Consider the following 139431-nt stretch of genomic DNA (forward strand, 5'->3'; position numbering starts at 1 on the left):
ACATAGTGTTCAACAAATTTTATTAGGTGTTTGTCGACAACAAAGGCCACCCCATTACATCCATTTTTGACAGATACTGTGTAGTCAATTGTATCAAAATGACTGGCCTCTTTTCAATGTGTTTCAGAAATGCCACAAACTGATATATTCTCATGATTAAGTTCTCTTTCTATTGTGTACAGTTTTCCAGTCTGTAAAAGGCCTCTCTTGTTCCAAGTACTTAAGAATAAATTTTTCCTTAGTTGTAATTTTAAATTTCTTCCAGATGCATATTTTGCCTGTGGAGCCTGGTTGCCTACATCCACACACCCAATAACCCATTTTACACTAAACAACCTGGAATCAGTTTGGTTCCAGTTGCTGACTGGATTGCCATGTATAACATCGATATCATCATTGTTCATCATCATAATAATAATCTCATGGGAAAATAATCAGGCAGTTTCCCATTGCCTGCCTGATCCTTATGTTGGAGGTGGATCCATAACTAATGGAATCCTTAGAGACAAAAGAAGTGCGATTGCCTCTACCAGCCAATCGCAAAACATTGAGAACAGATTGTGGTTTCTAGTTTTGGTCTATCCCGGGTATTTTATTCCCCCGGTACCATCCATAAATGGAAGGCATTCCCTAATCTGCCATCTGGAGGCATTTGACAGAGACTAGCAACCCCATGCAAGATTTGCTTATATATTATACAGAATCATAATAACCTGTGTATATAAATATTTGAAATGAAAAAGTACTGTAATCCATTTTAAATTACACTCCTTCACTAAAGAAAAAAAGTAGTGCAATTCTGTGTGTTTGTATATTACTGCAAAATTTGGCAAACTGCTGTCTCCAATAGGTATGTAAATGATTAATTTGTATGCAATGCAACCACAACTAATATCACCAGAGTTTCTTAAAATCACAATTTCAGTATCTTACAAAGACTCTCAGAGGCTCATTATATTCAAAATTTGGTATACAGTCAAATGTGTCTAAATCAGACTCAGTCACCTCCAAAATATTGTTCCAGTTTGAACAAGTTTCAAATATCTATAGTGGATTTTGTCTACATCAGAAATCAAAACTCTATAAAACAGAATCAGTTTTAATTTCAAGTATTAAACTTATTTTCTTGATTTTAATGCATAATATGTAACAAATAATTATTTAAATAATATAATTATTCAAAATCTCAAACAATTAATCTGATTAAGGGCTTTTTTCCTTCTAGTTTTCTAATCAATCACTTAAAATTAAGCCTTTACAAGTATACACTGAGCAGCAAAAGTGAAGGCTAGCTTGCTGTATCAGTTTGACAATATTTTTTTTTATACATTGCTGACTTGTATACTGAACTTGCTGACAAATGACATATTGTCTAAAGGTTAATTTACACTATCAGACAAGAAATCACATGACACAGATTGGCAAACATATGACAAATTATCATTTTATTGAATTTAAATTGTCATATTCATATAAAAATGATTCAAAGAAGTGACTAACAGATGAGGAAATGTCATGATTGATTCTGAGAAAGCATCAGTTGACACTGTCTCAGGTCAGAAGTTGACATATCCTGACTTCTGATGAGATTGTTGTTAGGCTTTTTTTAATTTTCACATAATAGTATCTGCATTTAAGAACTGATTGTCTGTCGATCCATTTTAAACGTGTGTTATAAGGAAGTTATTAGTTCTATTGGCATCCTCATCTTATCATCCTGAGACAAAAACACAACATTAAAGAGGACCCAACAGGATGCCATTTCTTCCAGTTGTATTATTCTGGCTCTACAAAAAGCTTGATCAAAGGGAGTTTGTTCAGAAATGTTCTTCATGCTTTAAGCAGACTGACATGGTAATCAGATGGTATCTGTTCAGCTGTGAGTATAGAACAGGCATGGCCAACATATGGCCCACGGACCGGATCCAGCCCGCTTAATGAATTTATGCAGCCCACAATTAATTTTTCAATATTAGCTACTTAACTTCCAATAATTGGTCAAATGGATGATTTGCGATACTTCATTTTAAAAAAAAAATTCCATTGTAGAGATTTACAACTTTTGTATTTGTCTGTTATAATTTTTTTTAAATATTTTGCTTGTACATTTCTTCGCATTGTAAAATGACATCGCGCATGTGTCAGGAACTTCTCTTCAGACAAACCTGACCTGCCGCCCAGGTCAACACATTTATACTTAACATGATTTAATTTTAATATTTTGTTCACTCCGTGAAAAAATTTTTCTTTCTAATTCGGCCCAGGGGCAAAAACTGTTGGCCACCCCTGAACTAGACCATATGTCTCCACTAAAGTATATCCTTAGGGTACTATTCAGTCTACAAATAAGTAGTAAAAACAAAATTTTAGTGCTTAAAGAGTTAAAAAAGATCAATTGCAAATAAAATAACTTATAAGTTATAACTTACATCTAAATACCAACAACTGCCAAATCATATCGGGCTATTTACAGCTATTACATAAATTATAAACCAATTTGGCACTAGAAGTAGACGTTAGGCACCATCTCATATTAACTTTAATAATTATAATTTAAATAATTTAGACCTGCTGGAAGAAAAAATCGTAGTGACAGTGGGCCAATAGAGAGCAGGGTGCACGATCCTTGCCATAATGCAGTTTGCGCGTCAATTTTCGTACATGCGTTAATCAAGCCGAATATTCGGCCATTTGGACATACTCCTGGCCGAATATTTGGTATTTGGCCTGAGGCTAAATATACTATTTGTTACATCACTAGTTTTTTTATTTAACATTTTTTAATTTTAATATTTTGTTCGGCCTGTGAAAAAAGTTTTCTTTCCAATTCAGTTCGGAGACAAAAACTGTTGGCCACACCTGGTATAGAACATGGAATCAGATATGTTGTGCTCTTTTTAATGTCAAATCCAAAAGTTTTAAGTTCTTATATCATCTAAAATATAACTATGAAATAAAAGATGTGAAATAGTAATGGTGTTATCTCCATCAACTTTTTCTTTTCCCCTGTTATCAACTGTCATCAGCCTGTTATAATCCTAGATTAATATATTGATTAATATATAGCAGTGGTGGCCAACTTTTGTGTACATAAGATCTACTTTTTATCGTAAAAATGTGTCGCGATCGACTTGTTGTCATAGGCATAGTCTAAGTGGGGAGGGGGAAGTGTGAAATACATATATGTTTATACACTGTTTCAGTACGAAGAGCACTCACTGCTTATGAGTCGAGTCATAACTGCATGCATACAGTTGCGTTCAGTTACAAATATAATACATTAAGTCAAGACAACGCTAGCGATCGACCAAAATTGGCTTGGCGATCGACCGGTCGATCGCGATCGACTTGTTGGCCACCCCTGATATATAGATATCAATTCTATTCTTGCTTTAGTAAAGATAATTATATTCAATTCATTTAATGACTAAGTGAATTCCTCCTATTCTGTAAGAGAGTACAAACAAAAGAAAAATAATCATAATTGAATTAACATACAGTAATATAACTGTATTTAACTTGTTTTGTAAAACCTGTAAATTTTAACATTAGATGTAAGAAAATGATGATAAATTACTTCAATTAGTAGATAAACTTATGAAAGTATATTTGAAAGAGAAGGATTAATTCTGATCCAATTTACTAAAGATAACTTTAAAAAATCCACACATTGAAATACAGTTTTGCTTAACCATTTATAGCAGTTTGTCTGGAAGAAATCTAGATCCAGAATATTTCTTCCTAGTTCTTGGATTTATTTACATTTTAGTGAGGTGAAAAAGTGAATCAGTTTTTCTACCAAAAAAAAATCTCAGGATAAAGTGATTTTTGATATTTATAAGAAAGGTTAATTTTGTTTAAATCTAATTTGTAACAAAATTTAGATTGCATTATGGGGAAGGTTATACTGATGAAAATAGTTGGCTTTGTTTAAACTGAAAGAGTATTGGATTTAACATGAGTCAATTTTGTTGAGATCAAGTTTTAAAGACTAGTAAATCCATATTACACACCCAAACTCCAACATACAACATATAGTTTGTTGACTTATTGGACTCAGTAGTTCTTAAATCAGAAACCATGTATGATGATAAAAATGCTTTATTTTGGGTCATTGCAGTTTTTCAATTGGCTGTCTGCCATTAAGGAATATTTTCATTTTGAATATAAATGTCATATAACACAGAATTTAGGTCTGTTGTACAGAGAACATCTGTATGTTAATTATAATTTGATAAGTATGAAAATAATATTAAAATTACACATTGTGTTATGTGATCAAAAGAATAGTTTATAAATAAATTGACAAAATAAATTGGCTTGAATAAGGTTGTCTATATTTACTTTTTCAAAAACTGGTTATATGTAATGAAAACCCATATAAACCATTAAATAATGTTCCTTTTACTAGTTTTGACTGTACAATAGTCTCCCAGAAACTTAACTTTTGATCACTCAATATTCTGTAAAGCTTTTCATGTCATCCAAAAAAAGAAATATTGTAATTTAATTTTATCTTTATAAGTTAACCCTAGGATCAAATAAGTTATTTTTCTTCACTGGAGAAACTTGATAATAGCATCAATTCCATATGTTAAGAAAGAATCTCTCTTTTTTCAAGGTGCCACTGCAAAGTGTCAAAATGTGAATGTCACTATTGATATATAGTTAATGCATTTGTAAATTTGCACACAATACCTTTACAAAAATTCCACTGTTTAGACTAGCATCATTGCTGTGCTGCAAAACTTTTCATTTTCCTTCTTGGTCTACATTAAGTCAAGTTTGAGAGACTACTGTGTTTGTGTTTTTTCATTACCAAATACATATAAAAAAAAATAAATAAATAATCTAGAATTTCAAAATAATGTTGGCATATGCCAGTATAAAGACAATCAGTTAAGAAATTTAGTTTGATGATGATAATTTGTTAAGGATACAACTCATTAGCATCATTATTTTTAGTTATCAGTATATATGTTATGGACAAAGTGATTAATTGGGCATTATGAATAATGACCAAAAAGGGCAGGCAGTGTAATAAATATTGATTAATTTATCAAATTGACCCGTCATTATGAATACTGCTATCACCTAGTCGGGCAAAGTGATGATAATAAGTTGCGGAATGATCATCCAACATACGCTAGCTAATCGGCACTCAGTTGCGTGTAGCAGTATTCATAATAACCGGTCAATTTGATAAATTATTGAAATTTATTACAATGCTTGATTTTGTTTGTCATTATTCGTAATGCCCGTATTAATCACTTTGTCCATAACATATATATGTTATTTTTATAAAACAAAAAAATTTAACCATCATATAAATTCCATAATTTTTCACACTAAGTTTTTGATATTTGTATTGAAAGTTCCTTTTTCATACAAAATTGAATAAATTCTAGGATATTTCAAGCATTTACAAGGAAATGCTAATGTTCCAGATGTAGTATCTTTTTCATCTCTGTCATCATGACAGCACTACATGAAACACTGCATCATTATAGCATCTACTGTCTGAAGGCTGTACATTCTTGAATCATTTACTCTTCTGCCTTTTTAATTCATTCCTATTCTATTAGAATATGAATATTTGACTGTATATTTGTCAATCATATTATAACGGTAGACCTCGGTCTAACCTCAGGGTCTTACTATTTGAATACTGCTGAAAATATAATCTTTGTGCTATGCAGCTTGATTCTGAAAACCAAGGATAGAGAATCCAGAGAGGCAAAAGTATTTTGAAACTGTCTTTGCTTTTATCTAAATTTTATTGATATAAAGAACTAGGGTCACTATCTTCACTTATTTCACAATGTCTCTAGAACAAAGTTTTCACTTTGTTCAAAAATCAGAAATGGTTATCTTAAGTTGTTTTCTGTAACAACTTAAGATAAAATGCTCAGAAATGGTTAATCAAAAGCTTTTAGTTTATGTGGGAAAAAACAATCTTTATATGACTGAATAAAGTAACAATATAATGTGAAGCTAAATTGGCCAAAAATAGCCTAATTTTTCTTTTTCTCCTTTCTAATCATGTTTAATTTTCTCAAAAATTGGAAAAAAATTCCAAGCATTGTCCCAACCTTTTTGAGTAAGTCTGGATCATGGAAAATTTTTTGTTTCAAATATTGGATTCTCTATTAAAAATGATTACAACTTATATCTAGTTACACTGTAGAATCTACAGTGTAGAATAACAAAACAGTCACATGTTCCTTAGCATTCTTTCCACTTATACATGTATTTGTCTTACTTGACTGTAAGGCTCCAGATATATGAGGAAGGGCTTGGAAAAAAAGTCCAGATTTGTCACAAATGTGTTTTAACTGAAAAATTATAGTGAATACACAGTAACCTTGTTTTTTATTCATCCACTTTGTTTATTTCAGTGGATTCTCCAGTAATAATGTTCTTCCTGATATGTTTTTTGAAGATTTTCAACTATATAAATGATATGGCCAGATTTTTATCAAGCTACAATATGACTAATTAATTAATTAAATATCACTTTGAACTAGAGGTTGGCAATTAAGCAGCCATCTCATGTTAAATGTAATAATTAGAAATAAATAACTTTAGTTTGAACAAAGTATTTGAAACTTGGTGTCATTTTGATCATTGAAATATTCCATGCTGCTTTTTATGTACATCAAAAAATATATATTTATTTAAAACTTTTTTAGCTCCAATTGAACCGTCTTTAATGGCTCATTAGGATGGTGGTTAAAACATTTTATTTTGTTTGATTTGTATAAACTGAAGATACCTTAACAGAAGCCAGAAATGTTTTTTAAATAAATACATGTATTTTTTAATTCAGAATATTCTGGTCTGGAGCAGGACTCAAATGCCTCAACTCCTGCTTACTGTGCAGATGTGTTACCAGTTATACTATCCAGACCTCCATCCTATCTTTGTTTCCAGACCAATTAATGTAGGTATAACCATACTAATTATTTACTGTGCTGATTGGAGATGACTGTGTCTGTGTCCCTCCTCGGTATGCATTTGATTAGTACATTTATCAGGTTGGTTTCAACTGTCCGTTGGATGTTTTGATATGAGATTCAGACATTCTGCAAATTGAAACACTTTAAAGTTCAAGTTCATTTGTCATTTTCAAAAACACAAGTTAAAGCAGTTGCTGTTGTTTACCATTATTTGTGTTCTATTTTTCCAGATTGTCATGTACTATACATCCCAAATCTTGCAAAACAGATTGCAACGTAACCATTTCCAGTGAGAAACTGGAATATTATGGTATGGGCTAAACCAGATGGCCATCTACTTGTGACCATCTACTGTAGATGGTCACAAGTAGATGGCCATATTTGGAAAATTCTGAATATAATCTTTGTTTTGCACATTCCAATTATCCTGCCAGATTCAACAGAGTTCTTTAAGAGTAGATTAACAAACTAGGTATAAGAACATCATAAATATTTGAAAATCTAATCAAGAAAGTAGTTGCTTCTCTATTGAATCATTGGCAAGGTGTCATTAGCTATCAGATTTAGTATGTGTATTATTTAGAGGAGGAACCACTGAAGCACTGGTTGCAGTACATTTTATTGGTGTTATTTTGATATTCTCTGATATTTCATTGTATCATCATAAAATTGTCTACAGTTTTGCATGAAATGCTTCTTAGACAATGTTGAGAGCTCTGTGATCTGTTTGAGTGATGATAGACTTTTTATGTTTTATGATAGACTTTCTGCTTCAAATAGAAAAAGAGCAGTCTTTACTTGCTGTCAGTCTGGAATCATTTGTATAAATTGAAACTTGAATGTTTTTATTAATGCAGTTGCAACTAGGTCACCCTTCTTTGAGCTGGAGATGAATGGTAGTTAATTTTGTACTTGAATTCCAGAACGTTGACATTGCTGGTGTTAATGATAACATCAATGTTGGTCCAATAATTGAAAGCTAATAATAAGGAAGTTTACTGACCAAAATGTGAAGTGCACTTGATGAGGCTATGTCATAGGCTGCTGTTAGGAGTAAAGTTTTTGTGTGATACTAATAATAGTTATTGTTCCTTCTCTTGACAATTTTCTAGTCAGAATAATAATCATTATTAATAAAAAATGTGTAAAGTACTATTTTAATTTACAACGATTATCGACTCTACCGTGTCGAAACAATCGTTAACCTCCGGGTACTTTACTCGGATTCGCGTAATGCCATCCGAACTTCAGCAAAATCCAAAACCGACAAAAACCGAGGCAATTATTTCCATATGAATCAATGTAAATCCAATTAATTTATTCTAGACACCCCAAAATACAGTAATACCTCTGTTTTTGTTGACTTTGGTTATTGTCGGTTTCAGTTTTCGTCAATTTTTTTGCGAAAAATTTGCCTTGGTTTTTGTCGATTGCTTCAGATTTCATGGCATGCTCAAGTGACCTCGCTGCTAATTTTGCGAAAACAAAGCACGACCCACGCGTTTTCTGGCACAGTGTGACATTATTTCTTGTTGTGTGAACATTACCCTGCGACAGCCCACCATTGGTCAATGGTTCCATTCCCTGAACACTGGGAGTTCAGTCGTGGGTTTGTGCTTGCCAGAGTGGGCTGGCCACATAGTTTTCTGGTTTTCTCCACATCTGTAATGTCAGAATAGGGGCCATTTACCCTTAAATGAATTTCCTAGAAGGCATTATTCCCCTCGATACAATCATCATAAACGCATACAACTACTATTACATGACAATTAAGTCACACTTTACCACCAGGCGATATAGGCTAGACGCTCATGTCCAACTAGTTTTTACAAGACAAGACATTACCCCGCGTGTCTAGCCGAACAATTCCATTGCTTTCATCTTAATGCTAATTATCTTATCTTTAATCTTAATGCTTTTATCTTTATGCTAATTAGGCTTTTATGTTAATTTCTTATCGCTTTTAGTATTTAACGCTATATTAATTCTCTATAAAATGTGTTTTTGGTATGTATTTTGGAGTGTCTAGAACCACGATACTCAACCTGTGGCCCGCGGGCCACATGCGGCTCGCTGAGCTTTTGTGAGCGGCCTGGACGTGACCTGTAAATAATGCAGTCAAAATATAAATTTTGTTTTCGGCAAAAAATAGATTCGGTCACTTCGCCCACACTGCTAAGTCCCTTTTATCCTTTCTGTAAAAAAATGTGCTCAAATTTTACATTGTTCACATCAACGTATCTGCATGAAACGTCATACTCAAAAATGAAATATTCAAAGAACATAATATATAGAAATTGGCTTACTGATTCACACCTGCATGCCATTTTACGAGTAGCATGCAGCAGTTACAAGTCTAATTTAAATGAAATTGTTGATATTGCAAACATTTTTTCACAGTCACACTAAATTTCTAGGGTGAGAGAGAAATTATCTAAGTTTTTTTATTATAATCGTTATGTTGTGGCCTGCGTGTAATAGCTATCATGTGTATGTGGCCTGAGAAAAAAAAAAGGTTGAGTAACACTGGTCTAGAATGAACTAATTGGATTTACATTGATTCATATGGAAATAATTGCCTCAGTTTTCGTCAGTTTTGGATTTCGCCAATTGTTTTCAGATGGATTATCGATAAAAACCAAGGTATCACTGTACATACCAAAAACACATTTTATAGAGAATTAATATAGCGTTAAATACCAAAAGCAATAAGAAATTAACATAATTAGCATAAAGATAAAAGCATTAAGATTAAAGATAAGATAATTAGCATTAAGATGAAAGCAATGGAATTGTTCGGCTAGACACGCGGGGTAATGTCTTGTCTTGTAGAAGCTAGTTGGACATGAGCTTCTAGCCTATATTGCCCCGTGGTAAAGTGTGACGTAATTGTCATGTAATAGTAGTTGTATGCGTTTATGATGGTTGTATCGAGGGAAATAATGCCTTCCAGAAAATTTGTTTAAAGGTAATTGGCCCCTATTCAGGCGTTACAGATGTGGAGAAAACTCAGAAAACTTCACATGGCCAGCCTGCTCTGACAAAGCGTGAACCCATGACCGAACTCCCAGTGTTCAGGGAACGGAACTGTTGGCCAATGGTGGGCCATCGCAGGGTAATGTTCACACAGTGAGAAATAAGGCCACACTGTGCCGGAAAATACATGGATCACCCTTTGTTTTCGCAAAATTAGCAGCGAGGTCACTTGAGCATGCCAATGAAATCCAAGGCAATTGATGAAAACCGAGACAAATTTTTCATGAAAAAAAATTGATGAAAACTGAAGTATTATTGTGAATAAAAGATTGACATTTTGAGTTAAAATTTCTTTCTCAAATAGTTTAAAAGTTTTTATTTCTTGTTTGATTATTTTGTCATTCATATTGAATCAGATTGGACATTATGATAAAATTAGCAATGTGTTATTGCAAATTAAATTAAAAACTAAAATTTTTAAATTCTTACTTTAATTTGCATTAACTGCATTAATCTCTAAATAGCTCTATCAGTAGTCTAATTTTATTTATTTGTGTAGAAATGTTTTGAAGAACTTTTACATTATTGCTTTTTCAAAATCTACAACTCTATTTGGTAGTAGTTCTTTTTACCTCTGTATCCTTACTGTTTTACATTTGTGTTTCTATATTGTCTACTTGGGCTTCATCTGTACTCTTTGTGTGTTTCAGACTTTAAGGGCCCCTCTTCAACAGGTTTACAACATTCTATAACAATTGTATAAAATCTTTTTAAAACAATGATATTACATCTGACGACAATATTTAAGATAAGATAAAATTACTTATATTTTCTTTATTGTCCAATATTAACTAATACCAAGAACATAAAGTATCCAAAAAACAGAGCGTAACATTCCTATCTTAATGTTTTTTAATTTATGCCTTTGCTCTCTTTGCTAATCAGAAACTACACCAGTATAATTTCTATCTATTTGGTAGGTTCAATTTTGAAATTAAAGATCTCATATAAAGAATAAGCATCTCTTTTTCTATTGATCATCTCTCTCCATGAACATACAAACTGAATTCATGTAACAAAAAAGTCTGACTTACCTATATACTATTTCAAAAATTGCCACAGAATTTAATATTTTTAATAATTTCATTTTATAACATTGCATTAAAAAATTGCATGTTTTATTTCTGCTGTAAATGGTGCATCACTGTCTTGATCAAACATCTTTTTGAATGTTTAAAAATTGGAATGCGGCAATGTTTGTGTAATAGGACCTTTTTTTTTTTTTTAGTTTTTTAGTTTTTGTTGAAGATCGATGAATTGTGGCTGAAACATTTGACTCATAAATTTGTTACTTGTTGTTTGATGGAAGTTGCATTTAGGTGTTATTTATTTGTACATACTATTTATAGATATTTTATTAATGGTATGGATTTAAAGTAACTGCATTTTGATATTAAGAAAAATTTGTCATTTTGGTAAAAGAAGATATTATTATTATTACTACTATAAATATAAGTAAAAGAAATTTGTACTATTAAAAAATGAAATATATTTTATTTTTAAAAATTTTACAGGTATAAGTGTATAAAGTAACATTAATATAAATGGAATCTTGTCAATTCTAGTCATATAATCCCAATACATTTCTGATATAATTTTAATAGAAATTTTTCCATTAAAATTAGAAATCATTAATATAATTTAACTTTATATATTTTCCACCTACTGTTTATATACAAAATTAAACAAGTTATTTATTTTTCAGTTATTTGCTGTAGTAGTTTTTGGATGTATTGCTTCAGAAGGATGGTTAGAAGATAAATGTCTTTTTAATGATGACATCCATGCTTGTAACTTTGGAGTAGGTATTGGTGTAATTGCCTTCCTTGCAAGTATTGCATTCCTGGTTACAGAGGCCTTGTTTGAGAGCTTCTCAAGTGTTAAGATTCGTCGCCGTGCTGTGATGGCTGATATGGGATTTTCTGGTAATTATGTTAATGTGATTAATTAAATTAGGAAAAACATAAATAGATTTTTAAAAAAGAGAAACTTCTTGATATTAATTATTTTATAATTTGAACCAATATTTTGAATATTTTTAATGAAAACAAATATTTTAAAATATTAGCTCTTTAGTTTTATATTCAAATTTATCTACTTATTAGTCTATTACATATAGAAATGTATTTTATATGTATGAATAAAAATAAATAAAATTTTCTCTATAAATAAGTAAAAATATTCAGTCTCATAGTAGTTCTCAAAGAAAAAAGTGAGCTTGGTTCTAAAAATCAAAAATCTAATTTTAAATCTTTTTGTACGTTTGTATTCCATTTTTAGGAAATACTTTATACTGTATTCCAGTTAATTTTAACTGTTATCATCACATCAGCAGCTATACCCACTTATTATTGTTGGCAGGGTTATACCACATTTTTTCTGCTTTATACTCTCCATTAAATATTTAATCTTAGAATTTTTGTTTCTCTATTAGGTGTTAATCAGATGACCATGCAGTAAGGAGTCAACCTACCACTATTGAGAATTTAATTGAAGGGAACACAAAACATGAAAGATTTGTTTTGTTATTCCTTCAACCCCTCTAATAGTTTTTGAATTCCTCTAATGGAAGCAGATATACTTCCAGCCAGTGAGTCAGTTTATAGTTAAATTTCAATCTATGTATACAATTTTTTTTTCTGAAGAGAACAAATATTTCCAATACCAGGGAGAGATGTTTTGGTGGCAATAATATACTAATACAGTAATACCCCGAACTTACGTGATAGGTGGAACCAAGCGATAACCGCGTAAGTCGGGGTAATTTCGCATATAAATACATACAAATTATTTTTAATTGGAGCTGGAGACTAAAGAAAACAATAATTTAGAAAAAAAACATTTAATAAAATCTTAGATAATACATATGTATAACAAATTATATTATTTAACTTTCTTAAATTAAAATTTACAAAATAAAAATATAGTTGAATATAATATGCTGACTTAAAAATTTCAGCATTTTGGGCTTTTCTATGGTTTGTTGGATTCTGCTATCTTTGTGATGCATGGAGAAAATCTTCAATGCCAAAGGGTGGTTTTGGAGTAAATAATATTCGAGCAAGTATTGCATTCAGTTTCTTTTCCATCTTCACATGGGTAAGTTTAAATAATTTTGAAATTTTATTAGACTATATATGTGTAGAAGCCTAATTACCATACCAAATAATTATAAATTTTATTTATACTTGTATTTGTTAATTTGTTACTTGTAGTTAATACTGCTGAGAAAAATTTATCAATAGTGATTCTGCATTTTATATTCATTTTTAATTTTTTTATTTTTTATGAGCAGAATTCTATAATTTAATAATAATTAACATCAATAAATCCATTATCATCAAACATTTTTCATTACTATGGAACTTCTTGTTTTCCTTTATATCGATAACTGTTAGCATAAAGAAATTTTATATACAAAAATTAAACTAATAAAATATATAAGATGCCAAGTACTAATAATAAAAGATAAGTCACACAACTGTCTATCAACATTATAGAAAAATATGTTTAATTCACAAGTACTTTTGACAGTATATAACTGTCCTCTTCAGTCAAAATGGAGAGTAGAACACTGTAAATCTAGAGATAGAACACTTTCAAATTGTTTCTCATGCACAAGCTTGGACCATAAATTACAAATAAAATTACAAAAATTATATAATAAAAAAAAATCCATTTTTATTGCACCAATGTTGCCATGCAACTCTCCACACTTGATCTACCAGAACTGTGGATAGCACTATTTAATCTTCTAAAATTGTAAGTTGCATAGTTTATGATAGAACATTGCAATATCAATGGCATTCTGGCATATTTGTTTTTGTTTAATTTGTTGTTAATTATTTATTTGTATATTAATTATGTTATTTTTATTAGTAATAGTCATTGTATATCGTACTTATTTTCATAATAACATATAATTTTTGTAATTTTATATTTGTAATTTATGTTTCATGCTATAAACGTTGCGAAAAGTTTACTGAGTTCAGCGTTATATCCACGTTTGCTTGTTGCAAGTTCGATTCCCCACTTGCTATCCGCTACCCGTGCTTGTATCTACGCTATGTAGACGACATCTTAGTAGCGTGGGATGACACAGAGGAGGCTTTTCTTACCTTTAAGCAACATCTCTCAAGCGTATACCCTTCTATTAATTTTACCTGGGAGAAAGAGAACGACGATGCAGTTACGTTCTTAGACCTGCGTATACGTAAGTCCTCGGAAGGTCTACAGTTTTCGGTACACCACAAGGCCAACATAGCTCCGTATATCATCCCAGCAGAGGCCTTTCAGCCTTCTCAATATGTCAACGCAGCCATCGCCTCCCTCATAAGAAGGGCATTTTTGCTTTCCTCTACGCAGGAGCTGGCCAATATCGAGTTAGATAACATCAGTTTGGCAGTACGCATGGCTGGCTTCTCGCATGCAAAATTTACACATGTGCTCAGTAGGGTAAAGAAATTGTTGTTTCCAAGCACCACGCTAAGGAGCAAGAGGGAGGTTTCGGTGATGCAAGCATCGTTGCCATACCTTGGACCCCTCTCTATACGTATCTGCAGAATATTTAGGAAGTGCAACCTGGTACTGCCATTAGCTCCACTTCCAAACTTGCGCAAGCTTCTGTGTAACGACAGAGACAAGCTCTCCACGCTTGAGAAATCGGGGGTCTATGCTGTTCCACTGGAAAATCTAGCAACGGGAATAAGAACACGATACATCGGGGCCACCACCAGAATGCTTGTCAGCCACCTCGCCGAGCACCAGGACGATGTGGTGAGGGGTAGGCACACCACAGAGCTAGCAAAAAAGGCTCTTGAACAGGGTTTCAATCCGCTATGGTCGCAAGCACATATGCTCAAGTGCTGTAATGATAGAAAAACAGTTTTCATCTGGGAATCCCTCCTTACCACCACGTTAGAAGCATGCAACACTCCCACTCTTGAGCTGCCCAATATTTGGGTCACGTTATTCAAGCATTTAAACGCGCTTTAGCGTTATCTAATATACGATTAGCGTAAGCGCGGGTCTGCGCATGCGCGGCCTCGCTAGTCGTGGAGCTAGATGTTCGATCGGCTTTCGAATGTTTTTGAATTTTTGATTTACGTTTGTAACGGCTTTGGTAAAGCTTTATGCATTCCATTCTGCATCGGTTTTGTTTCCTTTTAAAGTTTTTCGGCAAATTTATGAACTCGCCTGAAGACGACGACAGTAAGGTTCATCGAAAGTACTTGCGACAAGCAAACGTGGATATAACGCTGAACTCAGTGAACTTTTCGCAACGTTTATACGGTCTTTGGCATGAATATTGTCGTACCGACATGTTTCATGCTCCTGAAAAAGAAATAATTTGGAAGTGTTCTCTCTAGATTTCTAGCATTATGTTCTCCATTTTGTCTGAAGAGGACAGTTATATACTGTCTAAAGTATATACTGAAACATATTTTTCTGTAACATTGAGACAGTTCTGTGACCTACCTTTTATTAAAAACTAAATTTTGATTATCTCTGAATATTTTGTATTGGATTTAGTGTTGCATTCAAATTCTTAAAATAGTTAAAGAATTTCCTATTTATAGTTAGAAATATATTAGGATGTCAGCTAAAGTATACTTTCCAACAAGTCCTCTGTACTTTTTGCAAACTTTTGATTCTTTTATTGTTGCCTTTTTGTGTAATATATTGAATTCTTTTTCACTGCATAATAATTCTATTAAAGTATAATTATAATAAGTAATCCAATTTTACTATCCATTCCTGATGTTGAAATCATTCTCTCTCTCTTTCCACCTTGTCATTCTCTCTCTCTAACTAAATATTTAACTTGTTCATTACACATCATCACATTCAAATTTTATCAGTTACCTCATTTCAAATTACAGTAATCTCTTGAACAAATAATAATGTTTGGATTTGATCATGCTCTTTCAAGTTTTCTGTTGTTTTAAAGCATTTTACAAAACTATGAACACTTTTCTGTCATTATTGAAAGTGAAAAATAATGAAATAGGATGTTCTCTTTAAAGTTTGGTTTTATTGCAAATCCACTCCCAGAGACCAAACTCTACCTCAAGGTCCTTGAGAGGGGGCAGATCTGATCTCTGTAGAAAAAAAAATTTTTTTGAAAGAAAAAATGCTATTTACACATTGAGTAATCAACAACAGTCAAGAGATTATTTAATAAAATTAATAATAATGATAACCTTTTTTGGAATTTAGAGCTATATCAAACACAATGGCTAGTAATAAATATATATATACACAAGCAATCGGTTCTTAGTTATCCTTCTCCTAGCAGCACTAGACAGATCTCTCCTTGACATTGCCTTGTCCCATCCATCTATTTACATCTGCTGGTTTAGTGATGTTACAACTGTCACCTACCTCATTTACATATTCATCATACAGCTAGAATTTATGTACAGTTCAGTAAGACCCCGCTTAATGCTGCCTTGCTTAATGCTGATTTGATATAACGTAGTCTGCTTGAAGACTAAAAAGAAAGGTCAGAATTTACATTGATTTAAATTATTGCGGCATTTCATTGATTTGTATATAATACGATTATTTACGAACACAATCCAATCAGAAAAAGGTGCACTTTCTTTAAATACGTTTTTTTGGTGCAATTTTGGAAAAAATATAACATTATGAATGTTATAGACAATATCAGCTTCGTTTGGCAAGAATTAATTGATAAATGCACGAACAAAGTGTGGAAGAAGTTATGACTGAAGGTATCCAAGAATTCTCAAAAAGAAGAGTCTATCGCTGTATTGTTAGGGTAAGTAAAGTCAACCTAATCCATACAGCAGGACTAGGAGATGTAGACGAGCAGGATATTGAGGAGTTACTGCAAGTTACTGTGAGAGCCTTACCAACGATGATCTTCAAGAACTGGCAGAACAAGGAATTCATGTAGAACTGGAAAATAGAGATTTTGAAAACGGAGAACTCAAAGAACTTGCTACAGATTTCCTTAGGAAAAGTTTGGTAACGATGACTGAATTTGTTGATTAAATTGTATCGAATGATCCATATTTTGAAAGGAGTGCAAAAGCAAGACGAGGCATTTTGGATGCGATCTCCCACTACTGAGATTTGCTTAAGGAAAGAAAAAAGTGACAAATGAAATTTCACAACTTTATTACAAAAAAAAAAGTGCCCACAAGTGGCCAAGTGATCTTTGTACCCTGAACACTGGGAGTTCGGTCATGGGTTCATGCCTCACTCAGACAGGCTGGCCACGGGGAATTTTCCAGGTTTCTTCCATATCTGTAATGCCTAAAAAGGGGCTACTTTCCCTTAAAAAGACCTACTGAAGGCATCCCCTCTAGGCAGATTGCCCAAGTGTTGCATTGCCATAACTTAACAAACAAACAACTTTATTGCAAAAAACAATAATTTTAGAAAAGTCATGACCTTTGTCACAAAAAATGAACTTTACATTTCTGTGTGCATATGATTGTGTTATTTAACATATATTATTATACAAATTAATATAAAAATAACTTTAAAGTAAAATTTGTTTATTTTTGGTTGTGTGTTCCCCTGTCCCTGTTTACTCTGTTAAAATGATCTCGTTTAATGCTGTTTCATTTAGCGCTTTGTCATCTAGGAACGCATCCCCCGCATTAAGTGGGGTCTTACTGTATTTCCTGCTGGCAGTGACTCTAGTTCTGATATTTCTGTAATACTTATTTCATTAATAAATAAAATAGATCTATGTTACATTTCTGTTTCAGCTTAAAGTTGTTATCTTTGTTTCTGGAAGTTGATGTCACATGGCTTATGGTATCCAGAGACAAATGGCAAAATTCCCGTAAGGCTGGTGGCATCTGAGAAATGGCAAATTTCAGGTTTAACCTGAATTCCTTCCAAAAAATTGAAGTTCTTTGCATCAAGATAATTTTGCAAACTGAAATAAATGATCTCATGGTTTGGGAAAATGGGAATGTATCATTTTTTGCCAGCCAAGTTCCTCCAGTATTTTAGAGGTGATAATGTCTGTCCATGCTCAGCTCTTATCTTGATGTGGCTAGTGCTGGATGCTTTTCTCACAAGGCTTTCATCAAACAGTCAAATTGTTGACAGTAAACTTCAACTGTGATGATTTCATTTCTTTCTAGTAGCTCAGAATATATCACACCTTTTATTTCAGTAAACATCGAGCAATGTATTCATTGGATGAAGGTTATCCTTTGACTGATGTACGGCTTTATCTCCAAGACTGAGCTACTGATGAGAATGTTTAATATTCTTATATTGTATCCATTTTTACTTTTCCAGCTCTATTATATATAACAGAGGGCAGTCAGTCAAAAATGACTCCCCTTAGGATTCTTACATTTTTGGACTCTGGACCTTGAAACATCGAGAATGCAAAAAAAATGTGGGGGTTTTTTATCTTTATGTATGTATGCATGTTTGTTTGCATGTGTGAGGTGGCACAATTTTTGTTCACCCTCGTTGAATCTTAATAACTCCTGTGTTTTTTGTCAAAAATTTTGAAACTTTGAGAGGAGATTTTTGTACTAGGGGGATTTATGCTATTAAATTTTTGTGGTTAAAGGTTGATGGGATGGGGAGATAAAGGGGATTGTGTGTCATATCTTGAGTAGAGTCAGACTTAATGATGTTTTATTTGTTATTAGCATCTAAATTTTTTATAAAACCCATTCTTATCCTCAAAATTAAACTTTTTGCCATTTTATAATAATTAAAAATATAAAAAAAATTTTAATAAAATATCATAACAGATAGTACCACATGTAGTTTTAAATGTTACCAGGAAAGTTAAGCAACTCATTGCTGGCTTTTTCATTACAATAATGATTTGATACAAAAACAGAGCTTAGAGATCAGGAGAGTACAATGAAATGCACATGTGGTGATAAAGTTGTTCTGGTGATAGGTCATGCAACACCCATTTTCCCAACTTCTGCCCTTTTCTCAGCTGTTTCAAATGTCGATGGATGGTCATATAACTTACGTCCTGTTCTTGTAGTGTTGTGGAGGGTTTATTTTCTACCAGTGTTTACAGGGCCTCTATATCAAAATCAGAGAGAGCTGCATGGTATGCTTGTTATCTTTCAAATTAATGTCACCATTTTCAAAACTTTGCAAACCATCTCAACACATCTGTTCACGCAAAATAGCATTTCTATAGACACTTCAAATAATTCTAGCTGATTCACTTGAATATGTTTATCACTTCCATCTTTGATATAGCAAAAAAACAAAATTGGAGCAATGTACACATTTCAAAATTTGCATTGTTCATTCCACTATGAATAAAACTATATATCACATTATGCACTAATCGTGCAAGACTTTTTTATAAAATGTGTTCAAACTTGTTGCTGTGCTGTTCAGACAGAATTTGTTACAACCTGATGATTATCTCCTTGTCCATTGAAAACTCTCCACATGCATTATAGCTGGACAGTGTCCCAGATGAGTTTTCACTTCTTTTTAGTTGTAGGTGTGACTAAACAACTCCTTGTCCAATGATTTTGTTGGTTAAGGATGAGTATAAATCATACAGAGAGGTCTGAGGAAAAACTTCAATGATTATCCATGCATTTTCATCCTTTGCTGCTCCACTATTTTGCAGGAACATCATCCAAACAGGCAGTTGCAATCTTGACCATCAAGTACTGGGTACTTGGTACATGTTGAAATGTTCCTCCAGGTCCTGTATAAACTATGTAACATTAAAATCAGACCTACCATTGAAACAGATTGTTGACAGTGGTATAGATCAGTGTTTCTCAAACTTTTTGGACCGCGACCCCCCTTCTGCACTTAAAAATTTCAAAGGACCCCCGAAGAATGAGTATGTGTCGAAAAACATCCCGGAGGGAGGGCTCGTATTTAAATATTTATATTCTTTTTATTATTTATATGTGCAATTTATTTAAGTAAAAATTATTTTATACAGTTTTTATTTCTATTATTTCTAAACATAAATCCATAGTAAATTTATAAAATATTTGAAAAAAATTGATCTAGAATCAATTTTTCAGCGACCCCCCCCCCCAAATATTTTTTACGACCCCCACTTTGAGAATCACTGGTATAGATAGTCCTGCACAAGGTGCTTGTGCAGGACTACCCTTGTTTGAGCACCAGTAGGTATAAATAGATGGATGAGAAATGGCAATATCAAGAATTTTGTCTAGTGCTACTATGGAGAAGGATAACTAAAGATTGATTGTTCTTCTGTATATATTAATTTTTCCCATATGCCATTTTGAAATTTTTTTGATTTTCTTAACCATTGAATTTTTGATTATTAATACATTGTTAAATTTATTACTAGGGTATTGTTTGATAATCTTTGTTGGAATAATCTTGAACATTTCTATAAACCTACAAGATGCTTATTTACAGGTGGTGCCAACTTAGAAACATAGAATAGGCTTATTGGATGTGTTCAAAATTTGTCAAAAAATTTTTAAAATTAAGTTAAAATTATATTTAAAAACTCAAATAAAGAGAGTTCTGTGATTTAAAAAAAACATACAAAAAGCTGAATTGGTTACAGTATTAAAAATCCATTTTAAGGATCACATGCTAAAATTTTTTTTAATAGGTAACAAAAGTAATGACTAATTGGATATTGATTAAAATTTATTATTCAATACCACACATAAGTAAAATGAATTACACTTCATGCCTATGTTCAACTAAGTAAAATAAATACACTTAAGTGTTGTGGGGTTACTGACTGCAGTGGGGCTACTGAAAGTACTAGCATAAAGGTGCTTGCTAGTACTTTCAGTAGCCTAAAGCTACCATCTCTAGGCAAATATCAAATACAGATATTTTTCAAATGATTAGTTTTCGAACAGACTTATGAAAATAAGTGGTGCACATGGATGGAATATGGAAATTGAATTTAAAATAAAAGATGTAAACATGTTCTAAAATGTGAAAAGCATTATGAATGTTATTATATTCCCAATTATAATAAATAAGCAATTGAGTGAATGGTATGAACATTCAATAAAAGAGAAATTTGAATTGTAAATTAAATTGCTTGAATGAAGTTATCCACAATTGTGGAATTTCAAGGGTTGGTGTGTTGCACGGTGTTATGGTGGCAATGTATAGGTTCTCCCATTTGAACAATTCTTTACAATTGTTGCACCATTTAAGTAATTTGGTTTGGGCCCAGAGGGGAAGATAATCTTGGTCAAGCACTTTTTTAGCTAATTTGGTTGATGGTCTATTGTTTTTAATGTCCTCCTGGTGTTCTAGGATGCAGAGCTTAGCATTCTAGTAGTGGCCCCTATGTAGCTTGTTTTCTCTCCTGAGTGTTTTAATGGGATTTGATACACACCAGATTTTTCACTCAAATTAAGAATATCTCTGTCATCGCACAATAGTCTTCTTAGTGTTGGTTGTGGGGTTACAAATAATATAAAACCATTCTTTCTAAAAAGATGTGTTATTTTTAGTTTCTCTTTGTTACTAAGAAAGGACTGTAGAAACAACCTGTCTTTGACATGATTTTGGAGAAAGTGAAACTTAGACAGAGAATAACCAGCATTTTGCATTGCCATGGTGATAAGTTGCAATTCTTCATTGACCAGTGCTTGGGTGGAATAATGCCACAACACTTAAGTGTATTTATTTTAGTTAGTAAAATGAAAATATTAACAGTCATTCACTCATTAATCATTAAAGCAAAATTGTTATTTATGAAATATATGGGATTTTATATTTAAAATATAAGATAACTTGTTCAATTTGGAACATGAATAAAATAAAAGCTTGTCTGTTTTTAAAAAATTATCAGTTTTAGTAAAAATAAGCCTTTTCTTATATATTTTATTTGGCTGCAATTTGAAAAAATTGTAGACCTATAAATTTCCACTATTATATGTCTTTCCTTAATCTCAAGAATGAAGTTAAATTGATGAAATCCAAAACTAGATATGAAAAGATTAGGAGAAGGAGGCCCCAATCAACTATATACAAACTTTTGATGCAAACCAGAAGTCACATTATTTCTATTCAAAAATTTTCTCCTGTAAGGAGTTAGATAGATGACAACATGACTGTTGCTTACAGGAAAGGTATTATGTACAGGGGAAGACACTACTAATTTGAGGTGGAGAGCATATATAGTGGATTCTCAATCTATCATTCCCGTATCAATTGTTTTCCTGCATCTATTGGTTGTTTTCTGCAGTCCCAAATAAGGATCCATAATGTTCTACTAAATATTTGGAAAGTTTTATTTTTACATTGTTCAAGTTAAGAAATTTTATTATTAAAGCTGTCAATGTTTTGTTGAACATTCTACAAAATAAATAGTTTTCAAAAATTTCTTTTTTATTGTTTAAAAACTTCAAATTTATTAAACTGACTTCTTGAAAAAGGCTGTTGTGTATATGTTTTTTTTTTTTTTTATTTTTAAAATATGTATTAAGATTGGAGCCAGATCGTATAATTTTTACATAAATTTATATCATTATATTTAAATTAATAATTTTCAGTTCTTTGCCTAAATTCTATTAAGAGTTTTAACACGGAATTTTAGTTCTATAATATTTATCTGTCAGCATTAATGATTTGTTGTAATGAGTTTTGGATGTTTATTTTCTTTCAAGAGTTTATTGTGTTATGTAAAAAGAAGTTGTATATTACAAATTTTAAAATTATCAAAAGAACATTTTATATTTATGAAATGAAAAAATGAATATTAGAAGTGTTAGGTGTATTTGCTCTTTAGAGAAATTTAATGCCAAAATATGATTTACAACTGATTTAATATGTCATTGAAACTTATGAAACAAGAATTGGTAGTATTATTTGTGTGTTTCAGTGTTCTCCTTGAGTGAAAGTTTTGGTGGTCAGATTGCAAAGTTAGCTGATTTGCTGTTGCAAATTTCATTATGGATCTCAGTTAATGACAGTAAAACAGTATTCCTAATATAATACTCAATAGGAAACTTTTCTATCTATTTTTTGGTTATCTTTGGAAATATTTATCTTGTCAATCAACCAATAAAACCAGCTTGGGGACAACATTTGTGTTGTAAATGATAGTAAAATCATGATATTTGATATCATGTAAAAAGACAGATTGAATAGAGAACATATGCAATGTGCTTTATTCTTCTCAGCTGAACTTTTTGTAAATTTTAAAGTAGGATCTTACAAATTATCAAACTGATTTGAGAAGTTAAAAACAATTTGAAACTAAGTAGATGATGTCTAATATAGCTGTTCATAGTTATATCTAATTTTATGCTTGCTTTAACAGTATTGTTTACATGAACCATGTGTTAGGTGTACTTGTTTTCTTTCAAAAGTTTTGATCTCATTAAAACTGATTGCTTCCATATGATTTTTTTTTCTGATTTTATTATGAATACAACAAATATTACAATAACTTCATTAAAATTGTGATGTATTAATTCCAGTTGAATTTCAGAGTTTTGCAGGATCTTATTTTAAATTTTACATAAAGTACAAGTGTCATTTTATTTATTTTATACTTGATTTATATATAAATTCTTTGTATTTATAAGTAAAAGAATAACAATTTTTATTTTATTTAAAAAATTTATATGACCAAATATTCCTACAGGCTGCCTGCTCTTTCTTTGCTTTTCAACGTTATCGACAGGGTGCCGATTCAGCCTTTGCCCCGTCATATGAAGCAGAGCCACATGAAGTTCCTGGTGGCGTACCTTATACAACTTATCCAGAAGGACCAGAAATGAATGAGGCATATCACGAACCCCCATTCTCTGGTGGTCAGATAGAAAAAATGCAGACAGGTGCTCCTAATTTCCAACAACCCGCTTATTAAATGTAGGAGACACCTAAGTTAATGTAGGTGGCTACAGATAGCAAATGATATCTTTTATGTAACAGTTAATATATGGAGTGAAGTTATTTGTGGTATATGTGATGATTTTCAGAAGTTGAAGTTTACACTTGTGCTCGAAATTATATTCTGGAATGAAATCAATTTTTCGGGTAAAAGAATAAATGCGTTTTTCTGTTAAAGCAAACAGTATGCCCATTATCAAAGATATTAGCTATAAATTTCGTAACTGAATTGTTTATGCATTACAAAAGAGATTGGATTTCTATGTCATTTAAAAAATGCATTTTACTAAATATCAAAAGAGAAAATTACGTAACATATATTGTAAATTAGGGGATTAAGTATTGCAAATAGGCAAGATTTATTAGGTCATTAATAGGTAATGCTTTTTGTGTGACGATTATTGCCATGCTGGAATATGGACTAAAATGTCAATTCTCATTGTAAATACATCCATTACACGTTACATGTCAGCAAATATTAATCCTAATATCTTTTCACTTGTGAATATCTGCAATTAAAAATTGTTAAGGAGAAAATATATTGTATATTAGAATGATCAAATGTTTAAGAGTTCGTACGCATTTATTTCCCCTATGTGGTTGAAGTCAAAGATCGAAAATTATATATTGAGAAACGATTATTTTTATTATAGATATTGTTAAGTTAAAAATTTTTTTATAAAAGGTTAGTGAAATGTTTACTTCATTATAGAATTAAGTTTTTTTCCTCCTGTCTCGTGTGATAATTTGTTAAAAATCTGAGATAAATGTTTAGATATAGTTTGTTTTATCAAATGCACATTTAATCAGTATTATAGTTTTTATTTGGTATTATTTCATAGTCACTAGAACTGTGAATTTATAAAAATTTCTCACATAATGACTTCTACTATTTTTTGCATTTATTTATTTATTTTTATTTATGTTTAGAACTAGCTCTTTTATGAATTTGTTTAATAGTTGATATTTACATTTTATTTAGTTAAATTATTAATATAAAATTATTTTTTTCACAACTTTTTTTACTTTAAAAATTCTAGTTATTGCTTTTCAAATTGTGAGTTATGTTTGATACGGGTGAAAAACTAAATGGTTCTTATTGTCAAATACACAATATTATATTGTGTACTTGAGTGTTATGTCTTATTCAAGTGTAGAAACTATAATGGATTTTTCAACATTTTGGCCAATTGTATTTCACAATTTTCTATATGATGTATTTATTATCAGCTTTTAACATTTAAAAATTATAGGAAGATTAATTGATCTTTATTTTCTTTCATTACTTTACAGTTACTTTAGAAATATTTTTTTCATTAATCATCATTGACATTAAGAATATAGCATGTGACAGTCATCTTCCCAAGGCATCATGCTTGATTCTTGTGAGTTTGAAATATTATTTCCAGTTAGTTCTTAAATTATTCTGAGAGCAATAAGTTTCCCTTGTTACCAGTGAACCCATTTTACAATTTATCAAGGAATGCTATAGTTGTTCTGACAGCCTTTGCTGAGTTCAGTATAGAATCGGCATGTTTCATTGAAGTCCAAAATTATGTTAAAATTATCAGATTGTACAAATGATCTAGATATGTTGTAACCAGTTGAAAATGTTCTCTCTTTATTCACATAGTGATGTACAAAGTATAATAGGTAAATTTGTAGTTGATGTTGAAAATCACATCTGACAGAATAACAAAAAGAAAAATAAGTGGTTGCCGGAAAGTTTAATCATTGTAAGATTTTGAAGCCTCATATATGTATAGATTTGGAGGCCACATTTCTTTAGTCATGTATTGTACTTAATCTTCTGTGATGTATGAATACTAGTCAGAAATAAATGTGATCTATATAGTAAAAGTTGTATATATTTTGTTCTTTTTATATAATGTTATACTAAACAAGATATTTTAATATGGGTGAAGTTAATTTTATATTTTTCATTTTAAAAACTTTCAAATTAAAAACACTTCTGTTAAAACTATTCATAAATTCTCCATTAATTTATAATCTGGCTTCATTTCATTAATAGCATGTCTTTCAATTACTTTCACTAAAATCCCCAAAAAATCAAATTTATCATCATTCAGTACATTTTTTTGAAAATTTAAATCATATGCTATTGTTGTTACTTTACACAAATCTTAGAACAATACTTAAACTTTTGGGAGCTTCCTCCTTTTGTAAACAGTATTATCTGAATCCATGCTCTATAAATGAGGAATAGGCAATACAAAAACTTCAAAACTAATATGTCTTAACATATATTTACACTGCTGGCCATTATAAATGCTACACCAGGAAGGAAAGCAAATAGCAGAATCATATGTATTGTACACATACAGTATAATGTGAGGAAGACATGATTAATTTGACAGGTAATTTTGAGGTACAGAGCAGGTAGAAATCAGTACCCAGAGCAGCTGCCTCTAACAGCAATAACAGCTGTAATCCAGCTGGGTATCTAGTCTTGGAGTTTGGATGGCAGATACAGCATTCCATGAGGCTTCAACTCTATGTCAGAGTTCATCTATTGTACTGGCAAGTGGTGGCCAATGTTCCCTCTAATTTTTTTTGTAGATGAGTGGAACATATACTTCTGAGCAAAAAAAAATTTCTGAGCATATATATATATATAAATATAAAATCTTATTTTTTCCTATAAAAATTAAAATAATTAATTATAAAGTAGAGATTAAAATTTATTTTAAAACATACTTCCATACAAAATATTATCTTTTGTCAATAATTTAATGTATTTAATCGAAATATGCATAGCAATAATCATGTTGCAGACAGAGTGAGAAATAAGTAAACAACAATTAAAATCAGTGTGCATGCTTGCCTGCGTGGCAACAATTTGAGCAGTGTGCAGCCGCGCAGCTTAGAGGGAACATTGGTGGTGGCATGTCAGTTTCTCAGCAATCATCGACTAGACATTCTCAATTGGTGACAAATCTGAAGAAGGTGCTGCCCAGGGCAACAGTCAAACACCATCTGTATTCAGGAAGGTCAGGACAGCATGGGCAACATGCAGTTGTATGTGGTCCTGTTTGAAAGGTAGCGTGATGGAGGCCTGAAAGATCCCTATCTTTCAGGCCTCCATCGCGCTACCGTATCCAACATATCAGGCACAGCAATGGATGGGCCTTAACCAGTGCCGTAACTAGGATTTTGGACACCTATGGCCAAGAATAAAAATGGCGCCTTTTTAATTTTTGTTATTAAATAAAAATAAAAATGGTGGTTTATTTCTGAAATATATGTTCGTAGAAATTACAGATAATAAATACTATATAAATATAATTATAGAAGTTTTTTTGTGTTATTAATTTCGAATACATATTATTCTTTCTCGTTGGCACCTTTATTAAATCGGCGCCTATGGCGGGAGCCATGTTGGCCATACCCTAGTTACGGCTCTGGCCTTAACACACCAGAAATGTAACGGTGGCTATGTGTACCCAATAGCACCCCCATACCATCACTCCAGGTGCTGGGCTGCATGACTTTGACCAATGCAAACTGGTAATGATTGTTTCCCTCAGTGTCTCCACACACAGATATGGCCATATCTGTGTGTGGACTGGGCTTCATCTGAAAAGATGACGTGACACCACTGCTGTGTTCATATTGAATGCACTATTGTAGGCGTATATGTATTATATGTTAGGTATCTCTTGATTAATGCTATTAATTGATCCCTCATTGGTATTGCGTTAATCAAATATAGTGGTATCTGGGTATTCGACCGAATAATCACCTACTAGAATAAATTTTTGGTTAATGACAAATATTTTTATTCTAATTTTGTCATCCGTAGATAAAATATTTTGTGATAAAATGAGTAATCTAATTTAAAAATAAAATGAAACTTTAGAGCTACCTACCTTCGTCAGACAAAATGATACTGGAACCAGGTTTTTTTTTATTCACTTAATGCGGAACACAAGTTAGTAGCGAGGTTGAGGCCGAAGTTCTAAACGCAAAAACGTGTACGTCGGACGTTCAGCGCCGCTTTTCTGCAAGCCTAGAAGTTTGGAATGACGAGCATGATTCCACTGATTTTCCAAACACCATTGTCAAACTTCTAGGCTTACAGGAAAGCGGTGCTGAACGTCCGACGTACACGTTTTCGCGTTTAGAACTTCGGCCTCAACTTCGCTAGTGACACACTAAGATTTGTTGCAAGTTCATCGTTGAATTCATCTATTTTTAACAATTTCTTCCTGATATTTCTCTTTGTCAACAGCTTTTGGGTGCCTGTATGTTTTGTATCTTTTAGTCCAAAACTTCCTGAACGAAACTTTCAAAACCACATTTCACATCCCCAACGTTTGGGATCATCATCCCCGTATGCACTAAAGTATTTTATTTATTTATTTTTATTTATTTTTTTTTTTTTACTGTTTGTATAGCGTTATGTCCTCTACGAAATTTGAAAAGTATACAATATGCCTGATAGGCATTTTATCTACAGACATTTCGATTTGATTTTACACAAGCAAAAATGTGAAATGTTTTAAAATAAGCTTCCAAACAAAGGATACAATATTACATTAGCAGTAATGTGTTAAATTTTACAACTATCGTAATTAAACTACGGATCTATATAGGAATCATCCTCAGCAGGAAAATAGCAAATTCATCAACATCTTATTTGCCGGGAAAAACATAGCTGTTAAATAGGCTGTTAAAGCCGTGTTAATTAAAACTTCTGCCGCGTATATAAAGAGATTGTCGCAATTAATTTTGCGCGTTGAGCGAGGGATACCTGTAATTTCTTTTATAAACATATAATTTTTTTTTATGTCTTTAAGAATACTACAGCTTTGAAACTTACACTTCTAGCATGTACATAATTTCGATCTTATTACGTTATAATCTTATGAAAACGAGAATTTTTCTGTGAGAATTTTCGGTTTGAGCAATTTTCTATGACAGCGGAGTTTTTATTATGCGCGATTTTCGTGAATGCTTTTTTCTGATTAGGGCTTATGGTTTATTAACCAATTATAGAACAGAAAGCTATTATTGTGTCAAAAGCTTGTCGAGAAAAGAAAAAACGCGGACCTGCTGTTCAATATAAATTAAATGTAAATGTACTGATACCGTAACATCTCTGCGATAACCATTATTAAAAATAAAAAGCCGAAATAAAAATAGTGCTTCCAACATTATAAACTCGTTTTAAAAAATTGTGAGTTTTTTCATAGGCGTACTTTGCGGAATAAATCCTAATTTTGCCCACGCTCTGATATTTCTACACGCGGAAGTAAGGTAATACAGTAAAACCTTGTTTAGCGCTTCCTCTATTATCGCTGATTCGATATATCGCGGTCTGCCTTAAAAAAAAAGGCTCAAAATTTACGTTTATTCAAATTATCGCTGCATTTCATTGATTCGTATATAATAACATTATTTCCGAACACGAACCAATCAGCAAAAGGTGGCAATTCGTCGTAGTGCTGTACTTTCCCTAAATCTATGTTTGTTTGGTGCACTTTTGAAAAAAAAATATAACATCGTGCATGCCATAAATAATACCGACTTCGCTTGGAAAGAATTAATTGATAAATGCACGAATAGAGTGTGGAAGAAGGTATGGCCGGAGGTTTCCAAGGATTCTCAACGAGAAAAGCCTATCGTTAACCAAATTGTCAATCTAATCGATACAGCAGGACTAGGAGATGTAGACGAGCAGGATATTGAGGAGTTACTGCAGGTTTCTGACGAGAGCCTTACCAACGACGATCTTCAAGAATTGGCAGAACAAGGAATTATGTAGAACTGGAAAATAGAGATTTTGAAAATGAAGAACCCAAAAAATTTCTCTACAGATTTCCTTAGGAAAAGTTTGGTAACGATAACCGAAATTGTTGATCAAATTGTAGCGAGCGATCCAGATTTTGAAAGGAGTGCAAAAGCAAAACCAGGCGTTTTGGATGCGATCTCCCGCTACTGAGATTTGCTTATGGAAAGAAAAAAGCGATAAATGACACTAGACAAGTTCATCGCAAAAAAATCAAGAATTTCAGAAGAGCCAGGACTTTCAGCACAAAAATGAACTGTGTGCATATGTTTATTTGTTACGTAACATATATTATTATGCAAATTAATATAAAAATAACTTAAAATTATAGTAAAATTTGTTTATTTTTGGTCGCGTATTCCCCTTTACCTATTTACTGAATTAAAATGACCTCGTTTAACGCTGTTTCATTTAGCGCTTTGTCGACTTTGTCGCTAGCGCTAAACGAGATTTTACTGCACAATAAATGTAAAGGTTGAGATTTATGTCTCGAGTACATTTTGCATAATTTTATGGACTTTTCTTTTAAAGTTCAAACCACTGTATTTGGGAAAAAAATCTGCTCTTAAACTTTCCTCATGGAGGAAAGTTTAAGAGCAGATTTGAGTATATGACTTCGACTTCCCCGTTTGAATGTTACTGCTCTGATATTCTGAGAACTCCAAGCTATTGCCCTTTTAAGGAGATTACGTTAAAGTCAATTCCTAACAGATAATAGTAACCGCAATCTCTGTATGAATAACAAAAGAAATAGATTTCCACAAGTAAGGTCAAGTTAGACTGGAATGTGTTTCCGGTCATGACATATAGAGGGCGTTAGTTCAAATCGTCTGCTTATATGTAGATAGGTTAGTTTCGTGGTGACAGGTGATTAAAAAATTTAATCACATGTATTTTCGTTAGAGTATTTGATGTAAAATAATCGGCGACTGTTACAGTCACGTGTTCTGTTAGCGATATACAAATAAACATGATTTGAACTTTGGACCGAAGCCGCAGGATCAAGTTACAATGATGCGAAATTCATATCAACAGGTTGGATTTTTTACTATTTATTTTAAATGTAATTTTAATGTTAAGTAGAAAAACTTTAACACTTAGCAGCTTATCATGTGTATGTATGTATGTAAGTGCAAATGTACTGTAGCCTATATATATATATACAGTACAGTACATAGCACACATACACACGTGCAAATATGTATATGCATTTAGATAGAAAATTTTCTTATTAGCAATTAAAATTTTCATTTTTATGAGCGGAAATTACAGAAATTGCTATTATGTATATTATATTTCTGTGAAATTTTTCATTGATATTAATGAATAAATACATAAATATATAAACTTCTCAATGGGGAACTGCAATATTAATGTGTAATGTCCTCCAGCCAAAATCTACATGCCTGCAAGGTCTGTCTGGTCACTCAAAAAAATCCAGTTACAAATGATCAAATATCTTTATCTTTTCTTTCCAGAAAAAACATGACACACATTTTGAATCGAAGTGTAGTTAATTTCTCTCCAGTTATACTAATGTGGGTGATATCGGACAATAAAATGATAGAACATTACAATTTTGCAGGTCTTAGTTTCAGTTCTATAATCACAGGAATTATTAGCAGTTTTATACAATCCACAACAATTAAAACATTACTACATCTCAATAGGTAAACAATGTAATGAAAACAGACAAGTACAAAATTACAATACCTAATGAACTACAGGTATATCTCACCTTATGTCGGTAATTGGTTCCAGGAGAGGCGACTTAAGTCGAATTTACTTGTCTCTGAATTTAGTTGTCACTAGGCTAAACCACAAATAACCATTCCCAGTTCTGTATTTTATTTATTAATGCATTTTTAATAATATATGGTTAATAAGAATCTATTTTAAGCTTACAAACAAATTACTTTTTTTCTGTACTATATTAAAAACTAAAATTTATCTAAATTTACAAATACATGTACAGTACGTACATACTTGTAAATGTACATGTTTACAATTTGGCAATGTTTGCAGTACATCGTGGACTCTTTATTTGTTAATTTGGTTTGCTCTAAGACATTATAAAATAAAATGATTTTGTAAGGTTAAATAACAAACACAGTTATTAAAATTATTTTGTGATAGTAAAAAATAAACTAATTTACATGAAATTTACCAATAATGACTGCTAAATAAGACGACAACACAGAGTCACAGACGTTTTCATATTTCGTTCTCTAGGATTTATGATGTATAGTATTAACATTTACTGTAAATGTACGTATTTTAATATGATTTTATATACTTTTATTCTTATTTATTGTATAGTAACATGATTTTATGTGCTTCTAATACTTTTCTAGTGTTATTACAGCTTCAATATTTGTGGCAGACAGACATAAAGTCAAATAAAATGATTTAAACTTGACTTTTATTTTTTAAATATATATATATATATAGTTTTTTTTTGACAAACGACGTATAATCAAGAACGACTTAACTTGAAACAACATAACCCGAGGTATATGTGTATTATAAAAATCTTAGAGTTTGGCTTATAGAGGATATTACATATAAATACATAAATATATATAAAACTAAAACAACATTGATCGAAAGTATGAAAATAGCTATAACTTAGTGCAAGTGCAATAACTTCATAATTAGATAGAAATTACTTTTAGGAGATTTGTTTATACACATATATTGCACCCCGGCAAGAAAAGTGACATAACTCAAAGACCTTATATATATTTAACTGATAATACTTCACATTCGACAAGAGCAGAGCTACAGATCCATAATTACTATACTACAGAATATAATAGAATTTACTGCTATAATTTATACTTACCTGAAATTTAAAAGCAGTTTATACTAAAAGTTTTATAGTATTCTTTAATTAGATTTTTCTCAAATACTGCATTTTTGAGTTGTGTCACCTTTCTTGCCAGGGTGCAATATACACAACTTACTAAGAGTAACTTCTATACATAATTAATACCTTCAATATTAATTATGTATAGAATTAATACCTTCAATATCTAAATGCAATAATTGAATATACTAGAAAACTGACACTAAAAAATATAAAATGATCTAATGGGTTATGATAATGACTGTGAAAATGGGTAAAGAATTTTGAGTGCTAGAATACATAGTCAACTGAAATGAATATCTTGAACAAATTAATAGAATATGACATGACTGTAATCATTTTATCAGAAACAAAGATCAAAGTAATTAAGAGAAAAATTTTTTGGAATAATTTAAAAAACAATAAATAGACAAAATTAGTGACTGAATTATGTTAAAAAAATTTTATGAAATAAGAGGAGGTTTACAGAAGACGTTTTGCAAGTGATAACTGCTTTTTTTAGTTTAATATCATATGCATTATTATTATTAAGTTATTATAAGAACTTGTATCTGAATTTATGAAATCTGGGACATACTGAAATTTCAAGAAGGAAAGAAATTCTTAGAAATGATATGAATACTAAAGCAAAACAAGAAATAATTAATAAATTATTGAGAGTTTTGAAAAATATGGAAAAAATGATAGTGAGAAATTTATGATCTGTTTGAATGACTCAACATGAAAATTACAGATACTTTCTTTAAACATGTAAACCAAAAATTCAGCTAAAATTAAATGTATGAAATAAACTGAAGTGCCAAAAAAATTAGTTACATACCTAATAATGCATAGCTCCTCCCTGAGCTTGAATAAAAGCAGCTACACAACATGTTATAGACTGTACGAGTTGTTGCACAGATATTTCAGTTCAAACATATTCCAGGCTCTCCATAATTCAGTTGCATTTGTTGGATAGTTCTTCAAGACATCAAGTGATGTTTGCATAGTGTCCAATAAATGCTGTAAGGTGGTCAAGGAGGTAACTGAAAATCTGTTAAGTGTTTTTCAAACCATTCTTATGTCACCCATGCCCTGTGGGGAGTGGCATTATCATGCTGGTACAAACCATCACTATTGAGGAACATAGCAAGCATAAAGGGGTGCAAAACATCTGCCACAAGATTAGTGTACATTGCACCTGTCAAAGTCACCTGCAATCTCATCATTGGTCCCTGTTCATACCAATAGAATGCATTCCAAACCAGGACAGAGCTGCCACCAGCTTGCACAACACCTGGCTAACACAATGGATCCGTGGCTTCATGTGGTTGTTGCCATACACAAACACAACCATCAGCTCAAAAGACCTGAAAACAAGATTAATCTGATCACACAACACAGTGCCAGTCATCCACTGTCCAATTTCAATGTTCTCTGTCACAGGTGAGACACATTACCTGAAGCCTGGGTATTAGTAGTGTACCTGAGTGAGTTGATTTCTACAAAACCCCAAGGAATGCAGTACAGCACATTGATTGATGGGTTCAGCAATGCTTATATTGAAGTCTGATGTGATTTGGTACAGAGTTGCCCTTTGTTACATGGTTACTAATCTGGTTAGTTGTTGGCAGTCATGTTCTTGCATCAGTGTAGGCACTCACACTGTACACATGCTACTGATGTTGTCCGAAATTTAAGAATTTTCGATAAACCCTTGAAACTGTTGCTTGAGAAAATTTTAGAGCATTGGCCACCTCGTTGATAGTGACTCATTCTTCTTGCTCCAACGATCTGTCCATGATAAAATGGTGATAAATCTTTTAGATGACCAATTTCTACTCTAACAAAGCTCACATATAACTGATAAGTGTCATACCTTTGGCATCACATGCAAATGTTCTGGCTCAAAGCATTTCCTGTGGATAGAAGGTAACAACATTGCATATGCTGTTGTCTTTAATTTTTTGGCACTTCAGTTTATTTCATGGTACAGTATGGCAAAAATGGTTTTTTTGCCAATAAAACTAATAAACTAAACCAACTATAAAAAATATCTGTAATTCATCATCACTGATGTATTATTTCATCAAAAGAAAATGGTTTCATCATCATCTTTTATTTATTTACATGAAGTAGGTAAACAAAGAAACAATAACACAAAAACTAATGAGCACCTTGACTTCGGTTCTACCAAACGCTCCTTAAATACCCGTATAGGGAACACCAAGCGGATATCTGACATGGGTACTACTGCCCTTACTACATATGCATCTGATCCCGAAGTCAAGGAGCAGTTTGGTAAAGTTGCAGTCATCGTCAACACACTCTGCCAGGAACACCTTAGGTGGCTAGAAACCATAGTTATCTATAGAGCTGGCCAGGTAGCCACGTGCGTCAACCAAAAGGAGGAGCTGAGTCTATCACTGGCCTGGCAGTCCCTATTAGATGCTGACCTGCAGCTACCTCCTCCAGCACACGACTGCGCATGTCAGGCAGGACTGATTTCGTCAAAATGACATTTGATCCCATCAAATTCCATGCACTCTGTTCAGAAGCATTCCTAAGCTAGTTGACCTGAAGAAGAACTACATGCTAGTTCAAAAACATTTGTCACCTGCTGTTATCTTATATGTGTTACATGCCGGTAACAGGTTTAAGAAAGAAAATGTACATACTTTTCCATTAGCAATAGAGTCATGCTGGTCATCTATCTAACTCCTTTCTGGGGAAAACTTTTAAATTGAAATAATGTGACTTCCAACTTGCACCAGGAGTTCATATGTAGTTAATTGGGACTCATACCCTTAATCTTTCCATATCTAGTCTAAGCTTTTATCTATCTAACTCTGTTCTTGAGATTAAGAAAAGATGGACAAATGGACGACTGGAAATTTATAGGTCTACAATTTTTTCAAATTTCAGTCCAACAAAATAAATTATAAATAAAATTAAATAATAACAGATGAAATAAATATAATTAAAAATAAATATGAATGATTTAAAAAAATTAAAATATAAAACAACTACTTCAGCAATCCTTCTCTATGCTTCTTTAAACATGGAACCTATCAACAAAAGCTGTCAATAGCTTTGTCACATTATGTTGAAGGAGAATCTTTGGATACTTCTGACATGACAAAATCAGCAATGAAAAAATTCTCTGAGAATATAATCAAGTACATTTTACATTTCTGGTCTGGCAAAACTAACTTTTAAATGGCTTGAACATCATCTGAAGCATCCTGAGATCCTCATATTCAAGCCTTAATTCTTTATGAACCAGAAGTAGGAAAGAGAGGAAGAGGAACGAACCAGGAAACAATTTAGACTTTACATAAGTGAGCTAATTTCAACAGATATACTCTCTATCCCAAAATGACCTAATTTTCCTGGGAAGGGGCACACAATCATGTTTTGATCTTATAACTCGTCTGTAAATAAAACAGTTTACTTCTTATCAGTGAGCATAAAATTGCTGGAGAGAATGAATCATACAGGAACAAGTCTGTCAATCAAGATAGCCAAGGAGGTAACTGAAAATCTGAAAAGTCTTTATTGATTTCTGAGGAAACCAATAAAAGCTTATATTTCCATCTTAACTGTGTTCCTGTATGATTTGTTCTCTGAAGCAATTTTATGCATTTTATGCAATTATACTCATAACAATTATGAGAAAAAAAGGCAATCCAATTCTGTTAAATTGTAAAGTATGAGTTGTTAGAGGTGTAGAGGATGGATTGACTTAATATTTGCTGAATATGTAACAAACAATAACAGCAAAAGAATAATAGTAGAACAGATGAATCTATGAATTACATTATATTATATAAAGTTATTAAAAAAGAATATTAAAATGTTATTTTACATACAATTTGATTAAACTTATAGTTAGTCTCAGATTTTACATTTGAATAACTAGCAGAATAACTTTCAAAAATATGAAAAACAAATGTATTATCAAACTGGATAATATAATCACAAGAAACCAAAATCTTTACAATCCAGCAAAAGAAGCAGTACACCTTGTATAACTCCAGCAACAATGTATTTAATCAACCAAAATGTTTTCAACCTACTGCCATAGGTCTTCAGTTGGAACATCAAATGTAAATGAAAAAAAAAGATCAAAAGGAACAGTCAAAAAAATATTAAATGCAATGGAAATAATTTGAATTAAAAAGAATGGGAAGAATGTTCTAAATCAATAAAACATTCAAATACAAGATGGTATAAAAAATAATTATTTTTGCCTTTACAAAAATGCATAAGCCAGGAATGCAAATATGTCTGGTAGTTGAGAAATGTTCCTCACCCATGTTCTTATTCGAGAAGCAACTTGTCACGTTTTACAGCAATATAGCCTTATATTATCCGTTTACTATCAGCAATTTGTTACAGTTGCTGACCATAAACATTTCATTGGTTGATGAGATGTATAGGACCATTTATTAAGCTATTATTGTTTCTGTGCTATTAGTGATTTCCTTCTCACCAATGTGGAAGTTGCCCATATGAATTGCCAACACATTCTGGAACTTGCCCGTCTTGTGTGTTGCATATCATTTTTCACCTTTTGACAACACCACCTTTATACAAGGAAAAGGCATTTCCATGGGACAGTCCCTCCTCAGTGATCTTATGCAAGTTAGTCATCTGTTGTTTAGAAAAGGAGATACTGCCATAGTTCCTACATCCCATCATGAAGTATGCTAGGTATGTCAATTATGTTTTTAATTTATATTGTGATGCCAAAACCAGATCTGCATCTGTTTCTTATGGTCTTTATTATAATCCATATAAGTAGTATTGTCACCCGTCCAGTTTTCACTCAGACAGTCCGGTTTTTAATTCATTGTCCTGGTTAACAATTAATTTTGTCGGGGATTTCAGAGAAATTGTGAAATTATGACGAAACAAAGTACTAACAAATATTTTTATAAATTTACTTTAATTTAACAGCGAAAGACTTCACACTCTCACCGAAAGTTAATTCGCCATCTTACGCTGATGTATGTTGCAACCTGTCAACCTTTTTTTTCTTCTCAGCTCTTTAAAGCTGTTATTTCATTTTTTAATTTAAGTTGCTCCTACACAAGTCCCTAACAGCTTTAGAACTGGCTTGCACGTTATTCTTTGCATGGTAAAATAACATTGTGCATTCGTCAGGGACTTCTGTTCGAACAAACCTAACCTGCTGTCCGGGTCAGCAATTTTGAAAAGGAGGCAACACTACTTGGAACGAGAGTAACACTGGTTCAATTTTTGGACATATTCAACACTTGAAAAGATGGTGGGATCTACACCAACATTTACTATAAGCCCACTTATCAACCTGTTTTCATCCTGCACAATTTGTTTGATCAATTTTCCATGAAACTCGGCATTCGTGTCATTAATATGGTGAGCTTACACCGACTGCACTATCATCATCATCAACATTTACATAGAATTGTATTATATTGAGAAAGTTGCCAAACAACATGGGTTTCCTACTGATTTGATATGAACCTTAGCACTTTTGAAACACCAAGAACTATGGCTTCACAACCAGCCTCTAAGAGGATTACTTTACACTAGGGTTTCTCATTTCCCGGTCTTTTGCTTGTCCCATGATTCCGGGATAAAAGTGAACTGTTTCCCAGGATCCTGGAAAATCCTGGGACAAAATTAATTATTTTTAAGATATACAAATCATCATGAAATCAAATGATATAATTATTTTTCATCTTTTAAAGTAATTTAATATGTTCTGCAACCTCCAAAATCATATTAATAACGCTGTGTAAGATATATATATGAAAAATTTCCTTTGAGTTACATAGAAATTTTCACAAATAGAAAAAATTTATTAAAGTTTGCTGAAAACTGCATACAACAACAACAAAATGCTTTGAATTGAGTTAAAAAAAAAAAAAATGAACTTCTAACTTAGAAGGTAATTTTCGTTTTTTAAATAAAATATAACACAAAATATTGTAAATTTTTATAAGATTTTAAAAAGCAAAGATGGTCAATACAGTACTCTGATCACTCAATTTAATTCTTATTTTAGTAATGAAAAGTCTCGCTACTGAGAATGCCTTTTCCGATTTAATTGAAGTGATTGGAATCGTGTTTAATGCATTTAAGAAAAGACAAATATTATGTGTTTTTCACTTGTATCCTGAAAGATTTCTAGTTCGTTTTCGAGATTGTAGTACTTCTTTTGTTCTCTAGTATTCTTGATTTGTCTACCTCGACTGCTTTAATAGAAACATCATAGCCCAATAATTCGGCAGTTCGTTTGTCTTTAATAATCAGGTTATGAAGAAAAACTTCATACTTGCAGACTTCATACTCATTTGTATCCTTGCCCAATTTGCACAACTTGGCATTATGCAGTTATTGAAGCTACTGGGCATGGTTAAAAATTAAGACAACATAAGCACAATTATTACAGATATTACAGGTAAAGAATTTTGAGAGTCCTGCCACAAATAAGCTACGTATTGATTATTGACCATTTGTGACATGCCATAACGAGTAAAAATTTAAAAAACTAATAAGTAGGTTTAAAATTAATAAATACAAATGTATTCTGACAGTTTATGAGTTAATTATACTTTCTATTTGCAAAATTTTTTAACACATAATAAGAAAAAAAGTGAATTTTTAAGAAATTTGCAGGATATCCCAGGTTAAAAAAACAACTGGGATCCTGGAATTCCGTGATCCCGTTTGAGAAACCCTAATTTACACTATTTTACTACTGGAATTTTGAGTTGAACTCTTGTTTTTCTGGCCTAAGATTTTTGCTATTCTTCTTTCTTTTGTAATTGCTATAGCTGTATTTGAGAGCCAAACTGTTTGCTTCTTTTTAACTCTAAATATGTTCTCAGCTTCCTTCTTTAAAATTATTTTAAGTAAAACTAGAGAATCTGCCAAATTATTGGGTTATAGTAAGGCTTAGTTTAATTAGATATGAAGTAATTTGTCTAGTGATAGACCACCATCTAATGGTAGTTTTAATAATTATAATAAATTAATTTTAATTCAGAATTTCTGGAAGAAAAGAATCACCTTGAATCAGGACTCAAAACTATATTTCCATGCTTGCTTTTTAAACCACAATTAAGATTATCACCAGATAGCAGACTAACCACTTGTTTCTAGAAAATTATTTTGTATGTAATTATTACTTAGCCTTATTATAGTCTGATAATGGCAGATCATCTGGTTTAAGTAAAGTAATTGGGTTAGTGGAGTTGTTTATATATAATTAAGTGCATTGCAGTGGAAGGGATTACTTTGAAGAGGACAAAATAAATTCTGATGAGTAAATTCAAATTTTGCATTTTATTGAATCATTCCTGATGCTTTTTTAGATAACAGGTGTATTTTTACTTTTCATGAAAATTTTAGAATCAAAGTTGTATTTTTTGACATAATCATTATTTTCAAATGCTTGATTAACCTAGAACAAATACTGGTACTATTTATATTTGGTAAATTGAGAATTTATTTCTTGATTTACTTATTTTTGTCTTCTCATAAGGAAATGTATTATCTTTGAATTTTGTGTCATGAAGAATGTCTCCAGCACATTGAAAAGATATAAAATGTTTTAATTTAAGCAAGTTGTGACAGGAGAAAATTTTGCCTTAGGATTCATCATATATATCAGGGATGGTCAACCTTTTTCTATATAAGGGCCGCATTTTAAAACTTTTGAACTGATGCGGGCCACAATACAAAGAGAAAAGAGAAAAAAAAATTCCGGTAAATCAGTTATTTATTCATATGCTAATTTATAATTATATATGTATACTTAATTTAGCTTCTGGAACTGATGTAAACATAATATATTGGAAATATTTGGTTAAATATTCGTCACTGCTGGTTTTAAATTAATTTTGATGTGTCTGTTACCTGTTTTCTTGTTTTAATTTTTACTAAATTCATTGCAGAAAAACTATTCACATACATAAGTTGCAGAAAATAATAATTGAATTTTTGCTGCATACTTCCTTAAGCTGGGAAATTGGTATATTTATTTATATTTTATGCGACGCAGGCTGCAAAAAATATTAATGCAGGCTGCATGTGGCCCAAGGGCTGCCTGTTACCCATCCCTGATAAATACCATAAGTATTATAATAAAAATTAATTACATTGCTGCATTTTTGGATATCGGCAATGGCTTAATTATTATAATATTGTCATAACTAATGAAAAGATATTAATTTAAAATTTCCTCAAAAATTGGAAGCAGTGAACTCTTCTCATTAATGAATTCTAATAAAAGAATCTTGACTTTGAGAATTTAATGTATGTATAATGAAATAAATATAAGTAACCTTTTAAGTTTCCTAGAAGCAGTTTCTGTAAATTAGGTCATGTTATAAAACCGATTATTGGCCAAAGTTTGAAGCAATCATTGAATAGCAAAGTAAAATTCATTGACCTCAAAAGATTAAAAGTTATACCTAGAAAAGTATGTCATTAACAGAGATTATAGATAGACTAAAATGATAATCTTTAATGTATTTATAACTCATAATCAAGTATTAAAATCAGAAGTTAATTAACCTAAACATTCATTTTAATTTATATTATTTTTAATCAACTTTTACTGGTAAAATTTATTAAAAAGTTATTGATAGAGGTTTAAAGACTATAAGACTTTATTCACTTTAAATACTTTATGTTGCTTAAGCTGACTTTAACATTAACATCAATTTTATTCATATTAAACTAGTTTTAATGTTTAAATATTTATTTGATTTAAATTTTTAAAAAGTGGATCAATTTAATTTGCTTTTTTATGCAAGCTTAAATTGTAATCTCTCTGAGATATGCTCTTGTTTTTGTAACATGGCAGAAATAAGTGCAAGTAACTGAAAGAATATTTAGGGTGAATTGGAAGACACATATAACCTAGATTGTAATCTGAAGAAGAAATTTTTAATACATATATATATTAATATAGATGTAAATACAGGGTGTCCCATAAATTTGTAAATAGTTTAAAAATTCATAAAAGTTGAAAGAATTGGTATATTTGAATGCGGTTTGCGAAAAAGTTATTCTCACAAAAGGGGGATTTTTTTGGGTAGAGAAAAAGAAAATAATTCAAATTTTTGTTGATAGAGGGTGCTGAACTCAAGAAAATCCATGGAACTGTGCAAATCTGAGTCTTATAAAATGCAAGATGTATGATTAACAGCTCATTTCTGAATTTTCCTGTTACTGGCGCTGACATACGGTTTTCATTATGATGTTGACATTGGTGGATAAAGCACTTTTGGTGATGTTGTTTTATCTCAGCCACAAATCACTAGCTGAAACTTTGCAAAGGTTTAGGACACAGAAGAGAATGAAGAAAGGTTCAGATCTAATCACTCCTGCTGGATTGGTTTTCCTAATACGATGTTTCGAAGAAATGGGAAGTTTGTGTAATCGCCCACGCAATGGTGCACCACATTATCAGAAGTCTGTACCTCTGATGTGGGTTCGCAAATGGAAACCAAACAGCAGGAGTGACTGGACCTGAACCTTTCCTCATTCTCTTGTGTGTCCTAAACCTTCGTAAAGTTTCAGCTGGCGATTTGTGGCTGAGATGAAACAACTTCACCAATAGTGCTTTATCCACCAACATCAACATCATAATGAAAACCATATATCAGTGCCAGTAACAGGAAAATTCAGAAATGAGCTGTTATTCATACATCTTGCATTTTATAAGACTCAGATTTGCACAGTTTCAGGGATTTTCTTGAGTTCAGCACCCTCTATCAACAAAAATTTGAATTATTTTCTTTTTCTCTACCCAAAAAAATCCCCCTTTTGTGAGAATAACTTTTTCGCAAACCGCATTCAAATATACCAATTCTTTCAACTTTTATGAATTTTTAAACTATTTACAAATTTATGGGACACCCTGTATATTAATATACATACTAATATCACTTTATATACATTAGAAAGTGAAGATTGATGATTTACTTTGAATTACATTTAATAGAACCATTTGTATATCAATTGCTCAAGAAATCTGGGCAGTACAAACTTATTTAGATTTTGGAATTCAAATAAATACAGGTATACCTCGAGTTACTTCGTTCTCGATGATACATCGTTTGTCAAAAAAGTATATGGGAAAATAAAAATCAAGTTTAAGTCATTTTATTCGACTTCATATCTGTTCGCCACAAATATTGAAGTTGTAATATCACTAGAAAAGCATTAAAAGCACAAAATCATATTAAAATATGTACATTTACAGTAAATGTTAATATAATCATCATAAATCCTAGAGAACAAAACATGAAAACATCTGTGTTTCTATGTTGTTGTCTTATTTAGCGGTCTTTAAGTGCTTATTATTGGCATTTTCCACCGCAGTTCGACTTACGTCATAACTACACAAGTAAATTCGACTTATGTCGCCTTTTCTGGAACCAATTACCGACATAAGGTAAGGTATACCTGTATTTAATCTTAAGGAAAAATGTTGCACATTAAGAATTACAGTAGGTAAGGGCGTGACTATGCATACACAAATTTAGAGCGAGTGAGAGGTTGCGAGCAATTTAGTTTTCGCAAAGGAAAACCATGCACAAGCGAGAAGCAAGAAATAATGCTGGCGAGAGCGAATTTCTGGTTCTCACACATATCTGACAGGTTTTGATATTTATCACGTCTTTCCTCTTCTCGCCACATATTCTCGCTTGCTCAGAAAATTTGCTCGCTCACGTCTGCATAGTCACATCCTAGGGCAACTTCAATCCTTGTTATCAAAAAGAAATTGACTACTACATGTCATCTACATCAAATGGAGCTATGCAGTAGGCTAATCAGATGATTATTAATATTATATACTCTTCTCTCCAAAGGTGAGGATAAGAATCGGTATGATTGTCTTTCATTACCCCATTTGCTTATCAAAATAGGCAAGTAGCTTCCATACTCTGCTACATGTGAACACCTATCTTTTTAATGTATGGATTTGATCCCCTAAAGCAGCAGTTCCCAGCCAGTGGTCCGCAAGAGCTAAAATATGGTCCACGAAAGATTTAAAACTTTTATTCATTTTAAATTATTATTTCTACATTGATACAAATTGAATTTAATTTTTTACTAAAAACGTTATGTTTTCTATTATAATAGTACTGTTAAGGCATGTTACTCTTGAGTTTAACGATTACTTATGTTAAAAGTTTTGATTAAAGTTTAATTTTAGATTGACACAGTTAATTTTTCTTAAACCTTGTGGTCCCTGCTAACAACAATGAAATCAAAGTGGTCCCTGGTCAAAAAAAGGTTGGGAATCGTAGAGTAATTTTATAAAACTTTTTTAAAAGAATAACGCTTAAATTTCCCATATTATATGAAAAAATTTTTTCTCAATTTTTAATAAAAAAAATGGAAGGATGTGATTGTATCTTTATCTGGATTCACTTCTTTTCAAAAGTTACACATCTTCCGAATGTATTACCAGGAACTTCATGACCAAAATTCATCTATTGGTTGAAAAACCTAACATTTCCAAAGATGGGCATGAGAATAAGGGGAGAACCCCCAAAATAAAAGAACAGAATCGATGACAACCAGAGTTCACCAATTAACCTCCTTCTTGTGTGAGTGTGCTTCTCCGCTGATCCCATTGATGTCTTTCATTTGCCTTAGACCCTTTAACAATGAACCTTCAATAGCAAACTATACCACCAAGAAGTCTGAACCTATCCGAACCAGCAGAACCTTTTCCACCCTCTTCATCAAGACAATTCACAGCATAGAGACTTTGATCAAGCCTATTTGACCAATCAAGATATTTATCATCATGTGCATAAATGTAAACTCTCTCTCACACTGCTAGGGACCAGCTACAATAGTACTGTACCTTCATATGCTTATGCTATATAGAAGCTATAACAGAAATGCTATGTATTATCCTATGTATATATGTGTAAATAGTTTACATAAATAAATGGGTATTTGTTTATGTTACATCTGTGGTTGAGTGCATTCCTCCAGACACACTTTCTCCCAGACAACCACAATCCTGAATCTGACCACTTACGTATGCAACCACTTGCAAAACAGCAAAATGCTAACGTTGAGCAACAACAATGTCAGTCCTGATGTCACATTACACAATTGGCGCTCGGTATTTTATTTAACAGTATTAATTAACATTGTTTAGAATGGTAATGAATACAACAAAAACAATTTTTTAAAAAAAGGCTTTATTTTAGGTCAGGAACAAATTAATCCATTTTGTAATGTTTCTATTTTAGAACAACTTTTATGAACGAATTGTTTGAAAACCAAGGTTTGACTGTATTTGAAAATGTATTATATATATTAATGAAATATAGTGTGTGAGATATATGATAAGGTTTTCATTAGCTCACTAAAGCAAACATCCAATAACTAAACATGCAGTAGATATCAGAAAATTAATTTATTTATGTGTCAAATAATTATTTACATGTTCAATGAAGAATATCAGCTTTAAGATGTGTTTTCCAGCAGAAACCCTAAGCCTGATCATTGGCAGAAACTACAAAACTAATAAATTAGACCATGATACATCAAATTGCAATAATACTAATCCAATACAATAAACAAAAATAATTATTACAAAGATAACTTAGATAACTTTTCTAAAACTAACCTTTAATACTAAACTTATACTACTAAGAAAAATTGAAGATAGGGAGAGAGTAGTAATGATGACTAATAGGACAGAACAAAGGTACCAGGGTCCTGCAAATGTCTTTCAGTTCTTGTCGTGAGGAGCCACATGGAACTTCTTGCACAAAATTCACACTTCAGCCTTCTCCTTACTTTTCACAAATTAATAGTAGCAGTAAAGTAGCCCAATTCAATATAGTAAATTGTTTGGCTTACTAATACTCTGTATACTTTTTACTACTAGTAATCTGATTAGTAAGAAAAGTCAGTATTATAAACCAATTATTGTGATAAAGTGAATGAATATTGAATGACGTTTGATAAATGCTTAAAAGTACCCCAAGTTTTGTTGACAATCTTTTGACAATTTTCCAACCTTTGCACAAGTCAGGAAGTCACATTAGTGGTAAGCAACAGGTTGTTCAAATGATTAAGAAAATCTATATTGTTTGATGTGCAAGTGCCCAACATGTTTGATTCTTTCCTTCCCATAGACTTAATATTGTATCTTTGTCACTCCATCACAACTGAATCATTGCACTTTTCTTAAATCTTTCTTCAGCAGCATTGCTTACTGTATAAGATTTAATTTAATACCTAACCATATTTTTAATCACAGCTGTTCACTCTAAAAAAAGAGAACATGTCAAAAAAGAAAGACAAAGAGATGAGTAAAGAAATGAAAACACTCTCAAAGTTACAGACCATTGTTAAATTGTTTGGAATTTTTAGAGAATACAGGAACTTTCACATTTAATGCATTCCATAATATAATGATTTGGTTTATGTGAAAATGGAATATCACAGAAATATATCAAAAATTTTTTATGCTTTCATTTTCTTATGTTATATATGGCTACTTTAATATTTAATTATCATATTAAAAGAAATGTTAAATAACATTCTAAAATTCTATGAATAATAGCAAAATTTTTTAAAATAACATATTAAATAGTAATTCTATAATTAGATTAATATTGAATTTTCTATTTATAGAAAAATTTTCATAATTATTATGGATAATGGATAATACTTATACAGAAAATTTATTGAAAAAAACAGATAGTTCAGTTGAGATAATTTTAACAGATGTAAAGGTAAATTGATGTAATACATTTAGAATATTAGATAAAATTTGTTTAAATTAATGTTAATCTATTGTGACTATAAACTGTTAGTAGGACTTATTACACTAATTTAACTTGCAGATGAAACTAGAGAGATTGAATTACTCTATTGATTCAAAAGAATAAGCTTTCTTTATTTGCAGCTGTTTAAGTATTTACATATTGTTTCATCCATGCAAATTATTGTTCATAGATTTGCAAAGATGAAATAATATGTAAACACATAAACAGGTGAAAATAGAGAGAACTTATTTTTTTGGAATCAGTAGACTAATTCAGTCTCTCTAGTTTCATTCACAAGTTAAATCAGTATAATAATTCCTACTAATAGATTATAGTTACAATAGACTAATGTTAATAAAATAACATCAAAAGGACTAGAAGCATTAATTAATTAGATAAAATCATTTTAAAAAATGTTGGTATATGTATATTAATAATTTGCTTCATGTTGTAATGCTAAAGTTTTAATGTTTATTTTATTTACTGGTTTAATCTATTTTTCAGCCAGTTGCCAACACTTAATCCTTCCATCCATTTTCTCTTTTTATGAAGCACTACGTTGTAACGGTTGTTATAATAAAAGTGTTTTTTCTCGATATGCTTTTTTGTGTTTACTTCATGAATGCAAGCTTCTTATCAATCATCCGACAAAAAATAGAGGCATTTCCTCATTTGCAAATACGGGAAATCATCATTAGTTTGAAATTTAGGGGACAAAATATTTGCGACTTCAAATTATCGAATTTCAAATTATCTGAGATTTACATATTTCTGTATAATATGCCAAATGCAATGTAACTGATGTAATTTATTAAGGATACAGTGTGGATACAGCATGAGTTTGGTGAGGTCATATCGCCAGATAGGTTTTATAAAAAGTAAATCAGAATACCTCAAAATGTAGCCCAAATTACTTTAAAGTGGCCCAAAAAGTAGTAAGTTGCCCAAAAGTAGTAGCCTAGAGCAACGGTTGCCAACCTTTCTGATCTTACAGACTACTAAACTCACAATTTTGAATCCTGCGAACAACTGTCATTAAACTTTTTAAATGTTACAAATGATTATGAAAAATTGACATGCCAAAATAGTTTTAAAAAGGGCTGCTAATTTATAGTATTTTGAGAAATGATAAAGATAAGCTCAGAAATGAAGAAAAAGCAGGCATATGCAGAATTCGATTTGAAAATCAGCAGTTAGGAATAAAGAAGAGTGATGTCGGGGTCACAAGAAGGAATTTGGCAATTAGGCTTAAAGAACACAAGTATGACACTGAAAAGGGGCACTGCAACACAGTTTTGTCCAGTATGGCACAAGTACAGGACTCCATAGTTAAATGGAATGAAATGAATATCCTCAGAGCTATGAGTTCACCTTAATTAGCATTGAGTGAAGAAAAAATTGAAATTTATAAAAGTAAATTAAAAGATGATTGCATAAATGCCAAGGATGCAGATAGACTACCAAAATTCTGCATTAAATTCTGCATAATTCTGCATAAAAGAAAAATTAAAATATAAAAATTTTTAGTCTGCACTTGCCTGTATATTTTGATGCTTTTTATTTATTTTATTTTAGTTTATTATTTATATTATTTTGCATTTGTTTAAAATATTTTATATTTGTATTTAAATGTTAATTTATTTGATTTAAATTCAATTGTGAGAGTTTGAATGTTCCTTCATTAAAATGTTCTATTTTGAAAAGGCATTTGAGTTCAGTTACACCTAAAGAAGACCTATTGCATTAGATTGAAAATGTTTGCATTTGTTTAATAAAACGTTTCTCAGCAAAGGAAGATGGTTTGATAGTTTATTAAGTATAAAAAGTTGAGTTTGATTAGTGGTTCTTGATACAAACATCTATAGCAGTGATTTTCAACCAGTGTGTCACAAGAAGATCATAGGTGTGCCATGAAAATTTTGAAGGTTATTAAATAAATTATTTTCGAAAGAAGCCCAAAGAACAATAAGTGTACCAGTACATGTCAAAATTAAAACCTCTTTAAATTGATTATATGAGTTTTTCATTGTTATAATAAATAAATATATACATAATGTAATAAAAATGTACATTCATAAGCAAAATTATATGTGCATAACACCAGGTTATTTCATTTAAAATGAAATCTATTTTAAATCAAAAATGTATCTACAATTGTCCATAGTTATTTCAAATTATTTTAACTTAGAAATAGAAGGACATTGGGCAGGTTTCTAAAGACAGGTAATTATCACTTTTAAATGTAAATTAATACTTAATGTTAATTGCTTTTCTTAGATCAGATATCTAATTAAATGTTCAATTATAATAAATTGAAAAATAAATAAGATTTTTAAGAATTTTAATTATTATCTATTTATTAGAAATTATAATAAATTCCTTTGTGTCAATAAATAATTTATAAAAATACATTCTTTCTTTTTAGTCTTTTTTTATAATTAAATTTAAATTTATAATAAGAATATGATAATTGCTCAAATCTGTTGCTTTTATCTGTTTAGAAATTAATGATGAACATCACTTATGAATGTCAATAGATTAATGTAAATTAATCTATTGACTACTAAAAATAGTGTGTAGCAAATAAAAATTTTACTAGTATAGATGAAATCATGTGTAAAGAAATAACTGTAAGACCTCTTTTACACAATCCAGTTTGAAACTGTAACCGTGGCTAGCCATGACACCATAAATTACCTTTGACTGATGATTTCTATAGAGCTTTTCACATAATACACTTCAGTGAAATGCCTTACATGGTGAGTTTTGTGTTGCTGGAACCTCATACAGTTTTTTGCTGTATACAGTCAAAATTATTATGTATGTCTATACTCTCTTTCATACATCACAATTTTATGTCATAGCCTACGTCTGACAAGATATGTTAAACTTAAATTTTGTTTTGATTAAAATTAAGAATTGAGGATTAAAAAGTGGATGTCAAATTACTAATAAATTCAGTTCAAGAAAGACCTATTAAATAAAATTGCATAATGGCATGGGACAGAAAATAGGAAAATAAAATCACACTGTCAAAGCCTGAGGCTGCATATTAGGACCTTGTGGACTACTTGCAGCTCAGAAGCCACAGGTTGCTCATAACTGTTCTATAATTATGGAATTTAAAGTTGGTGATATAATTGTATAAATGCCTGAAAAATTTCAAGGATCATATATAGAAACAAGACATTATTGTTATAGGTATCAAGTTTTCAATATATCATTCTAATCCAGACTAAAAACATCAGTACATATTTTGGAAATATACAGTGGCAAGTTGTCCATGGAAGCTGTGGAAGTGTCATTTTCCTTATATTTTCTAAAATATAAATACATATACATATTGTGTGATTATTTTCATATTTGAATATACTTTGAATCAATTAAAATTAAGATTTTATTATAACTGCATTATATATTTTATTACAAATTTCTATACATGTGAAAAACAATGATAAAATTGCTATTGTATATTTGAATATAAATTCATATATGCATATTCTTAATGGAAGCCCTGTATTGTTGAATACAAGACAACTTTCACAACAAAAATACTTGAATGGTGTAAAGCAGCCAGTTTATACACATTCACGCATGCGCTTTATGGAGCACCAACCTCACATGGTTTAGCTTGTGGATTCTACACACCAAAATATCATATAATGCTTCCAATTATTCTATCCAGGACCGGCACAGCTTCCCTATCATCAAATGTCATGGCATGCCACTGGAAATTATATATATATGTGTATATATATATATATATATACAGATCAACAAAAACTTACAAAGAAAAGCATTCTGATGTTTATCTTAGTAACATTTTTGCCTTTTATATTCTCCAAACTATTTTAGCATATATTTTTGTAATTATTTATTTCTATTTCTATTTTCTATTTTAGCTACATTAGGAAAAGTCTGACTTTCATTCTCAATAATAATAATAATAATAATAATAATAAAATTCATAATTTGCCTAACAATGCCTGTTCAACACGGGTGAAAACATTAGCACTTATTTCTTTTACTCTGCTGAATATTAGGTTTTTTAGTGGTTTTAAAATCCATAACAATATGAAATTAAAAAAAACATGTGAGCTAAAATGATAAGGCAGAAGAAAAAACATTACAACAGATTAAAACGATAAAACAATCCCAAAAATGAAAATAAATAATTTAAAAGTTATAAAGAATGCATTTAAAAGTATTTTTAAAATTTAAAATGCTCATAAAATGTATATTCAAGATTATTCATATTTTGTAATCTATTGATAATATATTTATCTAAAGTATTTGAATTTTTGTAATCAAAATTTTTTCTAATTTTTCACCACTTTGATTCATGCTTATATACATACTTTTTATAAATTCTAAAAATTAAGTATATAAACATGAGTAATTATTTTGTAATTTTGTAACATAGATTTTAAATATTTTTCAAATATTTTCAAATATTTAATTTCTTTCTACTCATAAAATAAATTTTAATTTGATTACTAATTTTTATAAAAATATATTTTGTTAATATTAAATAACAGATGAATGCAACAATGCCAGCTTCTATAAATGCCGAAAGTCGTACTGATGTTATTCCATCATCGTCATTCCAACATACATCTGATGACAACAATTTAGGATTATCAACACAACAAATAGCTGATGGAGGCCCATTTGTAAATGTTGATGTATGTTTTTAATATAAATTTCATTAATAAGTTTTCTTAATTCAAGCAATTATTTTTTTAACTTTCAGGTCAGTTATTTTTTTGATTCATCTTCAGCAGATCTGTCTACTTCTGCAGTTCTTCAATATTGCAAAAGAAGAGTGCTTATTCCTTATTTTAGATTACTTGCTTTGGTAAGACATTCTTTTAGTAGATATTCAACATAGGAAATTACTCTTTATATTGAATAAATTGTAATAATTAGTAAACTTACAATTTCTTTACATAACTGCACAACACACTGGGATGAATAAAAAATAAATAAATGCAACTCACATGAACCAATTAACTGGTGTGAATATGATTAACAATTTGAGTGAATAACGTTTTCATAACCCTTTCTGGGTTTTTTTTTATTTCAAAGCAGGCTGGCAGTTACTATTTGATTTTTATATTCGAATGTTAAGAGATTTTTAATACCATATGCGCATGCGTTCCCTATAAGATGTTTAAATATGGTTGAACAATATGATGAGATCGAATGCAGAGAACCTCTGTGCATGCATTCCCCTTTACATATGATTGAAAATTAAATATTGCTGTGTTGGAATTATTTAATTTAGTAAGCAAAACCATAGAGAACTCAAGGAGGTGCTGTTGTCAATTGGCACCAGAGTTCAAAAGACAAGAGGTGTATAATAACTTACAAGTAAACGTTAAATTAAAACTGAAAGTGTCTTTACTTGTGCAAAACACTGCTTGACATTAACATGATAGCAGAGCATGGTTGTGACTAAAGATTCGACATAGAAGTCATCACATTCGTCAAGAACAACCAAGTCACCATTTTGCTGTGCCAGACTACACTCAACGAAAAGTTGCTATTACCACATGTAAGTCAGTTTCTTTGTTTCTCTAGCTCATTTAAAATTAATTGCTAAATACTTGGAGATGGAAACAATGAATATAGGTATAGAAAAATCGATGAAAAATAACTGGGAAAACTGGAAGTTTCAAGTTAAAATATTACTAGACAGCAAGGATTGCTGGAAAGTTGTAACTGGAATGCATAAAAAGCCAGAACTCCCTGGCAATAATGTTAAGAAAAATATGAGAAAGAGATTGTTCATCTGGTCCAGAGCAGAAAAAACTGCCAAATTGGTGATAGGCAGTACAGTGACAGGAGAGGCACTTTCAGCAATAAGAAATTGTAAGACATCAAATGAAATGTGGAACAAACTGCATATCGTGTATGAGAAAAAGTCATATCTGTCAAAGGAAATTGCACTAAAGGAATATCACTTGTTTAAATATGAAGATGGAGAATCTATAACATCTATGTTTTCTAGATTAGAAGGAATAAGAGAAAAACTGAAAATCTTTGACAAAACTGAAGATGATGATTCGGTGGTATGCAAAATAATCACATCCTTTCCCCAGAACATAAACACTTTGTGACAGCATGGGAATCTATGGATGAGAACAGGAGAAATCTTGAGACTCTTATGGCAAGATTAAAACTGGAAGAGTCCAGGCTTAAACAGGGAGAGATTGAGAAAGATAATGGACAGGCTGAGGCTTTACAATGTAAGGCCAGGAACACACATGCATAAAATTGTGTGGCAGAAAATGAATCAGAAATCAGTTTTCAGTTCAGTTTCTGTTTTACGCTTTTATGACAGAACACACATACGTAAAAATTCTGGCCGAATAGGAAACACCACTGCCACTAAGAGTGCTAATTTTATTAATTTTTTCCTCTCGTATATCTATCCCTTTGTACTTTCCATTTTGTTTTCTCTGCTTCCTCTGCTATAATATAGAAAATTTAAATTAATAGAATTGTATTCCGAATTCAAATAAAGAACATGTGATCTAAATACTAGGCCTATTTATTGATTCTGCTAGACCTACCTGTTGTTTGAAATTTTGCACCTATAACCATCCATAAACATTGTTTAAATACAGTGGCTTTATACATGACACTGATGTGGTTGAACGGATTAGATAAACTCTTCTATTTCATTTATTTTTTGTTTTTTTTTTGAGACCGTCACAATTATAGGGTTAACCCTCATTGCTGCCATTGTTAGAATAAAAACCATGTATCTACTTTGACATCACAGAAAATACTCTCTTTATTGGAGGAATTTTGGGTAAAAATTTTACGGTGTAAAAAGTAGAGACATGCTCTACTCTTTTTTCAGTTTTGTTTCAGCCAAAATTTCAGAAAAATTTTTGTTTTCTGTTTTATGCTAGATTTTACGCTGAATTTTATGCATGTGTGTTCCTGGCCTAACAGCAGATACAGTAAAAAGGGAAACTGGAAAAACTCAAAAGGGAACAGAGGAAGAACAACAACTGATATAGTTTGTGTTGGATGTGATAAGTCAGGACACAAACAAAATCAATGTTTTACTATCTGTAGAACTGTGGAATGAAAGGACACATTGCCAAAAAGTGCGAAAAGGAAAAAGGAATTAACATTAGTGTAGTAAACCAAGAAGAAACTGAGCATGGGTCATTGAAAGAAATCAAATGCAATCCAAACTAGATATATGGATTGCTGATAGTGCAGCTACTGATCATATGACGAGCAGGAAAGAATGGTTCAAAGAATACAAACAATACACCTCTCCTGTAGTGATAAAAGTGGGAAATGATTCTGACATGTTGGCTATTGGAGAAGGTTCCTTAGCATAAAATTTTCTCTCAGCAGATGTGAATATAAAATTGTAGAGCTAACAAGAGTTCTTCACATACCTAAATGTAGAAGAAATTTACTTTCTATCACAACATTAGTTGAGAAAGGACTCACTTATGAGTCTGATAATGAAAAATGTCTTCTAAAAATAAACAGACAAATTGTGGCTAAAGGTTTAAAAGTTGGAAGACTGTACCACATGCTTATGACAGTAGTAACCAGGGCTGTGTAGTTGGAGTCAGAGTCGTGGAGTTTTGGTATTTTAGTTGGAGTCGGAGTCATCAAAAATCTTCCTGACTCCTACTCTTTTTTACTTTCCCAACTTGTTATGTATATAAAAAATGAAAAAGTATTTGAATCGTGTCACATTTGATTCTCCGAGTTTTTTGCAAATCTATATGTTTGGAGATCCTATAAACCCAAAAACTGTCAAATAAAGGTAAAAATTTGCATGTCAACTTGTTCCAGAGGACATTCCAGCTTTCGTTCTTCATTTTAAATTGAAATTTGTTTCTTTCTGTTTTGAAGAAGGTTATTTAAGACAACTGAAAATGTTTGAAAATTAAAATTGTACTGCATTTTAAAGGTTTGACTAATAGTACTGTGGTTCAAGACAAGTGCAGTTTTCAGAGAAGTGTAAAATAAATATCAGCTTTATCATCTGAAATTTAAGAATTTTGGATGTAATGATAAGAATTAAAATTTCAAAATTAAAAAATTTAGTAAGCTTCCAAAAACACAATTTTCTTTTTAAATTTAGATTAAGTTTTTTGAATACTTTCAAGCAAGTTTTTATATATCAATATTCTATTTGATAGTAGTAAATAACCATATGAACCTGCTGGCCTTATTGTTATAATTATCAGATTTATCACCTTTTCAATTACTTTAAGCATTAATTAAAAAATCAAAAAGGCATGTGATAAGTCTGATAATTATAACAATAAGGCGAGCAGGCTTATATAGTTATTTACTACTACTTAATAGATTGACAGAAGAATACTTTCAAGCAAGCCCACCACCAAGTGAACTAACTTGATAGCTAAGTCAACAAGTTAATTGATTTCAAATACTCTAATAACAAAATATATTCATATCATCTCAGTTATTCACACTTTTTTACATCATTTAAATCTGTCAAATGATATCAATTTGTATTTCTACTAGAAAATGTACAAGTATATGAATAAATGTATCTTTATTGTGTTTTATATCTTATTTTATTTAACTATTTAGCAATATAGATTGAAAGTTATATTTTTCTTTACCATAATCTATTTTATCTATTTATGCATATTTTCAATTATTGTGAGCAGGGGCAAATCCTGACAAAAATTTTCGGGCATGCTGAAAGTTATAATAAGAATAATAGGCCTATCTCTATCACTAAATAATAGGCAGAAATGTTATTTGGTGTGAATAAAAAAGTATGGACTATTATAAAGCCCATTATATCTACACATGAAAAAATATATGAAATATATTATAATTAAAAAATATTAAAAATTTATGATTATAATTCAAATTTTGTGGGCCCTTGACAAGGGGGGGCCAAGAACTTTAGCCCTATTAATCTCTATGTAGATCTGCCCCTGTACACAATACTAGGGTTTCTCAAATGGATTTTGGGATCCTGGTTGTTTTTTTAACCTGGGAAATTCTTCTCAATTCAGGAAATCCCGTAAATTTCTTAAAAAGTTCACTTTTTTCTTATTTTGTGTTAAGGTTGAGGAAATTTTGCAAATAGAAAGTATAATTAACTCATAAACTGTCAGAATACATTTGTATTTATTAATTTTTAAACTTACTTATTAGTTATACATCCACCAAAGCCGAATTATCGGGCTAGAGTCGGCTATAATAAATAAATAATTAATAAGACAATTTGGAACTAGAGCTTGGCGTTAGGTGCCATCTCTTACTAAACTTAATAATTATAATTAAATTAAATAAATAATTTTAATAATTTGGAACTGGAGGAAAAGAAATTGGCTTGAAGCGGGACTCGAACCCACAACATCTGCTATCCGCGTAGACACGTTACCAGTTACGCTACCTGGACCTTCGGTTTGATTGCCTCCTCCAGTATATATAAGCTAACACGACGACCATCGACGGCCATTACAATGCCGGCTGAGGACACATCAAGTGCCCATGTCCTCCCAAGGCACTCAACCGGCCATCACAAACCTGGCAAGGTGTATAAATATAAATAAATAACAACTAACCCATTACAAAGCTATACATCCACCAAAGCCGAATTATTGTTATTCTTTTCCTCCAGTTCCAAATTATTAAAATTATTTATTTAATTTAATTATAATTATTAAGTTTAGTAAGAGATGGTGCCTAACGCCAAGCTCTAGTGCCAAATTGTCTTATTAATTATTTATTTATTATAGCTGACTCTAGCCCGATAATTCGGCTTTGGTGGATGTATAGCTTTGTAACGGGTTAGTTGTTATTTATTTACTTATTAGATTTTTTTAATTTTTGCTCGTTATGGCATGTCACAGATTCTTAATAATCAATATGTAGCCTATTTGTGACAGGACTCTGAAAATTCTTTACTTGTCAGAACCTGTAATATATGGATTAATTATGCTTATGCTGTCTTAATTTTTAACCATGCCAGTGACTCCAATAACTGCATAATGCCAGGTTGTGCAAATTAGGCAAGGATACAAGCGAGTACGAAGTATGCAAGTATAAAGTTTTTCTTCATAAACCTGATTATTAAAGCCAAACGAATTACTGAATTATCAGGATATAAGCTTGATGCCACTATTAAAGCAGCTGTAGCCAAGGAAGACAAATCAAGAATACTAGAGTGCAAAAGAAGTACAATCTCAAAAACAAACTAGAAATCTTCCAGGCTACAGGTGAAAAAAACACAACACCTGTCTTCTCTTAAATGCATTAAACAAAATTCCACTCACATCAATTGAATCTGAAAGGACATTCTCGGTAGCAGGACTTTTCATTACTAACTTGTAAAATAAGAATCAGATTGAGTGATCAGAATATTGACCATCTTTGCTTTTTAAAATTTTATTATAAAATATATACAATAATATTTTGTTTTATTTAAATATTGAAAATTACGTTCTAACTTAGAAGTTTGATCTAAGTTCATTTTATTCTTTAAATTTTCAACTCAAATCAAAGGCATTTTTGTTGTTGTTGTATGCAGTTTCCAGCAAACTTTAATAAATTTTTTCTATTTGTGAAAATTTCTACATAATTCAAAGGAAATTTTTAATATATATCTTACACAGCATTATTAATATGATTCTGGAGGTTGCAGAACGTATTAAATTACTTTAAAAAATGAAAAATAATTATCATTTGATTTCAAGATATTTTGTGTATCTTAAAAATAATTAATTCTATCCCGGGATCCCGGGAAACAGTTCACTTTTATCCCGGAATCCCAGGACAAGCAAAAGACCAGGAAATGAGAAACCCTATACCAGGGGTGGCCAACAAGTCGATCGCCAAGCCAATTTTGGTCAATCGCTAGTGATGTCTTGACTTAATGTATTATATTTGTAACCGAACGCAACTGTGTGCATGCAGTTATGACTCGACTCACAAGCAGTGAGTGCACTTCGTACTGAAACAGTGTATAAACATAGTATGTATTTCACACTTCCCCCTCCCCACTTAGACTATGCCTATGACAACAAGTCGATCACGACACATTTTTACGATAAAAAGTAGATCTTATATGCACAAAAGTTGGCCACCCCTGCCCTATACAATATAAATATGCTGATTGGGTACTGCAAGTTTTCGAAACAATCTGGCTGTGTTAAATGCTTCAAATGATATCATGCTCCCGCACTTGTTTGCTGTGACAAATCTCTACACGAGCAAGTGATTGAGTTCCCACAAGCATTACACTGACTTAAAATTGCTAGTTGCTACTCTAGTACCAAATTATCTTAAAATTGTGAGTTTGCCGACAGGGTGCCGACTATGTCAAGAGGGTCGAGCGGTCGCGAAGGGTCGTATGTGGGCGATCGGCACTGAGACAGACTCTACGGTTACAAGAAACCGTTTATTTGACACGAAAGAAGCTTACAAGATTTCCGCGATCTTGGAAGTTCTAGGTCGGCAGCAGTCTCTGGGTCTTCCTCTCCTTTCCGATATAGTCCCATTTTGAAGTAGTGTCCCTGGGTCGCGAATGGCCTGTTCCCTCGACGACTCCGCGACTCCAGGACGATGCGGTCGACTTCCGTTGATGGAAAGATGTCGATCCGAGGTCGGGAGACGGAGACGAAGATGGGCACCAGACACACACACAACAATAGATCCGTCACTTGGAACTTTCGGGAGAAAAAGCCCTCGCGTCCTTGAATTCTCAGGTTTTATCTGTTTTCCTCCGATTCCGCTTTCCGATTGGTCTCTTCTCGTCACCTGGTGACAATTCGAAACCTTTCGGGGGCGCGGGAGAGGTCAAAATCGAAGTTTAATTCGATTCCCACTCGGAGATAGACGATCTACGTTTCCCCATTGTTCTATTGTTTAAAAGTTCGCGTCGTTTTCTTTAAGAAAAACTATTTCTAACTTCTATTTTTTTTTCCTCTAAAAAAATAATTTTTTTCTAAAAATAAATGATTTTAACGCGAATTTCAGTGAGGTTCGGACCTATCCAGAGCCTCACAAAATGATTAATATTGTTATTGCTGTTTCTAGCCCGATAATTCGGCATTGATTGCCAATGTAAAAGCAAACACAAATGATAAGAGTTTGACAGTCAAAACTTTCTCTTAAGCATGCAGCACATGCTAAGCAAGCCCAGAGAATTCGCTCCTGACTGTAAGGCTAATATGTCTATTTTATAAAATGTGCATCATCTGTATTCTTATTATTAATGTAATTTTAAAGTAGCAATAAATAGATCTAAAATTTACCTATTAATTAAGATATATTTTGTTTAATTAAAATTTTAATTACTTGATTTACAAGTTTTTTTACATATCAATATTCTATTTGATAGTAGTAAATAACTATATGAACCTGCTGGCCTTATTGTTATAATTATCAGTTTTATCACCTTTTCAATTTCTTTAAGCATTAATTAAAAAAACCAGAAAAGCATGTGATAAGTCTGATAATTATAACAATAAGTCCAGCAGGCTTATATAGTTATTTACTATTACTTAATAGATTGACAGACTAAAGGTTTTATCAAAATATTTTATTTGTTTTTCTTGTAGCTTGGTTGGCGACGAATATTAAATGTTACTCAGAACGAAGATCCTGGTTATTGTGTAAAAATTATAAACATTGGTTATTTGATCTTAGTCATAACATTTGTATTGCTTGGTTATGTTTTGCAGTATGCAGCTTGTTTTAGAAAAGATGGATTTTTACCGTATACTGTGAGTTTACTTTTCATTATAGAATGCCTTGTCTTTTTATAAACTAATTTATGTTAATGATAATTTAAAATACATAAGGCAAAAGCAATTTTATCAAATAGTGTGTTTATATTCAATGCTATTTTAATAGATTATCTATGTTTTTAACTAGCGTGAAATTTGTTATTGGCTAAAACTTTTCTTTTAAATATTATTGTAAATACTAATGTATTATTTCTTAAAAATTTACAAATATAAGCTCTAAATCATTTCATTTTACAGAGAGAATTCCATCTTATAAGTAATCAATTCAAAAATAAAAATATATTCTTCATGCCAATAATCATATACAAAATAAACAATGCTGTCTTTTGGGATAAAATTCTTTAAAGATAGTAAAAAAAGCACTTTAACAATAACAAGAATATTAACAAGTGCTTTCAACATTGCATTGACATCTTCAAGCAATATAGAATATTTTTTTAAAAGTACTGTTAGGAATACTCATTTGACCAAAAAATGTATTTTATTCCTACCAAAAATTTTTGTAGGAGTAAAATTTAATTTGCATATAATAAAAATTAAATGATTTCATTTGTCATTGGATGTTTTATTGTAAAAAAATAAAAAGTATCAGATTTATTTGTTTTATAATATCTAAAATAACAATATAAAAGCTTTTAAAAATATGTGCAGTTTTTTTTATTGACTATTGTAATTACAAATCTAAACAAAAACATCTGAGATTTAAAAAATTGTACCAAATAAAAACTTATGACAATTTAGATGACAGTCAAAATTTTTCTTAGGAGTTTTTCTTTGATAAAGATAAGATTGATGCTTGGAAGCTATTTGTAGACAACAATAATACAGGTAAAAATCTTTTTTAGTACTGCTTCAAAGTGCAAGTGCCAATTATCAACAATTGCCTTAAAGATTGGGCTATAATTTGGCTAGTGCCATCTCTTAACTACATTAATAATTATGATTTTTAATAAATTAATAATTTAGAAGCTTTTGGAATAAAAGAATGACCCGGGGTGGGGATTGAACCCGCAACCTCCGCTTGCCATACGGTGCGCTTGCCAATTATGCCACCCAGACCCTGAGCAAGTCTTTGCTTCCACAAGTATATTAATTTAGCTATAACCTTACTTGGTTATATCTAAATTAATATAGGTACCCAGATTGCAGGTTTAAGCTCTGCCCCAGGTCAGTTCTTTTATTCCAGAAGCTTCTAAATTATTAATTTATTAAAAATTATAATTATTAATGTAGTTAAGAGATGGCACCTAATGTCTACCTCTAGTGATAAATTACTTTATAATTAGCTGAATTATAGCCCAATCTTTAAGGCGATTGTTGGTAATTCATTATATAATTTCATCTTTTCTTTCCATCATGAGAAATGCACAGTAGTGATGTTTACTAATAAGAAATAACTTTATAAGAAACTTGCTAATTATTTTTAACAAATAATTACTTGAACTAGCATAATACTTCACTCTATAATAACTAAACAAGAAAAGGTTTATCAACAAATAACAAGTAAATAAACAACAACTAACCCGTTATATATAAAGACCAATATAATATTTTCTTCCAGTTAAGCCTAAATTTATTTAAATTATTTAATTAAAATTCTAATTATTAAATTTAGCAAGAGATGGCACCTAACGCCTAACTCTAGTACCAAATTAACTTAAATTATTAATATTACTATAGCCATTTGCTATCCCGATAATTCGGCAGTTGTTGGTCTTTAACAAATAACAAGGACATCCCAGAGAAGACAACTGTTCTTTCTGATATCTTCTGGTTCTAGATCTAAATTTATCAAATTTTTTTACAATCTTAAATGATATTAAAAAGTATTTATTGTATTTTTCCAGAATGAAACAGCTTACCAATTTTCAATTTTTCCAAGAAGAAATTACAAGTTTGACATAGTTAACATTAACAAATCAGAAATAGTTAAGGAAAACATCAATCAAGTGTGCTCAGGCAATATTATTAGTGTTTATATTATTCCGGATTTGTTACATTTTCTATCTTACTTGTATATGCTTCGTTTGATGAGAACTCCTGAAAATGAACAACTTCAGACTCTTATGGAACGGGTATTCTTATTTATTTATTACTCTGTAATTAAAATTGACTAAATTATCTTATTTGCACCATACACTATTTATTAAAATGTTAATTTTTTGAGTTGAATAAGAATTATTATGCAAGTAAACATAAAATTATTAATGTGTATTATCTTTAACAATTACATTATTAAATATTAAAAAAAATATTTTAAAGTTAGTTTAAAATTTCAGGTATTTTTGCAGTCATCTCTTACACAATCATGGCATTTTAGTCAGAGAAAACTTGTAAGAAAATTGAGGTGATTATTTCAAATTATTGTGATTTTGATTATTTTTTAATAATTGCTGTACTTATATAGTATTTAAATACTTTGCTCTCTATTCTATAATTACAGTTTTATCTTGTTTTTAATATCAATATCATTTTATTCATAATAGATTCTTGTTATTGGGCACCTACAGAATTTATATGTATAAAAATGTACTTACAAATTATAAGAAACAAATTAATTTAATTTTATTCCTCCAAACCATCCAAGTTGTTATTGCTTTATGCAATAACACCAGTAAATTTAAGCATTCTATAAATTAAATAAAAAGATTCTTGTTTTATAATAGCAAAAAAATTCCCTTCCTTCTTCAACACATTCCAAAAAACCAAAATGTATTTTTACCATTATGCTTTGAAATTTTTTATAATTACAAATTAGATGTCTTAGAGAATTTACAATTTGACAGCATTTACAATTATCATTTATAACTAATATAACATTTTTGACTGTTAAATAATTATAATGTAATTATAAATTGCATGTAAAATTTTTATACTTCAAATGAAGGTTTATTGCACAAATAACTTGTTATTATTGGGTAATTAGCATCTTTTTATAATAAACATATTTCAAATCTCATAATGCTTGTGCAACTTTTAATGCAGAATCACTTGTAACCTTATTAACCAACAAACTAATTTCAACTTTCAAATCCTTCTCACTACCCTCAGTGGTATATTAAGGATTTAATGTTGGGAGGAACTGAGTTGTATGGAAAAAACATTTTTAATGTGGAATTCAATAAAATTTCCACCTTATGTGGCCCTAATTCATATGTAGAATGTGATATTTTTTCATACAAAACTAAATATACTGAATTTTAGTTTATATTTTTGTCTGTTGTATTTGAAATGTAACTGAACAGTTAAAGATGCAAAATTGCTAGTCAGGAGTTGATGGATCAGTCTTATGAAATTTTATGTTGTCCATTTCAGATTAGTACAGTATTCCATCCTTATGCATTTACAATCAGTTATAAGTATTGAAATAAGTATTTTTTCTTTTACTGTGAGTGCTATTTCAGTATGAATGAAATTATTGAAAGAAGGAAAATATTTTTAATATTATTCATTATTATAATATAATTAATTTCAATGCACTAAAAAGTTCTTACATTTGAAATTATGTTATGAAGTATCATTTTAAAAAAATTATGTAATTATATAAATTATTACTTAATGAATACTTGCATTCATTTTCCTATGCTATCATTTAATAATATATTCAGATATTCTAATAATTTTATTCTGTTTTACTATTATGCTTTTAATTATTATTTTAACCAATGCAAATTAACATTGAAACTAACATTCTTTTATCAAGATTTTTATCTAATTCTCTTCTTAAGCTTCACATCTTGAAGATCTTTTTCTGATGTACAGCCAATTTTTTGTAGAAGTGAGGTATATATTTTAGCTGATTAATAATAAATTAATTATAAATTTCCATTTTTAAATACAATTTTTAATTATAGAATGTTACTTGGAATGGGATTTTGTTGGTTGATTATATCAATTATTGCTCAGATATTTCATGTCTTCAGTAACTTAAATTTAAAGTTTACTTGGATGGAAGCCCAGTAAGAAATTTTTTTTATATTTTTCTTTATGATTGGTTTTAGATTCAAATTGGATAAATGTGAAATAAAAATTTATTTTCCAGAGCAGAGACTGCAAAGATACCATTAATATGCTTAATGTTAATCTGTTTAATGTGGAGTGATGCAATTTGTGTTGCTATTGCAACAAGTTATTCAGTATATTGCCAATTGATAATATCATATCTGCATAATCTTTGTGGATCAGTGAGAGAGAAAACATTGACATTTCAAGATTTTATTCGAGTTAGTAGAATTTTCATATTATCTAATTATATTTAAATTAGTTAATTTTATTATTTGTTTATTGTTTAGGATTTACAGGAATCAAGAAAATTTATTAAACATTTGAATAATGATCAGGCAGTTGGAGTATCTCTATTAATACTTAACATAGGCAGTATTACTGCTGTTGGTATGTCTAACTTTAGTTTCCATTCTTAATTTGATAAGACAAATAAAATAAGATAGATCATAATCAATATAATACCAAAAAAAGCAATTGAAAAAACTATTTGGGGAAAATGTATAAAAATGTTTGTATTATCATACAATATGGGAGGAGGCTGAAAAGTTTTGTATACATGTGCTTAACATTTGAAAGAGAACATGCGATGAGCTGTCCACATGCACTTTGTTCCTTGTTTCATTCTCAAAAACTCTTCCATATAAAGGAAGTCTAATTTATGTGTATGCTAAACAATGAGAATAAATATAGAGTTGTATCCAAGTAGTATGTCAATGCAACAATTTTCTGGGATTGTTCACTTGATAGATTTATTGGAAAAAAGGATCAACCATGAACTTCAGATTAACGAAAGCTTGAAAAGTTAAAAAAATACATTTATCATGCTCATATAGCTATGACTGAAAATTTAGCTTTATCATTATGATGCAAGTGTGACACGAGAGTCAGCACCTCTTTCATGCCTTGTCAGGACTGACACCACCATGTCTCAGGCAACATGGAAGTCACAGCAGCAAAAGTGGTTTGGGTTAAAAAGTAGGTCACACGAGTGGCCACATATGTCGTGATTGGATATGGATGGAGGCAAGTGAAGACAGCATTGGAAGCAATCATTTACAGCCATGACACCCACCAGCTCACACAATTCCTGACCGGCCATGGTAGGTTTAACAGCTACCTCCATAGGTTTGGTCATTCTGATAATAACCTGTGCCATCTCTGTGGTGTTCCGGATGGAGTCCGGCACTACATTTTTTACTGCCCAATGCTGGAGGACTTCAGGGAACCTATTCGTCGTCTTCTTCCTTTGGGCAGCAGCTGGCCCTGCCAAGAAAGCCTTCTTCTTCAGGATAAAAATCTGACTTCAGCCCTCGTGGACCTTGTGAAAAACTATTTACACCACACTTCTATCAACTGAACAGTGCTTCAAGAACTCCAATGCTTCCCTGGTTCTGTACGGTTCAAGGTGTTCATTGGTGTGTCTAGGTTCTTACTCATGTATATTTTATTTTATTTTATTTATTATTTTATTTATTATTTTATTTCTATTTTTGTTTTTCTCTTAACTCTATTATTCAATTTGTACTGTTTGATCTGTAGCATGTAATTCTCATATTCTCTATGTATTCTGTCACCGTCCCGGTTGTGCATATGCGGTACTGGGTTTCTGTACTTATCTCTGTACATAATAAAGAAAAAGCATTGGAAGCAAGACACTCAGATACTAGGTTAACAAAACAAATACCTGTTTATTTTTCTTACTAGATCTACAGGCTAACGGTAGCAAGACAATTAGACATTGGATATGAGAATGACATGGATGTGTTTCACACGAGAGAGAGTTTAGAGAGTTTACATGAAATCAGGCCTGTAGATTGTTATAGATACCTGCAAGTTTAGGAGACAGATGAGATGATTGTTCAATCTTTCGCTGGAAAGTTTGGAGCCACCAGGAACAGCTCAAAGGTAGCCGGGGAAAGTTTGATCCAGGACAGGAGTTGGAATTTTCCTTGGGTAGAGAGACTCGGGAGACAGAGGTGAACCGGAGGAGATGATAATAGCAGCAAGAGATAATAATCTGTTATCAGCAGGAGATTGTATTCGGTGTTCTATAGGGAGACACAGGGTACTATGTCTATGGTGAAACAGGTGATGACTGCCTTCTTTGACCATTAATTACGATATTAAAATCGGTAACACTCAGCCAAGAGGTCAAGGGATCATGGGAAAGCATCGCTTTTGCCATCGAGAAAATGTAAATTGAGATGTTCTCAGGTAGTAGATGACAACAATTATTGAGTAGATATGACGAAATCAACAACAAATTTTTGTCAAAGCTTGGATTCTCACACAAAACTACTTCGTAAGTCATTCAGGAAACTCTAAGGGAGAAAAACTCAATTTATCATGCATTATCCTTTATAATCTTGATCTTGTACCATCTGACTCTCGTTTATTTCTAGCACAGAAATATGATTTCATAAGAAGGCATTATGACTGTAACACTCGATGCTTTTGTGAAAATTTGGCTAAAGAAAGAAAAAAGAAAAAAAAAACAATTTCTTTACTGACAGAATACAAAACTGATTAATCACTAAAAGAAATGTATTGATAAAAGTTGTAATTATGTTAAAAATTTCTAAGCTTTCTTTTTAAAAAGCTTTCGTTAGTTGCATATCAAACTTTTAAACTAATGAGTTATGAGCTTTTCTGCAAAACTCTTCAGTTTTCCTTTGTATTTCTAATTTTTTATTAAAAAATTGAAGTTTTTCAATAACTTTAAATTGATAAAAAAAATTTTAAAATAAGTTTTACATTAGTTATTAATAAGAAATATTCAATTTTTCAGCAATATATGGAATTTTAACTGGAAAAAATCATAGCATGAGTAATCCATTTTCTATTATCTCACTGTTAATAAATATCATATTATGGATTTCACTTTTAGCTAATCCTATTATCCAAGTAAGTTTTTTAAATGTATATTAATTAATAATAAATAAATAAATATATGCATTTATAAAATTTCTTCAGGCATATGTGTTATAATAATATTATAGTCACTTAGAATGTTTGTATAATAATATCAATAATAATAACAGTTACCCATAGATTCAGTCATTCTATAGCAAGCACACAAACAACACAGAAACATACTCATGGGATATATAGACTACAAAAAAGCATTCAACAGTCTTTCAAACAGTTGGCTGCTACATATTCTACACATGTACAAAATACATCCATCACTCATTGCATTCTTTCAAAACACTCTGCAGCACTGGAGAACAACACTACATCTCAGGGTTAGTACACTTCCATACAAACAAACTAAATATTCATTAGGCGAGGAATTTTTCAAGGAGATTCCTTGAGTCCTCTCTGGTTCTGCTTAGCTCTGAACCCATTATCCAACATGTTAAACAACACACAATATGGTTACAATATCAGATATGAAAAAACAACACAGTTTACACTTTTCCATCTCAAGTACATGGACAACATAAAACTTTATGAATCCACACAAAAATAACTTCATCAACTCCTACAAATTACACATTCATATACCAAGAACATACAAATGGTCATGACAAATGTAAAACACTTGTAGATCTGTGTGATTACCGAAGTATACAGGGTTGAGGTTGGGTAAGAGAAAATAAGGCCAACAAAAAATATAAGAAGTGAACCACACGAATTCCTTTATTATAATACTGTTATGTTATTTAACCGGGCGTCGAACATACCCACCCGAGTGGGCTACAATAAGATTTCAATAGGTAACGAAAAACAAAAAATTGCGGCTCTATATCTAAACTCTAATTACCTTAAATCTAGTTATTTACAATAAATACATAGGCGATCGTATCTAATGGGTCTATACTCCTCACCATATAATAACTGACCTGCACGTGGGGTCAATCGTTGGGCGCCAGTCCAAAAAATAATAGTCTCTACACTTGTGCTTACTATTCTGCAGTACAGTAGAGAGTCGAAAATCGGCACCCTGGTAACCGGAATCGCCCGATAATCGGCACGATTTTCAGTTGGACTGTGTCGTGCTGAATCGAACGTTTTTGATACTAAATTTACTTCTAAAGTATAATTTTCATGTTTTTATATTCTTCAATATATTTATTTTGTTTGTATAAAATAAAGAAATAATTTTTAACGATACGATAGCCTCGATTATTATTATAAAAATTTTCGTTAGGCTTAAAATCGACGAAAAATTCAACGCGAAGCGACACGCAACGAAGAAAAATTTGAACATCGGACAGGTTAATATATTTTTTCGTACATAGACCGTAATCGGAACAAATCCCTAATCTGAACAACCCCAGTCCCCAATTGATGCCGATTTTCGACTCTCTAGTGTACTATCTAACACAGTGGTTCTTCCCTCTCGTTCTTGTGACGCCGATGCAGATGGATTTCACTTGCTTGCTTGAACCATCACCTTTCTCGAGACAAAATGGCGGCGACTCTTGCCTTCCTTTGTTCTTCCTCCTCCTCAAGAGAAACCCAACAACAATGAAAAAAACTCCTCACTCCTGTGTGGCAGTGCCTTTTATACTTCATTCTAACCGGGGTCACGTGATCCACCCCGCAACTTGGCGAAGAACCAATCACGACGTGTTTCGCATGACACCCAAAATGCAATTCACGACGATGAAGAAAGGCGAATAAAAAAAAACGATACAGTACAATAATGCAAAAGGAAAATAATATAAAAAAAATAGTGTCAGAGCATTACATACTTCAATAGACAAAGGAATCCTGAAGAAAGAAGATTTTGCACTTGGAAATGGAGATGTTATTGAATCCATGGAAGATGGCGAGTTCTACAAGTATTTAGGATTCCAATAGGCCAAACTAACAGAATATACATACACAAATAAAGCAAAGATTAATCAAAGAATATCACAGTTAAAGAATAAACACATATGTTGTCTCAGTATTCACATATTCTTTTGGAGTTATACATTGGATGCACAGAGATCTCGAGCAACTCCAAATGAAAATAAGAACAACACTTACTAAGCATAACCAACATCATCCTAAATCTGCTATAGAAAGATTAACTCCTCCCATAAAGATGGAGAACATGGCTTGATTGACATAGTTAACCTTCACTACAAACAAATACAGTCACTGTGAGAGTTTTTCTACAAAAAACAAGAAACATCACAATTACATAAAGCAGCAACTCTAGCAGACTCGAATAACACGCCATTAAATTTACACTCACAACATGTGGACACAGGGCCGGATTTACATAAAGACATTTGGGGCCGGTGCCCAGGGTCCCCACAAAGTAGGTGCCCCCACAAAACTATGTTTAAACATAATTTTTTTTTTCCTATTACTGCGACAGTCTAGTGTGGCCTAATCACGAGGGCCACAGGCAAAGAAAACCAAACCCTGGAAAAAACCTATGAAACATCGGAAAATTTCGGGAAAAAATTTTACATAGGTATTTTTCAATTAAATTAAAATAATTAGTTTTACACAATAAAATATGTATATATATATATGTTTACAATAACCTTATTTTTAAATGAAATTTACAATTTCTTAGTTGAAATCTAGTTGAAAGTACAGTATTTTGTGTAAATTTTCTAAATCATCAAATTTGCGTACTCTTAAAGGGGGGCCCACCGAATTTGTGCCCAGGGCCCCTGGATTAGTAAATCCGGCCCTGTGTGGACATGACACAACATATAAAAAGCATGGACACCATTAAGAAATTGTGGTTTTGAAAGGCATTCCATGGCTGGCATCCCTGTGACCTGGCCCAAGATTTTGTTGACAAAACTGCTTCAAACAGCTGGTTAGCTTGGGAATGCTTCTTTGGCAAGACTGAAGAATTTATGATTGCCATACAGGATCATTCATAAATACTAAAAACTACAGAAAACACATACTCATAGATACAACAATCACAATTGACACATTCAGAAAATGTCATAGCCTAACAGAAACTATACAATACATCACTTCTGGTTGCAAGCTGTTGGAACAGACAGATTACAGGTACTCCTCACTTTATGACCGAGTTCCATTCCGACGACTATGTCGTTAAGCGAATTGGTCGATAAGCGAGGAGCTTGCATTGGGAATATAGGATCATTGTAAAATTATACAAATTTTGCAACAAACTTCAAATTTTTTCATAAAAAGACCATTATAGTACACTATTAGCCTATTATAGTACTATAAGACTATTACAGTACGCTTAGTGCGCATGTCACCATCCGCCACTGACCAACACTCAAGCTGAGAAAGGGGATTCCCCGTATTGCAGATCGAAACTCAATTGGTCGTAAGTGCTAGTGGTCGTTAAGCAGATAGGTCGTAAAGTGAGGAGTACCTGTATTTACATAGATGTAATCAAGTAGCAAATATAATACACCAAGAGCTTGCAAACAAACACAAATTATTAGACATCCATGAACCATATTACAAATACATTCCACAGATAATATTGGAAAACAACACGACCAAAATGTACTATGACAGAGCCATAATCACAGATTAAAACAATTTACCATTACAGACCAGACATCACACTGATTGACAGACACAATAAAATCACATACATTATAGACTTATCCATTCAAAACACTCATAATGTATAAAATACAAGCACTGAAAAAATAAGCAAGTATGGTTGCTTCGTAAGAGTAAGTTCCTGAGTAAGTTCCATGCAAGCATGGAACTTACTCAGGAAATAAGGCATCTGTGGAGGATGGATTTTTGTGGAGGATACTTATTGTACCCATTGTACTCTCCTCTACAGGTGTGATACCACACACCACACAAAAGCCTGGGAACATTACAATTGAATAGAAACACATACATCATACTACAGAAGGCCATTATATTGAATACATGTCATATTGTTAGGAAATTCCTGAATATCACACACACACACACACACACACACACACACACACACACACACACACACACACTGACACACTTATTTAATTTTAGTCTTGTTTTGGTTGCTATGACTTGACTCTAGTCTGAGTGTCAACCAAGTATAACCCACCAAAAAACCTAATAATAATAATAATAACAACAACAACAACCATTGAATAAACAACTCACAGAACATTAATCTGCTCTTTGGTCCAATCCAGTCACACAAAAATGAAACAAGCTAGATTAAAGAGAACACAAAACCTGATGCAAACAACATTCACAATTTATGGTATTAAAAATTTATATATCTGCACCAGGAAGTAACAACACAGTTATTGATTGTGTGTGAACACATAATCAACTGAATTGTTTTTCTAAAATAATAATTCACAAAATATGTCAAAATTTCTTACATGAAGCATAAAATACATGAAATTCAAAAATAACACCAGACACCCTTATAATTATATAAGGGTGTCTGGTGTTATTCCTTATAATTATATAAGGGTGTCATTATAATTATATAATTAGTCAGTATCCACTGACACTGACTAATTATATGCCTTCTGATACGTTATCAGTGCCATCCATGGAATTTGTGGAAGCACTGCTTCCCTTGTATTTTCTAAAGTACGAGAGAAACTACTTCGAATTACTTAAAATTAATGTTTTATTATAACTGAATTACGTATTTTATTACAAATTTCTATACACGTGAAAAACAATGATAAGATTGCTATTGTATATTCGAACATAAATTTGTATATGCATATTCCCAATGGAAGTGCTGTATTGTTGAATAGGGGAAAGCTTCCATGGAAAAAATATCTGAATGGTGTAAAGCAGCCAGATTACAAGCATTTGCCCATGTGCTTTACAGATCATCAATTTCTGGTGGCTAATCTGGTGGATGCTACACACCAAAATATCATATAACGCTTCCAACGATTCTATCCATTAGCCACTGGTAGGGAGCTATTTGACTAAGGGGATTGTTTTAAGATTTAAAAAGTGAAGACTATTTTGTTATTTTTATGTATGTTTCTTTACAAGGCTATATTTAATTTTAATTTTTTTTTAATTAAAATTATATTGACAGATTTTCAGACATAAAATTGTTAGAATTTTTAACACTTTTAAATATTAATAATTTTAAATATGAAAAACAATTTTCTGAAGCGAGTTTTAAGTCTTTAAATTAAGTAAATTTTATGGAAAATTTTTTGATTTATCTAAATTACATAGTAAATTGCAATATTTATATTCATGTCCAGACTATATTGGCAAGTCACTCTTAGACATAAAAATATTATAATTAATGACGATCTAAACAAAGATGTACTAAAGAATTATACAATTTAATATCATTCATTTTTACGGTACCATCTACCAGTGTGTCTGTTGAGTGCAGTTTTTCAACCACAAAGTGAATTGATACATTGGTAAGGAACACTCAGTCAGAGGAAAGATCATGGTCACTAGTGTGGCTTTCAATAGAAAAACAGCTTTTAAATATTTTGTGGGAATCAATGACAAGCGATTTTTATGATAAAGTAATTAGTGACTTGGTGGAAAAGAACTGCCAAATAGAGTTAGTTTATAAAAAAATAATAAAAATTTGTGTCTAATATCTATTTTAGGATTAAAATAAATAAACTGTTTATTTTTGTCATTTCCAATATTTGTTTAAAATTTTTACAGAAACACATCTTACCTATCATCAAATGTCACAGCACGCCACTGCACTTTATTAAATGTTTACTTCATGCATCACAAAAATATACCATCATATAGAAAAACACAGCACTCTGAAACAATAGTAAAAGTTTGTCATAGAAAGTTTAGAAACCAACCTTCAACATTCATTACATTCATAGAAAATGCAATACTTTTATTTGATAAGTTTATTTTTTGTATTTAATTTGTACTTTTCAATATTTTAAATATCAAAAGCTGCAGAAAATGTAGCCAATGAATCTGTCAGTTATAATGAATTTGTTATGAGAATAATTATGATAAAGTATACTTTTCCATTGGATATTATAGATACTGATCTCAACTTGTTAATTTTGTGAAATTCCTTCCTCTATTAGAAATACTTATTTTTACTGTTGAATATTTTTCATGAAAATATATACTATTCTGGGATAATCATATTTTATTTATGTGTAAATTATATGATAATATTTATTTACATGAAATTTAAAAAATTTTACTATATTCAGGGAATAAGATTAACTGGAGCATGTAGCTCTGTGAAGAAATTGGGCCACGAATTAAGAAGTCGTCCATTTGGTTATCAAGATACACCATTACAAGAATTAGACTCACTATTACTTTATACTTCTACATTAAATATGCAAGTAAGTCATTATATATTTTGAATTTATATACAAATTTTAAAAATTAAGCAAAACTTCAAAATGCAATATTTATTTTTTAGGCAAGATTATTTCGGATACCTGTACGTGCTTCGTGTTTCTTATTGGGACTTGCAGCTGCTGTTTTTATTTTACTTTATTTGACACAAAATCATTAATTATTAGAAATATTAAAGTAAAATATTCACCAAATCCACCAGGGATATTTTGGTGGAAATATCCACCAGGGATATTTCCACCAAAATGAGCTACATCACAAATTACATGTTTAATGAACTATTTTTAAGATTTTACTTATATATATGTAAAATATAAATCATAAGTGTAAAATATTATGATTAATTTACATTTTTCAAAAGATTAAATATAAAATTAAATTCTAATAAAGTTCCTATTATATACAAATGAATGAATGACTTATTTTAATTATAAAGAATTGGTTAAATAGTTTATGTAATTGTATTTAATGCTTTTAAACATTAAGTACATAATTTCTCAGAATCCTGTTTTTCAATTTTTTTTATTAGACAGTCATGAACTTATTTTTATCTTTATCTTAAATATTCATAAAGGCACCAACTAAAGGCATAAACAAAAAAACTTATGCTTATGGGCAGTTAATGTTAAAATTAAGACAAAACATAACATATAAATATTGAAGAATTAAACACAAATAAATCTTTCTCTACCTATATTCCAGGTAGTCATACTGATATCAAAAATATAAACGATATAAAAATAGTAGTTACCTTCTATATATCATGTATATTTTATTTGTAAGTTACACACAATAAAATATAAAGGATAAAGCATAAATAGTAATATAAAAATATAACGAGTAAGATACAGTGTAAAAATAAAAAAAGTAATTACAGTAGAAAATTGTGTAGCAGTTTTATACACTAGAATTTAAACTGTTATGAAATTTGTTATAAAAATTTTTATATTATTATATGAAATGGCAAAAGACCTAATTTTGGGGGTAGAGACATATTTCATAAAAAAAGAAACTAAAAGCTAACAAGTAAAATTTTCATTAAGTCTGACCCCATGGGAGATATAACACGTGACCATCCTCTATCTCCATCCCCTTGACCTTTCACAATCAAAATTTAATAGCATCAATGCCCCTTAAACACAAGATATTCTACCATATTTTGTTTCTTAATCTTTACCTTATCCTCAGTTACAGTATTAAACAAAATAGACGCCAACACACATCCGTGGAATGTTTTTACTTTTTTTACTTTTTTTACAGGTTGCTCAAAACGTGGAAGTTTGGAAAAAACTCTGAGAGTCAAATTTGACACAATTCCAATACCTTGTTATGTGTAGTACAAACTGCAGGGAACAACCATATGAAAGTAGCTGTCCAAACCTATCTACACACACAAACTGTGGAGGAAGTCATACAGCATCTTCAACAAGATGCCCAAAATGGACAGCGGAAAAAAATCCAGCACACATCAGAACAAAGTGCAGTGCTTTCAATAAAGATAAGAAGAACACTCGGTTTTTTAAAATTTATTTCAGGTGGATTATAGCCAAATTTAATTTTATGTATTTCAATGTGTTTTTACATTGATAATTTGCATACATTATCCGGTCACTAGTATATAATATAAACAATAGAATAATTTAATTGAAGAAATGAGTTTCTTGAAGTGTTCAATAATTATAAGATCACTTACGAATAATGGACAAAAAATTATTATATTTTCAAGGTTATTTATGAAAACCAATAACCATTCGTTTACTTTGAAAACCTTATCTGTCATCCACTGGATCAACTTTTGATGAAAACAGGAATTATTCCCATTTCTTAATGATTGCAGCCTTCAAATCTGATAAATTATTGAATTGCTTTCCATTTACATATCTGTATTTGCTTTCATATTGCTTATATCTGCATAATTATTTATTAATTAATTCCAATCACCGTTCAATCTTAATCTTTAGACATGCGCAGAGCACACTGCGCTTGCACGTGATATAATTTACTATACGATAAGTCCGTTATGGTGGATTATAGTTTAAATGATAATATTGATGTTGAGGATGCATAAAAAACTTCTATTGTTTACATTAAATACAAACGTAAATCATTCCAACATTTCTTCCGTAGCTCTTTTTTGTGAGCCGAATAAAATATGCAGTAAAACCTGTGTAAATCGGAATTGCACGATACAGAATACTTTTTTCGTTTTGAACAAGTTCTTTTTTAATATTGAAAATCGTTCTGTTCCGAAGAATTTTTTCTGTTTAGATTGGTTTCCTTTTTATTCAGATTCCGTTTTGGATATGTTTCACCTTACATATTTTAGGTAAATATTTTAACTTTAACATAACCAGAAGAAAGAAATAAAACTCAGAATCAGACATCTAATTACTGCACATACCGTATTTTACGGACTATAAGACGCATTTTTTTCTTCGAAAAATTGCCTCCAAAATTCAGGTGCGTCTTATAGTCCGTAGCATCTTATATGTATTTTATATGTATTTAAAAAAAAAAAAAAATGCTTAAAAATTAAAGTGCGTCTTATAGTCTGTAGCGTCTTATAGTCCGTAAAATACGGTATATGGGATTCCCATTACACGTTTTGTGTACAGTTGCAAGTTGGAATATACTCTGGTACTGTAAAAAATTTTCAACATTGTTGCGTATCAATTTCGTTGGAAAGGCTTAATTTTGCAAGACGTGAAATAATTGAATGACTTAAAACAAATGATTGCAGTTTGCTTTGTTTTCCTTTACTTTTAAATTTTTTCTTTCATTCTCCAACGGGCATCTTAGGAAATTCTTGGATCATCTATTGCGTTTTGAAACCGGTATGATGCGAATCGTTCCATCGCGTAGGGATTATTCAAGTATTATGATAGCACTTCAAGCGGGAAGGAGAAATCGTTTAAAGGAGATTGTTATTGCTAACGATGAGGGAGAGAAGGAGAGTCTTTGGTGACGCAATATTGTACCCGTCGTTTATTTTTCTTTCGTCATTACGAAATTGCCTGAAAATAATTTCTGTGTATTTGCGAATGGTTTAAACTTCTGAACTGATACCATTATTATGGAGATGGAGTACTGAATGGAGGTAACGGGGGATGAAAAACGGGCAAATTGTAGCTGATATAATACTTGAAAGGTCCTGTAATATATTCGTCATACTTAGACAACAGCCATGCTATAAGTGAATAAAAATTTGGTATCTTATTACGGCGTCTTAATTGATGGCTGCAACACTCGTGTTAGTGACTCATTGGTGCACAGTCACCTGGTGCTACCAAGCACGTGATGTTTCATTGTCTGCCGCCACTATATAATATGTACAGTATATAATTTTAAATTGCAATACCTTCGAAACTATTCACTTTATCGAAAAATCTAAAAACATCTTCGATTTTTCGATTCTCTTTCCAATGACACAAACGGAAAATTTTTTTTTCAAAACTGTATCAAAGCTATTTACAAAATACGTTTCTAAATCCGAGCTGAGCTGGTGCTGAAGCATGAACGAAAATTTGACTCGAAAGTTTTTAAAAGCATCTCAGAAGGTGCAAACAAACTAAAAAAAATAGATATAAAGTTAAACAATATTAAGAATAAAACAGTTCGCGGAGCGAACTGTTTTATTCCTTAATATTGTTTAACTTTATATCTATTTATCTATATATCTATATCTTGATATTCCTTGATGGGAGCGTGTTTCTGTCTACTTCATCTTTATCAGATCTTAATAGTTTGTATGTGATGAGAGCAGACAGAAAACGCTCCCAGGTGTTTATAAAATCCAGTGGCGTGCCGTGACATTTGATGATAGGGAAGCTGTGTTTCCGTAAGAAGCCGACTTCCAGGGGCAATCAGTTAATTGCGCGTCATTAAGGTCTAGGATCCATTTGTACGTGCGTGGTGGTGGAAGAGAAAGACGACAAGTATCTCACAAAAGCCGTTTATTTTAACATAAAATAAACATACACTATGTACAAAATAGTTTTCTTTAAGACAATCAGCCGTTCGGACGTCCTGAGCGTCGATGTGGTTCTTCGATGGTCGATCGAAGGTGGCCCCGGGACAGTGGCGTTGACAAGTCTGTAAGGCACGGGGAGACTTCGTCCGTTGGCCTCGGGGACACGGTCTAAGTCCGAAGTGGCACGGGTTACAGGTTGACACAATAGACGAGAAACTGTTTTTTTTTTTTTTTTTTTTTGCGCGTTGACACACGGCGTTATAGTTATTCGAAACGTTAACCGAGTACGAGGTGTCCTCGATTGTCGGGGATTATATTAATCTCCGTTTTTTTTTTTGTCCATTTGATTGGTCATTCTTCCTCAATCACGCTTCCCGAGTGGTTGGTCCCTGGTTACTAAGCGTAACGAGACTCTTACCTGGAGCGGGAGAAAAGTCAAAATCGAAGATGAATTCGATCTTCCACCGATCATAGGACGACTTCCTTCCGCGATTTATGGTTTCTGCAACAATGGGTGTCCGACTACAAACGACTTTTACATATGTTTTTTTTTAAACTAATACATTTTTTTCTAAATTAACGGTTTTTTCGTGTCTTTCGTGACGGGTCAGACCTGTCCGGAACCTCACATTTCCACAAAAGTTTTAAATCAAATACTGGAAATGATAAAAATAAACAATTTATGTATTTTAGTTCTAAAATACAAATACAGTAGAGAGTCGTTAATCGGAACGCCGGTAATCAGAATGGCCGGTAATCGGAACGATTTTCAGTCGGACTGTGTCGTGCTGAATCGAACGTTTTTGATACTATACTATTTTGATTTACTTCTATAACCACTGTTCTATAGGACAGGCTTATTTCTCAAAAATTCATATACAGATGGTGACCTAATTTTTAAAAGCAAACAGTCAAGTAATTAATTAATGTCATATCTCATACCCTTTTTGCTTTTTATATGGCATGCTTTCAGCATGTGCTCCATTTCAAGTTTCCGTCTCGGTGGTAAGGAATCAAGTTTATCAGCTGAGATTTTCTGTTTGAAGAGTTTTCAGTTTCTTCCTATAGATCATCTTTTGCTTTCTGCACCGATACAAATCCTCTTTCACTTTTAACAATTCAGACTGCAAAGCAGAGATTTTATTGACATATAACAGCTCAGGATGCTGTGTAGTTGCTGCTTCAGATGTGGAGGGTTCTTTTATTTCATTTTCTACGGTTGTTACTTGGGAGTGTGTATCATGCAAATCTAATGATTGATTTAAAAAATATCAGACAACTAATCTTAAAGTATTTATAAGGAAAGTTGGGCCGCAGAGAGATAGCCCTCAGTGAATCACAGTGGGTCTCACAAACCCAGCTCAATCTTTAGTTAACATTTTTTAAATATAAAATGTTCCCTAAAAATACTGAAAAAATTTATATTCCTCCAACTTTTCAGCCCGATCAACATGCGGTTAGAACGTTATTTTTTATTTGATTTTACTTAGACTAGCTGTCTTAAGTTCCAATCAAAAAATTTACCCGGAAACTCATTACTTCTAGATATTGCGTAATCGCGGGAAAAAATCAATTGCGGGCAATTTTACCACGGAATGTTTCTATCAAAACACTTATGTAAATTAGAGCTAAATTGGAACTGAAAAACGACGAAAATAGCGATTATCTAACATTTGTTTACAGTTTTACCTTGATTTACGCAGAGGGAGCGATTTTCTTATTGTAGTCAATTTTCCATCAGACAATTCTGAGAGAACGCTTACTCGTTCAAACAGAATCAAACAACTAGAAGTTAGCTAATTAGACCCTATACCTTACGGAATAATAAAAGAATGGTAGCTAAGCGACATGATTATCGCGTAGCTATCAAATTACATAAAAATAAACATTAAAAACGTAATTTTGTCATCAATACATTAAGAAAGAAAAAAGAAAATAAAGCGCGGAATTTAACGGTGAAATTGTTGTTTTTTACGCGATTGATAAAATTTAATAATTTTATATTAAAACACAGGGTCCGAGAGGACCCTGTGTTTTATCAATAATATGTGACCCACTGCGACTCAGGCAAGGGCAAAAAGTTACATGACTCACTGAGGATTAAGATTACATAAAAAACATATTATTACGTATAAAAACATATATTTACCTTTGGTATTGTCTTTGCGGGATCTCTTCCTAGATTGTTCCTCATTTCTTGTGAGACATCGCGTTGATCGTTTTTGAGGTACAGACTTACTAATGTACTTAGGACAATTAGGGAAGTTTGATGGATATGCATCTGACATTAATGCGCAGCAATCTCGTGGAATTTCTACTTTCTCTCCATTTATAACATGGGAGTAGGTTTTTAAAATAAATCTACTCGCAAAATGTACGTCACAAACGTAACATTTACTTGTTAGCATCTTGTCGTCTCATGGCATGCATCGCATCCACTCCTCAATCTTATCGCTAGGAACACAGAAGAAATGTCTCTTCTCGTTCGATGACTTAAATCCTGCTTTGAATCCTGGCACAAAGCATGTTTGCATTTTTATGTAGCTAAAAAAAAAAAAACAATTATTATAGGTCGAAATCACTGACTTCCGTATACACATAGCAAGAACAACACTCTTCTGCCAACAGAGGCGCCAACTAGCGGCAAATATTGGCTCTAGCTAAGTTTGAACTATTAGTCGAAAGTTACTCTAGAAAGACAGTTACTCTACCGACTCTGTCCATGTGTGGGCCTGGACGAATTCATGATGGATACGAAAATGGTTTTCTCCATACTCATTGGACGGAAAAAGCCGAAATAATAATAATAAATTTCCATTATGGCCTTTTTTTTTTTAACTCTTTCCGCCCTGTGGGCACTAAGAGGGCCTCTTTTAGTAGGCCCATTATGGGTTCGGCCAGACCCACAATGGGGCGACCGGGTGGTGAGGGACGGGGCTCGACATATCCGAACGGACCACCCCCCGAAAAATTCTTGGGGATTATTCGACCCGTTCGAATTTCGATCCCGGGTCTCCCAGAGCGGTAGGCTGCCACCTTGACCGCTCGGCCATCCGGCCGTTCCATTATGGCCTGATCAAACATAAGATAACTGTAATTTAAAAAAAGGCTTTTTGGTACTTATAGGGCGGAAAGAATTAAATTTGAAAAAAAACAAAAAATTAAGAAATTAAAACTTATTTGATGTGAAAATGACTTTTGCAGATGGCGCCTGTGTTGATTAAGAGGAAATTTTAATGGCGACCGTGTACAAGGTGCTGGTGATTGTAGGGTTGCTCTCTTTGATTCATGCTGCTTACTCTGCAGCTCAGCGTGAGTATTTTATGAAAATTTGGAAATATCTTATTCTTATAAACCATAATTTTGTCAGTTTTAGTGATAAATTATATAAACATTTAAGTAACGAATTAAAATGTTTAAAAATATATATACAAGAATTTTTGAAAATACATATGTTCAAAACGTTTTTTTTTCTGTATATCTAAAATTAAAAGGTGTTTATGATATTCATCAATGCTATGTTATCTGCTTTACATGTAATGGTTCTATATTATGCTGAAAATATATGCTTCTCATATGCTTTGGTTTTACTATCAATTTGTATTTAAATGAATAAACGAAAGTTTACTTATTGATCTTCAGTGTCAAATGTTTAATAATTGATTCAATATTATTTTGATGATAAGTAATTTGGGTAAATGTTCACAATTAATACAGCAATTTGTAATATTCAGTTTACACTGTTTGTCAGAATATTGTTAACAAATAGAGAGATTGTTTTGCTTGATTAGAAAAAAAATAACCAGTTTTTAGTTCTATGGTGATTTTAATTTTGAATATTGTAATTAAATGTGTTTCATATTGACATTCTGAACAGATGAAAAAAAATTCATCTTTGGTCAGTTGTTTCAGAGGTAAAAACATTATACATAGAAATGGACTGCTCATGTTACATTATGTCTCTTAATCAAAACTTGGAAGTTGTATAGATTTCTTCCTGTGGAATTTCGGGACTTTGAATATATATCTTAACTCAAGACTGAGACGAGTTCGACGATACCCTACTTTTGGACCAGAGATGAAAAATAAGAAAGTTATCATATTTACAATTCCTTGCCTTTCACAATGCATTCTACACCATTCTAGAGTTTTCACTAGGTGGCGCTGCTTGTAGTTCAGTATACATTCCTGTTTTTTTTATTTTTATTTTGTTTAAGAACTACCGTGAATTAATAACTAGTGACATTAAACACTCTGCGGCCTGCTGGCAGCTTCCCTCTGGGAGGAGTCCGTCAGGAACACAAACAGTCAAACACCACTTAGTAGGAAAACTAAAATGGCGTAGAATGCATTGTGAAAGGCAAGAAATCGTAAATATGATAACTTTTCTTATTTTTTGTCTCTGGTCCAAAAGTAGGGTATCGTTGAACTCGTCTCAGTCCCGACTTAAGATATATACTCAAAGTCCCGAAATTCCATAGGGTGCAATCTATACAACAGCCCAAAACGTTAATCATTTGTGTTGAAATTTAATATCTCCATTTATATTAAAGACATATATATTAGTTTAATTCTTGTTGTTCTTTTTAATTATTCAAATTTCAATAAAATTACTAAGAACTACAAAAAGATAACATTCGGCATAAAACATATTGGAAAATTCTATTGTGGCATCAATTTATGTAAAGCATTAGTAATGCAATAATAAATAAAATAAAAGAAACTGTATGTAAGAAGCAATTATAATAAGCATTTTCTTAATAGCCTATATAGTCAAAACTCAATAATAATGAAATAACTATAAAAGATTATTTTTTGTTATGAGTGCATTTCTTTTTTGTCACAGCAATTTGTTAATTTGCTGCATACAGTTTCTATTTAAAGAGAAGCAATAGGTTATCCAGGGGTTGCACTGCATAGCACCAAAATTGCACTTGACTATATTTTTATTAAAGTGGTGATAAAAATCTTAATCTGCTTACTTCAACATTCAGTGTGAAATTGAATCACAAAGCCATGATTCAAGAAAAACAGTAGAATGTTGAGCTCCTATGCAATGGAAGTCCCATGCATCACACACCTAGCAATGCCATGATGTCATGTAGCAAGTTCAGACAGGAAAGCAAGAGTTTTGAGGACCAAAGGCAGTTTTCATCAATGTCAATTTGCATTTCTAGATTGGGGATTTTTTGGGGTGACACTTTTTATTCCTTCAATCTTTTTTCAGTATACTAAAGCATAAAATTGACATGACAGAACTTGTGAAATGCCATTTAAACATTGTGATCAAATATGTTATTTGAAATTATTCATTAAAAATTATTCAAAAATTATTCCTATTTCTAAGTGACAGCTTAGTAAAGCAAAAGTAATATGTTAATGTTACTTGTGCTTTCCAGACTCCAAACTGATAAGGCTACTAGCACTTGCATTAATTAGTAAGTAAAACTGGTGGCAATAAATAATTTGAAGTGGCGGAAAAATTTAAAACTGGCAAAATAGTTAGTGATTTTTTAAAAAATTTTTCAGAGCAATTCCGGGGCTATCCTATTCTAATATATTTAATATACAAAGTTTGACTTGATGTAATTTTAGAATAAAATATTTGTATTATTAAATTTACATTTATATAGTTATATTTATATAGGTTGTTAAAATGCATATATACATAATATTTACTAATAATAGTACTTATTTTAAATTTTCAGATAGATCATATTTGAGGCTTACTGAACAAGAATTCACTCAGTTACCACTAGATGTAAGTTTTTATTTATTAATTAATTAATTTATTTATTTTTAATTTTCATTAATTTTAATTAGATATTTATTATCTATATATATATTATTATTTCATAATTTAATATAACTTTTTTATTTAAAATTTTTATTTTGAAAAAGATAAAATATTAATATTAACGTTTATTAACCACAACTTAAACTGGTCATATATTCAACAAATAACACAAAATCACATAAGAAACCAATAAAAAAAAAACAAAAATATTTTTGTTATGAATGTTTTCTTTTATCTTCAATGAAGAAAACATTATATCATCAGGCATTCTTGAATATAAACTGACAGAACATATCTTTTAAATGAGTTGAATATATCTAAAATTTAAAAAAAAAAAAATTTTTAAATAGACATGTGCAAAAATCATCAATCAGCATTCCATAAGCTTGGAGTGCATTGGTTGAACTTATGTAAAACTTTGATGGTTTTGTGTGTGTCTATTTTTAATTTTTTTTTTTTTTTTTTAATTTTGGGTCTATTTGATTCATTTTAAAAATATGTTCTATTATCAGTTTATATTCAAGAGTACCTAATGATGTTTATTGTAGACAATAGAAAAAGTTCATAGCATAAAATATATACTTTACTGACTTCTTAGGTGATTTTGTGTTATTTATCAACATTTATTATTAAAAAAAATACCAAGAAGAGATTACAGATTTTACAATTTAAATAATAATTATAACTATGACTAGCCATCTATAATAATTATAGATGGCTAGTCACTTTCAAAATAAAAAAGTCCAGGGACTCACTGGAATAATTATAACACTAATAACATAATGAATACCATATAAGACATAAATACAAGAAATTTCAGCACATTTTAAAGGACACAATATTTAGTCTACAGAGAACACTTGTAAGAAATACCACATCATGCATGATTGCAAATTTTTAACACAGACTGATTACTTACATTCACATAACCAAATAGCAAATATATCAAAACTTGCACAGAAACACAAACTACTATACACCCAGGAATCATACTACAAATACACACCTCAGATAGTCATAGAAAACAATGTGTAAAATATACTATGAGCTATAACAGACAAAATAATTCATCACAACAACACAGACATCATATTCATTGACAAATAAAACAAAATCAAGTAACATGAGTGTATAGTACAACTAACTTATGTCTATAATGCTATATCATAGCTGTACCATATACCCACAAATTAAAGTCTCTGTGGAGAACAGATAAGATACAGTGCTAGTAGTACTTTTTGTGAAGGCAGCATACAACATACACAAAAGTCTTTAAACATTATGGCTTCCCAACAGCACATACATGACACTACAGAAGGCTGCTTAAAGATATAGTTTATATATTTATATATATATATAACATTTATTTCATATAATTTTAATTAAATATCACTATATCACTACACTTATTTATATTCTTGGAATGTTGTTTTAAATCATTTATAATAGCAACACAACACACAACACTTTTTTACCCAGTTATTTTATTCAATTGTTTGGGTTTAAGTTGATTTCTTTAGTAGTGTGGTCTTTTGTTATGAATAAAATGTACATATTAAACAATGGTGATTATCAAATTTTACCAAAATAGAAAAATATTAGCTTTTTTTAAAAAACTAACTAAATTTATTTTTATTTTGTTTGATACAATATTTTATATCAAAATTTAAAAGAAAAATTTGTTGAATTAATTTTAACTGCCTAGTTACAAAGAAACAGAAAGCACATGTAATAAGTTTTATTTTTAATGTTTAAAAAACAAATTATAAAGTATGATTATGGATTATAAAAGAAGTTTTGAATAATGGTTATATAAATATAATATAGTGTCATTCATAAACTACTATCGTAAATTTTCTAATTCAAAATTTGAAACTGTCAGTCAAAACTTGAGCACATGATTTCAAAATAAAAATTTTATCTAAATGAATACTGAGACATATTTAGAATTATTTTATTGTGATATATTAATAAACAAGACTGGTCTTAACAAAAGGAATTATTATATGTTAATTCAATTTTAATCGTTGTTGTTATAAATTATTATTTAGTGGAGATTAGAGGAGAAGATATTTTAAGATTTACATGACAATAATTGATTGGGAAATAGAAAACTTTTTAATAAAGTAAAAATTGCATTACAAATACTAGTCGTATCTTGCTTGCTCACCATGTCCAATCATCTGGAACAACCATTCTTCACTGCAGAGATGACCTTTCTTTGTAGGCTACAACTCTGCACAAATATGTAAAACAGTCTAAAATATCCACAGGTGACAAGGTCATCTCTGCAGTGAATAGTGGTTGTTCCAGGTGATTGGACATGGTGAGCAAGCGAGATATAACTAGTATTTGTAATGCAATTTTTACTTTATTAAATTGTAATTTCCACCAGCCCTTTTTTACAAAAAAATAGAAAACTATAGTTAACTGTGGTTGCTATAATGTGTGTTTGGTGAAGCTGTAATATTTATCTTTGTCATCCAAAACATTAAAAGTCTCATTTTTTTGTTATGAGAATTTTTATTTTTTAAAATTGTTTGAATTTCTAATTAACAATTTTTTGAAAATTGATATTTTGAATATACAATTTTTGCAATAGACAAATAAGGAAATGATTTTGGAATTTAATGTTTTATTAAAAGACATCTTCCACACATTTAGATGAATAAAACACTTTATCATAATGTAAAATATAATATTTGCTACTTTTCTCCAAAGATTTATTTATTGAATTATATAACTTGTAAACAATTTTAGCAAAAACATTTCAGATTATTGAATAAACATCTGCAAATAACTAGCTTATTATTTTTAAAGTATTTTATATTCTTGCATAATATTTAAAATTAAGATAATTTAAATTTATTTCAGATTATTGTTCAGAGTGTAATTGGATTGATTGCAACAATGTATGGGGTATTATATGTTGCAGGTGACTTCAAAGAAATACGAGCAACAGTAGAATTAGAAAACAAGTAATTATTATTATCATTATTATTATGTGTGTGTATATATAATTCTAGTTTAAATTTACTCTATGAGTTCTGTTTTCTATCAGAAACTGTATTTCAAAATATTGTTATGGAAATTTTTTAAAAATATTAGTCTACAAATTTTTGAGAACTTAAAAATACATATAATGACAATAAATTTCTACAAGATCCAGCAGGAAAATGGGAAATTATAAATAGACAGTTATTAACTTTTGAATATTTGTTAACAAATTTTTATGTTCAAAATTTCAAACAACAAAGTTTGCCATTTATGATTTGAAGATGATAAATGAGAGTCAAATGCATGACATGTGTAAACACACTTCACATCTTTAAACTATGTAATGTTTAGTGTTGCAATATATTCTTGGGTATACTTTTAATTGCATGATAAATTTTTGCCTTAAGAGTTTCAATATTTTGTAGACAATCTTCATATACCACAATCTTTGTTCAGAAAATATTGAAACTCTTAAGGCAAAAATTTGTCATGCAACCAATAACATATCTGAGATTATGTTGTACTTTTCAATGCATGATATACTTTGAAGATGTGAAGAGTATTTGCACATGAATAAAGGTAACTTGCATGATGCCCTGTATATTGACTAAAATTTGATTCAAATTATTATCTTTGTCAGATAAATGTACAATGCACTTTAAATATGCTTTATAGTAAAATAGTATGACATTCCAAGTTTTTCATTTTAATGGAAAATATGTATAATAGTTTTGTCATATTTGTTTTACAATGTTTATTGTCCTCTATGTTTTAAAATTTAATTTTGTAACTTGTACTTTTTTTTTTCTTAAAACTGTTTTCATATATTTTAGTAATCTGCAGACACTTACTTTAGAATAAATAATGCAGTATATCTTAAAAATTTAAGTAATAAATAGGTTATGAAAAATTATAATAAATTTCAAACTATGTATACAAATGCACTGATTACTCTTATTTTATTCATTTATTTTTTTTAAGATGTAGACACTGATACTTATTGGTAAGATTCAAAATAGAAAAATTAGGAAATATTAAGATTCTGGCAATTAAAATCTAGAAAAATTTATAAAAGAACAGGGTTGTTATTGCTATTGTTTGAGGCCATTCAAACAGGATTTAACACAATTATTTGAGAGGAATTAAAAAATTAAACAAATCAATATAACTTATATTTATTTTGCACTCAGTTTCTCCTTGGTTTATTATATTGTGTTACTCTATATACCTATTCTGTGAAAATTAATAAACTATATTATAGAAAAATTTTTTTTACCCCATCCTTTTAATAAGCCTGTATTCATAATAACAGGCTTGCTGCTATTGTGAATAGTATGCCAAAGAAAATTTATAAAATTTTGATAGAATGATAATTTCCATTCCAGAAGACATGTTTATAGACCTAAATATACCTGTTAGGGGTTTTACACAAATAAGATCACTGGAGAAAAGGCTAGAATTTGAAAAGATTCCATGCACTAGACTAAAGGTAAATTCCAATATAATTTTCGCTATTAAAGAATGCTTATTAAGCCAATGCTTATTATATATTTGAACAATTATATGCAAGATGCAGTGAAATACAAACATGAACAAATGAATGGCTGACAAAGCTATCTAGTAATAAGGAAAATGCAATTTACATGGTTCTGTTAATTTTGATAAATTATTGGCTTTATTTGTGAAAGGAATTAGGCTCATTTTTAGTAGACAAGTGGCTGTTTAACAACAGACAGTATGGAAAAGATTTGGTTTCAGTGGTGTGACAAATTTAGCATTTATGTTGAGTTGCCAAACAAACATCTGGAAAGTATCAGGGTGTATTAACACAATGTCAATTCCCTATGCACACAGGAGTTATGGTCCTGATTGAATTTTTAAATAGAATAATTCATCTACATACTAATTAAGAGCAACTAAGTTATGATTAAAGAAACATATGAATGTTTATTGCAACTACATTCTTAATCTCATATCAGTCCAGAAAGATCAGTTATTGTTCATTTTTTAATAGTTTAATTGCTAGTTAATTTATAAATTTAAACATGTGTTTAAGTTGACATTTTATAGAAGTCAGCAGTATATTTTTGGATTAAATGTACAAGGTAATCCCCAAAAGTAAAGGTCTCCTATTTTTTTAGAAATACAAAGAAATGTTTATTTTCAATAATGTTTACATCATTTTAAAGCTTGAACATTTATCTATTTTTCTACATAATCACCATTTCAGTTGATGCATTTTTATATGCAGTGTGGCAATTTTTGTATGCCCATGTCATACTAGCTTGCCGCCATATTGTGTTACACCAATCGAAGTTCATCGCCAATTGATGGAAGTGTATGGCAAGTCGTGCATAGATGTCAAAAACGGCCTCAAGTGGTGTAGGGAGTTAGTTTGCAGCTGATCGTACTGAAATTCAGGACAAAAAAGAAGTGGGAGACCATCAATTTCCTACAAGACAGTCGCAAAGGTTGATCAAACCCTGTGGGAAGATTGGCGAATCACTCTGGATGATCTCTGGATACAAATACATTTTGGTTCTTGGGATTTCCTTGAAGCCCCATTCATGGGATTTTAACGGAAGAGTTGCAATATTGGAAGGTGTGCGAAGATGGGTCCCACGACATGGCGGTGAGCTGGTATGACATGGGCATACAAAAATTGGCACAGCACCTACAAAAATGCATCAACTGAAATGGTGATTATGTAGGAAAATAGATAAATGTTCAAGCTTTAAAATTATATGAACATTATTGAAAATAAATGTTTCTTTGTATTTTTGAAAAAATAGGAGAGCTTACTTTTGGGATTACCCTCGTATTTTAGAGTTGCTCTACTTCAGATCTGAATATAATGATTTTATTTCATAAATTTATTTAATATACAGCAAATCCTCATTTAATGTTTCAATAGGAAACTGAGATATTAAGCAAAACGACATATAATGAAACCAATTTTATCTTAGGCTAATTGATATAAACAAGATATAATTTGTTTAATATTGTTCTAATCTCCACTGTCAAAATTGTATCATGTTTGCAACCTCCAGCATTTACTGTCCACCTCCTATCATCAATTTTACTGTTTGTAAACAAAATTGACTATTGTACAATGTTTTGTATCTTTCTTCATTACTGTTTATAACAATATTAAATGAGGACTTACTGTACAGTATATTTTAAAAATGTGTTCTTGAAAGTTTTGAAAATACAATGGAACCTGGTTGAGTTTATTACATAAATTATTCAGATATTTGAAATATCATTCTTTCCCTTGTTTTTTTTATTTCAGATCTTTTGAAACATACGGAAATAGGCCATCTTTTTATATATTTAATCATCGTGGAAGAGTTTTATCTCCAAACTACATTCAATGAAAAAGTGTACTATATCTTATATTAATCTGTATATTGTACATATTTAATGAATAAAATCTCATGTGTTGATGATATGTTATTTAAGCTATAAATAAATTATAGGATCCAAAATTAATAAATTTGAATTCCTTTTAAAGAAAATGAACGTTTAGGTATATTTGATATAATGAAACATTTTCATTAGAATTATAAAAACTTTTTAATTGGAAAAACTTACACAAATATTGGATCAATATTATAAAATAAATGTTTCAGAAATTGTATTTCTTTTATTCGTTTTTTAAATGTTTTCTCATTGAAAATGTCGACCCATATCTTCAAACTGTTACTTTTTTGGCTGTTATAAAACACAGTATGATGATGAATCAAATTTCGACTTCTCCGTTTTATTTCTGGACGTTTTGACACTCCAGAAGTCCAAAAATTAAAAATACACTTTACAAAATTAGGAGAAATATTTTGCATTGTTCCAGGACTGGATGAACCAAAAGTTTTGGTATAGTTATTTTTATATGTGGAGATTGATGCTATTAAATGGTACTTAGAGGTCGAAGAGATGGAGAAGTAGAGGGATCATGTGTCCTATCTGGAGTGGAGTGGACTTGAAAATTTTACTCATTAGCAAATACAATATTTTTAAAACTCATCTCCACCGTTAAAATTAAGTATTTTTGCCTTCTTATAACAATATAAAAGTTATTTTTTAATAGCATCTCGTAACAAATGGCACCACACAATTTTAACTTTGACTTAGTGTTACTGTGTTTATTAAACTTATATTTTTAATAGATCTATCAAAAGTCAACAAAATTACTCCTTTTAACCTTTTGTTAATTAAAATTATATCGTAATATAATTGAAAGTTATCAGACTTTTTTGCAGGTTTGAGTGCAGGAAAAGTCGAGCAAGCCGTTGTCCATTTTACTTTTAATGTAATGCAGCAATGTACTGTACCATTGCTTTAATCAGTACAGCCATCAGAGCCTGGCAACTAGGCTCTGCGCCTAAAGGGGCCCTGTCCTTAACAAGTTTAGTTTTTTGAGTTTTTACGCCATCCGGCCTTTTTGCGGTAATTAGACATAATGCTCCATAGGAAATAAATTGAACCGCAATAACTCCATCTACCGTATTTAAGCTTTTATAGAACAGAAAATGGTAGTCATTTAAAAGAATTAAACATTAAAGTATTTAATCCAAACAAAAATATCAGCTATAAAAAACTTGCGCCAAGTAAAAACATGACAATTTAGATAACAGCCAAATTTTTTCTTTTGGTAAAGATAAACTTGTCGCTTCGAAGCCAAAAGATTTTTATTATTTCCTACATTTTACTTTGAAGCAACAAGCTTATCTTTACCACAGAAAAAGATTGACTGCCATCTAAATTGTCATAAGTTTTTTACATCTCGGATGTCAATTGCTTTTTGATTAATGATTGTGTTATTACATTAAGACCTAAGATGACGACGCAAGTACAGTATAGTTTGGTTGCCGACGACCGCCAAACTAACGCTTTCAATTCTCCGTTTAGTAAAATTGTTATACAAAGTTTTAATTCGCATAAATTTGAGCTTTTGTTATTCTGGATAACATTTTGAATAAAAATCATTCGTTCCAATGTAATTTTATCCTTGCAAGTATAAAATTAAGACATAAAAGTAAAATTTCTTTATAAGGAATTCTTCTGAACTTCAAAACCCATCGACCCAAAAGTTTCACCAGCACCTTACTGATAATGAGAGAGAGAAGTTTAAAATTTGAGCTTTCTGGAGCCAATATAAATTTTCTCTAGGAGTATCTGCAGTACCGGATGAAGAAAACAGAAAACAGTTTTTTGGCGATTTTTGCACTTTTCCATTGTTTATATTTTCGCAAACTCCTTATAGAAACATTTTGAAATTTTGCACACTACCTAATAAAACAATTATATTTCGAACGAGTCCTTAGGAATTACTTTAAACGTTTCAGGGCGGCGAGATCGACCCCCGAAAATCGGCAACTTATTCCTACAATGTAGGCCTATATATATATATACAGTATATAATCGGTCAGTGACTTTTTTATTCGTGGCGGAGTCACTCCCGTGATTCTCGATAACAATGTTAAATGACGAAAATGGCGCAAAAACTATTTGTTGCAATAAAATTCGATTTAAAAAAATTGAAAAACCAAAAATATTCGAAATGAATGTAATTTTGAATTTACGCTATTATCGGCTATTTGTACGATCTTTATTTGGTATTTATCTGCAATAAGTAAATAAGTAAAAGAGTGCAAAAAATTGACACCGATTTAAGTTTAATAATAACATTATTAAAAGAATTTACTTATTATTTAATATAGTTTTAGAGAAAATTGTTTCTTAAAATTAAAATAAATAGTAAATGAAATTTATACAAAATGCGACATTCCTCTTGTATTCAAAGAAGTCAAGAAGAAGAAAACGGAAACGTTTATTGATTATATGAAGAAACGGTTGCATGTACAGTACGAGTACTCCCGAAACAAATTTCTATATGACTATTTTTTAGTAATAGTAGATCGAGGATTAATCTCTACAGAAGAAAGATTTAAACAAATTGAAAAGCATGGTGCTACTTTCTTTACAATATTTCTGTATTAAAGACGATGAACGAGGAAGTCTTTATGAATCCTTATATGAATTTAGAGTTAACATTGAGAAATAGTGATAATCGCGATTTAAAGGTGATGATTTATACGACGAAATTAAAATATTTTATGTCTTATGCTGCAATGATATAACCAATGCGACTCAGTACATGTTTTAAATATGTTGTCTAAACTGAAGTTTCCTTCCAGTGACACGTTATCCTATGGGCAATTGCATGGGCTTCCACCAACCAAAACCAATCTTTTATAAGAAAATATTACCTGTCAAAAATTCTCTCTAAGGAAAATGCTAAGTCAACACTGCACATGGGACCCCTAATTCAAATTCGTTAACAGAACACAAAATATGTGAAAAATTAATATTATATATTATTAAGCAAAATAAACAAAATTATGTGTGGTGCCATCTATTATAAGATTTTGTTATAAAAACTTTATATTTTGAATTACTATACAATGGTAAAAAGCTTCATTTTGAAGGGCGGGCTGAGCTATATATATAAGTATAAATGTAAATAACGAATAACATCTTCATTAAGTCCTATCTCTACATGGCATCTCTTTATCTCCTCATCCTGTCGATCTTTAACCACCAAAATTTAATAGCATCAAAGCACCTCATATACAAGCCACCATGCCGTTTCTTAATCTTAACCCCATCCTGAAATATTAAGCGAAATATACACAAAAACATACAACATACATACATATCCAGGAAATTTTTTTACCTTTTTATTCACTTTTTAGGATTTGGGAGGTTACAAAACGGAGATTTACAAAAAACTCGGAGGGTCAAATTTGACAGGATTCCAGTACTTTCCCTTGTTATGTATACACGACAGCCCGAAAGGTAAAACTAAGAAAATTCACGGCATCATGCAAAAAGTCACATCAAAAGTCGAAACTTAAAACATTTTAAATGATTTTCAAATAATTATTTTAAGGGATTAGTTTAGTGACGTTAATCCTCGGACCTGTAACTTAGCAACAATGTATTCCATTTCTCTTTCTCTTATGCTTTTATCTACATTAGTGTAATTAGGATGCTGTATTTGTTTTTATCAATTCAATAAAGTTCATTGATAGTCTGACTCTCAATCTTGAACCTTACATTTCAGTTTTCTGGATGATACATCATTGTATCTTAAGAAACGATTAATAAGATTAATAAATATGTTTAAAAATACTAAATTTCGTTAGTCAGTATTTTTTCGAAAATTGGATAAATACAAAACTTATCTTAAAAAATATAACTCATAGAACAAAAACTTCAAATTTCAATCAATTGTTTTTGCTACTGTAAAAAGTTATTTTGATGCAACTGTCATCTTGATATACGGTATTATAATTAGCCTAAATACAGATAAATTTAAAATATTCATAAATGTTATCAATTTTAACGTTAAAAACAATAACTTTCAAATCTAAATCAGTAATTTTGAAAAAAAGTTAAATTTCGAAATAGTGTATAAAAACTTAATCACCGTAACATAATTTCCATTCTGTGGGCATTAAGAAGATTTTTCCCCAAGCCATCGTGAGTTTAGCCAGTACTTCAATGGGGCGATTGATAGTGATGAATGGGACCCAACATATCGACATATACAGACAGACCATCCATGAAAAATTTCTAGAGATTCGATTCTAGATCCCTTTAGAGCGGTAGGTTGATACTTAACTTCCTCGGCCATCCGCCCGTTTATAACGAAGCATTAATGACAGCCAGATGGTTGATGCAATAAAGTCATCAAAATGTCGTCTCGTGACCCAGTTTGAGTTCGTCTCGAAAGTTCAAAAATTTTCATAACCAACTTGACCCGGAGATATCGTACCCAGCTCTCACTATTCGGCCATCCTTATTGGGAGCTAGGTTGCAATAGCGAGTGCTCACGATAAACGTTCGAAAGATTTTCTTAGTTTTCACAGATAAAAATATCGCAAAAGCGATTTCTTACGGCTCCGAGTCACTAACGGCCATATTCACAACCAAGAATTAAGAGTTAGAAGATAACCAGTGAGCTTTCGCTCATTGCTATTCGATAAAGCTGAACTAACCTATTTTTACCTAATTTTTTATTCACTGTAGTATTATAAATGGCCATGGTGGAATACGTTTGTTAACTTGGCGCAATAGAACTAGTTAAAACTTTTCAGTTATAAAGGAAAAGCAAGATTCATGTATTTTAAATTAAACGAAAGAAAAAAAGAAAAAATAATTCAAATTTTTGAGGCATAATTTTGTTTTCTTGAAGAATTCCAAATCTGTAAGCAAACCTAGTCGAACAACTGCTTAATTAAGGAAGTGATGTTATCTTTAATGACTTTGCTAGTTAGAGAAGTTAACATTTCGTTTCAGCTGAATTAATTAAACATAGCGGCTTTCATAGACAAGTTGTTTCGTAGAACTTGATTAGTTTTGTAAAATCACTCGAATCGTTCTACGAAACGATTTGATTGGTTTAACTTTTTTTTACTTTTGATTCTTTCCGCCCTACGGGTACTAAGAGGAATTTTTAATCATACCCATTGTGGGCGCGGCCAGGCCCACAATGGATATGATTAAAAATTCCTCTTAGTACCCATAGGGCGGAAAGAACCAATTTTAAACACAATAAAATGTTGTTATAAAATAATATAAAATAAAATTAATAATATAAATAAATGAAACTATATAAAACTTTTATGTTATGCTTTATAACAATATTTAAAAAATTATATAGGCCTATAATAAAATAATAATATGAAATTTTTATATAGTTTCATTTATAGTTTTTTCAATTTACTGATTATTTATTTATTTTATAGATATATTCATATTTATTCTTACAGTTATATATTTTATTATTCATTTACTTCACAACTTCAATTTAAACATATGAAGAATATTCGACTTGAATTTATTTATAACTATTATTATATATTGCGTTTAAATGTAGATTTATATTTTTATTAATATCGTAAACGATGTTATAATTCTTATTTATATTTATTCATATTATAATAACGGATTTATCCGGATATTTACGTAATATAAATCTTTTTATTATAAGATTTTGTAAAGTTTATACACACGATTTTCGATATTAAATAAGTCAATAATATTTTATAACATTTTAAAAGAGCGCTTGTTTTTACTTAAAATATTTAATTTTCCAGTCATTACAAAAATAGTTTAGTGTTAAATGTTTCGGGGTCACGGTGGTCAACAGGTGTAACTGCTATATGCCACCAAACATTTATCATCGAATAGGATTTGACTGGCTGACGTCATTGGCATCCGGTAAATTTACATTCGTGTCTTGAATACATTGGAGTAATCTAATAGTGTAGGCGAAAACCATTAAAAATTTATAATGTGGTTTAAAATTAAAATTTACTTTACAATCATAATAATATGGAAATTGAAAGTGCAGTTTGAAGAGAATTCTGTTCAAAACTAAGCGAAACATAACCAAGAATAAAAAGTTATTTTTCTTTTATCGAAGAATCGTCCCCAATCCATTTGACAGAGAAAGGAAAATATAACAAAGTTATCAATAAAGCTAATAATTTGTTGTAGACGCTTACAATATTTTCCTTTTTACACATTTAACTTTCAATTTTCGTCTCTTTTATCGATTCAAAACTTAATAGAAATTAAGAATCGGGTCTTTTATTATGCTCCTCTTTATGACTTCTATTGAATTTTAAATATTCAATATGTTTTGAATGTTTTCTTATTCAAATTTGTTAATTTATTATATTATTATAAACAAATCGCACATTCTTACTAATGAGATAAATAAAAATTTATATTCATCTATTTTATGTTCACTTGACGCAGTAAAACGTTTTATATCTTGTACGGAGTATAAATTTGGTAATCATTCATTTATATTCTGTTTAATAACGCCGATAACATGATTCATTTGAAAGAAAAGATTTATAATAATCTCTGACTTTTATGTACAATATAATGCAATAACATAATTATTAATCATTTTATGACGTATAATACAATTACATAATAATATTTATTTAAATAGTAAATAATTATATTTTTAATATAAATATAAATACATATTTTTCATATTTAATTCTTTTCTCTCTATGGGTACTAAGAGGAACTTTTTCCATACCTATCGTGGGTTCGATAGGCCCATAATGGGGCGGTCGGATGGTGAAGAAATGGGCCCAATTGGCCTATATCCCAGACAGACCACCCATGAAAAAGTCTCGGATTCTTTCTGAAATTCCTCAGAGCGATAGACTGACGTCTTCACCTTCTAATGAGTTTATTTGTTAAAGACTAATCCGTTAGAGCCGGTTTAATCTGGTATACTGCATACTGATCCATTAAAGCTGGTTAAGGCCTTAATGCAGTGTTTTTAAACCTTTTTTATCTCACGGCACATTTGGATTTTTTGCTTAAGAATATATATTTTTTAGTACATTATGTATACGTTTATTTATTATAACAATGAAAAACTCGTATAATCAATTTAAAGAGGTTTTAATTTTGCCATGTACACTTATTGTACTTTGGGCTTCTTTTGAAAACAATTTATTTAACCTTCAAAAATTTTCGCAGCACTACATTAATGGATTAAAACTAAATGAGAACGTACTTTTTATTTCGTTCTCTTCCTCGAAGACTTTTCTTGCCGAAAAACCTGTCCAAATGTATAAAAAAAAAAGTGATAGTCTGTTGACAAAAAGTCTGGAGAATAAGGTGGATGGGGAAAGAATTTCATTTGAATATTTTCATTTTTTTGACGAATAATTAAAGAACTGCAGACCTCCAAGTGATGCTCCTTATCTCTTTCTATGAGTTTGTGTGGTACATTTGTCGAGCTTCTTGACTTTTCCTAACACGTTTAGATGTCAAGAAATGGTTGAATAATAATAACCTTTTCGCGATTTCCCGGACAGTCAGGACATTCTGATTCGATGATGTTTTTCAATTCTGATTTTTGAGATTTGTATTCTCGGAATGAAAGTTTCTGCTGCCAGACGGCCCACTCACTTACGTAACCTTCACCAAAAGTTTCATTGGTATTTCGGGTTGCTTCGGTTTCATTACGTCCTTATACTCGAAAAAGAAAATTATTTAATTTCCTTTTTTCCAATGCCGTCAGAAAAAGTACTCTTAAGCATGTGGAACTCTCAATATAAATGAGATTACATTTTTCATTCATATGTTATATGTGTACTCTTCCAATTGCAAACATACAGCACTGTTCACATGGGAAAAAGTTGAACTACAAGGCCGGAAAGTTTAAGTTTTAAACAACGGCCATTTCATTTGCAACAACCAATATATCTACTTATCGTGTAATATCTGTAACTATTAATTACTTTAATGCACAGACATTTAGTAAAGTTCATATTTATAATTTAAAGCTTACTATATAAGCAAACCTTTTAAAATATTTATAAAGGTGTTTAAAGAGCTTAGTTAAAATTTTAAAATAAATTATAATGTTATCCTTCTATTGTTATTGCCGGGTGCTCCGCTCTGTGACACGTTTAAGCAATATAAAAAAAAGAGATAGTTTTTTATATTCTTATAATATAGTTAGACCCCAATTATCTATTAAAATAGCCGAAACATATATTAATTAATAAATAACTTGGCCAAGACAACAACAATAGAATATGAAAAGATATTCACAAATTTGGAAAATGTCTTCATAATTGTTCTTTTCTACACCTCAGGAACAGAACAATTTTTACGGTGGAGTCGACTTTTTATTCGATACTTCAGAAAGAACCGTGCAAAAAATTACTAAAAATCTTAGATCAGAAATAAAGACCACAATAATAAAAATTTTGTTAAATGAAAAGATATTGGGAGTTTTGGGAGTTTCAAGTATTTATAATTGCAAAGCTGAAATAACTACAACAAATTAGTGAAAGATATTGATAGTATCAGTTTAAAATTGTGTTATCTGATAGGTTTCGGTTCGGATGGAGCTGGGGTTATGATTGGAAAACGGAAATGAGTTGCAAAACTACTCAAAGACAAAATTGATGGACTTCTGCTTAACTATCATTATGCCAATTGCCGATTAGCGCAGTGACAAATGATAAATGAGCAAATGGTGCTTCAGCAGCAGCTTGAAAGTGCTCAATCAAATATTTTTGTTTTTCAAAGTTCTGCAGTCGAGATGTCTTCCAGTCATTGAAAGAGTGCTGGAACCTGTTTTTTTTTTTTTTTTTTTTTTAATATTATGTTAAGAACCGCCTCCGACTTTTTCAGAACAGCCATTGATGAGCCAAAACACCGGCTTCACCACTCCAATTTCAGACCAGTGAACAAGAAAAAGTCACACGGAGCAAGGTCCTGGCTGTATATAGGGTGTGGAACACATTCGATGTTTTATCTGGTGGCCAAATATTGGGCAACAGAGTTGAGTGATTACATTATGCGTCAACCAAATGCAAGGACGACGCCAGCCAATGGGCCGGGGGGGGCAAGATGATGTAAATTGATAGAGGATATGAATTGTATGTAGGTAAAATAAAAACGATTCATAAAGTTTTAATCATTTACTATGTACCGAAAAGAAATATCTTAATTAAAACATTTTTTAACATACAAGAAGCCTAAGAAGATTATTTTAATTAAAATTTAGCATTTAAATAATTTTATTCGAATTTCTAGGGGAGAGCAGCTGCCCCTCCTGCCCCTGCCCCCCCCCTTGGTGACGCCCTTGACCAGATGGTTGCAGTTCAGGACTTTTTCGTCGGATGTATCTGACCAGGATCTTCAAAACTGACGTGATACTGCACAGTAACCGTTGTATATTGGGGCACTTCATGTCGGTAAACCATTCTACTGTAATCGAAGAAGAAAATCGCCATTATCTTTACCATAGATCTAACAACTTCCATCTTCTTCGGCCATGGGAAATTTGATCAAACCATCCAGTATTGAATATGTGCCGCATCCTCTAAATAGTAGGACCTTCCTCAGTATGACTTTTTTTTTTTTTTTTTTGTTTGTTCTATCATCTGAAATCGGAGCTATGGGGCCAGTTCTCATCAACAGCTATTCTGAAAAACTTATGAGGCGGTTCTGAACATGACATCGACAGATAGATCCTAGCAAGTCTTCCGGGCTGCGCCAAGTGCATACAACTCGATGGGTACTACTTCGAAAAAAGTCATATCATCCTGACTTTGCCTAATGTATTTCGTGAATAATAAATATATCTCACTCTTTTCTGACTCACTCTCGTATGTAAGTAATTGTCAAAAGCATGGCAAAGAAAAGACAGACTTAAGTGAAATGAAAGCAATTTTAGAACGTACTATATATTTTATATACTGTATTTTTATATTTAATATGTGTAAAAATATATAAAGTATAGTATATACACATAGGCCTACACATAGTTTAAAATAATATTAATATTATTTTAAACTATGTGTGGGCCTGTTTTTTGTTTTCAAAATAATTACTTTTTTCTAACTATTTTTCACTTTTTTCAAAAATACCGTGTGTGCCAATACTTTTGTACACCACTGCATATCGTATAATGTATTCTTGAATGTTGAAACGTTAGCATATGTACACGTTAAGTGCATAAATATTATTATTTTCCACCTTCAAGATTTCCAGATTTACCTATAATATTCTGTTTTTCAAGAATTTCTAAAGAAGCAAATAACCCAACAGTATTTCACTTCTGAAATTCTTTTTAATTATTATACAAAATATGGCAATTTTATGGTTTTAAATCATAAAGACTAGAACGAAAAGTTGCTTTCAAAATGCTAAAAAGTTGTAACGCAAACATCTTTAGTAACAATACCGGCTTCACTTTAGAATCCTTTTCCTAACTACTGTTTAATAAGTTTATTAAACAGTAGTTAGGAAACTGAAGATTTAACTACTGTCAAATAAGTTATTTATTTGACAGTAGTTAAATCTTCAGTTTCAGCGATCATCTAGACAAATAATTTCTGGACAGACACTGAAGTAATATACTTGCAAATCTTCAATTCATAAAATAAAATTACATAGTAAATTTACATATTATGAATCATGAAACAAAAGATGCATTGGCATAATAAACAAAAAGAAAGAAACTAAAATGGCAAAATCAATACTTTTAAGTATATTTAAGTTATTATGCACGAGATTGAGTACGAATAAGACCCGATTTCTTTATTTATAATAAGATATGAGTTTAATTACTAATTTAATTATATTTTTCTGTAAACATCTCTGTTTATTGCTTAAATTCAAGTTTTACAGGCACTGTATTTTGTTCTTTTGCTGTTTTTTCCCTGTAGGACACCAAGACGGATTTTTTCCAGGTCCACAGTTGGGACGACTGGTGAGACCACGACTGTGGGACCGACATATTCGGGACAAACCGCCTATAAAAAATTATTATGGTTGCTCGCCCGGATTCCATCCTGGGTGTCTCAAAGCGACAGGCTATGGGAGACCGTTTAAGATTTCTATGAACAGTGCCTGTAAAGGCACGCACAGTTCATAGAAATCTTAAATATATATAAATGTGAACATATATAATTTTATAAACGTTATTCAAATGTAATTTTGTCAACTGTAATTAAAAATGATTTAAGTTAAAGTCATTAGAAAATTTACTAAACTTGATTTATAACGAGCTGTTTAAACATGTATGGCTAAAGAGAAAAGAAATTGGTATATCACGTTTTAATTCATAAAAGGAAATTTCGTTTTGAATGTCTAGCAATTGCTACCAAAACAAAAAAGTGCATTATTTTTTCTGTACTTTTTTAAAACAATGTATAAAGAAAGATTCGTTATATCTTCAGGAATCCATCTAATATTTACGTGAGCGTGTATTGATATCGTGATATATAGTTACATACTAAGTTTCGTGTATGTCTAACTACCACGCGTTTGAATCGAGATAGTGGAAGAACAATCTCTGCAATACTTTTTAGATAGTTTTTTTTTTAAACGTTTAGCGATTCTTTTTATTCTTTTTTGAATAAAATCTACATCTTCAAACAAAGAATTTAAATACTTAAAATTTTAAAAATGTATTATAGTGTTTAACCGGCTAAAAATTCTTAACGTTATCACTTTTGAGTATAATTTATACTCTCAATTCAATTATACTTTTGATAGATTATAGAAAATAAATAATTCTCCTAAATAAAAGAAATCCATAAAAAATAAAATATTTCTATATTTAATAAATAATCTATTATTTATTAATTAAATAAAAATAATAAATTGTTTCTACTTCTAAATAAAATAATAGATATTCAGAGTTTTTACAATGATATACAGATATAAAAAATTGACAAAATGTATATCAAACTGATAAGTTATAAGTATATGAAACTTTAGCTTTATATATGTATTTAGACATATGTACAGTACATCAAACCAACTGCGGAATGTAATTCATACAATGAGATTTTATTTAATAATTTTACGAATTATATGCAATCACAGATTTAGATTTTTTCTTAGGGAAAGATCAATAATAAATTTTGTGTAAATTTTTTTTTATAGATAGATCTAAGAAAAGTAAAGTTAATGGAATGTATATGCCCTTCCACTCCTTCCACTCTAAAATTCAATATAGATTATTTAACGTATAAAACACTGTATGGGGTTGTATAATATAAATAAATAAAACACTTCAATTATAGTACTTTCGAATAATAATACGGTATAGTTTTATTAGTTATTTAACTTAGTTACAATGTATTTTATATTGTTATTATCCTGGTGTTCGTGTTTAAAATCCTTAAACCAGATAAGTCACAATTTTTTAATTAAAAATACAGGCTACTTCTACTCATAAAATGATTTACAATTGCTATTGTTTCAAATGGAAGCTGATCTAATGTTTAATGTAACTCACGTAAGTCCATTTTGGATATTTGTTTGGAATACTTGCAATAAAATAATTTTATTTTAGCTTTTATTAATTATGATGATTCAATATTGCGAATTCTTTATTTATTTTCGCAACTGTTTATTTTCTCCTTCCCTTTTCTAAAGGCGATATTTGCTATTATTTAATAATTAAGATAAATAGGGTAATAAAGTAAATTTCATTACTACTATTATTATCAAAATATTTAAAGGTTAAAATGACTGTTAAAGTTAGTGTTCAATTATATTTTGGTAATTTATCTCAAATTATATTTCTCTAAAATATTCAGAAATGATGGTCGGATGCGTGATCCGGGAGAGCAACTCCTCAGGAATTTCTTATGGGAGTCTGAATAGAATATGTCGGGCCCCTTCCCTCATCACTCGCCTGCCCCCATTGCAGGCCTGGCCGAATCCACAATTGGCTTGATTAAAAAAGACCCAGTTCATGGAGGAAAAAGAGCCAAAAACGAAAACAATATTCAGAAACTTGTGCTATAATTTAAACTAATTAATTAGAATTTCTTTAAATAATAATCTGAAACAATTAGGTTTTTTTTACAGAAATAATATAGATAAACATTTTATTTGTTCTTTAAAATTTTAATTTTAAGTTGTTCTCATTAATAATTGCAAGAGGTAATTCTTTAATTTTTAAAAAACAGAATATCTACAGTAGTGAATTAGATATTTAGCTGTGTTTTGTGAATATGCTCTAAACGGATCAATAGCTTCTCCATTTTGATGTAAATAGCAACAACAAAAATTTCTATTATGATATTACTGTGTCAGTTATTATTTAGTTTATTATTCAAATATTCTGCGAATGATAGACTATAATTGCAAGCATTTCATCATAAATAATGAGATCTAATAGAGTAACGGTTTGTTTTTGAAGTACAAAATCAAACAAAAAAATATCATAAAAAGTGTAAATTCGTAGAGATGAAACCTAGTCAAGTACAAGTTAATGTAAAACGATAAAATCGATGATATCCCATCGTACCTAACTAAAGTAAACAGCGCATTGCATAATCTGCAATTCTGAGAAAAATCACCGCTCCTTATCTAATTATCAAGGTAAATATTTCTCTTTATTTTATACCAATAAGATATAATTTTTGTTGTTTAGCTTTAATTAGAATTAGATTTTCTCTTTCCAACTTATTACTCCATTCAATTGAAATTCTAAGCTTTCCCGTTGACCCAGTTTCACCACGGTAAAGTTGGATTGACAGGGGCAATTTCAGTTCTAATGTTCAGAAACCATTTCTTTGTAATTACTACATACATTTATCTGAATAATTTCGAGGATAGTTGGAAAATGGCCAGTTATTTAAATTTCTTTACACTTTCCAGATAAAAATATTTGTTTTCTTATATTTAAGTTATTTCGCTAAATAACAGAGATTCGTTTTAAAAATTATCACTATCTTTGATTTATTTAGTTTTATAAAAACGAAAATTTATCTGGAAAAGTATTCAAAGTACGCAAAATTTGTTGTCAGAGTCAATAGCCGATTCTTATCTTTGGATCGACTGATGCATGAATGATGCAGAGTTACGGCCTTCACAGAGTAAAGAAGAAATATCACCTTAGATAGCTTCCGTCAATAAAATTCTGAAGCTACAGAACGTTACGCTTGAAGAAAGTCGGTCAGAAATATCGGCTAATTGTTGGTCGAATGTCACGCATCGCTGATGCCTAATAACCAGCAATTAGTGAGAGCACGGAATGAAAACTACGGACAACGAATTCAACGATAAATATTTTAAAAAACTGATTAATGAAAGAGTTTCTTCCGACAATAAGTACTTCTTTCATTGGAAAATCGCTTCGAAATTGTTTAATTTCATCCACAAAAAGGAAAAATAAAGCGAATAAAATGTAAAAATGTGATTATCGAAAGTCTTATTTATGTGTTACTTTTACGATATTCTTTAATATTAGTTTTCTTCTGTAATGTAAAACAAAATTAAATTATTTTATCTTATTGACGTAATGTCTTGTTGTGATAAAAAAAAAAAAAAAAAAAAAAAATTCTCTGAGATCCTGTCTTTGTATTGTTTGTATGGTACAGTACTGTACATATCTTCGGAAGTGTTTGTAATAACATATTAAAGAATTATATGCCATCTCCTGCCATCTTGAGAAATATTAACGACTGACTGAACAAGGGGAACCTTCCACAGTTTGAGTTGAATATATTCAATGGTAATTCAATGTTATTGTAAATGAAAGAGTATATGGTCTAAAAAAAAAATTCGAAACTACTAATAACTTACATAAACATTGTCAATAGAAGATATTTACATTATTTGAGCTTAACATAAATGTAGTCGCTTGGATACAGAGAACGTTCCATTTCTTGAAATGGGAGCCAGCTACAAGAAGCAAAAGTATTTTCATCGTAGTAACCTTCAATAGCGTTTACAATTATATGCTTCTCTCGGGAATTTACAACCATACATTCATTAGTATTTAATCGTAAATGAGGATTTTTTCCTCTTCCATTTCTATCATTTTAAATTGATATTACTTTTATAAACTTGCTATTGTGTAATTTCAGTTATATAAGATCACGGAAATAATTTTGATGCACGAAAATCTCTTCTTATGATCGTAACTTTATGGTCGATAATCATCAAATGAATAATCGCGTCTTATAATCGTTAATCTAATACTTAAAAATATAAATGGTTGCACCCCTTCTGGAGATGTAAATACGCAACTTTTTTTTATTTCGGACGAGTGGACACGAATATAGAAAAGGAACGGAAGGCGATTGGAAATGCTTTCGCTACTACAGAAGCGTGACGTGTCACACGCCAGATACGAACCGTCACGTACTACGTGTAGTAGTATATGTTTTATCTCAATATAGACGTGGACTGCGTGTGGATCCGCTGAGTTGTGTCCAAGGAGAATCTCCGTTCCTGGAAAATCGAGGACGATCGCAATTGTTTGTATACATCCGTAAGTTATTTATATGATTAATAACATAAGTACGGTTATATTTTTTCACTCTTTTCTGTCTAATGATGTTGACGTCAACGTAAATCTTGCAAAAATAACCAAAATCAAATTGAATCAGACTCTTGTGAGGAATGAAAATTTTTATATTTTATTCGAAATTTTTCAATGAAGAATTGAGTTATTTAAAATGTAAGAAAGTAATGCATTTGGTAATTTCGTTAACGTCTGTTCGTATGATAATTGAATGAATTGAAAACATTTTTCAATTCACTGAAACATCGAGTTTTTCTTAAATAAATGGTTTTGATGTGTATGGGTATTTTAATTATTTAAAATTTGTTAAAATTTATAATCTAAATAATAAAGAAAATAAAAAGTATGCTTTTTCAGTTTAATTCATAAAAAATTACAATAATGTTTAAATGGCCACATAAATGCAATATTTATTTTTTGTTTAATAAGAAATAATTTTGCGGAAATTCTTTTCGAAATCTGTAAAGGGATTTAGATTGATGGGATAAGGCAACACACCACATGGACGATCTCCCGGGAGGACTGACTACGGGAATTTGTTTTATATTTAGGTGTTAGAGATATGATGTAAACCCAAAACTCCACGTGGCCAGCCCATTGGTCGGATGCGACCAACTACCATTGCTCAGTGGTTTTATCTACTCGGCTACTGGTGGTCTCGAAATCTGAAAAACATCTTTTATAGGTTATACTTGAAAACTCTTCCGATTAATTAAATTTTAGAATATCAGAAATTCATAAATATTTCATTTAAAAAGTACGGCATAGTACTTAGCCACCGGTGTTAACCGAGTATATCTAGCTTAACCCAACATAATAATAATAAATAAGTTATACTCGATTTGAATTTCAATTAAAACGTAAAAAAATAATTATTGATGTTTACAATTCCAATGATTATAAAATAATTTATTATTTATAAAAATAAGTTACGAGATAAATTGAATGAATGATGAATTATTAATCTCTTTGTAGAAAACTGAAATTTCGATGCATTAATTTAAATAGATGAAATGATAAATATAGAAATGTACCATTATGTAAAATATTTTATAATTCTTTCATACCATTAGTTTAAATAAAATTAATAAGAGAATAATGCTAATCACTTTTATTATAGTAATACAGAGTAATTTAAAAATACAAATTTGAAAGCGTATAGAATTTTAATCGGAAGATTTGTAGAATTTGTAGAAGGTTTGGCATTAATTTATAGCAAAATATATCAAGTTTTTTCTCGAACAGTCATTTTGGTTCGATGTGAGCAACATTGGTGATACGGCAGACACTCCATCTGAATTAAATTCCTTGGCAAACTTGAAGCAGCATATCTGTTGTAAATTCAGTAACTGCGACGACGATTCCAGTTTTAAGCTCAACGAAATTTGTAGTCAATATTTGATGAAATCCAAAAGAGAGGTGTCAAATCTGGGGAATAAGTTGACCATGCTATCCGCTTGCACCGACCAACGCACCGACTCGACGTTTATTAAGGAAATTTCGAGTATTTGTACGGTAGTGGACTATGTCAAACAAAGTTGATGTGTTTTGCTATAAATTCACACCTCAAGCAACTCTGCAAGTCTTTTGATTAAAATTCCATAAGCTTCCAAAGTCGTAAAGTCTTTTTTGAATTACCCGCTACAAGGCAAATTCTAACTATTCTTGCATGAATTTATGTTTCATTTATATTGTACATTATATTGTACTAGAAGTGATTCGTAATTTAATAACATTAATGACCAAGTTAAGATCACTATCTTACATATTACGATAGAGAGATTCGAGCAATCCGCATTCATTGTAACGTATATTTTTAGTAATTTCTTGTAAATAATTAATAATTGGGAAAACTGTTAATTTATAACTCCTTTTTTATTTTCTAAAACAAAAAGACTAAATTTCTCACTAAAATGAATAATTTTATTAATAGTTTTATCGAATATAAACTTAATAATTAAATTTTTACACATTAAATAAGAACTTTTTGTAATAAATAATGAACGTACTAAACCAAATTGAATACTTTTATCAAATTCATTTTGTTTGTATTAATTCAAATTATTTACAGCATTAAAATTAAAATATTTAACAAATGGTCTAAGCGAAAAATGACGTTCCTAACAAAGTCTATGGGTGGCTGGATGGACGAGACGGTTAAGGCTCCAACCTATCATTTTGGGGGATCCTGGATCGACTGGGCGAAAAACACTAGAAATTTTTCATGGGCGGATCTGTTCCGAATATGTCGGACCCCGTCTGTCGTTACCCGGCTGTCCCTATTGTGGGTCTGAATAAGCATAGAATAAGAAGGCCTTCTTAATGTGCACAGGGCGGAAAGAGTCCAAAAAAAGTCTCTAAACAGGAAACGGCGCGATAGAGAAGATAAGATAGACATATTGCCAAATACGATTATTATCTTTGAAATTTATTGAGTTGACCTGCAATTTTTTTATTCGGCCGTTGATTTTTATAAAAAACGACCTAAAATGACTTAAAATATTACTTTTTCGTTTAACTTTTAACTATAAAATTCTCTATAAAAGAAAATATGAAGAAGAATGTATTTTTATGTTAAAGATACGCGCATAAATGTTTATAAAATTTATATATGCTTATATTTTTATACCATATTTATTCTGATAGTAAGCGCCATCTAATAAGCAAGCTGAAGAAGTTAATACCACGTGGATAGCGCGCTGTTTATCAGAATAAATGCACATTATAAATTAATCAAAAAACATTCTTTATCATGGAAATAATTTTCTATAGTTTAAAGTTTTTAAAACGGTTTAATTATTTTAGTGTTTTTCATTTACAATATACACAGCGTGTATTGTTTTTAATTATTTAGTTCTAGAGAATATTATAAGTTCTACTGGAAAAAATTAATTTTGTTAATAATTGTTTTCCTATAATTTTGGAATATCTTGCCAAATTTATAAAAAAAATTTTTAATTTAAAAAGTTTATATTTTACCAGTTTCTGAATTAATTTATATTAAGTCCATTTGTTACAGCTTCAAAATCGGATGTTCACAAAGTATCTTAATTATATGGGGTGTGAATACAATTTGAAATTCCTCATAACAGCGTAATATAGTAGTTTTATTCGCCCCATAATAATGTAAAAGTTCTATAAAAGTGTATTTTATTTTACAAATTAAACTGGCGTAACCAGGGTGGGGCCCGGAGATTTCCTTTGTGACGAAAAAATTAATGTAAATGCTGAACATGGAAAAAAATTTTAATTGTGGAGTTAACTAATGATTAGTAATTTACATATATTTTTTAATAAATTTTAATCCATTATATAAGTATTAAAAGTAAAAATTTATTCAAAGTGTGTAATAATTCGTATCATATTTTATTTGGACCCCTCTTTTCGTTAGTTCATTCCACAAAAACAATAAAAAAACCTAAATGAATGTTTTTTTAAATCGTTTTTGTGGAATGAAGTTGAGTTCTCTCCTAGCTTTTCCTTGAAATAATAGCCTACTTGTAAGTACACTAGGCCTATTTAGGCGCAAATCATCTTAAATTTTAACTGTGCAATTTTTCATTGGCGCAGATTTGTAAAGTACTGTATATATTATTTTAATATTAATTAAAATTGTACAACTTCGGACGTACATATTCTAAAATTGGAACGATACAGAGAAGATTAGCATGGTCCCTGCGCAAGGATGACACGCAAAAAAATATTAATTAAAATTATTATAGTTTATCTTCGCTTGAAATTTACGATATAATTCAGTGTACGTTTATGATAATTAAAATTTTTTATAGTTATACTTACGATACTTTCCCACTGTCGCCGTTTGTCCGTTCTTCGTTAATCTCGAGAACGGAGTTTTATTTGAGGAGCCGGTTGAGGGCCGGAGGTCACGATTAATTTTTAAATTAAAATATGATTAAGAATTGCAGTCTGACATTGTAATAATGTCACAATAAATAAGATTTTTTAATATAAATTCGCGTCTAGAACGAGCAATTATTTATTGTAACATCGTCACAATGCCGGGCTTCAATTTTTAATCATATTCTTAATTTATTCAACTTAAAATATGTTCTTCATCTCAAATTTGTACAGGTAACCCTTCATTAGCGCGATTAATTAATCCCTCGATGCCATCGCGTATAGCAAACTCTCGTTAATCAAATACTGTACAGTATATTGGTACTACGGAGTTTTAAAATAAGTTTCTAAACAAAGGATTAGCATGTTAGCAGCAGTGTTTTAAATTCCACAACCATCGTAATTGAACTATATATTAATATCTGTACAGGAAATCACCCTCGGCACGAAAATAGCAAATTCACAATATCTTATTTGCTGAGAAAAACATATCTGTGTTAAGACGGCTGTTAATCTACATATTGATTGATCGTCCTGTGATTTGTTCATGTTGTACACACACCCACGTGTAATATAAGCTATATTTCATATTATACATTCAGATAGAAATCTATTGTATTTGAATCACGCAGTTTCTTTTATGAATAGACAGTATTAATTTGTTTAATGGTGAGAATCGTGTGTTCGTTCTTATAAATCACGCCAGAATTGTTAAAAATAAAAATAAAAATAGGATGGATAATTACTCTGTCTCGTTAACTGATATAAACTTCCAGCATATATATTAATTATTTTGTACAATTTGCTAATAAGTTTATAAGTTAATTTAAAAAGTAACTTAGTGTTCAGTTGTAATTGTTTCTAAGGCAACGTTTCAATTATATCACGAAATCACAAATGAGAAAGTAGAAAAAAAAGAAGTGAAATTATCTTGTTTATTTAGTTAATTAAATTACCAATTTATTAATTAAACCGGTTTTGCATTAATAAAAAGACACAAAAACTTATTACTAATGTCAAATAATTAAAAATTACTAAGCGATTTAATTTCAGTACACGAACGAGCGTAAAAACATTCTTTGCGACAAGGTAATATGATATGGTCTATTTAATTTAGTATTGTTATATAATAAATATTAAAACACAAATTATAGCAATAGTTTCTGATACTTTTCTACAAAAATTACTTTGATTATATTTTCTTTCCTCAAAAAACAAATTAAAAAAGTCAAATACAGTTCAAACCTCCGTATAACGTCCACTGACGGGAACATATAAAATAGCAGTTGTTTTGAGGTTATTTTGTTCAACGTTTCTGAAAATATAGTCACTGTTTAGAGGTGGCCATTTTTGGAGGTTCGACTGTAATATGGTATACGATTGACATTAAGTTGAGTTAAAATACATCATTTGAAAAATGAAATTCTAGAACGAGAGAAATGATGTTAATAAAAAGTTCCTACATTTGCTGTTAGCATCGCTAATGGCGGTTTCTGCTTGTTCCATTAATTATTTCCGATTTATTATTTTGTATTTCATTCCTTTACTAGAGCGAATGATTATTATTCTTTAAACAATTGCAATTTTTTTAATAAAGGGACGGAAATTAGCTTTACTGTCATGCAAGTACTAAAGTAATAAATTCAATTTTTTCCCCTCTAATGCCACATATTTTTTCAGTTTGATATAACAATAGTAAAGAAAGTTTTGAATCTATCTTGTAAAAGTATGTATTTTTTTATGGTGTACAAAATTTTATTCTTTTACAAGCTTGAGGCTAGCAGATTACTTTAAAAGCACAGTATGTAGTTAAGGTTTTACACAGAAAACAAAATTCCTTGCATATAAATAGGAATTTTGTGTTTAATTTTAACGTTATTTTCTTTTGAAGTAATCGCTTTTAAATCTGAAACAAAATGACGAAATATAATAGAACCTGTTTAAAACGGACCCTCTACTAAACGGAAACCTGCCTAAACAAAAAAATCTCGGAACGGAACGGAACAATTTTCTATATTAAAAAATTTGTCTGATGCGGGAACGAAAGACTTTTTGGGCAACAATTGCGTAAAATAACCCGAGTAAAGAGAAATTTTTCGGCATAACAACAGCTAAATTCTAAATCATAATTAAAGCATATTTCAAGGATATTGGTTTTTACACAGATTTGTTTTCCGTGTGTACGCATACAGTATATATGCTTTCAACATGTCTTTTAAACATAAAACACTTATATTAAGCAGTTATAAACACGAATTTTCAACACATTTTTCCGCATTAATAAAAAAACATAATTCTCTATAAAAGAAAATTCTGGCCGATACCGTCGGTTCCGTTTTAGACAGGTTTTACTGTAATTGAAAATAGATTTTGTGGAATTTTTTACGCATTAAAATAACTTTATTATTGATACTTTTATACTGTCAATAATTCTTGCTATATAGAGCGTAACGAATATCAGAAGCGCAATTTAGAAATTACATAGTCCGTTAAGATATATTTTTATACTATTAAACGATTAACGAATTTCCAAACTTTAATATTTGATTTAATTTAATCTATATAATTATTCTATTATCATATTACGTTATATAATATTTATAGATTAGTTAATCTATTCAAATCTATCGTTATTCCGAAATTTAGTTTTCGTAAATGATTTTTATATATTTAAATTATTAGAGAAGAAATTATAATATAAAATTTAAGAATGGTTATAGTGTTAAATACATGTTTTCATTTAACGATCATATTTGATTTAATTATTCATTAATTTTTAGATATTAAAATTTAATAAGTTATTCTTGGTTTTGTGTAGAAAATTTAGCAATCCGGCACTGCTCGAACGTTATAGCTTCACATTCAATGTTCAGTAAGACTTTCAGTCTAGATTTTCTCAGAAAATTAATGAGTTTCAGGTGTTTAAGATAAAATATAAATACAGTTAAACATGGAAATAATGATATTTATTGAAATTATATGAAACCACAATGAAAAGTAAGTAATATTGAAACAACAAAATAACTTTAGGTACAATGTAAATGAGAAAAGAAACGATAAAAAGAGTCGTAAATAATGAATTTCTCCCTTATTTATGTTTCATTACTTTAAAAAGTTTCTCAAAATGCACGTTCATATTCATCAATAATCTAATGAAAATTTTTTTTTCTCATAATATTAGGCTATATTTTTACTGTAAAAAATAAATCACTTTTTTAATTAAATATTTCAAAAGAATTATTACTGCAATAAAACTTTTATTTTGTGAAATATTTTTCTTAAGTATTTTTATCAAATAGGAATGTTTTAACACTGCATTTACTTTATACATTTTTTAACTTGCATTTCTATCGAGTTTTTATAATCTCTATAAATCTAGATTTTTTAAGTCAAACCTTTCAAACGTTGATATTAGATTTTCTAAAATTGTGTTTGTAAAATAATGGAACTTTTTAAGTTTTTTCCCTGCTGGAAAATAGTATATCACAGGGTAAAAAACTACATTAATGCCATTTTCCGACAAATAAATGTAGCTATTACATCCAATTTTTAGATTTTTTTTTTGTTTTCCATTAAGAACAGATTAAAATTCAATTTAATATTATAAGTATTGGATGATAATAGAGCTAATATATAAAATTCAAGAATGAAGGGATGAATCTGGAATGGAAAAAACTTGATTATTAGTTAGACGACTTTTAGCGTTTAGACAATCTGAACGTTTAAGACATACTTTAAGTAAACTTTCTAAGATCCACGACTTAAATAAATAAATAAAGGTAGTATTAAACTGTGTTATCTCCTAAACAATCTTTAAAACGTATCGCTCTTTAGAGAAATTTTCTGGATTCTCTGGTGTATAATGTTTAAATTTTATATCACAGAAAGTGTAAATATGGAACAAAGATAAATAAAAACCATTAACTACATTTCGCTTTAAAACACTGGAATATTTCCAGTAATAATGATAATTAAAATCTCATTTCTATTCATACACAGCTAGATTATAAACTTTAAAATATTGATTATTATACTGTATTTAAAAGATTCGTCTGATAACGTTATTGTAATCTCATAATATGTCACTTCTTAATTTAATAATGATTCAAAAATCTCATATTTTTAATCAGAAGATTTGAAAGTTTTCACTTAATGTCGTCGATAACCTCGTGTAAACTGCGGTGTATAAAGGAAACAAATTTTACCATAAGTTAAATAATATAAACAAGTTATGCTGTAATTTGGCATTATAATTGAACACGTTAAATGAGGGCTTGCTGTTTATTTCTAATTGAAACATTTTAATATATATATTTTTTGATGATGATAAGAAAATTATCTTGAACCATCCATTTTCAAAGCTTGAGTATTAAATAATTATTCAATCGTATATTTATTTATTGGGCTGTCTTCCATACTTTCTGATTTGAAATAATGCAGTGGAAACTGTTTTTCCGTTCAGTCATTTACATGATCACCTTTATTTAACGGTTAATATTTCGAAATATCGAGTTTTTTCCGCCATTTTTAGTCAATGAAAATATCAGACAATTAAGAGGTCACTTGATTGACGTTGTAAATAGAAATTTGCTGCTTATTTCTGAAGTTTTACGTTAATTAAATAACGATACTATTAATAGGAAGGAATTTAAAAATGTTTCTAAAATATTAAAGGATGGCGGAATGATTCGTCATACATTACGGAAACGGAAACGATTACAGCCAGAAGTATATACTTGACATATGTAACATTTTATTATCAAATTTTAATTGATTATAGTAAATATTCACTTAATTTTTTTAGTAAAAAATAAATGTAAGAAATTATGTTTATTTTCTAATTTTATAAAATATTAATGCAAATAAAATCGTAAGGTATTTTCGATCATCGGTACGATATCTTTGACAAGTCTTTCTGCATTGATAGATATTTAATGACCCTCAAACTTCATTAAAGCAGAAAATTAAACTAATTATATTAAAGTTAATTACTATATCGTAAAAACAGTCTTATTTTGATTTATGATTAGAATATATTGAAATTATTTTTACACATCGTTTTGATTTTTGACTATTTTTAGGCCTAAATAAATTTCGGTTTTTCGATTCTTAATTTTTTTAGTTTTTACAGAACATTTTAAGACACTGTAATTTCTATTTTATTTATTTACAAAATGAAAAGGAATTGTTTAGAAAATAAAATAAAAATTTTAAATTAAACTCTAAAGAGAGTGAATTAAAGGAACAAGATAACGGAACACGAGGGCGATCTGCCAAGGAGGACGTTTCACGAGCATCATCCTATGGAAACGGGCCTCTATTTAGATGTTAGAACATGAAGATAATTCAGAAAATTCCACGTGGTCAACCCATTAGTCAGGCACAAACCTGGGATGAACTATCTTTGTGTTAAATCTCAGAAATTTTTCGGGAATGGTCCGTCCGGATAAGCGAGGTCCTTCATCATCTGACCGCCCCATTGAAGGCCTGGGGGATACGGCCTGGTTGAACAAACAGTCAATGGATTTCAGAAATGATAAAAGTAGTAGAAAAGATTCTTATAAATCTATTGTTTCTTCATAAAATCATTATCTTCATAAGATGATAAATTATTATTAGAAGTTGCTCTCGAACACAAAATGGGCTTGATAAAAGGCCTCTTAGTGTTTTCGGTGCGGAAAGAGTTAAAAAAAACTACTCCCGTGTTTAGTGGTTTTATCCACTCGATCAATTTGTGGGCACAACTTGAAAGCCAAATAGAAAGATTAACATAGATGGAATTTAAATAAAAATTTATATTCGAATATATTAATTAATATTTTTTTTAAGAAAATAAACGATCATTTTATAAAGCGAAAAACGTTTTTGGTCTGTATGCGGAGTGATGTTGGAGAAATAAACTCAGACATTGTTCAAGAACGAGTATATTAGTTTGTTTTAATTAAAGGTTATATGTCAGACGATACGTGCAATCTTGGTTATTCTGTACTTCTTATACAACGACATCTAAAAAAAAACATTTACAAAAATAATAAGTTTGCCAAATTGGCTAGCGAATGAATTTAATAAAAACAAAAACACTTTCGCTTAAATGGATAGGCTTCCTCAGTTAATAACGAAAACATTCCAGAACTGACGAAGTCTATCGATCTGGGCGAAAGTGTGCTTGTTTTCATTAAATTCACTTGCTATCCAACCTTGCAAATTTATTAGTTTTTCAATCTTTGTACCAATATGCAGCAGGCAGGAAGGTCATCATATAAAAAAAAAAGAAAAAAAAAACCCTTCGAAAATTCAAAACAAATAAGTCTTTTACTGGAAGTAAGATACGTAAAGAACATATTAAAATTCTTTGTCGGTAAATACATATGGTGAAAAAGAACTACCTATTATAGGAAAATTCAAAAATTCTAGTAATCTTGTGAAATACAATATTAACAACCATGAATTATTTATTATTCAAATAAGGTATAACATCACAATAAGACGAATTGATGAAAAAAAGGGTAGGAAAGTTCTCTTAATATTGGAAAATGTTTCTTTGCATTCGAAATTACAATTTTATAACATAAACATGTTGTTTCTGTCAACAAATATTATATGTAAAATTAGACTATTTAATTATCTAAAGTTTAAAATTAAAAATTCATGCAAAGACAAATATTTAGTAAATTAGCTGGTGAAATTACGAGTATAATTGACACGTTATTATTAAACCATAACTTCATTACATAATATAGAATGGCATTTTTAAATATAGATGGAGATAGAAGAAACTACAGTTATCAAATGTTATAAAAGGTTGATTTTCATATTTAAAATAAATATGAAATTGTCCTCTAACTTGGGAAAATGAAAATGAGTTTACAGCTAAAAACTTAGAATATGAAATTTAGAATATGGAACGGCAAAATAATTATTAGGATATTAATTTAATAAGCTTCTGGATCTTAAAAATCGTGAGTAAATTGTAGAAATTTTCGACTAGGAATTATCTGCTGTAAAATCTTTGAGTGCATTACTGAAGATAAAGATCGGTGTGAAATAATAATTGTAATATTTAGGATTGCAATCCCAAAAGTTTCTTATTTTCCATTAATAATGTCATATTATAAACTCAGATATAAAATACTACTCATTCATTTCACACCAAAGAATGAATTAATCAATAGCGAGCGCCACCTGTTAATAAAAGCTAAAATCCAACTTCTCCGAGGTCGTTGTTCACGGAAATCCGGTAACTTTAGATAGTATACACAGTTAATTAGTTCTGGTCTAAACAGTTAAACAGTAATTGCTCGTGTTAGGAGCGAATCTTGAAAATTCCTCGTTAAAAGAAGAGAAATATTATTTCCTTGGACTTTGTCCTTTGGGTAAGGAATAGTGCATATCCATTTCTACAAAAGCTGTAATGAAGATAACTCGGTTTTAAAGCGTTAATCAAGTTATAGATTTCTTTATTTCCAGTTAAATATGAATGTTTACAGATGCATGTCTGAATTATCCCGATATAGTTTTTATATATACGAAGTTCATTGTATCCGAATGAAATTTTATATAGGCTCACGGATTATGTTTTCTCGTAGTCTACTGTCGATTAATGCTTTATTAATCTTAAAATTCTGAGTTACGATTCCGCTTACCGAGGCCAGTGAGAAGAGAGAATGAAAGGCAGTTATCACCCTCGAGGATCTTTCATTTATCCAAAAGTAAGCACAAATTAACTAAATTTCATCCTTGTATTATTATCCATATCACTCAATCAGATAATATTCAATTATTTCAATGTAATTCAATCCTGAAATCTCGATATTTGTATCTACTTTAATCCCAGGATTTTTGGATTGAAATTTTTCGATGGGATCCGGGATTATAATGCAACGTCTACAGACAGTTTCCACTGTATAAAATGATTTTACATTCGATTTCTTTTCGTTTATCTCGCTATATATTTTATTTTATTCGTGCTTTTTAATATTTGTTAGTTTTAAATATAATTCTTTCTCACTTTGTAAGAACCTCTAAGTGAAATTTACTTTTCTACGTCCCAATCTGTCATAACCTAATTAATATTTGCATCGTATTATTAATTGATTTCACATAAACTAATTTTATTTTATAATTTAAATTTTCCGAATGTAATGAATTTGCACTTTAAATTCAAATAATTGAACTCATTCATGATGTTCGATTTAGGTTTAGTAAGATTTTGTTCGATTCGAATAAACTAAAAGTATGATGAGTGAATTTAACATTGAAAAATTCTTTCAATAAATTTGCGTTTGGATTTTCTGTAGAAAAACAATACAGTATTGTTTCAGTATTGTTCCAAAATTTCGTATGTAGGCTTACATTTTTAAAACCATAATTTTATTATATTAAAAATCTAATATACTTATACTTATATATATAATTATACTTATTTATTAATTTTTTAAATAAATATATTCTTATATATTTTAATAATTAATAAATTGAAATGTTTTCTGTTATTCTTTCAGAGAAAACAAGAAAAATTTAGAAGATAAAATGAATAAATAAAACTATGAAACTAAGACATCATCTGTTCATCGGATATCGTAAATTTAGACGTAGAATATCTTCTTCGTATTTTAATGTATTTCTGATTTTGGTTGCTTCTTTGGGAATATTCTTGCTACTTACCAGTATACAGTTTAATGAGAATTATCGAACGGAGAAAGTAAGGTACCGATCACCTCATCGTCACAATGATTTTCAATCGATAGTGCAAAAGAAAAGTTTCTACACGGAGACGAAAATAGAATTAAAAAATACCAAAAGACCTTTTCTAAATAATACTAATTTGGATGCCTTAAAAAATAATGTAAATTTAACAGGTGCCTCGTGGGTAGATGAGTGGAAAATGTGCCATGGACATCCAAATAAGATTTTCGCTTATTCCGCCTATTGGGATAATCGTGGAGGTGCAGCGAGTGTTCGTGTTATAGGTGCGACTCTGACACGTTATAGCCCTCCTATTGAATGTTTGATTCGTTATCCGAATGGTAAATCTGCCAAATCAGAAGCTCAAAAGAAACTAATGAAAGAACATTGGAATTTGAAATATTCCACGTATTTTTTTAACTGTCGTTCTCCAATTCCCGAAGAACCTGTATCTGTAACCATTGGTATTAAAGATAAATTGAATATGTCCATCATTCTCTTCGTTCATCGCAATAAAGAAAATCTAAGTATCTCGAAAGGAAATATGGCAGTCTGCGTCAAGCCTCTTCATTATTCTTACAATCGAGCAGTTTGGCTAGTAGAATTTATAGAGTTCTATTCGCTTATGGGAGTTCAACATTTTTACTTTTATAATCATACCGTAGGGAGGGACGTGGATGCCGTATTAAGGAGCTATATAAATCAGGGTAAAGTAACCGTTCTGCCATGGAATTTAGATATTAAATCACAGAAAGAGATTCGTACCGAAGGTATTTTTGCATCTCTCAACGATTGTTTATTCAGAACTATGTATCGATTCAAATATGTGGCCATGGTTGATTTCGACGAATTTATCGTACCGAAAAAGCATAATGACTATTCTAGTCTTCTTAAAGATTTGGAAAAAAGCAGTAGAATGAAGAAAGGAAAACCGGGAAGTTTTGTCTTCCGCAATACTTTCTTTTATTTATATTGGGAAAATGATACTCGTGCGTACGGAATTCTGCCAGAAACACTACCTGGAAACATTCCCTATCTTCTAACACAGTATAAAACCAAAAGAATGAGAGGAACAATGAGATATGGTAGTCGCTCCAAATTTATAGTAATTCCGGAAAGAGCTTTGGAAGTAGGAAACCACGTAGTTTGGAAACATATGTCAGGTAAATATGAGTATATTGATAAAATATAAATGTAAAACTAGAGAATTGCGTGAAATAATTCTAAACGAGAAAAGAAAAATAGCTTATTTCAAAATTTTAAATATATCAGATCGCATTTCTTAAGATTCGAATAAAAATTCTAATGAATTTATGTTGGTATTTATTTTATATAAGAAAGCGTAATATTATATAATAAAGATTAGAGTTGCAGTAGAGTGAAATTAAAGACAATTAGAAGTATACCAATGGTAATTGGTCGAAAATAAGATAATATATACATATACTAGTGTTGGTAATAAAACCTGTTTTCAAGATCGATTTTGAACATACTGTACAATGAAATTGGTATCATTATTACAGTATCTTTGTGTTTACTTGCCATTTGTACTTTCCCAGCTGGTATACATAACAGAAGGAAAGTATGGCGATCGGTCAAAAAATGCACTCTCCAAGATTTTTACATTTTTGGACTCGGGATCTTGAAACGTCGAGAAATGGAAAAAAAAAAAAAAAAAAAAAAAATTCGGGAATAATTTCTGTATGCATAAATGTTAGTGTGTGTGGCATGATTTTGTTCACCATGTTTGAAGCTTAATAACTTCCGCGCTTTTTGTCGAAAATTTCTAAAATTTTGCAGGGAAGTTTGTTTAGTAGGGAATTGATGCTATTAAATTCTGGTGATAAAAGGTTAAGGAGTTGGTAAGTTAAAGGGGGTCGTGTCATATCTTCAGTACGGTCGGACTTAATGACGATTTTACTCGTTATTAGCATTTACAATTTTTTTAAAACTCATCTCTATCCTCAAAATTAAGCTTCTTGTCATCATATAATAATTAAAAATATAAAAAGTTTTTAATAATAAAATATGATAATAGATGGTGCCACGAAATGTTACCGGAAAAGTTAAGGAACTCGTTGCTGGATTTTTTGATATTAGTTGACAGTAAAATATGCTTAGATTTAAGATGATTCCACATAACTAATGTACTACCAGAAAATTTCAGTGTAAAATTTCAATTTGACAGCATTAATATATATAGGTACAGTACCTATATGTTTGCTCCTTCTATCATTTCTTAAGATTATTGTAATTAGTGATAAAATATTTCTTTTACACTTATATTAGCACTATATAACATTTAATAATTTTAATATATTCTAGGCTCATTTCCGGTATTAGTCTCAGAGAAAGTTGCCTTACTTCATCACTATAGAATTTGTGAGTTTGGTGGATTCGACTGCACCAAAAAGCCTTTTATGATAGACAGAAGTGCGCAAAGATTCAATACCACTTTACTTCATAATGTTAATCGCCAGTGTAAATATACTTTTCATGGTTCCTGCCCGAAAGCCCCTCCTCTTGGTTCGCCTTGGTGAGAGATTGAAACAGAATTATCTGATTATAAAATAAAAAATTCAAGATATATGACGAAAAATAATTACCTTGTTCGCAATTTTTGATATTTACGACAAACTAAAAAAATGAAATTATTTTTTTATTGTTGTCATACGAAATACCGAAGTATTTGTATTTTGGATCAAGAACTAAGTCTACAAACTTTTGATATAGATAAGTCAACATTTGAAGAGTACTTTATTCAATTTGAAACAGCAACTGAAAAAAGAGGCTACTTCTTTTCGGTTCGAAAGTTCCTGTAAAAAAGTATCGAGTCTTATTTGAAGATTTTATAAAGTTAAAAAGATATAAAATCTATTTATTTATTCACTGATGTTATTGTTTGAAAGTTTTAATTTTGAAGTCAATAATTTGTATTAATATTTAAATTACAAATTAGAATTAATTATAAAGAGACAATGTACTTGAATAGTGTAAATACAAATAAAATGTAAACTCAATACTTTATCATTTAATTATAAACTCGTAACGAGAATGTGAGAATTACTGATATTTATGAACTGTATTTATTTTAATTTAATAATCAAAAGTGATAAAAATAATGTTTTTTAACTCTATAAGGTCTATAGTATTAAATGCTCGTGCATAATAGTTTTGTTACGATGTTAAATATCCGCCTGTGTTATTTACGCCTTTACTGATTATATATGAAATATATTCATTACACTGCAATTTTATTTAATAAAAGTCACAGAATTGTTTTATTATACTTGTTAATTAACATCTTAACTGTTTTAATAGATTTTAAAATTAGTTTTATGATAAGAAAATGACCACAGTGTCTTTTGAGATTGAAGATTAAAAGATTAAAGAAAATAAAAAATTTAAATTATATTTTCCATGAACTTTCGTCCACGATTAGTTTATTAATAGGTAAAAGTAGCAATATAAGTGAAGATATTAATAATGGATAGTGTCTTGAAAAGAAAGTACCAGTAGTTACGTTTTCCTAACGTTAATTGTTACGTACTTGTAAATCAGAATATGTTTGTTATAACAAGCATTGAAATTTGTAAATATTCTTTGTATATAAATAAATTAAGTGCACTTAAATGAATTATGTTCAAGTTTTTCTTTTCATAATATCGTTTAAAATATTTTAAAATAGATTTAAATAAAACTTAAAATATGAAATTCAAAAAGGACTGAATAATAATTTTTATAGTCAGTTAAGTTTATATTTTATTTATTTTTCTAAATCAACATATTGTATAATGTAATTAATTGAGTTTATGGAGTTTATTAGTTTAGTTTATTCTTTGGACACTAAGAAGGCCTCTGTTAGTTAATCAGGACCAGTGGATGGCGGCCAGGTCCAGTGGATAGAGATGGAACCAGACATATCCGAGACAAATCACCCCCCCCCCAAATTTTCTGAGGTTGCTAGCCAGGATTCCATCCGTGTCTCCCAGAGCAATATACTGACGCATTTGCCGCCTTGACAATCTTGCCATCGTGTATAGTAGAGTATATAATAAAAGCTCACCAAAAGTGAAAGACAGAAGTTTTAAATGTTTACAAAAACACGATTTTATTTAAATAGCACTTAAAACTTATTCAGAGAAGCAACGTGAATAAAGCACGAAAATGATCAAACGGATAAAAATTGGATAAGTAAGAATTCATGTTCATAATACAGCATATTTTTGTTAATTAATGTCATAAAATGTAAGCATTTTAAATTAATAGCTTCTTTTTAGATTTTTAATGCATAATTTAAAATTAAACACATGTTGAAATGCTAATTATTTTTAGATACGTGCGTTAGAAAACTTATATTCAAATATAAGTTTTCTTCGAATATTTTTACCTTCCCGACTGTTATATTTAACAGAGGGAAAGTATGACAATCGGTCCAAAAAGACCCTCCCAAGAATTTTACATTTTTGGACCACGGACCTTGAAACATCGAGAAATGCAAAAACCTTTGGGGGTTTGTGTGAATGGCACAATTTTGTTCACCCCTTTGAAGCTTAATAATTCCTGTACCTTTTGTTGAAAATTTCTGAAATTTTGCAGGAGAGTTTGTGTATTAGGAAGATTGATGCTATTAAATTTTAGTGGTTAAAGGTCAAGGGGTGGGGAGATATCAGGGATCACATGTCATACTTTCAATGATGTCAAACTTACCGTATTAGCCCGAATATAACGCGATATTTTTCGACCATTTATTTTCCGTTAAAAAATCGACTCGCGCTAAATTCGGGGTTTAAGTAATGGAATGTAATATAAACAAGGACATTTTCCTACAGAGATTGAAACGCGACTGAACGTCAGACCTAGCTCGACCGACCACTTCAAAACAACCATGTGATCTAGTTAGTAGGCCTGCGCTTTTGTTTGCATAGCGCTACTATAGTAAGGCTATGTCTCCGCTTGTTCGAAGTTCATTAGTCACGTGATTTTTCGACCGCCTTTTAGTCACGTGGGCTCTCACAGACGCCATTTTTTATCTTAAAATTGTGAAATTTTTGGCTTCGCTCGAAAAATTATTATTACATCTTTCTTTTCTTTATTTTCTCTACTTTTAAACAATGTAAAATATTTCTACATTGACAAAAATGCTTTATTTGTGTCGAATTTAATGTAATTTGATACGTAAAACGCAAAAAATAAACATATCAAATTTCAACTCGCTGTAATTTATCTCATGTTTCACCGATTGCCATCGGGTTTGTTTGTAAATGGGGAAGAAATATGACTCATTCAAGTTAAGTCAGTAGAAATTTCGTACTACTGCGAGAAAATTTGTCAATAGACCCGCTTTACCCCCTAACGCGAAAGTCAATAAACGCTAATTGTTTTATAACCCTATTTTCAAATGCTTTTTTCTGAGTTGTAAATCGACCAATTGACTAAGTTTTTATTTTGTTTTACTCAGAAAAATGTTGTGTTTAAGATTTAACAGATATTTTCTTTACATTTTTACACATGAATTTTATTTTTAATTTTTTATGTGATATAGTCGTGTGTTAGGCTTAACTCGATCATTGACATGAATGTAACCTGTGTTATTAGCTATAAATACCTAAATAAATGCTTATCTGATTGAATTTTACTTTCTTTGAATTCTTTTATGAGTATTATTTTTTTTTCTAAATATCTTTATGAAAATTTTGGAGTCGCGTTAAATTCGGGCTAATACGGTAATAAAGAATTTACTCGTTATTATCATTTACAATTTTCTAAACCAGTAGCGTGCCGTCATTAGAAGCGCAGCTTCCCTTGTATTTTCTAAAATATAAATACATATTGCGCGATTATTTTCATATTTAAACGTACAGTACTTTGAATTACTTAAAATTAATACTTTATTATAACCGTATTATGTTTTTATTACAGATTTCATATGGAAATCTGTAATAAAAACATAATGGGATATAATAATAATAATAATAATACTGTAATAATAATAATAATAGTAATAAAATATATACGAAAAACAACAATATGATCGCTATTGTATATTTGAATCTAAATTCGTGTATGCATATTCCCAATGGAAGCGCTGTATCGTCAGCTTCCAGGGCGAAAATATTTGAATGGTGTTAAGCAGCCAATTTACAGGCATTGGCGCACGCGCTTTACAGAGCACCAACCTTTGGCGGTTTAGCCGGTGGATGCTACACACCATAATGCTTCCAACGATTCTACCCCTTAGCCACTGGTCGGGAGCTCTATTTGACTAAGTGAATTGTTTTAAGATTTAAAAAGTAAAGAATATTCAATGTTATTTTTATGTACGTTTCTTTGCAAAGTTATATTTAATTTATGATTTTCTTTTAATTTTAATTATAAAAATCTTTAGAATTTTCCTCACTTTTAGATGTTAATAATTTTAAATATTATGAAAAACAATTTTCGCGAGCGTATTTTAATTCTTTAAATTAAGTGAATTTTATAGGAAATTTTTTGATTTATCTAAATTACGTAGCGAATCGCAATATTTATATTCGTGTCCGGACTATATTGACAAGTAACTCGAACACACATGCGTAAAATTGTGTGGCAGAAAACTGAATCAGAAATCAGCTTTCAGTTCAGTTTCTGCTTTTTTGCCAGAACACACATACGTAAAAATTCTGACCGAATAGGAAACACCACTGCCACCAACAGTGTTAATTTTATTAATTTTTTCTTGTCATATATTTATTTTTTTGTACCTTCCATTTTTTTCCGCTTCCTCAGCTATAATATAGAAAATTTAAATTAATACACTTGTATTCCGAATTCAAATAAAGAACGTGCGTGTAATCTAAATACTAAGCCTATAAATCAATTCTACTAGACCTACCTGTTGTTTAAAATTTTGCACCTATAGCCATCCATAAACGTTGTTTAAATATAGTGGCTTTATACATGACACTGATGTGGTCGAATGGATTCGATAAACTCCTCTATTTCATTTATTTTTTGTTTTTTCGAGACCGTCACAATTGTAGGGTTAACCCTCATTGCCGCCATTGTTAGAATAAAAAGCACGTGTCCACTTTGACGTCACAGAAAAGACTTCTCTTTATTGGAGGAATTTTGGCGTAAAAATTTTACGGCGTAAAAAGTAGACATGCTCTACTCTATTTTCAGTTCTGTTTCAGCCAAAATTTCAGAAAAATTTTTACGCTTTCTGTTTCACGCTAGATTTTACGCCGAATTTTACGCATGTGTGTTCCTGGCCTTAGACATAAAAAGTATTATAATTAATGACGATCCGAACAAAGGCGTACTAAAAGAATTACATGATTTAATATCATTCATTTTTACGGTACAATCTGCCAGTTGATAGAGCAGTGCATCTGTTGAGAGCAGTTTTTCAACCACGAATCAAATTCGTACATTGGTCAGGAACACTCGGTGGGAGGAAAAATTGTAGTCGCAAGCATTGCTTTCGACAGAAAAAGAGCTTTTAAATACGTTGATGGAGTCGACGACCAGCGACTTTTATGATAAAGTAATTAACGACTTTGCAGAAAAAATCGCCGAATAGTTTATAAAAAATTAAAAAAACAAGTTTTTCTATCATTGTATCATATCAATTTGTATTATTTGTATTTTAGAACTAAAATACATAAATTGTTTATTTTCGTCATTTCCAGTATTTGTTTAAAATTTTTATGGAAAAGTGAAGTTCCGGACAGGTTCGAACCGTCACGAAAGACGCGAAAAAACGGTTAATTTAGAGAAAAATTTATTAGTTTAAAAAAAATAGGAAAAAATTCTTTGTAGTCGGACACCTATTGTTTATATCAAACTGCGACGCAGAAACCATAAATCGCGGAAGGAAGTAGTCCTATGATCGGTGGAAGATCGAGTTCATCTTCGATTTTGATCTTTCTCGCGCTCCAGGTAGAAGTCGCGTTACTCTTAGTAACGAAGGACCAGCCACTCGGAAAGCGTGATTGAGGGAGAACGACCAATCAAAATGGACGAAAGAAAGAACGGCGATTGACATAATCCTCGACAATCGAGGACACCTCGCACTCGGTTAATGTTCCGAATAACCAAAACGCCGTGTGTCAACGCGCAAAAAAAAAAAAAAAAAAAAAAAAAAAAAAATACAATTTCTCGTCTATTGTGCTAATCTGTAACCCGTGCCACTTCGGACTTAGACCGTGTTCCCGACGCCAACAGACTAAATCTCCCCGTGCTTTACAGACTTGTCAACGCCACTGTCCCAGGACCACCTTCGATCGACGATTAAAGAACCACATCGACGCCCAAGAAGTCGGAATAGCTGATTGTCCTAAAGCAAACTATTTTATACGTAGTGTATATTTATTTTATGTTAAAATAAACAGTTTTGTCAGATACTTGTCGTTTTTGTCTTTTCTGCCACCACCTACGTACGAATGGACCCTAGACCTTACTGACGCGCAATTAACTGATTGCCCCTGGAAGTCGGCTTCTTACAGAAACACAGCTTTCCAATCATCAAATGTCCCGGCACGCCACTGAATAAAACTCATCTTTACCCTCAAAATTAAGCTTTATATATTATTAATTATAAAATTTCAAAAAGTTTTTAAAATAAAATATCATAACAGGTGGCGCCACATACAATTTTAAATTCTTTGAATACTGAACTTGCATTAAATAACCACACCATGAAATAAGTCCTAAAATGCAATGATATTTTTGATTTTTGAACGTTTTCAGTCGTTTTTATCGACGACTCTGGATAAAAATGGCGAATGAATGACGATTTTCGTTCGACTCGAACGGAACATAAACGTATTTCTGACTAATATAATTTAAAATATTACCATTCTAGAACAAAAACAACGACCGAGAACGTTCGAAAATGAAGATATCAATGCATTTTAAGATTTTTTAAATGGCGTGGTTATTCAATTTTAAATTCTTTTGATGGGAAAGTTACGCAACTCGTTGCTGGATTTTTTAGATGAATTTTCAAGTAAACTCTGTGAATAGCGTGAATGGATAACGAGCAATCTATACTTACAATCTAAAATTAAAAAATAAGAAAGTTGACAATAAAAAAGAAAATAAGTTAAAAATTTTAATTGTAATTTATAAAGTATTTCTATTTAATAATTCTCATGTAATTAATGAACGGATATATTTAGAGTAGTCTATACAAATTATTAATATTTATATCCTCTAAATTCGGGACATTTAAATGTTATATTGATCTTATACTGATTTCTACGTTAGATAGTTTCTGGAAAAATAAAAAATAACATTGCGGTTTAGTATTCTAAGTAAAATATTATGTATTTTCATATGCTTTACTTTAAATTAAATTTATAGTATTTTTCTGTCGTAAAGAACTTGTTTAATTGACAGCCTACTTTTCTGAGATGGAATATCAATTCCAAAGATTTTATTAATTTCGTAAATGCATAAATGCCCATATTTAATAAAAGAAATAAATTCAACAAAAAGAAGAATTTTCTGTTGAATTTTGTAAACTTTTGTAGGATCAACCCCAATTTCAAATAATGGCTGCACTAATAAAACACGATTCTGCATTCAAAATATGAAACTGTCGCGTGATTCTGACAGTTTAACGAAGTGCACATTTCTTCTCAGATAAATCATCAGGATTTATTTACAAAAAAATTATTAGTAAAAATTAGAAAATGTATCTAAAAACATTTTAAAGATTTAAGTTTGTTAAGCAAGGAATTTTTTAAATAAGGTATAAATAAGGTATTATATTAGCAAGCTCACAAACGTCTACTACTTACGAAATACTGTATAATCTGTTACCGGTGGTCAGTGATAAATTACTAATATATATTATTCTGTATTATCCTATATTATGAATAAGACAATCCAGAACACAATTGTAAAATTAATTGCTTCGAAAATATTGAAAGTGACAGCCAGATAGCCGAGGCGATAAAGGTATTAGCTTTGGGAGATCCAGGATCGAATCTGAACGAGCAATCATAGGAATTTTTCATGCGCGTTCTGTCCCTCCCTACCCCGCCTCTAATCTGGATTTGGCCAACCCACGATGGATATGGAAAAATGGTCCACTTAAAACTCGTAAAACAGAAAGAATCAAAACATGAAAACAACCTATTGTAAATCCTGATACGTTTTGTAAATTTCACAATTCTTACTGATACTTTACAATCCAAACAAAAACATGAGAAATGTAAAAAAAATTACTCCAAGTAAAAATTTTTGACAATTTACACGACGGTCAAAATTTTTATTAGCAGTTTTTCTTACGTAAAGATAAGCTTGGCGTTTGGAAGCGGTACCAACAAGATTTTTACCTTTATTATTCTTGTCTACATTTCACTTCAAAGTGCTACCGACCGACGCTTTCGATACGCCGCGCCGTTTAGAAAAATCGTTATAAAAAGTTTTAATTGGTTTTGTAATTTTGAGTAACATTTTGAATAAAATACATTTGTTTCCATGTAATTTTATCCTTAAAATTAAGCGGTAAACTGAATTAGCTCTATGGGAAACCCGCCGTGAAGTTTGACCTAGCGACCCGGAAGTTTCATCAACACCTCACTGATAACGAGAAAGGCTTAAGTTTAAAATTTGAGCTTTCTAGACACAGTAGTGTTTTCTCTGAGCATTTGGGGTGCCGGATGAAGAAACGGCAGATATTTTCGGTGACTTTTGCATTTGTCAATTGCTTATATTTCGGCAACCGCATTACAGAAAATCTTGAAATTTTCACACTACCTAAGAAAACAATTTTCTTTCGGACGAGATATTCGGAATTACTGCAGCTATTTGGAGTGTGGAGAAATCGACCCCCGAAAATCGGCAACTCTGATTCCTGTATGTACTGTACAGTCAGTTAGTGACTTTTTTTTTTACTTGGTGGGGAGTGACTCCTGATTTTTAATAAAAACTCAAAAATTATTTTGTAAAATTTGGAAAGATCTGATTAAACTAACTTAGATTAATCAAATTATATAAATAAATAAATAAATAAATAAATATATATATATATATATATATATTATATCCTTAGTTAAAGAGAAGATAATTTATTGAATAATCAAATAATACTGAATTATCTGGGTTATCCTGTATATCTGATTATACTCGAATGTAGTCCCTTTCTGTCTATAATTAATAATCTTTTCATTTCTGACTTTCGAATAATATTTAGATGCCGTTAATTTCAACATGGCTGTATATAACTAAGACAACTTAGTTGTTCAAGGAGGCATACAATACTTTTTATAGCCTGCATAAGATTGCTTGCAGTAAAGATTAAATTAAATGTAAATTTATATAAATGATGATATTTGTCTCATCTTAGTCTCACATATTAATTTCAATTCAAGAGTTTCTTGAATTAAAATTAATCAAGTGTATCGAATACATTGCCACGTCTCTCTCCACGTGTTGTCCCTATTGCGTGTGTGGTCGGATCCACGATGAGTATGATTAAAAAGGCCCTCTTAATGTTCATAGCAATAGGATAGTGTCATTTCTCGTGAGGGTGAAGATTTAAAGGACCAAGAAATATAAACGAGAGGAATTTCACCATTTGTAGGTCGCAGGAAACTTGCAGCGAGTCTGGTAGAGACAACTCCAGAAAACCGAGTTCCCGAGACTACTGCTCTTGGAAAACATTTTAAATTTAGAGATATTTGTTAAATTTTTTTTTAAAAAAAGGCTGTAGAATTTATTTATTTATACTTTGTATGCTAACATTTTAAGTCAAATCGGAGATTTTGAACGAGAAATTTTGGGATATACCGGTAACTAGTTTCCTTCACGTATGCGTGATCAAAGCTACTAACTTAAATTAGCTTATTTTTAGATAATGGTGTGCTTTTAAAATACCCAGGTTTGGTTCTACGAAATAAGGCAACGCAATATATGGATGGTCTGCCAAAGGGAAATGCTTCTCGGAAGGACTGTTTATGGGAAAGTCGCCCCTATTTACGTGTTAGACGGGTGAAGAACACCCGGAAAACTCCACACGTTATGATCACTCCACATACGTAGTCAGTTCATTAATGAGATGTAAACACGCGACCAATTATCAGTGTTCAGTGGTTTTATTCTCCTGGCCATTGGTGGGCTTTAATTTACTCAGCCAAGTAGCAAGTTACTTAGTAGAGATCGGAAATTAATAAATCCGTGGACAGGTAATGTTAAAAGAGTATGAGATCAATCATCCGCACACACTATAATAAATTAGGGGTAAAGTTATATCTTTCACACTTTCAGTGCAATGGTCTGGCCAAATGGTCTGGCCAACTGCACTGGCCCACAGAGCATAAAGTTAAAAATGAAAAATTATACTTTTTATATTAATTATAAATGTTTATATTTGTTTTAGTTAATTAAATCAAAAGAATATAACAATTATAAAAACACTAAAATACACTTAAATGTAGATTATATTCATAAAGTTGGAAGAAACAGTGTCTTCACATTTTGTTCTTTTTAACACTCCAGGAACACAACAGACAAAATGTGAAGACATTTATTATTTCTTCCCAATTTTGTGAATATCTTTTATTTCATTGTAGTCCTAGCTATTTTATTTATTTATTGAAATACTCTTATAAGCACGCAATCGGTTGTAACTTTTGATAAGCTAGAATTATATTAGGCCTATATAAACGTCATTCATATAGTTATATAATCATAATGCAATATAATAATATATCTTTTATAAAGAGAATTAAGTTTCCATATTTTTATTTATTTTTTATTATTTAATTTATATTATTGGTTTTTATACATTAAAATATATTATTGAAATATTATTAAATATACATAACTATTAAATATATTAAAACAATTTTTGTTATTAGATTTTGTTATTAGAAATAATTTGCTATGCAAATAGACGTGTATTTACGTATAAACAAATAATATTTAGCATTTAACTTTTAGCTAAACTCACGTTAAATTCTTGTAATGAATATGGAGATTTGACTAAAACTACTTACTAATATATATAGTAAATAGTCTATTAAATTACATTTTAATGTAAGTTATATGCATTACCGTGATCATAAACTACGTAATTAATGGCATTTTATGTTATCTTACCTGTAAATACTCATCTAATTTCCTATTTAAAATCTCGAAAGCATTTTAAATAGTACAATTCCCTAAAAGTAATTCAATGTATTAATTACTTAATGATTTAAGATTCAAGTCGCTTCCAATTTGGATTCTAATTTAAATTTCTTTGATGAGTTAGGAGTAGATTCGTTATCATCGGCAAATCCGTAGAGTAATCAAGGTTCTTATGATTCTTACCTTTGTAGATAAATGAAAGAAGTAAAAGTCAAATAAATACAGGAAAAAAATTTGAACGCTACACACCATTTATATATACAGTAGAATAACAAAGTTTATTCTTCATCCACATCGATACAGGAGTGAATGTAACTTTGCACGTTCTAATTAAGATTTTCCTAATATTGATTCTAGTTACGCTACTGGACACAGTAATCAAGCGATGGTTGTTATTCGATCAATTTAAATAAATTTATCTATTGAAAATTTTCAGTTTTTTATCCAAAATGAAACACTTTGAGTCTGATTGTAATCTATTTGGTTATGCGTGCGATCTCCAGCAAATGGCGTAAAAATACTTTCTCCATAAAAATTTAATACTTTTTCTACGGGAAAAAATCACTTTCGTTTTCGAGAATTTTTCAAAAGTAGATAGAACCAAACAGTTTTTGTGTTAGAATCCCATTTAATTTTTCTATTAACGTAAGGTTACAGAAATTTTAAAATCGAATTCCTTAATTTTCTACAAATTTTTAAAAGTCGCAGAAAATTAACGAACTCGATTTTAAAATTTCTGTAACCTTACGTTAATAGAAAAATTAAATGGGATTCTAACACAAAAACTGTTTGGTTCTATCTACTTCGTTTGCAAAAATTCTCATTAAAAGTGAATTTCCCCGTAGAAAAAGTATTAAATTTTTAATGCCATCTGCTGGAGATGGCATGCATAACCAAAGTTGTTACACTCAGCTTTAAATATTTGACATTTTTATACGTAACCAAGCAACCTGAAAGAAAATCGACTCTACTGACTTTTTCCTCCCTTAAAAAGCACTTAAAGTAGTCAATGTCCGTTGTTAACTTGTCCATCTTTTGTCGTAGTTCTATTAAATCCTCTTGTCCCATTTTTCTTTTCTTGAAATATTTAATTTTAAATTTAAAATTAAATTATTCAATGGGATAGGTTATTTAGTTAAAATTGAATTTAAGAATATAACTATAATTCTAAAAATCTTGAAAAAAGTTAAAATATAGAATATAGTCTCCCAGTTAAAATATTCAATCGGCACCAATTCCGAGGAACGAATTACGACTTGAAACAGTTAAAAGTAAAATAAACATTTTTTGTGGGTTTTTTTCTTATATACATTTTCCCTTCTTTCTTAGGCCTCATCAGTGAATAACAACACAGTATTCTATTCGTTGTCTGGGTTACTACAGAAGCTATTAGCTTTAAGCGCGGTTCCCTCCGATGCTGCGATCGTACGAACCGTTTTTGCCAGCCGAATCTTATTACTTTATTACTTGGCTACATGCAGAATAACGTTTCCCGGGAGATCTTTTAAGAGTAACTGGCTATTCTATTCAGGCTTTACAGACGTGGAGAAGAGCCGGGAAACTCCACGTGGCCAGCCCGTCCTGGCGAGGCTCGAACCCACGACCGAACTCCCAGTATTCAGGGAACGGAACTTCTCGACTGAATAACAGTCGTTTTACATTGGTTCTTTTATACCATACAAAGCTATTCTAGCATGCATCTAATGACATTTCAATATTTAAATTTATATTATTTACATATTTTAGTATACTGAATTGTCCTTTAACACGACGTTTAATTAATTATATTAATTTCTTTATACGATATTTTTATATTATTTCTATTAATTTTTACAGTCATATTTATTACAATATTGGAACCAAGGAGATTCTTTATATTTTAAACGTATTGTTGCTTAATCTTTTTTTCCAGCTTCCGTTTTGTTTCGCCTATGTAACATTTTGGTTGAGAACACGTACTGTACAAGAAAGTTTATATACTACACCTGCTAAGTCCAGCTGTTGATCTTTTTCTTCTTTATTATAAATAAAATTTAATGAATTTGATAAGCTGTTTTTTGAGAAGCGATGATAAGTGTAGAAAGATCATTAAATTTACTTTATATTTTTCGTATAAACTATTTATATAAGGAACGAGAATATACCGTTTAGTTATTTTCTCATTATTTACGTTATATACGTTACTTATGAAATTGTCGTACCACTGTAACTCACTGCATGACGCAACAAGGCGGGATCACACAAGTTGGGGTTCAAATTTAATTAAAAGTACCAGGCCTGGACTTTGTGGGAACCAAAAGAAATGTATAAATTCAAAACACTTAAATATCTATTGTTGATTCCTTTACTTATTAAGTTGAACAATAAAAAATGATTAATTATAACCAAAGTTAGTATAATTTTCAAAAATGTCAACTAGTCAAGTAACAAAAAAACAAGGAGTAAACAATTAAACAAATGAAAGTCTTATTTCTTATAATAATACAAGCTAAGATCCAATCTCCACCCCAAAAAACACGCCCAAAAACATAAAATAACGTTGGGACATTGACTCCTTACACCACTTACTAACAGTCTTTCTAGGATATCCATTTAACATGTACTTTTTAAATAGTTGTTCTTCTTCTCTTTTTATACCTTCTGTGAGTGTAGTTCTTGTTAAAATTTTCCTTAATTCCATAATAATAATTTGACTCTACTAATATAAACCGACGTTCCCTAAGAATGTAAAGTACGAAATAAAATTATGAGATTTAAATTTCTAAACTTACAAAGTTTAGTTTCTCTTCTTTGCTTCATTTAAAATTTTTATTTTATTTTTTCTTCATTTTTGTAATTTTGCAAGCAACTAAATTGACACTATTTATATTAAGATGTTTGATTTAAAAATTAAAATCTACGGTCAACATATCAATATTGACTTTATACTTAACTAAAGCCTTTATATACTCTTATTTAGTTTCCAAGAAGTCATTTTAACATGTAATAAAATAAATTAAATAATATAATCAAACAAATTCGTTAAGTTTGTTTATTAATAAAGAAATATTTTTAAAATATGCAAGAAGTAAGTAAAAATGATAAGTTAAATACTGTATTTAAAAATATTCTAAATTTGTAGGAAAATTTATGAATGAAAGTCTTAATCCAGAACAAAAGTTACAAAATCTACATTTAAAAATTTCTTTTTCATATAATACTAGTAAAAACCATTCAACTTAGATCAATATCAGCAATCTCTAAGTCATAATCGATAAGTGACATGTAAGATTTTTATGACATAACTTTAAAAAAAATGAATGGATTTCGATGCATTATTTTGGCTAATTTACTGTGCTAAGCTTCGAAAATGTTTTAACCTCCTTATTAACATCGATTATCAATTAGATCTGATATGATTGCCATTAAAAAAACAGGAACAAGGAAATCATTAACGTTACAATCAAGCAATGGGTGGTATTAAACTACGTCGTAGGTAGCCATAGATTTAGAAAATAAAAGGATAATAATAAAATAATACAGAAAATTTAGAAAATAAAAGAACTAAAAATAAAATATTTTGATATTTTTGAATCTTTTATAAAGTATAATACAAATTAAAATAATATAGTACTGTATATACTATTAGAATTGCTCAAAATAAAATTATTATATTAATTTTTAAAAATTTACTTAAAATATAATTTATTATTTTATTTTTCATTGACAAAGTACGTCCAATAACTTTTTATTTGAATTAAATTCATTTGTTGGTCTTTATTCAATGGAAATGAAAAAACGAAAGCCATTAACTCGTCTTGATTTATGTTATTTCTCATCGGTTTTAATGAAGAGAAATGACGTTTAGGTTCATTAAACGTCATCGAGATTGTAGCTAAAGTTTCACAAGTTTTGCGATTTCACCGGATGTTGCATTTATCGTAAGTTATTTTCATCAAAAGATTAAGAAATTAATTACTCTGTCAAAATTGCACAATTATTTTCTTTTTTAAAAATTAAATATAGAATAAAAACGAAGGATAGAAGTAAAATTATAAAAGTTGCGGATAAAAAGAAATAAATTACATATTGAAAAATCAATAAATAATAAAGGTTCCTTTAAATCTATTGCTGATAAGAAAACAACAGCTATAGAAATAAATTAAATGCTTAAAAGCTAAATAGCTTTTAAGCATTTAATTGAATAATAATGAAATAAATACTACAAGTTCTGTACATGGACAAAAAGTCTGTAGAGGAAGGTGGGGCAGGATGAGGACGTTAAGGTTTGAAAAGTCATAAGATGGCAACCACTTTAATGAGAACAATATTTTTTTATTCTCAGCAACTACAACATTTGGTAATATATAATACAAAATTTAATTTTTGAAACACGTTTTTAAAAACAAGAAAATTTAATATTTTAAAATTATATGTAAATGCATCATCTTGCCCCACCCACGGGGTAAGATGGGGATATTATTTTTATATACAAGAAGGACAAAGTAAAATGGTTAAACTGTCGTTTTCTTCGATATTGGCACAAGAAGAGTAGGCCCATTTATCACAACGTCTACCTTTATTATTATTTTCCGAATAAATAAATATAAAAGTTTGAACTTACTCGTATTTACTTTACCAGACGATACTGTCACTTCGCGCATGCTCAGTTTCGCTATTTTGTAAGCAGACGATATTTTTTTTCGTGGAAAAAATTTTTATTTAGATTGTTATCTCACATTTTATTTCTTGTTAAGATAGTATTTAAATTAAAAAATGTTTTCATAAATAAAATAAAACGTAAAAACATAAATAATAAAGTAATGCAGTATATACTGTATAAATTTATTACAGTCAGATATGATTTAAAAGTGGAATATTTCATTTTCTATAAAAAATCATTTTTAAAATTATTATTTTATATATTCGAAAAGGTGATACAGAATTATCAATGACAACGAATTTAAAACTAGTTCACTGCACTATATTGCAGTACCTCTAGCCAGCAGCAGAATTCATGGCCAACCTTGGGAAAGATGGGTACCCAATCTTGCCCCAACGTGCACTTTTCATACTGACTGCAAACACAGATCAACTTTATTTCAAAACTAAACAATTTCAGTCTTAAAGGTTACTTCGAATACCATAATATCTTCATCTAAAGGTAATGTAAAAGTTTACAATAATACTTATTTTGTAGAAACTTTGCAGCGGGCGTAAAATTAGATGAAGTATCGCTGAAACATGGAAAACTGTCTTACTTCCAAACAATTCGGACGTTCTCTCGTACCGTGATCCCTTTTGAGGTTGACATTTAGTTCCCCAAATAACAGCTAAATGAAAACACGTTAACCACGAATAAACAGACGTCCCCGTCTTACCCCATGGCCCCATCTTGCACCACCTTCCCCTAATTGAAAAACGAGCAATTATTTATTGTAACATCGTCACAATGCCAGGCTGCTATTTAAAATAAAATATATGCTTTCCACCTCAAATTAGTAATAACTTGCCCCTGTACATCATACTTGTCCTTTAACAATAGAGTCGTGCCGGTCATATATCTAACACCTTTCAAGGAAAAACTCTTAAATTTAAATAACGTGACTTCCGGTGTGATTTATAATCCATAGATCCAAAAATAAAAAAATAAAAAACAAATTCAGTAGCCGATAATAATTATAGAAAATGCAATACCAAAAGTATTGAAATTAATAATATATTTACTTTCATACGAAAAATACTTCGTAAAATAGACCATCGTCTGTAATTTATTATTTTAAATATGTTTGGTCATATACAGGCTTAAAACAGACAGATAGATATTTCCTCCTTTATCTCCTCAGCTAACTATCCCTTAAGTTCTACGAATCGCAAGCAGCACCGAAGTTATAAATCTCAATGTAAGGAAGCATAACCAGTGTCTGTAAGTGCTGTTTGCAATTCGAAGAGCTTAAGGGATTGTATATATGCTGGATGAAAAGACGAAAAGCCCGAAATGCATCCCAATTCCATGTTGTATAGTAAGATCCAGTAAAGTATCACAAAATTCCTATGTGACTGGTGTCTATTTTATACGTGACAAAGAAGATTTAAAATTTAAATTCAAAATTGATTTTTTTTGTTTTCGAAGTAAATTTATGCAGGATTTTCGACTTTAAAACGTTTAAACTTAAATATTTATTACATAAAATTAAGTTTAAATATTTAATACTTGAAATATAACGTTCTTCAAAGATTTACTGTAATATTTAAATTATTCATGAATATTGGAATGATTAAATAGATGAGGAAATTACTACAAGAAGATTGAATTTTTAATTATATTATACAGTATAAAAATAAATACTGAAAGATAGCTTCTATAATATATACATATTTTTATTTAGAGAAATAGTTTTTATAGTCAGCTTAGACGAACTTCATGCATTTGTATACAACTCCAATGTTTAAAAATGTATCATTACGAATATTAAGTTCGATTATATTTTGAATAACTATATAAAAATAATTAGTGAAATATTAATAAATGCGATATTTAGTAATATAATTAATTAGTCATTATAATATAATCATAAAATTCATTAAAATGTTTATAATACTAATGGAATACCGGGTCAAGAGTTCAATTTTAAACGAATGATATACAAAGAGGAATGAAATATTCCCAACATTCAGTCTGTATGTTTGAAGAGGGAAGTTCTAGTAGAATGATTTTTATTGACACTTTCTCCTCTAATCATTTCAAAAACTGGCCAATTTCAAGAACAATAAAAGATAATCTTTTACAGGAAATAGAGGAAAAGGTTAACATTTTTGTTCTCTGATAAACTATTCTATATTAAAAATTTCCTGTTAAAGGTAAACTCAAACAATGATCATAACAATGCAATAAAAGCAATATTTATAAAGTAAAAAAATAACTTTTTAGTGAATTTAAAAAATTTCTTTAAATTTATGTTAATTCATTTATACTGTTTCCAAGGAATTTTGCAGAACTATTCGTTTTGTCCGAATAATGAGCATTATAACATCAATTTAACGTTATTTTTGCAGTTTTCTTACAATAATAATGTCAATTTGGAGTGCAAAGAACTAAGAATTGAGTCGAAGCGCTAGTTAGTCAATGCTATTGTTTCCGAGGCTCACGAAACAATATTATTGGCTTGAATATAAAATAAAAAAGAAATTAAAACAATTGCGCTCGCTCCTGCTAGCGACCTAGGACATCACTTTGATCCCACTGTATCTCGAAAACAAAATCATGGACTCCCGATTTTTCTTGCATTCTTAATTTCCTCGTATAATATTATGTAAAACGACAAAGTTTAATGAAGATCGATCGATCAAATTTTCAGAATGAACTCAATTCTATAAGAGACATTAAAGAGGCTTCGCCTCAATTCGTCTCAATTCCTTAGGGAACAATGAATGACTATTATAATAAAACTTATACATTTACAAAAACACATATAACATAGAAAATAAATTTCAATTTTTCAAGAGTTTGCTTCTTTAAATTCTATTCTTTTAACGATAAAAATTTCATTTCAAGAATTACAATTAGAAAACAAAAGAAATCTATCTAAGAATATATTATTCTTACTTCCTAATGAAGTTTTTGAAATTTGTATTTGATAAACTTCATTTAAAAAATTTAATTATTCTTTTAATCTACATTTAAAGAATAATTAAAATTCTTAACCTTTATTCACTAATCTTATAATCTAAAAATACAAATACGATTCTCAAAAAAGAAAATATTTGTTTTAAGGAAAACAGAATCTGGAAATTAGAGGAGTCCTTTCTCCTCTCATCTCTACTTTAGAATGGTTCAATAATGTAATTAAGAATTCAGAAGAATACAATTCATTTTACGAAACTACAAATTTTATTTAAAATAATGAAAGTTTTTCGTTAATTCTTAATGGTTTTATCAATAGCATAATTTATCTTGAATAAAATTTAAGATTTTGACAAAAACATTATACAAATTTTATCATCGATAATTTTATCCAAGACAAAATTAATTTACATATTTAATTAAAAAATAAAAAGTAGAAACTTAAAAATAGATTATTGGAATGAAAACTTAATTTAATTTTTTTTTAATTTTAATTATACCTAGGTAAAACCGTAAGTTCGTTACAATATATGATTACCACTCTCTAAGTAACAAACAAAAGCACATAACCCCATACTTTTGTTTGTTGCGTTAAAAATACACAGAGTACAAAACTATATCGCAGTTAAAAGATGCCTTTTTAATTTATTAATATAATCTAATATCACGTATAATAATTTTACATATACATATAAAATATATTGAATACAGCAGCGTAACTAGAACCGATATTAGGAGGTGACGTAATTATAATATGCAAGCATCACATTCGAATCTTTTTCCAGTACTTACATAATCTTTTTTTATTTATTTATAAAGATAAGGTGGCCTAGGCCCCTGGACACCTTTCTGGTTACGTAACTGATTGAATAAATAACGCATGATTGAATGGAATCCATACTTATTATCAGATATCTATCGCTATATATTAACAACAGAAAGATGATGAGAAAATTAAATAAAACCATAATGACTCATGACTTGATAAGTGAATAACGTGAGTGATGCTAAATTCTGTCTTCTAGTGGTGGATGCCACATTTAATTTTCCCTAAAATATTCGTACTAAGTGAGAGAATACCGTAGTTAGATAAAGTAAATTAGTTCTTCCAAGTTATAGGAGGAGAATGAGTCATTAGGACTATACAAATTAATAATAAAGTCTAGTATTAAAGTCGTGAGTTGAAAAAATAACATTCAGAAAAAGAACATCAGAGAAAAATGCTTAACTTATTTTAATAGGGAGTCTAATTATTTCGAAGCTATATGTTGATTCGATCGAAATATTTATAATAAACTTATAAAGATAACAATAATGTTAAGCGCATTATAATTTGAGATCAGAAAAGATAGAAACTAAATGAAGAATTTGGATTTGGTATTTATGTGAGTGTCCATAAATTACATGATGTTATTTTAACACTTTTCAATTATCATGCTACCCTCCTGTAATGCTCCGTAACGGCGTTACGGTAACGCCGTCATATATATATCCATCTCCAAAATTACGTAACACATCCTCGATCACTCCCTTAATTGTGCTAAGAAATAATACACAGCACAGAGTACCGAACGTTACGTTATTTTATTAATAATACATGATATACAAAGCAATGGCATAAACAGTACGGTTCACTATGCAGCACTTCAGAAACAAAAATGAATCATTCTGTTACTTCAGCAGAGAACGCATCGAAGACGAGTAATGCTCTGATAGACCATCCACTTCAATTGATGAAACAACACGTCGCTCGAGTCAGAGATTTGGTGCTCGATGATCACTGTTTAACAATTATGGAAATTATTAAACAGTTTCAGTATTATTTGGATCTTATCAAGCAATTTTAAAAGATCATTTGGCTTGCGGCGCGTTGCTTCTCGAGTCGTCTCGAAAACGTTGAGTTTCTTCCAAAATCAACGCGTTCGAGTGGCCAGGAAAATGCCTTCTCGAAGCGATTCGTTCTTAAAACACATTATTACGGGTGATAAAACGTAGATCTACGCTTTTGACACCGAAAGAGCTCAACATTCGAGTGAATGGCGTTCGAAAGATGAAGCGAGACCGAAAAGACCCCATCAAAGTAAGTGAAAAATCAAAGTCATGTTGACTGTTTTCTTTGATGTCGTGGTGTTGTACAGTACATCA

At 30.4% G+C, this 139431-nt stretch overlaps 4 protein-coding genes and 1 non-coding gene across 6 annotated transcripts; all 5 read left to right on the plus strand.

Moving 5' to 3' along the window:
- Nucleotides 1-11685: 11685 nt before the first annotated feature.
- Nucleotides 11686-25709, plus strand: LOC136987458 (synaptogyrin-like; the record flags this gene model as incomplete). Its single annotated transcript, XM_067285196.1, has 3 exons — nt 11686-11920; nt 12955-13094; nt 23602-25709. Coding segments are annotated over 3 exons (600 nt in total), but the record flags the coding sequence as incomplete, so codon positions are not given.
- Nucleotides 25710-30487: 4778 nt separating this feature from the next.
- Nucleotides 30488-72548, plus strand: LOC136987305 (uncharacterized). 2 transcript variants are annotated; one of them, XM_067285029.1, is made up of 13 exons: nt 30488-30696; nt 46187-46287; nt 50859-51005; nt 51074-51178; nt 58914-59078; nt 60950-61177; nt 61382-61449; nt 62957-63061; nt 63145-63325; nt 63395-63494; nt 65896-66011; nt 72203-72340; nt 72421-72548. In XM_067285029.1, exons 2-13 carry the CDS (start codon nt 46213-46215, stop codon nt 72514-72516), a joined length of 1524 nt encoding a protein of 507 aa, XP_067141130.1. In that variant the 5' UTR covers nt 30488-30696; nt 46187-46212; the 3' UTR covers nt 72517-72548. The 2 variants fall into 2 exon arrangements, with proteins under 2 accessions (XP_067141130.1, XP_067141139.1); XM_067285038.1 differs by lacking the exon at nt 46187-46287.
- Nucleotides 72549-79512: 6964 nt separating this feature from the next.
- On the plus strand, nt 79513-88569 carry EMC5 (ER membrane protein complex subunit 5). Its single transcript, XM_067285203.1, has 4 exons — nt 79513-79638; nt 82035-82087; nt 84998-85101; nt 88413-88569. The coding sequence occupies exons 1-4, from the start codon at nt 79563-79565 to the stop codon at nt 88495-88497; spliced, it is 318 nt and encodes a 105-aa protein (XP_067141304.1). The 5' UTR covers nt 79513-79562; the 3' UTR covers nt 88498-88569.
- A 15394-nt stretch (nt 88570-103963) lies between these two features.
- Nucleotides 103964-119903, plus strand: LOC136987372 (uncharacterized). Its single transcript, XM_067285113.1, has 3 exons — nt 103964-103982; nt 116375-117721; nt 118884-119903. Exons 2-3 carry the CDS (start codon nt 116419-116421, stop codon nt 119096-119098), a joined length of 1518 nt encoding a protein of 505 aa, XP_067141214.1. The 5' UTR covers nt 103964-103982; nt 116375-116418; the 3' UTR covers nt 119099-119903.
- LOC136987512 (U6 spliceosomal RNA) lies at nt 107630-107735 on the plus strand. Its single transcript, XR_010882619.1, has one exon. It is a non-coding gene; the product is annotated as a U6 spliceosomal RNA (small nuclear RNA).
- Nucleotides 119904-139431: the final 19528 nt, after the last annotated feature.

This window comes from Centruroides vittatus, unplaced genomic scaffold (genome assembly GCF_030686945.1).
Source record: "Centruroides vittatus isolate TY-2023 unplaced genomic scaffold, ASM3068694v2 contig_1218, whole genome shotgun sequence".
NCBI lineage: Eukaryota > Metazoa > Arthropoda > Arachnida > Scorpiones > Buthidae > Centruroides > Centruroides vittatus.

What these genes read in the sequence shown, in the direction of transcription:
- LOC136987305 (XM_067285029.1), top strand. Translation starts at nt 46,213, where the DNA reads ATGGATAATACTTATACAGAAAATTTATTGAAAAAAACAGATAGTTCA. An exon ending in GCCCATTTGTAAATGTTGAT is followed by an intron (nt 51,006 to 51,073) that starts GTATGTTTTTAA and finishes TTTAACTTTCAG; the next exon opens with GTCAGTTATTTTTTTGATTC. An exon ending in TAGCTAATCCTATTATCCAA is followed by an intron (nt 66,012 to 72,202) that starts GTAAGTTTTTTA and finishes TACTATATTCAG; the next exon opens with GGAATAAGATTAACTGGAGC.
- EMC5 (XM_067285203.1), top strand. Translation starts at nt 79,563, where the DNA reads ATGGCGACCGTGTACAAGGTGCTGGTGATTGTAGGGTTGCTCTCTTTG. An exon ending in TGCTTACTCTGCAGCTCAGC is followed by an intron (nt 79,639 to 82,034) that starts GTGAGTATTTTA and finishes TTAAATTTTCAG; the next exon opens with ATAGATCATATTTGAGGCTT. An exon ending in TCACTCAGTTACCACTAGAT is followed by an intron (nt 82,088 to 84,997) that starts GTAAGTTTTTAT and finishes AATTTATTTCAG; the next exon opens with ATTATTGTTCAGAGTGTAAT.
- LOC136987372 (XM_067285113.1), top strand. Translation starts at nt 116,419, where the DNA reads ATGAAACTAAGACATCATCTGTTCATCGGATATCGTAAATTTAGACGT. An exon ending in AGTTTGGAAACATATGTCAG is followed by an intron (nt 117,722 to 118,883) that starts GTAAATATGAGT and finishes AATATATTCTAG; the next exon opens with GCTCATTTCCGGTATTAGTC.